The 144,179-nt window shown below is 44.1% G+C and overlaps 3 protein-coding genes across 8 annotated transcripts; 2 read left to right on the top strand and 1 right to left on the bottom strand.

Moving 5' to 3' along the window:
• The first annotated feature begins 40,089 nt into the window (after positions 1 to 40,089).
• Positions 40,090 to 62,369, top strand: LOC137321008 (zinc finger protein 850-like). The gene is made up of 4 exons (XM_067983524.1): positions 40,090 to 40,171; positions 43,471 to 44,689; positions 45,493 to 45,637; positions 60,205 to 62,369. The coding sequence occupies exons 2-4, from the start codon at positions 43,497 to 43,499 to the stop codon at positions 61,336 to 61,338; spliced, it is 2,472 nt and encodes an 823-aa protein (XP_067839625.1). The 5' UTR covers positions 40,090 to 40,171; positions 43,471 to 43,496; the 3' UTR covers positions 61,339 to 62,369.
• A 17,801-nt stretch (positions 62,370 to 80,170) lies between these two features.
• LOC137321184 (zinc finger protein 84-like) lies at positions 80,171 to 130,198 on the bottom strand. 5 transcript variants are annotated; one of them, XR_010962735.1, is made up of 3 exons: positions 130,134 to 130,193; positions 122,060 to 122,392; positions 80,171 to 80,766 (listed from the first exon to the last, which is right to left on the bottom strand). XR_010962735.1 is itself a non-coding variant. In XM_067983468.1 (2 exons), exon 2 carries the CDS (start codon positions 104,137 to 104,139, stop codon positions 102,679 to 102,681), a length of 1,461 nt encoding a protein of 486 aa, XP_067839569.1. In that variant the 5' UTR covers positions 104,140 to 104,318; positions 114,740 to 114,807; the 3' UTR covers positions 96,426 to 102,678. The 5 variants fall into 5 exon arrangements, 1 of the variants encoding a protein (XP_067839569.1); XR_010962734.1 differs by lacking the exons at positions 122,060 to 122,392; positions 130,134 to 130,193 and adding an exon at positions 114,740 to 114,809; XR_010962736.1 differs by lacking the exons at positions 80,171 to 80,766; positions 122,060 to 122,392; positions 130,134 to 130,193 and adding exons at positions 93,820 to 95,785; positions 114,740 to 114,807.
• LOC137321198 (zinc finger protein 572-like) lies at positions 115,591 to 136,557 on the top strand. 2 transcript variants are annotated; one of them, XM_067983502.1, is made up of 2 exons: positions 115,591 to 115,650; positions 134,699 to 136,557. In XM_067983502.1, exon 2 carries the CDS (start codon positions 134,716 to 134,718, stop codon positions 135,670 to 135,672), a length of 957 nt encoding a protein of 318 aa, XP_067839603.1. In that variant the 5' UTR covers positions 115,591 to 115,650; positions 134,699 to 134,715; the 3' UTR covers positions 135,673 to 136,557. The 2 variants fall into 2 exon arrangements, with proteins under 2 accessions (XP_067839603.1, XP_067839596.1); XM_067983495.1 differs by lacking the exon at positions 115,591 to 115,650 and adding an exon at positions 130,739 to 130,829.
• The last annotated feature ends 7,622 nt before the right edge of the window (positions 136,558 to 144,179 follow it).

The raw sequence follows: 144,179 nt of genomic DNA, 5'->3' as shown, positions 1-144,179 counted from the left end.
TTTTATAATTTCTTCTATTTGCAACTATAGCTATCTATAAGTCTTTCATATATTGCACACTTCCTATAGATATTAGTATTGCAGAGTAAAATCCCAAATATTTTTAGTGAGAAACCTAAGTGAAGGGCTAAGGCATAATCGGAGATACCACCAACATTGAAGAAAGTGGGAGAGAAGAAAAAAGTGTTGTGATTCAGTGATGCCACCCTTTGATTTTAAAAACCTGTGAACTGTCAAAAGAAGGGAATGCTGAGGAAAGAGTGTTAGAACAGGAGATGTTATGATCAGTCTGGATTTCAACAAAAGACACAATCATCAGATATTCGATCTATAAGTGCCAGTGAGATTAAATCAAGCAGTTGAGTCATAAAGTGAATCTCAATGAGGAAGAAAAGTACATGGGGCAGCATATTTAAATGAGGAGAGAAAAATTTACATGAAAATGATATGAACAGTCTGAATAAAATAGAAAGTTATGACTGAAAGAGAAAGGCAGGAGGTGATAAAAGGCTTGCTTAACAGATGACGAGCTTTTTATTGTATTCTACCCAAGGGTGCAAGAGAAACCTCTTGGTTTAATCAAGGACAATCAGCGTGGATTTGTTCAGGGAAGGTTGTGTCTGACTAACTTGATTGAATTTTTTGAGGAGGTAACAAGGAGGGTTGATGAGGGTAACGCGTTTGATGTCGTCTACATGGATTTTAGCAGGGCTTTTGACAAGGACCCGCATGGCAGACTGGTCAAAAAGCAAAAGCCCATGGGATCCAAGGGAAAGTGGCTAGTTGGATCCAAAATTGACAATAAGCAACCTCAGTGCCAAGAAGCAAGGGGAATGGTTGACGGGTGTTTTTGAGACTGGAAGGCTGTTTCCAGTGGGATCCCGTAAGGCTCAGCACTAGGTCCCTTGCTTTTTGTGGTATATATTAGTGATTTGGACTTGAATGTGGGGGGGCTTGATCAAAAAGTTTGCAGATGATACAAAAATTGGCCGTGTGGTTGATAGTGAGAAGGAAAGCTGTAGACTGCAAGAAGATATCAATGGACTGGTCAGGTGGGCAGAAAAGTGGCAAATGGAATTCAATCCAGAGAAGTGCGAGGTAATGCAATTGGGGAAGGCAAACAAGGCAAGGGAGTACACAATAAATGGGAGGATACTGAGAAGTGTAGAGGAACAAAGGGACCATGGATTGCATGCCCACAGATCCCTGAAGGTAGCAGGACAGGTAGATAAGGTAGTTAAAAAGGAATACAGGATACTTTCCTTTATTAGCCGACGCATAGAATATAAGAGCAGGGAGGTTATGCTGATGGGACTAGATGGAGTGAATAGGAAGGACCTATTTCCCTTAGCAGAGGGGTCAGTGACCAGGGGCATAGATTCAAAGTAATTGGTAGAAGGATTAGAGGGGAGCTGAGGAGAAAATTTTTCACCGAGGGTGGTGAGGGTCTGGAACTCACTGCCTGAAAGGGTGGTAGAGGCAGAAGTCCTCAACTTATTTAAAAAGTACCTGGATGTGCACTTGAAGTGCCGTAACCTACAGGGCTATGGACCAAGTGCCAGAAAGTGGGATTAAGCTGGATAGCCATTTTTCGGCCAGCACAGACACGATGGGCCGAATGGCCTCGATCTGTGTCGTAACTTTCTATGATTCTATGAAAGCTGATATAAGACTCCCCAGATGATCAGCTTTTAAAAATCTAAAATGTAGAATGGTGTTTACATGCGATATAATTGTCCAAATTAGTGAGACAATGAATTAAACTGTTAATTATTTTCAACAAAGCATTGTTGATACTGCATGAAATAAAATGTATTCTAAATTCTGACATGTCCTTTATGCCTGTAGATTAGCTGTGTAATTATTAGTGAATTTAAAACAACCCAGTCCTGACACAGGTTGTTTTTATGCTCCTGTTAAGAAACACAGTAGAAACTCATTTAAATTAAATTTGCCACCCGGCGAGCCCACTTAAGATGGAAAGATGTTTCCTTAATTCTACATCTGCAGATCTCCTTCAGTACGGCCTCAACCGGGATCTTGGGTTCATGTCACGCTACACGTTACCCCACCAGTGAACAAATGTTATCTATTTTTAATATAATGGGTCATTTGCTGGCTTTCTCTGCCTTCCGGATGTTTCTGCCTCTCTCTGTTTTTTTTCCTGTTTGCTTTTTTGTTGAATGTGTATTCGGGGGTTCTGCAGGTGACACCTCTCTGTCTGAACACGGTGATTGCCTTGGCAACGGGCAGTTGCAGGGGCAGTCTGTAAACACCATGTATTGTTCTGTGATGTATAAATGCGTAGACTTCAAGGAGCTCTTGAACATTTACCTGACGAAGGAGGAAGCCTCCGAAAGCTTGTGAATTTAAAATAAAATTGCTGGACTATAACTTGGTGTTGTAAAATTGTTTACAATTGTCAACCCCAGTCCATCACCGGCATCTCCACATTCAGTAAAAGGAGGCAGGGTCATTGAATATTTTTTAAGGCTGAGTTCGATAGATTCCTGATTAACAAGAGAGTCAAAGGTTATAGTAGGTAGACTGGTCAGCCATGATCTTATCAAATGGCAGAGCAGGCTCAAGGGGCCGAATGGCCTACTCCTGCTCTTAATTTGTATGTTTATATGTCTTTCTATAGCAACAATGATGGAAATCCAACAGCCATGAATTTAAAAAGAAAGTGCAATATGTCAACAAGTTTCATAAAAGCAATGGTGCAAGTGCCACATGTCTTTGAACTTTAGGTTATTGTTAAGCTTGTTAATAGTGTTTTGTCAGATTAACATTCCAAGCTCCATGCAATGTCAATAAGAGAAAACTCTTTAGTTTTTTTTAACAATAGTGTTTTCTTCACGCACAATTCTACATTATGGTCTCAATTTTAAAATGAAAGTCCGGGTGTGTTGGGGGCAGGGGGGCAAAGAAAATCATGATTTTTTTGGAGCGGGCAGGATTCCCGAATCCAACACATTGAAGAACATGCACGACCCAGAGTCATCTGGGTGCGTGCGCCGTTCCCGAACCCGGAAGTCCCGCCAGCAATTAAAGCAGCAAATGTGCCTCATTGAAGTACTTAAGTTAGTTTATTTTTTGTTTTTCGGACAATTGAAAAGATTTTGACCTTACCTGTACGGCTTTCCCACGGCTTCCGATTCACGCCTGGTGAAAGGCCGGATCAGTGAAAAATAAACTAAATAAAAATACATTTCCTATTGTACAAAATTAAATAAACATACCGTACAAACGATGTCTCCTGCAACCCTCACCCTGATGTCCGAAGTCTCCTGCAACCCCCCTCCGATGTCCAATGTCTCCTGCACCCCCCCCCCCCGATGTCTGATGTCTCCTGCACCCCCTCCAATGTCCAATGTCACCTGCCCCCGCCACGTTCGATGTCTCCTGCACCCCCACCGATATCCGATGTCTCCTGCACGCCTCTTCCTATGTCCGATGTCTCCCCCCCTCCGATGTCTGATGTAGCCCTCCCCACCGATGTCCCCTGCACCCCCTCCAATCTTTGTCTCTCCCACCTCCTATATTTGTCTCCTCTCCCAATCTCTCTCCTATTGGCCAATGAGGTCACTCTCTCTCTCTCCTTCTTCCCTGTTCCCCCATCCCCCGCCCTCAGATGTGCAGCTCCTGTCGGCAGCCTGTCAATCAGGCTGGCTGCCAGGCGCGAAACCCGGAGGAGGCTTTAATTGGCCCCATTAGGGTTGCGATCTCGTAACCCGCCTACTTCCCTTCCGGGTTTGGCGCCCGCAAATCACCTCCCACTGGACTCTACCCACCAGCATATTAAAATTGTGCCCTATGTTGACATTTTAGCAGAGAAATTGCTGTCAGTACAAAGCTTTTACACTGGCGACAGTTATGCAATAATAACTAGCAAGTTTAGGAGTACAACACGACATTATTTACCACAAGGTCCCTGACAATAACAAAATGGCCAAATGGATACTTTGATGATTGAGCGCTGATACCCTCAATTTCTGTGTTTTGGCAATTAAATACCAAAGACAGAAGCTCCCCATGTTGCAACTGAGATGCATTGCAGGTAAAATACTTTCGGCTAGTATAAACAGGTTCCAGTTAGAAAGTTGAAATCTTCATTTAAAGGTGAGTTAATTCAAATTTTCTTTCTAGGTTTTTGGGGACTGATTCAATTCCCATTAGCACTGGACTTGCCAGAGAAGAATGAACAAGGGCAAAAAAAAGATTTTGGTTTCTGGTTGCATGCATGGCATAAGAACATAAGAACATAAGAAATAGGAGCAGGACTAGGCCAATCGGCCCCTCGAGCCTTCTCCGCCATTCAATAAGATCATGGCTGATCTGATCCTAACCTCAAATCTAAATTCATGTTCAATTTCCTGCCCGCTCCCCATAACCCCTAATTCCCTTTACTTCTAGGAAACTGTCTATTTCTGTTTTAAATTTATTTAATGATGTAGCTTCCACAGCTTCTTGGGGCAGCAAATTCCACAGACCTACTACCCTCTGAGTGAAGAAGTTTCTCCTTATCTCAGTTTTGAAAGAGCAGCCCATTATTCTAAGATTATGCCCCCTAGTTCTAGTTTCACCCATCCTTGGTAAATATGCATACCAGTTCATAGACTCAGAATGGTTATAGCATGGAAGGAGACCATTCGGCCGGTCAAGTCCGTGCCGCTCTCGGCAAGAGCAATCCAGCTAGTCCCATTCCCCCGTCCTTTCCCCGCAGCCCTGCAAATATTTTCCTTTCAACTACTTATCCAATTCCCTTTTGAAGGCCATGATTGAATCTGCCTCCACCGTCCCCTCAGGCAGTGCATTCCAGATTATAACCACTTGCAGTGTAAAAAAGTTTTTCCTCACATTGCCTTTAGTTCTTTTGCCAATCACCTTAAATTTGTGTCCTCTGGTTCTCAACATTTCTGCCAATGGGAACAGTTTCTCTCTATCTACTCTGTCTAGGCCTTTCATGATTTTGAATACCTCTATCAAATCTCCTCTCAACCTTCTCTGCTCTAAGGAGAATAACCCCAGCTTCTCCAGTCTATCCACTTAACTGAAGTCCTTCATCCCTGGAATCATTCTAATAAATCTCTTCTGCACCCTCTCCAAGGCCTTCACGTCCTTCCTAAAGTGCGGTGCCCAGAACTGGACACAATACTCCAGTTGTGGCTGAACCAGTGTTTTATAAAGGTTCATCATGACTTCCTTGCTTTTGTACTCTATGCCTCTATTTAAAATGCCCAGGATCCCGTATGTCCTTTTAACCGCTTTCTCAACCTGCCCTGCTACCTTCAATGATTTGTGCACATATACCCCAGATCTCTCTATTCCTAAATCCCTTTTAGAATTGTACCCTTTAGTTTATATTGCTCCTCCTCGTTCTTTCTACCAAAATGTATCACTTGGCACTTTTCTGCGTTAAATTTCAACTGCCACATGTCCGCCCATTCCACCAGCCTGTCTATGTCCTCTTGAAGTCTATCACTATCCTCCTCACTGTTCACTACACATCCAAGTTTTGTGTCATCTGCAAATTTTGAAATTGTGCCCTGTACACCCAAGTCCAAGTCATTAATATATATTAAAAAAAGCAGTGGTCCTCCCCGGTCTGCTGGGGGAGTGAGGCCTCCACATTATGAGTAGCTGCTGGCGGGGTTGTGTGGACAGGCTTAAGCCCCGCTCTGTCGCTTGTAAGAATATTGGGGATAAGGATAAATTGACATGTTTTTCTTAACACTATTTACCACCATACTTTACAAATTGTGCTGCTTTAATTTGCAAGTTATGTTATTTTGATTTGTTGAATTGTAAAATACTGACCATTGACTTGTTTTGCTGAATTGCAAATACTGACCATTGACTAATGACTGACTGTGGTCATTTCCATTGTGTGGCAAGACAGCTATGGACAATGATTCAGGATGGTGATAGGAACAGGTTACGGGCAGGCAGCTAGATGTATAAGGGACAACCAGATAGATGGTCACTTGACCTCTGTGAGAAACCACTTTGCAAAGGGTTTTGTGACAGGATGAGTCATAGAAAATCATAGAATCATACAATGGTTACAGCACAGAAGGAGGCCATTTGGCCCATCGAACCCGTGCTGACTCTTTGTAAGAGTAATCCAGTTAGCCCCATTCCCCCGCTCTTTCCCCATAGCCCTGCAAATTTTTTCCCTTCAAGTATTTATCCAATTCCTTTTTGAAAGCCACAACGAAACCTGCTTCCACCACCCTATCAGGCAGCGCATTCCAGATCATAGAATAGAATCATAGAAGTTTACAACATGGAAACAGGCCCTTCGGCCCAACATGTCCATGTCGCCCAGTTTATACCACTAAGCTAGTCCCAATTGCCTGCACTTGGCCCATATCCCTCTATACCCATCTTACCCATGTAACTGTCCAAATGCTTTTTAAAAGACAAAATTGTACCCACCTCTACTACTGCCTCTGGCAGCTCGTTCCAGACACTCACCACCCTTTGAGTGAAAAAATTGCCCCTCTGGACCCTTTTGTATCTCTCCCCTCTCACCTTAAATCTATGCCCCCTCGTTATAGACTCCCCTACCTTTGGGAAAAGATTTTGACTATCTACCTTATCTATGCCCCTCATTATTTTATAGACTTCTATAAGATCACCCCTTAACCTCCTACTCTCCAGGGAAAAAAGTCTCAGTCTATCCAACCTCTCCCTATAAGTCAAACCATCAAGTCCCGGTAGCATCCTAGTAAATCTTTTCTGCACTCTTTCCAGTTTAATAATATCCTTTCTATAATAGGGTGACCAGAACTGTACACAGTATTCCAAGTGTGGCCTTACTAATGTCTTGTACAACTTCAACAAGGCATCCCAACTCCTGTATTCAATGTTCTGACCAATGAAACCAAGCATGCTGAATGCCTTCTTCACGTCCCTATCCACCTGTGACTCCACTTTCAAGGAGCTATGAACCTGTACTCCTAGATCTCTTTGTTCTATAACTCTCCCCAACGCCCGACCATTAACGGAGTAGGTCCTAGCCCGATTCGATCTACCAAAATGCATCAGCTCACATTTATCTAAATTAAACTCCATCTGCCATTCATCGGCCCACTGGCCCAATTTATCAAGATCCCGTTGCAATCCTAGATAACCTTCTTCACTGTCCACAATGCCACCAATCTTGGTGTCATCTGCAAACTTACTAACCATGCCTCCTAAATTCTCATCCAAATCATTAATATAAATAACAAATAACAGCGGACCCAGCACCGATCCCTGAGGCACACCGCTGGTCACAGGTCTCCAGTTTGAAACACAACCCTCTACAACCACCCTCTGTCTTCTGTCGTCAATCCAATTTTGTATCCAATTGGCTACCTCACCTTGGATCCCGTGAGATTTAACCTTATGTAACAACCTACCATGCGGTACCTTGTCAAAGGCTTTGCTAAAGTCTATGTAGACCACGTCTACTGCACAGCCCTCATCTATCTTCTTGGTTACTACTTGCTGCGTAAAAAGTTTTTCCTCATGTTGTCTTTGGTTCTTTTGCTAATCACCTTAAATCTGTGTCCTCTGGTTCTCGACCCTTCTGCCAATGGGAGCAGTTTCTCTTTATTTACTTTATCTAAATCCGAGAATCATAGAAAGGTTACAGCACAGAAGGAGGCCATTCGGCCCATCGAGTCCGCGCCTGCTCTATGCAAGAGCAATCCAGCTAGTCCTACTCCCTCGCCCTATCCCCGTAGCCCTGCAATTTTTTTCCTTTCAAGTACATATCCAGTTCTCTTTTGAAGGCCATGATTGAATCTGCCTCCACTACCCCCTCAGGCAGTGCATTCCAGATCCTAACCACTCACTGTGTAAAAAAGTTTTTCTTCATGTCACCTTTGGTTCTTTTGCCAATCAGCTTAAATCTATGCCCTCTGGTTCTTGACCCTTCTGCCAATGGGAACAGTTTCTCTCTATCTACTCTGTCTAGACCCTTCATGATTTTGAATACCTCCATCAAATCTCCTTGCAACCTTCTATGTTCCAAGGAGAACAACCCCAGCTTGTCAGTCTACCCAAATAACTGAAGTCCCTCATCCCTGGAATCATTCTAGTAAATCTCTTCTTCGCCTCTCTAAGGCCTTCACACCTTTCCCAAAGTGCGGTGCCCAGAACTGGACACAATACTCCAGTTGTGGCTGAACTAGTGTTTTATAAAGGTTCAACATAACTTCCTTAGTTTTATGCTCTATGCCTCTATTTATAGAAGCCATGATGTGGAGATGCCGGTGATGGACTGGGGTGGACAAATGTAAGGAATCTTACAACAACAGGTTATAGTCCAACAATTTTATTTTAAAATCACAAGCTTTCGGAGATTATCCCCTTCTCAGGTGAATGAGTGAAAGGTTCTCAAATCGCATATCTTATATTAGGCTGGGACACCATCACACCAATCAAAAGGTGTCGTTGGTGTTCAGACAGATTAGCCACGGAGAACAGTACGTCCCAGTACACTGAATATACATTGTGTCAAATTATACAGACAGAGAGAAAGAGACCCAAATGGCAGAGAGAGAGAGAGAGAGAATATTAAAAACAGATAACTTTTTTTTCCCCTTGCTGGTGGGGTTACGTATAGTGTGACATGAACCCAAGATCCCGGTTGAGGCCGTCCTCATGGGTGCGGAACGTGGCTATCAACTTCTGCTCGATGATTTTGCGTTGTTGTGTGTCTCGAAGGCCGCCTTGGAGAACATCAACAAGTTCCATCCCACCATCAAACTCACCATGGACTACTCCTCAGAATCGGTTTCTTTCTTGGACACACAAATCTCCATTAAAGACGGGCACCTCAGCACCTCACTCTACCACAGTCCCACGGACAACCTCACGATGCTCCACTTTTCCAGCTTCCAGCCCAACCACGTCAAAGAGGCCATCCCCTATGGACAGGCCCTACGAATACACAGGATCTGCTCAGACGAGGAGGAACGCGATGGACACCTACAGACACTGAAAGACGCCCTCGTAAGAACGGGATATGACGCTCGACTTGTCGATCGACAGTTCTGACGGGCCGCAGCGAAGAATCGCATAGACCTCCTCAGAAGACAAACTCGGGACGCAACCAACAGAGTACCCTTCGTCGTCCAGTACTTCCCCGGAGCGGAGAAACTACGCCATGTTCTCCGCAGCCTTCAACATGTCATCGATGATGATGAACACCTCGCTAAGGCCATCCCCACGCCTCCACTACTCGCCTTCAAACAGCCACCCAACCTCAAACAGACCATCGCTCGCAGCAAATTACCCAGCTTTCAGGAGAACAGCGTCCACGACACCACACAACCCTGCCACGGCAACCTCTGCAAGACATGCCAGATCATCGACACGGATACCACCATCACACGAGAGGACACCACCCACCAGGTACATGGTTCATACTCCTGTGACTCGGCCAACGTTGTCTACCTCATACGTTGCAGGAAAGGATGCCCTGGAGCATGGTACATTGGCGAGACCATGCAGACACTGCGACAACGGATGAACGGACACCGCGCAACAATCGCCAGACAGGAGGGTTCCCTCCCAGTCGGGGAACACTTTAGCAGTCAAGGACATTCAGCCACCGATCTTCGGGTAAGCGTTCTCCAAGGCGGCCTTCGAGACACACGACAACGCAGAAATTGATAGCCAAGTTCCGCACCCATGAGGACGGCCTCAACTGGGATCTTGGGTTCATGTCACGCTACACGTAACCCCACCAGCAAGGGGAAAAAAAGTTATCTGTTTTTAATATTCTCTCTCTCTCTCTGCCATTTGGGTCTCTTTCTCTCTGTCTGTGTAATTTGACAGTGTGTATTCAGCATACTGGGACGTACTGTTCTCCGTGGCTAATCTGTCTAAACACCAACGACACCTTTTGATTGGTGTGATGGTGTCCCAGCCTAATATAAGATATGCGATTTGAGAACCTTTCACTCATTCACCTGATGAAGGGGATAATCTCCGAAAGCTTGTGATTTTAAAATAAATTTGTTGGACTATAACCTGGTATTGTAAGATTCCTTACATCTATTTATAGAGCCCTGGATCCCGTATGCTTTTTTAACCGCTTTCTCAACCTGCCCTGCCACATTCAACGATTTGTGCACATATACCCCCAGACCTCTCTGTTTCTGTACCCCTTTTAGAATTGTACCATTTAGTTTATATTGTCTCTCCTCATTCTTACTGCCAAAATGTATCACTTCGCACTTTTCTGCGTTAAATTTCATCTGCCATGTGTCCGCCCGTTCCATCAGCCTGTCTATGTCCTCTTGAAGTCTATCACTATCCTCCTCACTGTTTACTATACCTCCAAGTCTTGTGTCATCTGCAAGTTTTGAAATTGTGCCCCGTACACCAAGGCCAAGTCATTAATATATGTATAAAAAAGCAGTGGTCCTAGTACCGACCCCTGGGGAATACCACTGTATACCTTCCTCCAGTCTGAAAAACAACCGTTCACCACTACTGTCTGTTTTCTGTCACTTAGCCAATTTCATATCCATGCTGCCACTGCCCCTTTTATTCCATGGGCTTCAATTTTGCTGACAAGCCTATTATGTGACACTTTATCAAATGCCTTTTGAAAGTACATATACACAACATCAACTGCATAGCCCTCATCAACCCTCTCTGTTACCTCATCAAAAAATTCAATCAAGTTAGTTAAACATGATTTGCCTTTAACAAATCCATGCTGGCTTTCCTTTATTAACCCACACTTGTCCAAGTGACTATTAATTTAGTGCCGGATTATCGTTTCTAAAAGCTTCCCTACGACCTCTGGCTGTTCACCCTCCCCCTCCAGAATGTTCTGCAGCCGCTCAGTGACATCCTTCACCCTGGCACCAGGGAGGCAACATACATTCTGGAATCACGTCTGCGGCCGCAGAAAGGCCTGTCTGCTCCGCTAACTATAGAATCCTAGATCACTATCGCTCTCTTGACCTTTCTCCTCCCCCCTTGTACACACAGCCACCCATGGTGCTCTGGTCTTGGCTCTGGCTTCACTCCCCAGGGGAACCCTCTCCCCCACCACTATTCAGAACTGAATACTGGTTAGAGAGTGAGATGCCCCCAGGGGACTCCTGCACTACCTGCCTGGTCTTCCTTGGCTGTCCGGCGGTCACCCCTTCCCTTTCTGCCTACTGTGAGGGGACCACCTCGTGAAACGTGCTATCCACGTAGATCTCAGTCTCGCAGATGCACTGCAGTGACGCCAGCTGCTGCCCAAGGTCTGAAACCCGGAGCTCAAGCTCCTCCAGCTGGTGACACTTCTTGCACCTGTGGCCGTCCAGGACACGAGAAGCGTCTTGGAGTTCCCAAGACACAAGATGTTCATTCCACGAGACTGAGGTGCCCTGCCATGCCTCGATTTATTAGATTATTAAATAAACTTAACTGAATATAAACTAAAGACTTGAAAAAAAACTCACCAGCTACTCACCAATCAGTTCCTTTCCTTGTGCTGACGTCACTTAATTTTTTTCTCTCTCTCCCCGACACTTGCACTCCCTCCGTCGCTCCCTCTCCTCTGCTCTGCTGCCTCAGCTGCTCTCGAGCCTCTGACTCCCGCCTTTTTATGGGCCGCTCCCTCTCCTCCGCTCTGCTGCCTCAGCTGCTCTCAGGCCTCTGACTCCCGTCTTTTTATGGGCCGCTCCCTCTCCTCTGTTCTGCTGCCTCAGCTGCAGTGGTCCATATCGGTACCAACGACATAGGTAGAAAGAGGGATGAGGTCCTGCAGGCAGATTCTAAGGAGTTAGGAAAGAGAATAAGAAGCCAGACCTCAAAGGTAATAATCTCCGGATTACTACCGGTGCCACGCGCTAGTGAGTATAGAAATAGGAGGATAGAGCAGATGAATGCGTAGTTGGAGAGATGGTGCAGGAGGGACAGCTTTAGATTCCTGGGGCATTGGGACCGTTCTGGGTGAGGTGGGACCTGTACAAGCCGGACGGGTTGCACCTCAACAGGGCTGGGACCAATATCCTCGCCGGGAGGTTTGCTGGTGCTGTTGAAAAGGTTTTAAACTAACTTGGCAGGAGGATGTGAACCTGAGCATAGATTCAGAAGGGAGAGAAGCAGAGCTGGAAATGGAAGGCAGAAAATTAGTAAGTGAGTTTGGAAGGCAGAGGAAACAAAGGTTAGAAAATGAACAACAAAGGAGTTTGGCAGTGCTAAATAGTATATACTTCAATGCAAGGAGTATAGTGAATAAGGCAGAAGAGCTGAGGGCACAGATAAACACGTGGAAGTACAATATCTTAGCTATTACTGAAACATGGCTTAAAGAGGGGCAGGAATGGAAATATTGGGGGGTGGCAATATTGATTAAAGAAACAATTGCAGCTGTGAGGGGGGATGAAATGTTAGAAGGATCATCAAATGAGGTCAGAGGTTGGGCTCAAGATCAAAAAAGGGGCAGTCACACTACTGGGAGTGTACTATAGACCCCCAAACAGTCAGAGGGTGATAGAAGAGCAAATATGTAGGCACATTTCTGAGAAGTGCAAAAACAATAGAATCATAGACAGTTAAGCTCAGAAAGAGGCCATTCGGCCCATCGTGTCTGTGCCGGCTGAAAAAGAGCTATCCAGCTTAATCCCATTTTCCAGCACTTGGTCCATAGCCCTGTAGGTTACGGCACTTCAAGTGCACATCCAATTACTTTTTACATGAGTTGAGGGTTTCTGCCTCTACCACGCTCTCAGGCAGTGAGTTGCAGACTCCTACCACCCTCTGGGTGAAAAAAATTCTCCTCAGCTCCCCTCTAATCATTCTACCAATTACTTTAAATCTATGCCCCCTGCTCACTGAGCCCTCTGCTAAGGGAAATAGGTCCTCCCTATCCACTCTATGTAGTCCCAGCATCATTTTATATACCTCAATTAAATCTCCCCTCAGCCTCCTTTGTTCCAAAGAAAACAACCCCAGCCTATCCAGTCTTTTCTCATAGCTAAAATTCTCCAGCCCTGGCAACATCCTCGTAAATCTCCTCTGCATCCTCTCTAGCGCAATCACATCTTTCTTGTAATGTGGTGACCAGAACTGTACACAGTACTCAAACTGTGGCCTAACCAATGTTTTATACAGTCCTAGCATAATCTCCCTGCTCTTATATTCTATGCCTCAGCTAATAAAGCAAAGTATTCCGTATGCCTTCTTAACCACCTTATCGACCTGTCCTGCTACCTTCAGGAATCTGTGGACATGCACTCCAAGATCCCTTTGTTCCTCTACACCTCACAGTATCCTCCCATTTATTGTGTACTCCCTTGCCTATTTGCCCTCCCTAAATGCATTTCCTCACACTTGCCCGAATTGAATTCCATTTGCCACTTTTCTGCCCACCTGACCAGTCCATTGATATCTTCCTGCAGTTTACAGCTTTCCTCCTCACTATCAACCACACAGCCAATTTTTGTATCATTTGCAAACTTCTTTATCAAGTCCCCCACTTTCAAGTCCAAATCATTAAAATATACCACAGAAAGCAAGGGACCTAGTACTGAGCTTTGCAGAACCCCACTGGAAACATCCTTCCAGTCGCAAAAACACCCGTCAACCATTATTCTTTGCTCAGTGCAAAAAGTACAGAGGGCGCAGAATTCTTAAATTGCATTCAGGAGAACTTTTTTAGCCAGTACGTAGCAAACCCATCAAGAGAAGGAGCAGTTCTGGATTTAGTTTTAGAAAATGAAGCTGAGTAGGTGGAAGGAGTTTCAGTGGGAGAGCATTTTGGTGGTAGTGATCATAATTCAGTTAGATTTAGCATAGTTATGGAAGAGGACTAAGATAGAAAAGGAGTAAAAGTTCTAAATTGGGGAAAGGCCAATTTTATAGAATCATAGAAAACAGGAACAAGAGTAGGCCATTCGGCCCATAGGGCCTGCTCCGCCATTCAAAATGATCATGGCTGATCATCTAACTCAGTACCCTGTTCCTGCTTTTTCCCCATATCCCTTGATCCCTTTAGCATTAAGAAATATATCTATCTCCTTCTTGAATATATTTAATGACTTGATCTCCACTGCCTTCTGTGGTAGAGAATTCCACAGGTTCACCACCCTCTGAGTGAAGAAATTTCTCCTCATCTCGGTTCTAAATGGCATACCCCGTATCCTGAGACTGTGACCCCTGGTTGTGGATTTCCCATCCATCGGGAACATCCTCCCTGCATTTACTAAGCTGAGAAGTGATTTAGCAAAAGTGGACTGGAAACAGCTACTTGAAGGTACATCAGTGTCAAAAGCAGCGGGAGGCATTCAAGGGGGAGATTCAAAGGGTTCAGAGTAAACATGTTCCCACAAAGAAAAGGGGTGGGACTGCCAAATCTAGAGCCCCCTGGATGTCAAGGAGCAATCAGGGTAAGATAAGACAAAAAAGGGGAGCTTATGTCAAACACCCAGAGCTCAATACTACAGAAAGCCTAGAGGAGTATAGAAAGTGCAGGGGTGAAATTAAGAAGGAAATTAGGAAAGCAAAGAGAGGGCATGAAAAAATACTGGCAAGTAAAATTAAGGAAAACCCAAAAATGTTTTATAAACACATAAAGAGCAATAGGATAACTAAGGAAAGAGTAGGGCCTATTAGAGACCAAAAAGATAACCTATGTGTGGAGGTGGAAGATGTGCTGAGAGTTCGGTAAGTGTGGGAGTTTGGTGAAGTGGGGGAAGGAGGTGCTGCTTTGCCTTGCTTTTCCAAACTTTTCCTGCAGAGCGGTAGTGGACCTGAGAGTAGAAGACTGAGATTGTGGAATAAAAGCAGCAGCAGACCTGCACCAAGAGACAACTACTGTGCGACATCACAGGGACTTAACTCCTGGACCTAAGATAAATAAGAAGCAAAAAGTAATCCAAGTGGGACGTCACCAAGGAAGAGGTAAGTGATTGGCTGGTGAGTATTTTCCTGCTGAATTTGTCTAAGGTTAGAGTTTGTGGATTCTCTGGTCTCTGTTGTGTAGTGGGGGACTGCTGTTCAGCAAGGGCCCTTGAGTATACCTTTTTAATTGAAGTGAAATTGGTGGGATTCATTTAATTTGAATTAATTAGTTAAAGGGTAAGTCATGTCAGGACAGCCCAGCCCCGTGTTATGCACTTCCTGCTCTATGTGGGAAATCAGGGACCCTTCCGGTGTCCCTGACGACCATGTGTGCTGGAAATGCATCCAGCTGCAGCTACTGACAAACCGCATTGCGGCACTGGAGCTGCGGATGGATTCATTAAGGAGCATTCGCGATGCTGAGAACGTCGTGGATAGCACGTTTAGTGAGATGGTCACACCGCAGGTAAAGGTTGTACAGGCAGGAAGTAATTGGGTGACCACCAGGCAGAGTAAGAAGAGCAGGCAGGCAGTGCAGGGGTCCCCTGTGGCCATCCCCCTCTCAAACAAATATACCGCTTTGGATATTGTTGCGGGGGATGACTTATCAGGGGAAGGCAGCAGCAGCCAACTTCCTGGCACCAGGGGTAGCTCTGCTGCACAGGCTGGGAAGAAAAAGAGTGGAAGAGCTATAGTGGTAGGGGATTCTATCGTAAGGGGAACAGACAGGCGTTTCTGTGGCCGTAAACGTGACTCCAGGATGGTTTGTTGCCTCCCTGGTGCCAGGGTCATGGATGTCACTAAGCGGCTACAGGGCATTCTCAAGGGGGAGGGTGAGCAGGCAGAGGTCGTGGTCCACATTGGGACCAACGACATAGGTAGGAAGGGAGATGAGGTCCTGCATCAAGAATTTAGGGAGCTAGGTAGCAGATTAAAGAGCAGGACCTCAAAGGTTGTAATCTCTGGATTACTCCCAGTGCCACGGGCTAGTGAGTATAGAAATAGGAGGATAGAACAGATGAATGCGTGGCTAAAGAGTTGGTGCAGGAGGGAGGGTTTCAGTTTCCTGGATCACTGGGCCTGCTTCTGGGGAAGGTGGGACTTGTACAAGTCGGACGGGTTGCACCTGAACCAGAGCGGGACAAATATCCTTGTGGGGAGGTTTGCTAGCACTGTTGGGGGGGGGTTTAAACTAACTTGGCAGGGGGATGGGATACAGAGTGGAGCTACAATAGGGGGTGATGTGCAGCCAAATATAGAGAAAAAAAACAAGTCAGCTTGGAAGACAGGGCAAATATGTGAGGGCAAGGCTGGATGGCATCTATTTTAATGCAAGGAGTCTTGCGAATAAGGTGGATGAACTGAAGGTGTTGATAAACACATGGGAGTATGATATTGTTGCTGTCACAGAGACATGGTTGAGGGAGGGGCAAGACTGGCAGCTCAATATTCCGGGGTACAGAATCTTCAGGCGAGACAGAGGGGGAGGTATAAGAGGAGGGGGGGGTCGCAATATTAATTAAAGAATCAATTACTGCCATAAGGAGGGATGATATATTAGCAGGTTCCTCTAATGAGGCCATATGGGTGGAGCTTAAAAACAAAAAGGGGGCAAGCACTTTGATGGGAGTGTACTATAGGCCCCCAAACAGTCAGGGGGAGATAGAGGAACAGATATGTAGGCAAATCTCAGAAAATTGTGCAAATAATAGGGTAGTAATAGTGGGGGATTTCAACTTCCCCAATATTAACTGGGATACTCAGAGTGTAAAAGGCTTAGAGGGTACAAAATTCTTAACGTGCATCCAGGAGAGCTTTTTGAGCCAGCATGCAGAAAGTCCTACAAGAGAGGGGGCGGTACTGGACCTAATTCTAGGGAATGTGGCCGGCCAAGTGGAAGAAGTGCTAGTAGGTGAGCACTTTGGTGACAGTGACCATAATTTGGTGAGATTTAAGGTGGTCATGGAAAAGGACAGGGAGGGGCCGGAAATAAAGGTTCTAAATTGGGGGAAGGCCGATTTTAATAGGATAAGGCAGGATCTGGCCAAAATGGACTGGGATCAGCTGCTTGTAGGAAAATCCGCATCGGAGCAATGGGAGTCTTTCAGAAGGGAGATTGAGACCATACAATGGCAACATGTTCCTGTAAAGGTCAAGGGTGGTTCCAAGAACTCCAGGGAACCTTGGATGTCAGGGGATATACGAGAATGGATTAGGAAAAAAAGGAGGGCTTTTGGCAGATACAAAAGGCTAAAGACGGAGGAAGCCCTAGAGGAGTACAAAAAGTGCAGGGGGATACTTAAAAAAGAAATTAGGAGATCAAGGAGGGGCCATGAAATAACACTGGCGAGCAAAATAAAGGAAAATCCTAAGATGTTTTATAAGTATATTAAGGGTAAGAGGATGACTAGGGAAAAAATAGGGCCCATTAGGGACAAAAATGGCAATGTGTGTGTGGAGCCGGCAGATGTAGGAGGGGTTCTAAATGAATTTTTTGCATCTGTTTTCACTATGGAGAAGGACGATGTAGACATAGAAATACGGCAGGGGGACTGTGATATACTCGAACATATTCACATCGAGCGGGAGGAGGTATTGGCGGTTTTAGCAGGCCTAAAAATGGATAAATCCCCAGGCCCGGACGAAATGTATCCAGCCTACTGTGTGAGGCAAAGGAGGAGATTGCGGGGGCTCTGACACATATATTCAGAACCTCTCTGGCCACAGGGGATGTGCTAATGTAATACCATTATTCAAGAAGGGGAGTAGGGAAAAACCGGGGAACTACAGGCCAGTGAGCCTAACATCAGTGGTAGGAAAATTATTGGAAAAAATTCTGAAGGACAAAATTAGTCTCCACTTGGAGAAGCAAAGATTAATCAGGGATAGTCAACATGGCTTTGTCAAGGGAAGATCATGTCTGACTAATTTGATTGAATTTTTTGAGGGGGTGACTAGGCGTGTGGATGAGGGTAACGCAGTGGATGTGGTATACATGGATTTCAGTAAGGCCTTCGATAAAGTCCCCCACAGGAGACTGGTCAAGAAGGTACGAGCCCATGGAATCCAGGGTGCCTTGGCACTTTGGATACAAAACTGGCTTAGTGGCAGAAGGCAGAGGGTGATGGTCGAAGGTTGTTTTTGTGACTGGAAGCCTGTGGCCAGTGGGGTACCACAGGGATCGGTGCTGGGTCCCTTGCTGTTTGTGGTCTACATTAATGACTTGGATATGAATGTAAAAGGTATGATCAGTAAGTTCGCTGATGATACAAAAATTGGTAGGGTGGTAAATAGCGAGGAGGATAGCCTCAGTCTGCAGGACGATATAGATGGGTTGGTCAGATGGGCGGAACAGTGGCAAATGGAATTTAACCCGAAAAAGTGCGAGGTGATGCACTTTGGAGGGACTAACAAGGCAAGGGAATACACAATGAATGGGAGGACCCTAGGCAAGACAGAGGGTCAGAGGGATCTTGGTGTGCAAGTTCACAGATCCCTGAAGGCGGCGGAACAGGTAGATAAGGTGGTAAAGAAGGCATATGGGATACTTGCCTTTATTAGCCGAGGCATAGAATATAAGAGCAAGGAGGTTATGATGGAGCTGTATAAAACACTGGTTAGGCCACAGCTGGAGTACTGTGTGCAGTTCTGGTCGCCACACTACAGGAAGGATGTAATCGCTTTGGAGAGGGTGCAGAGGAGATTCACCAGGATGTTACCAGGGCTGGAGCGCTTCAGCTATGAAGAGAGACTGGGAAGATTGGGTTTGTTTTCCTTGGAGCAGAGGAGGCTGAGGGGGGACATGATTGAGGTGTACAAAATTATGAGGGGCACAGATAGGATGGATACTAAGGAGCTTTTTCCCTTCGTTGAGGGTTCTATAACAAGGGGACATAGATTCAAGGTAAAAGGCGGGAGGTTTAGAGGGGATTTGAGAAAGAACTTTTTCACCCAGAGGGTGGTTGGAGTCTGGAACTCACTGCCTGAAAGGGTTGTGGAGGCAGGAACCCTCACAACATTCAAGAAGCATTTGGATGAGCACTTGAAATGCCATAGCATACAAGGCTACGGACCAAATGCTGGAATATGGGATTAGAGTAGACAGGGCTGATGGCCGGCGCGGACACGATGGGCCGAAGGGCCTCTATCCGTGCTGTATAACTCTATGACTCTATGTGGGTGTGGTTCTTAATCAATACCTTGCGTCTGTCTTAACAAAAAAGAGGGGAACAAAGCAGAGATTGTAGTTAAGGAGGAGGAGTGTGAAATATTGGAAGGGATAAACAAAGTGAGACAGGAAGTATTAAGGGGTTTAGCATCTTTGAAAGTAGATAAATCGCCAGGGCCGGATAAAATGTATCCCAGGCTGTTAAGAGAAGCAAGGGACGAAATAGCGGAGGCTCTGACCATCATCTTCCAATCCTCCCTGGCTACAGGCGTAGTGTCGGAGGATTGGGGGGAGTGCTAACGTTGTACCATTGTTTAAAAAGGGAGAAAGAGATAGACCGAGTAATTATGGGCCAGTCTAACCTCGGTGGTGGGCAAATTATTGGAATCAATTCTGAGGGACAGGATAAATCGTCATTTAGAAAGGCACAGGTTAATCAAGGACAGTCAGCATGGATTTGTTAAGGGAAGGTCGTGTCTGACTCACTTGATTGGATTTCTTGAGGAGGTAACAAGGAGGGTCGATGAGGGTAACACATTTGATGTAGTGTACATGGATTTTAGCAAAGCTTTTGACAAGGTCCCACATGGCAGACCGGTCAGAAAAGTAATATCCCATGGGATCCAAGGAAAGTGGCTAGTTGGATCCAAAATTGGCTCAGTGGCAGGAAGAAAAGAGTAATGGTCGATGTGTGTTTTTTTGACTGGAAGGATGTTTCCAATGGGGTTCCACAGGGCTCCGTATTAGGTCCCCTGCTTTTTGTGATTTATATTAATCATTTGGACTTGAATGTGGGGAGGCTTGATCAAGAAGTTTACAGATGATTCAAAAATTGGCCGTGTGGTTGATAGTGAGGAGGAAAGCTATAGACTGCACAAAGATATCAATGGACTGGTCAGGTGGGCAGAAAAGTGGCAAATGGAATTCAATCCAGAAGTGTGAGATAATGCATTTGGGGAGGGCAAACAAGACAAGGGAATACACAATAAATGGGAGGATACTGAGAGGTGTGGAGGAACAAAGGCACCTTGTAGAGATGTCCACATATTCCTGAAGGTAGCAGGACAGGTAGATAAGTTGATTAAAAAGGCATACGGGATACTTTGCTTTTTTAGCCGAGGCATGGAATATAAGAGCAAGGAGGTTATGCTAGAACTGTATAAAACATTGGTTAGGCCACAGCTTGAGTACTGCGTACAGTTTTGGCCACCACATTACAGGAAAGGTGTGATTGCACTAGAGAGACTACAGAGCAGATTTACGAGGATGTTGCCAGGGCTGGAGAAATTTAGCTATGAGAAAAGATTGGATAGGCTGGGGTTGATTTCTTTGGAACAAAGGAGGCTGAGGGAAGATTTAATTGAGGTATACAAAATGATGACGGGACTCCATCATAAAGTCAGAAATGGGGATGTTTGCTGACGATTGCAGAGTGTTCAGTTCCATTCGCGACTTCTCAAATAATGAAGCAGTCTGTGCCCGCATGCAGCAAGACCTGGACAACATCCAGGCTTGGGCTGATAAGTGGCAAGTAACATTCACGCCAGATAAGTGCCAGGCAATGACCATCTCCAACAAGAGAGAATCTAACCACCTCCTCTTGACATTCAACGGCATTACCATCGCTGAATCCCCCACCATCAACATCCTGGGGGTCACCATTGACCAGAAACTTAATTGGACCAGCCACTTAAATACTGTGGCTACAAGAGCAGGTCAGAGGCTGGGTATTCTGCAGCGAGTGACTCACCTCCTGACTCCCCAAAGCCTTTCCACCATCTACAAGGCACAAGTCAGCAGTGTGATAAAATACTCCCCACTTGCCTGGATGAGTGCAGCTCCAACAACACTCAAGAAGATCGACACCATCCAGAACAAAGCAGCCCGCTTGATTGGCACCCCATCACCATCCTAAATATTCACTCCCTTTACCACCGGCGCACTGTGGCTGCAGTGTGTACCATCCACAGGATGCACTGCAGCAACTCACCAAAGCTTCTTCAACAGCACCTCCCAAACCCACGACCTCTACCACCTAGAAGGACATGGGCAGCAGGGACATGGGAACACCACCACCTGCACGTTCCCCTCCAAGTCACACACCATCCCGACCTAGAAATATATCGCCGTTCCTTCATTGTCGCTGGGTCAAAATCTTGGAGCTCCCTACCTAACAGCACTGTGGGAGACCCTTCACACGGACTGCAGCGGTTCAAGAAGGCGGCTCACCACCACCTTCTCAAGGGCACTTAAGGATGGGGCAATAAATACTGGCCTTGCCAGCAACGCCCACATCCCATGAACGAACAAAAATAAAACTAGACAGAGTGGATAGGGAGGACCTATTTCCCTTAGCAGAGGGGTCAATGACCAGGGGGCATAAATTTAAAGTGATTGGTAGAAGGATTAGAGGGGAGTTGAGGAGAATTTCTTTCACCCAGAAGGTGGTGGGGGTCTGGAACTCATTGCCTAAAAGGGTGGTAGAGGCAGAAATCGTCAACTCATTTAAAAAGTACTTGGATGTGCACTTGAAGTGCCGTAACATACAGCTCTACGGACCAAGTGCTGGAAAGTGGGATTAAGATGGATAGCTCTTTTTCGGCCGGTACAGAAACGATGGGCCGAGTGGCCTCCCTTTGTACCGTAACTTTCTATGATTCTGCCACCAATCATGCTGACCACTTGAATTCTGTAAAAAAAACAATCTTGGAAGGGATATTGTAACCAGATGGGTCAAGCTGACAACATTGTTTTTTGTGGAAAAACACCTTGTTAATCTGTAAGAGTTTTATGACTACCAACACTATATGGTGTGAGGTTCCTGCCATGGAGCTTTAAAGACCCAATGTCTCTTGAGCTCAGAGCTGAGGACTGCGCAGAGGATGACACAGAGGAATCAGTGAAGGTCACCCAGCTGTCAGAAGACTACAACCTCTGCCCAGAGATCAACCTGAAAGCTCAAAACGACTACGCTACCAACTTAATTATGAACTCTGCCCAGAGATCAAATGGTGTAATATTGTTTTAATCTCTGTATTGGAATTGTCTTCACTATATTATTGCTGTTTTATAATATTGGATGCTCTTACATGTTTGATTTGACTATTAATAATACATTGATCACCATTTGGAGTCATGTCGAATCTGTTACACACTTCACAAACACCATCTCGTTGCTGTTTGTGGGACCTTGCTCTGTGCAAATTGGCTGCTGAGTTTTGGTTCCTTTATTTCTTTCCTTCCTTCCCATGCTATGGCCCCTATCTTCACTCCTGCAAGCCCAAGGGTTACAAGCTTGAGTTTAACCAGTGCACAACACACTTAACCAACCATCACCATATCAGGATGGACAACATCAAGTGCTTTCAGGCCACATCGTCCTCTGCCAAGATCACCTACTACTCCAGGGTCATCCTGGAGAGCAATGATATCCCTCCGCTCCTTTACTGCACCATCAATTATTTCCATAAACTCGCCCCTACCTACCCCTCACCTCCAACAACAAGTTGCGAGGAACTCACTGTCGCCGTGGTGCACTATCCCCCCCTCATCCTCAACCTCGTAGCCCATAGTCATTGATCACCGTCATGCCTGGGGACTCGGCCTGCTGCAATGCCTGGTGTGGAAGGGCATCTCGGGAGCAGCAGCCGGTGAACCTTTGAATAGCCTACAGACCTAGTGAATCTCCCATGAAGGCCTGCCTGCCGCTAAACCCCTCAAATAATGAAGCAGTCCGAGCACGGATGTAGCAAGACCTGGACAACATCCAAGCTTGGGTTGATAAGTGGCAAGTAACATTCGCACCAGACAAGTGCCAGGCAATGACCATCTCCAACAAGAGAGAATCTAACCACCTCCCCTTGACAATCAATGGCATTACCATCGCCGAATCCCCCACCATCAACATCCTGGGGGTCACCATTGACCAGAAACTTAACTGGACCAGCCACTTAAATACTGTGGCTACAAGAGCAGGTCAGAGGCTGGGTATTCTGCGGCGAGTGACTCACCTCCTGACTCCCCAAAGCCTTTCCACCATCTACAAGGCACAAGTCAGGAGTGTGATGGAATACTCTCCACTTGCCTGGATGAGTGCAGCTCCAACAACACTCAAGAAGCTTGACACCATCCAGGACAAAGCAGCCCGCTTGATTGGCACCCCATCCACCACCCTAAATATTCACTCCCTTCACCACCGGCGCACAGTGGCCGCAGTGTGTACCATCCACAGGATGCACTGCAGCAACTTGCCAAGGCTTCTTCAACAGCACCTCCTAAACCTATGACCTCTACCACCTAGAAGGACAAGAGCAGCAGGCACATGGGAACAACACCACCTGCACGTTCCCCTCCAAGTCACACACCATCCCGACTTCAAAATATATCGCCGTTCCTTCATCGTCGCTGGGTCAAAATCCTGGAACTCCCTTCCTAACAGCACTGTGGGAGAACCTTCACCACACGGACTGCAGCGGTTCAAGAAGGCGGCTCACCACCACCTTCTCAAGGGCAATTAGGGATGGGCAATAAATGCTGGCCTCGCCAGCAATGCCCACATCCCATGAACGAATAAAAAAGAAACACCAAAATGGCAAACAACACATAAATGTAGTGTCATGTATGTTGGTAGGACCAACACAGAATATACATATCATTTACAGGGAATAATACCGAAAGAGGTTGAGAGAGAAAAAGATCTAGGTGTTATTGAGCACAGATCACTGAAGGTTCATAACCAATGTAGAGAAACTGTAGCTAACGCTAATGTATTAGGTTGAATTATAGAACTGTTCAGTACAAATCAAAGGACCCCCCTTCTGTCATTATACTGGTCGTTGGTTGGACCACATCTGGGGTACTGCACCCATTTTTGGTCCCCTCACATGGCGGGTGGTATAATGGCCTTGGAAAAGGTTCAAAGGAAAGCTACAAGAATAATTCCCAGCTTAAAGAACCGTAGTTACTCAGATAAGCATAAAGAGCTGGGTCTATTTACTTTAGAGCAGCGTAGACTTAAATGTGACCTGATAGGAGGGAGACTGGGGAATGAGGGTGGGAAGAGAGGAACGGGTCGGGCAGAGATGGGAGCAGCAGCAAGAACATAGTGAGTGGAAGCAATGCCAAGAGAGGAGCAGCTAGAAAAGGAGTGAGTGAAACCTGGGGACCTTACTGTGGGTGAATAGTGAAAGATTATTTCCACTGGTTCATGGGGAAATGGCCCAGTGCACTGAACGCAGCAAAGGCTGTGACAACATCCTAGGTGAGGTGCAGAAGACTCATGCATCAGAGCTTGCCGCTCCCCGAGCCAAGAAGCTCCAGTACAGCCACGGCAACGGCATCTACCTGTTAATGTGGAGGATCACCCAGAAAAACAAGATAACTCTAAACCGGCCATGTACAGCCTGCCCTGTCAACCTCCTCCCAATCACCAGCAGAGTGATATAACATAAATTGCTGGAAACACTTAGCAAATCAGGCAGCAACTGTGGAGAGAGAAACAAAGTTAATGTTTCAGGTCGATGACCTTTCATCAGAACTTGAAATGTTAACTCTGTTTCTCTCCCCGCAACTGCTTCCTGATTTGCGGAGTGTTTCCAGCAATTTATGTTTTTATATCAGATTTCCAGCATCCACAGTATTTTGCTTTTGAATTAGCAGAGTGATAGTAGGAATCAGCAATAGTGCCATCAGCACCTGTTCACCACTGAGCTGTTCACTGCTGCCTGATCACAGATGCTAAGTTCGAGATCGGCCAGGATGACTTGGCCGCAGAGCTTAAAACAGCCTTGATCCAAACATGGACTATGTCATTGGTGATCTATGGAAAAAATTTCCATTCCAGGGGCTGAACGTTCATATTCTTTACTGAATTTACAAACTCTGTAGCGGTCAAGAAGGCCTGAGTACACGGGGCTCCTGTGGCATTGCCACATTTAGCAGGCGCACGGCCTGGAGACCAATGATGCTCAGTGTCTGTGTACCCTAAAACATGTATGTAGAGCACTGCAGCTGGATGAAGTTGCTATGTAGACTGACAATCTGTCGCACCAGGCCCCACTCCTTGGCACCAATTTGTGCCAGTCATTGTGAATCTGGAGTCATGTGTAGCACACCATCAACACGATCTGTAAAAACCCCAACGGAACACCCATCTACTGGGGGAGTGAGGCCTCCACATTCAGCAAGATGGGCTTCAGTTATCACAACACCATCACCTGTGACTGCCTGCACGTGAGTTCGGAATGACTGCCAACTGCTAACGGGGTCAAGTCTCCCCAGAGACAACCCAAAATGCCTCTAGATTACAACTGCATGTTTGCAAGGGAGTGAATACTGAAGCCAGAAAGTGCAGCTGCAGATAGCTTGACCATCACATATCTGCAGATTATACTTGGCACCAGAGGTCACCGTGACTATCAGTCTCCTGCTGCTTGATGCTCATGTGATCCACGTGCCAGTGATTCTTGCATATCTGTTTTGAAGCATACTCTGTGAATTCTGCATACAAAGAGTGTGGATCCGCCGGCAATTCTGCAAACTGTTTGAAGGAAGCATGCTGCTGGAACCTAGCATCGGTGAGTTCCTTATCCAAGATGTCATTGTGGAACACCAGGCCGGTGACACACTCCGCCATTGATGAGGAAGAATGGAGTAGGTGTTTGATCTTCCCGTTCTCACACTCAATGTGATTACTCGTATTGTTCCCAAATATCAGCACGTCACTCTGTAGATATGCGGCCCTCATTTCCTTCTGCGGGACCCAGTTGTCTAACAGATACACCTGAAATAGAAAGAGAAAAGTTAGAGCATTGCTGTTCAGGAATCAACAGACTCACTCTTATATGCAGCTCTGCACCTTTTTAATAAGCACAGACCCACCTGCAGTGGTCTGTGGAGCTGCCCAATCCTTTCCAGAAAAGTCTGCAGTCTCTCCTTGGAACTTGCATGAACCATTTCCTTGCAGATTTGTAACATCTCTTCCATGATCTTCTTCTTTAGGTTCATCATAACATGGAAGTGGCAAAGCAGAACAGTGACCTCTGGCAAATTTTTCCTGACCGCACTAATCACCTTAATGTCCTTCTCCACAATGGCGGTCTGCACACAATCGATGCTGGATCCCATCACTTTTACAAATGCTCCAAAGGTATTCAGCATCTTCGATGTCTCATTCTTTACAGAGGCGTAGAAGACAGCCCTACCCCTGCCAAAATTTCCTGCACCATGATTTGGTAGTAGGGTTGGTGTGCTTGTTTGTCTTGTAGGTGCCGTCAATGAACAAAACCTCGGGAAAGGCCTCAAATCACATTGCATTTGTTGCAAAGGCAATGAACTCGATATTATAACTGTCCACCTCAACATATACCTGCCCAACCTCTAAGACACGCTGCAGTGCAGCTATTAGAGCAGCCACGCTATCACTCCCAGCTTTCAGTCGTGCCTTGATGTTCCTGATGTCATGCAAGGTCGCGACCTTGTTGAATTTCTGCTGAACCTATTCCTTCATCTCCTTGTTTTTCGGTCAGAGCTTGGCCGATTCCTCCCCATGTTTCATCTCCCCTGGACTGAGATGGTTGGAGATTGGCCAACTCCTCCATATGTTTCATCTCCCCTGGACTGAGACAGTTGGAGCTTGGCCGATTCCTCCATATGTTTCATCTCCCCTGGACTGAGACAGTTGGAGCTTGGCCAATTCCTCCACATGTTTCATCTCCCCTGGACTGAGACAGTTGGAGCTTGGCCAATTCCTCCACATGTTTCATCTCCCCTGGACTGAGACAGTTGGAGCTTGGCCCGACTCTTCCACATGTTTCATCTCCCTTGGACTGAGACAGTTGGAGCTTGGCCTGACTCCTCCACATGTTTCATCTCTCCTGGACTGAGACGCCGCCTGCTGGGATAAAATGGAAGGAACTCCTTCCTCAGTATGTGGCGTGTGTGTGCAAGGTGGGGTGAAGTGACACACACACCACATACTGTAGGCCAAAGTAAGCGTGGCCTCGCATCCCATTGGGAGGTACCTGAAACAAAATGTAATTTGGGTCAGAATTATCAGCTGCACACAATCGATTCATGCATGCTCACCATAGCAGTAGATCACAAGCATTATGTCCACAGCCTAATAGTGCTCAACGTAAGTCACTTGTTGCAGTACTCGCCTGCATCACATGCAAAGTTCGGGAGGGTTTAGGAGAAAAGTGAGCAGGTTTAGTTGCAGTGACAGTGCTGTTGAACAAACAATCCCACACTAGAGTCCCAATCTATCTATTCGAGGGATGCGGCCTAGTAGTGCAAGATGGAGAAGCTGAAGATGCCAATGGTGCCACGTGAGACGGTGGCTGGAATTTCCCGGCAACGTGCTCGCAGCCTGCAATTTTCCCACCCATTCGTTCTGACAGGTAGGAAGTCAGAGGGCAGCGAGGGCAATAGTCAGAAGCCCAGTTACAGGTTCTTGGATTGCTGGGTTGAAATATTTTATCAGATTGAGACAGTGGCATGAATACATGCCCCTTTCAGCAGGGGCCATGCTTGCAATCCACTTGCTGGACATCAGTCCACAACCATTTCAACATGAACACCACAGTGACCAAGCAGTCATGTAACAGTTGTAACACTTACCGCTGTTTCAGTCGAATCCCAGTTGACCGGATGTGTGGCTGCCCATACTGGACACAGCACAGTTTCACAGACACGTAATGGAATCTGGTGGGGATTGGCATCTCCTGTCTCTTGTTCTCAGTTGCCACTGTGTGCGAGCATGTCTTTGAGAAGAGGCTGCCAGTCACCTGTGAGATATTCACTGAAATCTGAGTCTTTCGCCAAAAATGAAAGTGATGGGGATCAAAGACAATGGCTTCAGCCTTCCCAATATTTAGTTGGAGGAAATTTTTGCTCATCCAGACAAGCAGTACGACAAATGAGAGACAGTGGAGGGGTGGAGAGAGGTGGTGGTGAGACAGAGCTGGGTGTTGTCAGTGTACATGTAGAATCTGACATTATGTTTTCGGATGAAGTCGCTGAGGGACAGGAGGAGACCAAGGATAGGTCATTGGGGGACTCCAGAGGTAACGGTGCGGGAGCGGGAAGAGAATGCATTGCAGGTGATTCTCTGACTACGACATGATAGATAAGAATGGAAGGGTTTGATTTCACAGTTTGAGTCATAGAATCATAGAATGGTTCCAACGGCATTGTGTCTTAATGCACGGAGCATTCGTAATAAGGTAGATGAATTAACAGCGCAGATAAATGTTAACGGTTATGATATAGTTGCGATTACGGAAACATGGCTGCAGGGTGACCAAGGATGGGAACTGAATATCCAGGGGTATTCAATATTTAGAAAGGACAGGCAAAAAGGGAAAGGAGATGGGGTAGCATTGTTAATAAAGGAGGAAATCAACGCAATAGTGAGGAAGGATATTGGCTCGGAAAATCACGATGTGGAATCTGTATGGGTGGAGCTAAGAAACACCAAGGAGCAGAAAATGTTGGTGGGGGTTGCCTATAGGCCCCCAAACAGTAGTGGAGGTGTAGGGGAGGGCACTAAACAGGAAATTAGAGGCGCATGCAGGAAGAGTACAACTATAATCATGGGTGACTTTAATTTATATATAGATTGGTCAAACCAAATTAGCAATAATACTGTGGGGGAGGAATTCCTCGAGTGTGTACGTGATAGTTTTCTAGACCAATACGTTGAGGAACCAACGAGAGAACAGGCGATCCTAGACTGGGTATTGTGCAATGAGAAAGGATTAATTAACAATCTTGTTGTGTGGGGTCCCATAGGGAAGAGCGACCATAACATGATAGAATTCCTCATTAAGATGGAGAGTGAAGTAGTTGAATCCGAAACTAGGATCCTGAATCTAAATAAAGGAAATTACGAAAGTATGAGGTGCGAGTTGGCTATGATAGATTGGGGAACTTTACTAAAAGGGATGACGGTGGATAGGCAATGGCTAATATTTAAAGAACGTGTGCAGGAATTACAACAATTATTCATTCCTGTCTGGCGCAAAAATAAAACAGGAAAGGTGGCTCAACCGTGGCTTACAAAAGAAATTAGGGATAGTATTAAATCCAAAGAGGAGACATATAAAATTGCCAGAAAAAGCGGCAAGCCTGAGGATTGGGAGCAGTTCAGAATTCAGCAAAGGTGGACAAAGAGATTGATTAAGAAGGGGAAAATAGAGTATGAGAGTAAACTAGCAGGGAACATAAAAACTGACTGTAAAAGCTTCTATAAATGTGCCAAGAGAAAAAGATTAGTGAAGTCAAATGTAGGTCCCTTACAGTCAGAAATGGGGGAAATTATAATGGGGAACAAAGAAATGGCAGAACAATTAAACACATACTTTGGTTCTGTCTTCACAAAGGAGGACACAGATAACCTGCCAGAAATGTTAGGGAACCAAGGGTCTTGAGAGGGAGGAACTGAAGGAAACCAGTATTAGTAAAAAAAAGTGCTAGGGAAATTAATGGGGCTAAAGGCTGACAGATCCCCAGGACCTGATAATCTGCATCCCAGAGTACTAAAGGAAGTGGCCCTGGAAATAGTGGATGCATTGGTGATCATCTTCCAAAATTCTATAGACTCTGCAACAGTTCCTACAGATTGGAGGGTGGCAAATGTAACCCCACTATTTAAAAAAGGAGGGAGAAAAAACAGAGAATTACAGACCAGTTAGCCTAACATCAGTAGTGGGGAAAATGCTAGAGTCTATTATAAAAGATGTGATAACAGAACACTTGGAGGGCATTAACGGGATTGGACAAAGTCAGCATGGGTTTATGAAAGGGAAATCATGCTTAACAAATCTACTGGAGTTTTTTGAGGATGTAACTAGTAGAATAGATTGGGGAGAACCAGTGGATGTGGTGTATTTGGATTTGCAGAAGGCTTTTGATAAGATCCCACACAAGAGGTTAGTGTGCAAAATTAAAGCACATGGGATTGGGGGGAATATACTGGCATGGATTGAGAATTGGTTGACAGACAGGAAACAGAGAGTAGGAATAAATGGGTCTTTTTCCGGGTGGCAGGCAGTGACTAGTGGGGTACCGCAGGGATCAGTGCTTGGGCCCCAGATATTCACAATATATATCAATGATTTGGATGAGGGAACTAAATGTAACATTTCCAAGTTTGCAGACGACACAAAGCTGGGGTGGAATGTGAGCTGTGAGGAGGATGCAAAGAGGCCCCAATGTGATTTAGACGAGTTGGGTGAGTGGGCAAGAACATGGCAGATGCAGTATAACGTGGATAAATGTGAGGTTATCCACTTTGGTTGAAAAAACAGAAAGGCAGATTATTATCTGAATGGTGATAGATTGGGAGAAGGGGAGCTGCATCAAGACCTGGGTGTACTTGTACACCAGTCACTGAAAGCGAGCATTCAGGTGCAGCAAGCAGTTAGGAAGGCGAATGATATGTTGGCCTTCATTGCAAGAGGATTTGAGTACAGGAGCAGGGATGTCTTACTGCAGTTATACAGGGCCTTGGTGAGAACCACATCTGGAGTATTGTGTGCAGTTTTGGTCTCCTTATCTGAGGAAGGATGTCCTTACCATGGAGGGAGTGCAACAAAGGTTTACCAGACTGATTCCTGGGATGGCAGGACTGACGTATGAGGAGTAGGCCTATATTCACTAGAGTTTAGAAGAACGAGAGGTGATCGCATCGAAACATATAAAATTCTAACAGGACTAGACAGACTAGATGCAGGGAGGATGTTCCCAATGGCTGGGGAGTCCAGAACCCGGGGTCACAGTCTCAGGATACGGGTTATGCCATTCAGAACCGAGATGAGGAGAAATTTCTTCACTCAGAGGGTGGTGAACCTGTGGAATTCTCTACCACAGAAGGCAGTGGAGGCCAAGTCATTAGATGTATTCAAGAAGGAGATAGATATATTTCTTAATGCTAAAGGGATCAAGGGATATGGGGAAAAAGCGGGAACAGGGAACTGAGTTAGACGATCAGCCATTTTGAATGGCGGAGCAGGCCCGAAGGACCGAATGGCCTACTCTTGCTCCTATTTTCTATGTTTCTATGTTTAACATGGAAGGAGGCCATTCAGCCCATTGAGTCCATACCAGCTCTCTGCAAGAGCAATCCAGCTGGTCCCACTCCCCCGCGCTATCCCCGAAGCCCTGCAATTCTTTTCCCTTCAAGTATTTATCCAGTTCCCTTTTGAAAGCCATGATTGAATCTTCCTCCACCACCTCCTCAGGCAGTGCATTCTAGATCCTAACCACTCGCTGTGTAAAAAAGTTTTTCTTCTTTTGCCAATCACCTTAAATCTGTGCCCTCTGGTTCTTCAACCTTCTGCCAGTTTCTCTCTATCTACTCTGTCTAGATCCTTAATGTTTTTGAATACCTCTATCAAATCTCCTCTCAACCTTCTCTGCTCTAAGGAGAACAACCCCAGCTTCTCCAGTCTATCCACATAACTGAAGTCCCTCATCCCTGGAATCATTCTAGTAAATCTCTTCTGTACCCTCTCTAAGGCCTTCACATCCTTCCTAAAGTGCACTGCCCAGAACTGGACATAATACTCCAGTTGTGGTCGAACCAGTGTTTTATAAAGGTTCATCATGACTTCTTTACTTTTGTCCTCTATTTATAAAGCCCAGGGTCCCGTATGCTTTTTGAACTGCTTTCTCAACCTGCCCTGCCACCTTCAACGATTTATGCTCATATACCCCCAGATCTCTCTGTTCCCGCACCCCTTTTAGAATTACAATTTATATTGCCTCTCCTCATTCTTCCTACCAAAATGTATCACTTCACACTTTTCTGCTTTAAATTTCATCTGCCACGTGTCCACCCATTCCACCAGCCTGTCTATGTCCTCTTGAAGTCTATCACTATCCTCCTCACTGTTCACTACACTTCTAAGTTTTGTGTCATCTGCATATTTCGAAATTGTGCCCTGTACACCCACGTCCAAGTCATTAATATATTTCAAGAGAAGCAATGGTCCTAGTACCGACCCCTGGGGAACACGACTGTATATCTCCCTCCAGTCCAAAGAACAACCGTTCACCACTACTCTCTGTTTCCTGTTACTTAGCCAATTTCGTATCCATGCTGCCACTGCCCCTTTTATTCCATGGGCTTCAACTTTGATGACAAGCCTATTATGCGGCACTTTATCAAATGCCTTTTGGAAGTCCATATACACCACATCAGCCACATTGCCCTCATCGACCCTCTCTATTACCTCATCAAAAAACTCAATCAAGTTGATTAAACACGATTTGCCTTTAACAAATCCGTGCTGGCTTTCCCTAATCAATCCACACTTGCCCAAGTGACTGTTAATTTTGTCCCGGATTATCGTTTCTAAAAGTTTCCCCACCACTGAGGTTAAACTGACTGGCCTGTAGTTGCTGGGTTTATCCTTACACCCTTTTTTGAACAAGGATGTAACATTTGCAATTCTCGAGTTCTCTGGCACCACCCCCATATCTAAGGATGATTGGAAGATTATGGCCAGAACCTCTGCAATTTCCATCTTTACTTCCTTCAGCAACCTAGGGTGCATTCCATCCGGACCGGGTGACTTATCTACTTTAAGTACAGCTAGCCTTTCTAATGCCTCCTCTTTATCAATGTTTAGCCCATCCAGTATCTCGACTACCTCCTTTTTTGCTGTGACCTTGGCAGCAAGTTCCTTGGTAAAGACAAATGCAAAGTACTCATTTAGTACCTCAGCCATGCCCTTTGCCTCCAAGTGTAGATCTCCTTTTTGGTCCCACCCTCCTCTTACTACCCGTTTACATGCTTATAGAAGACTTTTGGATTCCCTGTTATGTTAGCTGCCAGTCTATTCTCATACTCTCTCTTTGCCCTTCTTATTTCCTTTTTTGCTTCCTCTTTGAACTTCCTATATTCAGCACGATTCTCATTTGTATTATCAACTGTCATACATCTTTTTTTTTCTTTTCTGCTTCATCTTACTCTCTATCTTTCTTGTCATCCAGGGAGCTCTGGCTTTAGTTACCCTACCTCTCCCCCCACCGTGGGAATGTACCTAGAATGTACCTGAACCATTTCCTCCTTAAAGGCCGCCCATTGTTCAATTACAGTTTTGCCTGCCAATCTTTGATTCCAATTTACCCGGGCCAGACCCGTTCTCAACCCACTGAAATTGGCCCTCTTCCAACTGAGTATTTTTACTTTAGAGTAGTCCTTGTCCCTTTCCATAGCTAATATAAACCGTATGATACTATGATTGCTGTTCCCTAAATGTTCTCCTACTGACACTTGCTCCACTTGGCCCACCTCATTCCTCAGAACCAGACCTAGCAATGCCTCCTTCCTCGTTAGGCCGGAGTGACTTACATAGCTTCTGTGAAATGAGGAGTGTGGGAGTGAGCAGAAAACAGTGATTAGGTCAGGCAGCTTCCAGACACAAGACTGCAAAGAAAGGCTCTGTGCTTTGAATTGTAACGACGGGATCGGAGTGTGTACGATCTGTATTGTACTGTTTTGAATTGTAATTGTATATTTACTGTGAACTGTGTGTATCCTTAAATTTTATGAACTAAAGTATATTTTGAAATTTTAAAAAAGGCTCAAGAGGCTTTGCTACAATATCCCAGTCAGCAGTGGGCCTGGTCATCGGGAGGGGGGTCGCAACTGGTCAGGAGGGACATGGGGGGCCAGAGGGCCATGATCGGTAGTGAGGGAGATCGGGGGTGGGGGCACGGAGCGGTGGCAATCGGGGTGGTGATTCCGGGCAGAAGTGTGCACTTGTTTCCTGCCCGGAGGACAATTAACAGTGGCAGAGAAATGGTAAAGGGATGACATTTACACGATGGACAAAGGGGAGCACATGGTGGGAAGCTCGTTATACAATAGTCAAAGGGGAGCACATTTTGGGAAGCTTGTTATACAATAGTCAAAGAGGAGCACATCGTGGGAAGCTCGTTATACAATAGTCAAAGGGGAGCACATGGTGGGAAGCTTGTTATACAATAGTCAAAGGGGAGCACATTGTGGGAAGCTTGTTATACAATAGTCAAAGAGGAGCACATCGTGGGAAGCTCGTTATACAATAGTCAAAGAGGAGCACATCGTGGGAAGCTCGTTATACAATAGTCAAAGGGGAGCACATGGTGGGAAGCTCGTTATACAATAGTCAAAGGGGAGCACATGGTGGGAAGCTCGTTATACAATAGTCAAAGGGGTGCACATCGTGGGAAGCTCGTTATATGATGGACAAAGGGGTGCACATCGTGGGAAGCTCGTTATATGATGGACAAAGGGGAGCACATGGTGGAAAGCTCGATATATGATGGACAAAGGGGAGCATATGGTGGAAAGCTCGATATATGATGGACAAAGGGGAGCACATGGTGGAAAGCTCGATATATGATGGACAAAGGGGAGCATATGGTGGAAAGCTCGTTTATACAATAGTCAAAGGGGAGCATATGGTGGGAAGCTCGATATACAATAGTCAAAGGGGAGCACATGGTGGGAAGCTCGTTATATGATGGACAAAGGGGAGCATATGGTGGAAAGCTCGTTTTACGATTGGCAAAGGGGAGTACATGGGCCTTACCAAATGTACTGCAGCTTTACGTGCACCAGACAAAAGGCACGAGGGGGAACACATGGAGCATAAGAACATAAGAAATAGGAGCAGGAGTAGCTCATATGGCCCTTCGAGCCTGCTCCGCCATTCAATCAGATCATGGCTGATCTTCGACCTCAACTTCACTTTCTTGTCCTAGCCCCATATCCCTTGGTTTCCCTAATGTCCAAAAATCTATCGATCTCAGTCTTCAACATACTCAATGACTCAGCATCCACAGACCTCTGGGGTAGACAATTCCAAAGATTCACAACCCTCTGAATGAAGAAATTTTTCCTTATCTCGGTCCTAAATGGCCGACCCCTTATCTTGAGACTGTGCCCCCTAATTCTGGACTCTCCAGCCAGGGGAAACAATCTCTCAACATCTACCCTGTCAAGCCCGCTAACAATTTTATATGTTTCAATGAGAGCACCACTCATTCTTCTAAACTCCAGAGAATATAGGCCCATTCTATATAGGAACAAAACACAGCAAACAAAATATACCGGCAGTTTCACATGCAGCATACCAAATGCACTGAACACAATATGTGGCATGTAGCAAACTATACTCACAGACTTTCACACAGTGAAGATAACCGTACCCACGGACTTTCACAGAGTGGAGACCTGAAAGACTCCTCAAGATGATTTAGATAATATACTATGATCATGAGGGCTAGTGCAGCGCAGAAAAATGTGAGGCCACATACAGCAAGCACCAGTCTGACTACTATGGATTTATGCAGTCATTGGTGATACTATCATGAAGTACTAGAGGTTAATGAGCAACTACTAGGAATCCACGAATCACTAGTGATTAAAGCAATTAATCCACAATCGGCTCATGTGTAGCACCACAAATTGCAAGCAAACAATACACCCATGGAACTAATAGCTACTACGAATTACTAGAGGTTAACTATTATGAACTCACAAATACTACAGCAGCAAGGGTCCAGCACAGCAGCAAGCAAAGGCCCAGCATAGCAGCAGGTCAGCAAGCAAACATTCAGCACAGCACACTCTACACGCTCGACTAATAGAGGCTAGATGTGCGATGCGCATCAGGCTGCGCATGCACCTGGACCGAGTGTGCATGCGCGTCATCGATAGCGGAAGCAGTCAATCCCTGGCACTAGTCACGACCTTTCCTTCTCCCTAGTACCGGACTGATTGCCAAGGCCTTTTCTCGTTCCTTGTCCAGCAGCTAACTCCGAATAGGCCGTGGATCAAACCTGAGAGCTTCCTCACCTGTCTGGTTTAGTGGCCATCAGGGGACTGGCGATCAGTTCTAAGCATTTCTTAATCCTCGCCCTGGCAGCCGGAGGACAGATCCTCCTCCATCCACTAGGGGCTTCTGCTTGTTAGTTAGATGGATTAATAGTGGAATGAGGCTCTTTGTTTTCCTCATTACAAAGTCCAAGCAGTATAGAGACTACTTATTACCTGTACCAATATGTGAATAAACCAAAATAAACATTAAATAGAACCTACACTGTTCCAATGAAGCTCAATGGAAGCTCAAGGAACAGCACCTCATCTTTCAATGAGGCACTTTACAACCTTCTGGATTCAACATTGATTTCAATAACTTCAGATCACAACCACTGCTCCCATTTTTTTGGACAGCATGTGCTGGTAATGGTTCTGCTGTTGCCATTTACAGCTCCTCTGGACCCATCTTTTGTTCCTTTACTTGACCTATTCCCACCCTCCTTGCCTTACACCATCATTGTTTTGTCATTTAATCACTACTGCCCTCCACCCTATCACAGACCTTCCCTTTTGTACTTTTCTCCCCCCCCCCCACTTTCCCTGGCTCTGTACTTGTTTAAAAACTGTTAAATCTTTAACTTCCAGTTCTGAGCAAAATTCATCAACCTGAAACATTAACTCTGTTCCTTTCTCCACAGGTGGTGCCTGACTTGCTGAGTATTTCCTGCATTTTCTGTTTTTATTTCAGATTTCCAGCATCTACAATATTATGCTTCTGATTAAATAGAACTACATGCACCATCCAGGCTTCTCCCCACATGGTGAGGTATTTCCATCGAAGGGTGAGAGGTGGCAGGTCAGCAGTCTGACTCTGGAAAGCTGAAAAGAAAAGTTCTTTCCCCTTGTGCTTTAGCCAAAATTTTTTTTGAAGATAAAACTCGTGTTTGCCCCTCTCTTGACTCAGACTAATTCCAAGACGGCCTGCCATCCTCCAATACCTTGCCCAAATGTCTATTCTCCAAGTGGAAGCCCAAATAGCAAGTATCAGCAAATTACTTCCCAGTGGGAGGCAATATCGAGCTCAATTCTGACCTCACCAAATGGCCACGCATGCTTTTCAGCTGGGATCACTAGGTAACAATCGGGAGAGGTAATGCTGGCTGATTTTTTTTTCCTTAGCTTAGTTGAAGTTAATTGTAGTTCGAACAACACTGCCCTATTCAAATTAGAGAATTCCGCATAAACTAGATTGAACCTGGAATCGTCCCGGTCTGTATGGCTCTCCTGCAAACTCATAGTTTGAGATTGGAGTTATTAAAACATGGGAGAAAATCGCTTATGTGCCTACTCGCCCTTTCCGACCCGGACATATGAACATACAAAAAGGACAGAGAAAGATCAAGCCATCAAGCCTGCCCATTCAGATATGGTTCAACCACATGCACCATTTACCCACCCCTTATCCACACAATCCCCTACAAGAGGCAAGAATAAAACAGACATGGCAGCAAATACCCTCGAACCAAAGTAATAACAAAATAATGAACCACTACAGCTTTAAGGCAGAGGTGGAAAAATGTTTCCTTGTTTAAAAACATTTATTTTAACAAGTACAGATAAGGGCTGCCAACCCTTCCAGATTGTCCAGGAATGGAAGATTGATCTCCTGGGCACTGCTGCTACCAACCGGGGAGAGAAATATTTCGCATTCATGGTTCCCGCCTCCGCATCTTCAATTCTCCAAATCAATGACTCAGATGGCTGCCTCCAGCTTTGCCTGCAGGAAGTGGTCCATGGGCTTCGGAACCCGATGGCCATGCTGCAAGCCAAGCAGGTGGAGCTGGTGTGGGTCTACCTGCCCAATGGCTCATGCATTGACAGGCCATTCTTGAACCTGAGCAAAGAAGTACTGACCTTCCTGTGGTGTGGGGAGGAGAGGGGATTCCTGAGGCTGGCCTTGCACCCGCTACACGAATAAGGAAGAAAGAATCTGAACCAGTGAGTTTCAGCTCCTGACAAACAATATAAACGCTTGGGTCTACATGTCGGAAAGGTCAGCAACACAACACCTCTTAAAGGGACAGTGTTTATGTCAATAGCCAGAATTTAAAGGGGAATTCCTCCACCTTATAATAATCCTCTCCTTCCCAAGAGCATTTTTGTTCTTTTCCTCAATTTTGTCCACTCTACTCCTGAAGGCACTGACTCTCAATGAGATATGGTTCTCCTGGTACTGACGCTCACTGGGGTTCCACAGATGCCGGCCACCCCCAAGTAGCAATTCTTCATGTGTGAGCCTGGACAATGATTGTCTACAGGATAGCGAAACAACATAGCCAAGTCCGATCCAGTCCTCACCTGACATTTACACACATGCACCTTCCAGCTTTTGACAGCTTCACAATTTTCACAGGTATTGTTAGTTTTTTTGATGAGAGTTCTATCCTGTGTCAGTGATGATGAAGAAATATTTGACAGTGCAGATGGGCAGAGCATGTGCTGTGCACACTCCGCTCATTTGTACCAGGGTTTAAGCAGCCTAACCAGCGATCCTTAAAGAGAATTACATGTGCAGCTGAACTACAGTAGGTCTTGCACTGACTTTTATGAATAGGTCAAAAAGTCTCCAAAGTTGCTGAAAGCAGCAAAAAGTCAATTTAAGTACAGTTTAAGAAGAAAGAAACCGCAAGCAAAGACACTCAACTACAGGAGACCCAACATTTATATGGTAATGCAATAATCTCTGCTAACAACGGGTGATTACCACGTGATCAGGAATATGTCCAGCCAGAGTTAGCAACCTTAGAACCCATTACAATTTAGAGCAAAGAAAATATTTTCTTTCGCTTTCATCTTAATTGTAATCTGCCTGTGCAATTTGTGATAGCGACACTAGATGAGAAGTTTACCTATATATATATATTTTAAAAATATTTGCTTCCCTGTAGTTTTAGGGTTACCAACCTTACAGGATTGTCCTGGAGTCTCCAGGAATTAAAGAATAATCTCCCGACAATGCTGCAACTGACCTGGGAGAGCAATCATTAGGAATCTGCATGTTTCCCGTTGCGGCTGCTTTAAATCCCTTGCATGCCCTGGCGTACCATCTTGCCGTCCAGCAGAAGTGGGGGTCCCCTGTAGAGGGCTCTCTATGCAGGAGTCCTTCACTGTGCCATTAGGGATCTGGGGTGGAGAGTGTTGCACGGGGCAGTCCCCACAAACAGGTTTTTAAGCCATTTAATGGACTCCCAAGCCGCCTGTAATTTCTGCGGCCTGGAAGAGTCTGTGTTTCATGTTTATATGGATTGTGTGAGGTTGCAGCCCCTGTTTTGTTATCTAAGGGGGCTGCTCCTCGAGTTTTGGTTGCACTTCACTCCCACGCTCCTGATCTTTGGCCACCCGGTGAGGAGGGGGGGGGGGGGCAAGTTGGAGGACATCCTCGTGGGTCTGCTCCTGGGCCTGTCCAAAGTGGCCATCTACAGGTCCAGGCTAGATGCAGTATGTCAGGGCGGTCGCTCCGACTGTCTGCCTCTCTTCCGTGGCATTCTCCACGCCCGGGTGGCCCTGGAGAGGGAGCACGCGGTGTCCACCGGTAAGCTTGAGGCTTTCAGTGACCGGTGGGCACCGCAGGGACTGGAGTGCATCCTTGACCAGTATAATAAAATTATTATTTGACTTTGTTTATTAAAAAAGAGAAAAAAGCCCTTGCATGCCAAAGTGAACACCGAGTGGCCTCCGGTGCACTTTCAAATTGGATAATTTTTGTGTCGCTCGTGAATTTATTTCGGAGGAACTTCGTCCTTAACGGCATTACGTTATCTGATGAAACTTCCAGGAATAGGTAAAACCAGTGTTGGAAATTCTATGTAGTCTCTATCTACCCTGCCTCCATGATCACTCAATTCAGTTCGGCACACGTGCGATGGTTTCTTTCTCTCTAATGCTGGAACAGAAAAGTTTCCCCACACTCAGAACTCTGTGTAGTAACGTGTGCCCATCAACAATGCTATAAAATAAACTTTTAAATAGAGTTTTGGTTTAATTTCGAAATAATATTTATTTACATGTCATTGGGAAAAGTTAATGATCGCTTTTTTTATATAATGCACGTGGACAATTTGCTTGATCTATTTTCCTGCAATGGCAGCAAAGAAATGGCGTCTTTCTTTACCCAGAGTGCTCCGCGCTCCTGAAAGACTCCGATCTCCAGAGCGCAAGCCCAACCGCGTGCGCGCGCAGCCACCCGCCCAGAATACTCCCAGCGCGTTCGAGCGGCGGTCGCACGGAGACGCGAGCAGCGTAACCGGAGGATCTTAACTCCTCGAAGCTGCGACCCGGTAAGTGAGGCCGCAGTACCATTCTGTGGGGGTGGGGGGGAATGTTTTAAATTAGGAGACGGCCGTTAGCAGATAGTTTTAATTTCCAGCGGGGAAGGAGGGTTTCCCCCAATCGGGCAGTTTGCTGGTTCCGCCATTTTAACCGCTTTCCTGTCACTTTGGGGTGGAAATAAAATCGAATTGGGTTCAATGGGTCGCGTTAAATTAGTCGTTTCAGTTGGTAACATTGCTCGACTTGAACAACTCACCTAGGCTGACGCTTCAGTGCAGTACTGAGGGAGTGCGGCATCATCAGAGGTCCCAAGCTTCGGCTGTTAAACTTGAGGCCCAGTCTGACAGTTCAGGTGCACGTTAAAGGTCTCCTGGCAGTGTTCAAAGAAGAGCCTCCTGGTGAGTAGGTAAATATTTCTGCCCTAATCAACACCCCGCAAAAAACAGATTGGCTGGACATTCATCGCATTGCTGTTTCTGGGATGTTGCACAGAATGGCTGCTAGATTTGTCTTTTTTTAAATTAATTTGCTCTTGGGTGCCGTTGACAAGGCTGCATTTTATTGTCCATCCCTGATTGCCCTGAGAAGGTGGTAGTGAACCTTCTTGAACGGCTGAAGTCCTTGTGGTGATGGTGCTCCCATGATGGTGTTAGGTAGGAAATTCCAGGATATTGACCCAGCGAGGATGAAGGAATGGCAATATTTGTATAGTCAGGATGTTGTGTGACTTGGAGATGGTGGTGTTCCCATGATCCTGCTGTTCTTGACCTTGGTGGTAGTGGTCACGGGGCTGAGAGGTGCTGTTGAAGTAAGTTTTGGAGAGTTGTTACAGTGCATCCTGCAGATAGTACATACTGCAGCCACAGTACTCCAATGGTGGATATTGTGTTCAGTGTCGGGGTGCCAATCAGGCGGACTGCTTTATCCTGGCTGGCATTCAGCTTTGTTGAGTTTTGTTGCAGCAGCACCCATCCACATTCTTAAGGAGCATTATAGATGGTGGAGAGGCTCTGAAGAATCAGGAGGTAAGCCCCTCGTCACAAAATATCCAGCCTTTGCCAGGTTCTTGTAGCTACATTGTTGATATGGCTGGTGTACTTAATCTTCTATAATCATGATCTTACAAAACTCTCTTGATTTAGGAATCCTTGATTCCAATCCAGGAGTAGGATTTTGCAGCATGTTGATTGGGGGAGGGGTTGAAGTTCGGGGGGAGCAATTCTGCGGCGGGTGGCCTCGATGATCTTGGGAGTTAAAATGGCGGTGGAGGCGAATTTGTCGGGAGTACCGCGGGTATCACCTGACCGCCATTTTAACTCCTCAACTGCAACTATCCAGATTGGCCGGTGCAGTTAGGAAAGAACCGTGTCTCTGAGGAAACGAAAGAAATAAAATTTTCATCCCCCACATTGGAGGGCATGAAGAAGTTCAAGGTGTGATTCATTGCGTCATTTCCCTGTGTGGGAGCCTAAGACTGGAAGGGCGAGCATTTGCAAAGCAGTTGATAAGCGTAGAGTGCAATCATCAGTGACAGGATAGAATTGAAGATGGCAGGTTTTGACTATCAGGAAAGACTGAACGGGTTGGGGTTCTTTTCTCTAGAAAAGAGAAGGGTGAAGGGTGACCTAATGGAGGTCATTAAAATTATGAAAGGGTTTGATAGGGTAGACATAGAGAAAATGTTTCCACTTGTGGGAAAGAACAAAACTAGGAGCTAGAAATATAAGATCTAATGTGAAATTCAGGAGAAACATCTTTACCCAGAGAGTGGGTAGAATGTGCAATTTGCCACCACATGAAGTGGTTGAGGCAAATAGCATAGATGCAGTTATGGGAAAGCTGGATAAGTACATGCGGGAGAAAGGAATAGAAGGATATGCTGATACGGTCAGAAGAAGGAGGGTGGGAGGAGGCTCGTGTGGAGCATAAACATCGGAACAGACCAGTTGGACTGAATGGCCTGTTTCCGAGTTATACATTCTATGTAATTATATAAGGATGGGAGAGAGAAACCAGGAAATTATTGACCTACTTGTCTAACGTCTGTTGTGGGGAAGTTACTAGAATCTGTTATTAGGGACAGAGTGACTGAGCACTTGGTCAAATATGAACTTATCAGAGAGAGGATGGAAATGTTCATGGAGCCTCCTCCTCCCATTAGTTGCTTAATTGTCCACCATCATTCGCGACTGGATGTGGCAAAACAGCATAACTTTGACCTGGTCTATTGGAGTGGGATTGCTTAGCTCTGTCTATAGCATGCTGCTCCTGGTGTTTAGCATGCATCTGATCTGTAGTTTCAACAAGTTAGTACCTCAATTTCAGGTATGCCTGGTGCTGCTCTTGGCGTGCTCTTCTACACTTCTCATTGAACCAGGGTTGGTCATCTGGCTCAATGGTAATGGAGGAGTGAGGGAAATGTCAGGCCATGAGGTTACAGATTGTGATAGAATACAACTCTGTTGTTGATGGCCCGCAGCACCACATGCGTGCCCAGGCTTGAGCTGCTAGATCTTTTCTTAATCTGTCCCATTTAGCACGATCATAGTGCCATGCAATATGATGGAGGGTGTCCTCTGTGTGAAGGTGGGGCTTGGACTCCACAAGGACTGGGCGGTGGTCACTCAACAATACCGACATGGACAGAGGCTTCTGTGACAGGTAGATTGGTGAGGATGAGGTAAAGTACGTTATTCCATTGTGTTGGTAATCCCACCACATGACGCAAACCCAGTCTTGTATCTATGGCCTTCAGGACACTGCCAGCTTAGTCAGTAGTTATACCACTGAGCCACTCTTGGTGATGGACATTGAAATCCCCCAACCAGAGTGCATTCTGTATGCTTGCGACCCTCAGTGCTTTCTCCAAGTGGTATTCAACATGGAGGAGTACTTATTCATCAGCTGAGGGACGGCGGTGGTGGTAATCAGCAGGAAGTTTCCATGCCCATATTTGATCTGAAGCCATGAGACTTCATGGAGTCATTGTTGAGGACTCCCAGGGCCACTCCCACCTGACTGTATACCACTGTGACTCCCACCTATGGTGGGTCTGCCCTGCCGACGGGACAGGACATACCCAGGGATGGTGATGGAGGAGTCTGGGTCATTGGCTGATTGGTATGATTCTGTTAGTATGACTATGTCAGGCTATTGCTTGACTAGTCTGTGGGACAGCTGTCCCAACTTTGGCACCAGTTCCCTGATGTTAGCGAGGAGAACAGTGCTGGGCTGGGTGTGTCTTCGTCATGTCCTAATTCCTAACCTCTAACAGGCAGTAATTGGCGTACACTCTAATCTGTGACAGGTAATAATTGTGATCTAACGGTGCTGATGGAGAACATGCAGCAATCAGACTCTGTCCTTCAGTCAACTGAGATGTTCCAAAAGGGGATCAATTTGAACATTTCCAAAGGGTCGGAACATCGGCAGCGTTCCCGAGATGGACTGAAGCTCTTCATCTGCTCTGAGTGCGGCAAGAGCTTTAACAAATACTCGCACCTCAAACTGCACCTGCTGGTCCACACAGGGGAAAAGCCCTTCAAATGCCGTGTCTGTGAGAAGGACTTCAATCACCCATCCAGCCTCCGCAAACATGAGATCACACACACTGGAGAGAAGCCATTCAAATGCCCCGACTGTGGAAAGAGTTTCAATGACTCGTCAAATCTGTCCCGACACAAACGCATTCATAGTGGTGAGAAGCCATTCAAATGCAACATGTGCGACAAAGAGTTTACTTATTCTCACCATCTAGTGTCTCACCAGCGGACACACACGGGAGAGAAGCCATTTCAATGCCCAACATGTGGGAAAGAGTTCAGCCAGTCGTCCACACTGGTGATGCATCAGCGAACACACACTGACAAGAGGCCTTATAAATGTGGCACGTGTGTGAAGGGGTTGCAGCTGCCACGCCACTTGGTGAATCACCGCCACACACACACGGGAGAGAAACCATTAAAATGCTGTGAATGCGGGGAGGAGTTCAAGCAGGATTCCGGTTTGGTGAAGCATAAGCGGATCCATACGGGAGAGCTGCCATATATATGTGCCTTATGCAGCAAGATGTTCCGACTGTCACGCAACCTAAAGACCCACAAGCGCGTGCACACAGGAGAGAAGCCGTATCAGTGCTCCGCATGCAGGAAGGAGTTCAACCAGCACTCGTCCTTGGTGAAGCATCAGCACACGCAGACAGAGGAGAGACCTTACTTGAGTTCCGTCTACAGCAAAGGGTTCAGGAACTCCAGCATGCTGGTGACACATCAGCACGTCAACATAGGCGACAGCCCTGATCATTGCATTGGCTGTGGAAAGGGTTTCAAGATCTCATCCAATCTCATCCAGCACCAGGCTGTGCACCCAGAGGAGCGGCCATACAAGCGCACCGGATACGGGAAGGGCTTCAAGCATACGCACAATCTATTGAGCCATCGGAATGTCCATACAGGAGGGACTCCATTCAAATGTACGAGTTGTGGGAAAGGCTTTAAAAACTCTTCCAATCTGATACATCACAGTAGGTGAGATCTTGTCATCTGCCCTTCTTTCTCCCTCTGTTCCCCTCATTTACACGCAAGATCAACATCAGCATCTGGATGAGACGTTGGCCCCGAATATCCATAATTCCCCTTCCACTTCCATAAGTGTAATGGAACAGGAATCGCAATGTGCCACTTGAAGGAGGTACTGACCCACCGGAGTTCGTGGGGTAAGGCAATTTGAGTAAGTTAAATGGGTGTCTGCACCAGTATTGGTGCATTTAGGGCACCCGCTTGGAGGGGAGCAAAACCTGTGGGACCGTTTTAAAAATTCTGTTAAACGTGAGATCGAACCCTTCTATCAAAGAGTTAAGTGAAATTTAGCAGCCTGTAATTTTCTGGCGTGTTCCAGGCCATGGCCCAAGCCTGGAATGTCCTTGTGGACCCCACTTTGTTGCTCCATAGTGCGGGATGCCAGTATCTGGTCAGGGTCCAGTGCATTCGGAGCTCAGGAGGTGGGAGCAGCCAGAAATCCAGCAAATGATGCCATCCCACCTGTTCTGTCTTTTTCATTGCCAAACCTCAAGGAGGTGAACGGAACTTCTGCTGCTAAATCTTCAGACAGAGAACCGATGTTACTAGGTCCTGCCCTAGCATGCTTGGACTGCTAGACTTCCACTCCAGGTGGCCCCAACAAATTCAGGGCCATTGTTTTGAACATTTTGTTTCCATTCAACAGCTTTATTCTATTTGTACTAGAAAAGCAGCCCGAGGTATGAATAGGTCCCAAAACTCCTTTCCAAGTCTGTAAATGTCATTTTCTTAATTGTTTTTTCTGTTTTCAGGGAATATTGTTATATAAAGGAAGGGACATGTGAAATAAAGGAAAAGTTAGTTAGTCTTGGCAGAATCTTCATAAAGAAGTATTGTCAGCAGATGTACTTCACATACTGGTACCAATGTGCAATAGGAAAAATTGCACTTAAGACAGTACATTTTAATTTTGTATAGTATGCTTCCTGTGTGATAAACCTAACTCATCACCAGACCAGGAACCACTCATGTCTTTTCGTACTTTTATGGAGCTCAAAATACTGTTTTTTGTGTTTGAAAAGCCAGACTCTATAATTGTGCTGCACAGTATGAGCATTTCACACACTGTCACACAATGCCGAAGTCCTAATGACAACATTGAGAACAACCTGTAGGTTTTTGTTCCTTCCCACTTGCCTGAGTGACCAGAATGAAAAAAATATTTAATAGTGAATATTATTTATAGTGTTAATTTTGAAATAAAAGATTTTAGGGAAAGTGAAGTTGAGCCATGATCTTATTGAATGGCGGAGCAGGCTCGAGGGCCCAATGGCTTATCTTGCTCCTATTTCTTATGTTCTTATGTTAATATTTAAAAGGTGGTGTTTCTGTAATGATCCATTGAATGTGCCCCACGTGTAAGGGATTAGCCTCTGCTATAGACAAGCACTCACAAGGGCGGATGGAGCAATTACCCTAGCAGTGAGTCCTTGCCGCAGCTCCTTTAACTATCGATTCTCCCTCCCTCCATCCATCCATGCATGCATGCATAGGACAGAAGGGGCATGTTCTTCCACGGTGTCTTCTGCTAAGTAGAGCACCTCCCTCGGCACCTCCATGCCTAACAAAGCTCAGAGTAGAAGTCCCTGCTTTGAGGCACTGAGCACAAGTGCACTAAACCTCAGAATTACCGCACTTCTCACTTCTAGAAAAAGTTTAAGTATAATCAAACCCTTGAAATATGCAGATAGGTCAGATCTGCCAAAACATTTTTTTTTGGTATTTTGATAGCTTGAAGCAATAAAGCTTAATGGCTCCCAAAAGACTTTTTTTGAAAAGGAGATTCTGGAAGAAAAATCTCTCTCATATGGCAGGAATTTTATTCTACTGAAGTGGCCCCTTAATTCTAAATATTTTAGGGGAGATACCTTTGTTAGCATGAGTAACATTCTTACCTCTGGGGCAGAAGGTTATGCGTTTGAGCCTGCCACCAGGACCTGGCCACATTACCTAGGATGACACTCCAGTGCAGCATAATAGATGCCATTCTTTGGATGAAACCAAGGTCTTGTCTGCTTGGTCACATGGACAGTAAAGCTGCAATGGGTTGGTATTGTGGAAAGTTGATATCAAATGGTCCATTCATCTGGAGAAAACAAAATGTACACTTACTGTATGGTTGTGTTTAGGATGGGCATGGAGAGATTCCTGTCTGAAGGTACCTTCAAGGTGAAAATGTTTTTCAGTGATGTGTATATCTGTGTATTTGTAAACTTTAGAAAATAAATACAGTGTGTGCATCCACTCTTGTGCATCCGCTGCATTACTGGGTGAATAGTCACTTCTCGTTGGGAAAAACCGAGGGGACATATAACCCAAGTTTACAATATCCTGAAGAGAAGCTGTCCCAATAGCTCAATGGTAAATGCCCAGCCCAGTGTTGTAATGGCCCATTCAGACCATGAAGGTTCTAGGTTCATATCCCAGTTCATCCTGAAGTGGGATCATGCTGATTTTTAAAATCCTATTTATCTCACTGATGTAAGTCGTTTTTAACATGGTTCTCCAGATCGTTGGAGCATGTGGTATAAATAAAAATGAACAGGCTGTATTTCATTCTTGAGGATATGTGGGGCAGGTTGTTATTTGCAGGATGTTCTAAGGCACAGAGGAAGCCCATTTGAATCACTCATCTATTTACAAGGCTTTTATAAACAGGCTGGAATCTATAGCCAAATCTTAGATTTACCTGATACTGAGGCAAGATTATTCATTGTAACCAATCCTATTTAATGTCTTCATTAACTTACGCTGCTTTTCAGCACATTCCCAGAGTGTCTGTTCTGGTCATTTCTCAAAGAATTATGCCACTTCTCTCACGATGTTGCCAAGGTTACCTGGCGATCTTGTGCTGTCTGCTTCCAAGCTTGATCAATGGGTTGTTATGTTATGCAGACGAGATGAGAAAATACTATTAGACCCATATGTATTTTCCCATTTGTTACTGGATTAATTCCTGTATCCCCAACCTTCCGCCCCCCCCCCCCCCCCCCAAAAGTGATCCATGGCCATTTCAAGAAACCTCTTAAAAATTCCTCTGATTCTTCAAAAGCAATCAGGCGAGCCCCAGGAGGTCCCAACCCCTGTCATTTATTACCCAAAAGTTGCCTTCCTTTTGCAGGTCTGGAAGGAATAAGTCCTTACTACCAGCTCTGGAATGTTGTTCTTCAGGTCGAGGAAAAATAAAACTTCCAAACATCCAACCTCACTCACCAACCATCACCTCAAACAATCTGTCCACTTGTGTGTTATCAATGCCCTTAATAATTTCAACACCCTATGTCTATGCCTTTCCAAGGAATCCAACCCAAGACACGAACTCTATCTCCGTAGCTCAGTGCACTTAGGTCGGAGAACATTCCTGTTTCCTTTCTCTGAACCTTATCCAGAGTGAAAATGTCCTCCTTGAGGTCGGGGGACAAAAAAGGATACACAATAGTCCATATTGGTCTCATCAAAGCCTTATATAACCATATTATCAGCCCTAGTTTTATATTGCATAGCGCTTTTTCTTATTCGCTCTCCGGTGCATCTCCCCCAATACCTTGTCATCAAGTTCCAACCCTCCAAGTGAGATATGATAGTGGGTGCCCAAACTGTTTTATTGTGGCATTGCACAGCTCAAAAGGGAATATGAATTACTTTGATAGGAAGGTAGAACGGCCATTTGTCCCAATTTTTAATTTATATTGGTGCCGAGAGTTTCTGGTGGATGTCAAATTTGACTTGGATATAGCTCTTTGTTTGATGGGGCAAAGAGTGCTTTGGCCTTTCTCATCTCTCTTCAGTGACATCAGAGTCCCAATGCAAGTTATGCTTGTATATAAATCCAAAATATTCTCCTTCCTAGTTTGGAACTATTAGAAAGAGTTCTCTTCAGCCTAGGTATGAGCTGAATTTGTGGCAAAAAGAGGAAACAGTTACAGGGAGCGAAGACTTCAGCCTCCATCGACCTGTCCCATATCACCCTGGAGGAAGAGTCAGCTTCATGATGAACACCTTTCTTTGCCAAACCCACTACATCTGGATCTGAATAAAGCAGTTATTGACATTATAAGCTTGATATTTTGCATTGAATTTGGACAGAAAAATATTACAGTTCAGGCATTTAATCAGTTTCCTTTTCCACAATTGTACTCCATGAGCAAGACATACTGCTTGTGATCAGCAAGTGTACATCTTAGATTGCGTACACCAAAATTAATTATCTTATTTTGCAGGAAAATTGCACACTAAAATTTACGTTGGATATATACTAGGGCCCTTAGGAGTACCTACTGAAGATATGGAATAGTCACCAGTGGGATAAATATTTAAAAGGATGCTATTAAAAATGTTAGGGCTGCATATAGTGACACCACTATTCCAGCCAGAATGGAGATGATTGGGTAATTCCCTCGTCAATCATGCCTGGAGACCGCACTGTTGTAAGTAACTGGGATTGATTTTATGCACAATTTCTATTTGCTGCAGTTCCTAGAGACTTTTTAAATAGACTTTGTTTGCTTTGCTGTTTGCTGTAAAATTCAGTGTTTGGTTGTAAGTCCTGCCAGTCATAAGTCCAGCCCCGCCTCCAACTCATTGGCTGACACAGTGATGTCAGTAGTTGCTCCGAAAAGTTAATGGAACTAACAGTGGAAAAGTCACCAGACCCAGATAGCATGTATCCCAGAATATTCAGGAGGCTAGTGAAGAAAAAGTAACGGCACTATGATTTTCTGAAAATCTTCGGAAACAAGAAATTATGCCAAATGATTTGGAGGGTGGCAAATGATACACCCCTGTTCAAAAAAGAAGAAAGGGATAAACCAAGATTTATAAGCAGGGATAGTCATCATGGAGGCAAAAACACCTGGCGTTTTTAAAGAATAATTGGATGCGGTAATGGAGAACTGTAGGGTCTTTCTGGGGGAACCTACCAAATGGCCTTCCTCATCCATATTCATCTTGTGAACTGGGAGAAAGGGAAAGCAATAAAATACAATGAAAAGACATAATAAAGGAAGAATGGGGTTTCATTTAACTCCCTAAAGGGAGGGGTGGGACATGTAGAGCAACCCAGCATTACCACTGGTACTGGGAACTCAGGTGGTCGCAAAACAAATTAATGTTAGTAGAGCAAATGTATCTTTTTCCTACCACTCATGCAGCTCTAATCATTGCCCACAATCCTAAGACAGCAGCCCATTAAAGTCTTATGTGCTATTACTTCTGGCTCTCTTGGAATGGACCCAGACTGCAAGAAACAACACTGCAGTGACCGGCACAGAATATAACACAGCTATGGCCTGAGGGGAAAACTGTGGCAGCAGCACATCAAGTAGTAATCCAGCTTCCTCACCCCTGCCTACAATTGAGGATCTCATCCTTTACCCAACTGGCGCAAGAAGGTACATGCAGGGACAAGAAACCGTGATGAAAAAATACTGAAAAGAAAATCTGCACTCAACCTAAATGTAGCATGCAGTTAAGCTGTGTGATATATGAAATCAGGTGATGCAGAGGCAGAATAACTTTTAAACTTTTATCATGTGTACAATATATCTGTGACTGAAATTGCATTGTAAGACTAAACCATGTATCTATTTTACTTGGAAGCTGAATGTAGATGTATAAAGATTATTTGAGCACCTACTTCACAGACAGCCTTTGAATGGTGCACGATAACTGAACTGAGTATTTGTATATGTACATTGCTTGTTGAATAAAGTATATTCTTTTGAAAAAGGAACTCTTTTATTTTTATCCCATTGAAATAATTAAAAATCGAGATGGCTCTTATTCTGGGTCGGCGATCCACTCTGCCAGATTACTGCCCAGGTGGTGTAATCGAAAATTACCCCCATTAACTTCTTACTGGATTTCAATCTCACAAGTACCAGGCACCTTCCTATACTATCCTAGTTAGCTAATGATCCGGAGAGGAAATACAGTGAATTTTCCACTACCTAGTCAGATCCACTAAGGCTAATATTGTGAAGCCTTTGCCACTTCTGCTGCTGCTGCTTGTTTTTTCTCAACTTCGGAGATTAGCTGATTTAGTGTACACCTGCAATTTTAAAATGTAATAGGCCTTTAGAACTAAATGTACATTATATGGAAAGTTGGGCTTACCTTAAATGAAAGAACAAAGCAAAGATGCTTTTTTAAACTAATGATGCGCCGTTAAAAGGGTAGTTAGACTGGAATGGACAAGCCCAAACTTTTCGTGGTGAGGTTCGTCCATATCTACGACGTCGGTACGGAAACTTCATGGTGTTCAGTACAATTGAACGGGGAGCCAGACAGTGAGATGCCATTATTGCGCAGCTTACGGAGGAGTAGCTCATCCCGTACAGCAACTTCCGGATTTTCTCGTCTAACTGCATCTCTGCTCACTAGAAGTTGCTGTCTGATTTGCGCATAAATAACGGTGAACAGTGTTAGCCTCACTGTTATTTTCACAGCAAAATCTGGACCCTTATTTTGTTAGTTCCAATGCAGCAATAGAAGGAATTGATATAACCGAATTTTCACTCACCTTAGCAATGGTGGGTAGAAATAACAACAACAACAATTTTCAATTATATTGTGCCTTTAACGTAGAACTTCCCAAGGCGCTTCACAGGTGCGTTGTCAGACAAAATTTGACACTGAGCCAATGAAAGAGATACTAGGACAGGTGACCAAAAGCTTGGTCAAAGAGGTAGGTTTTAAGGAGCATCTTAAAGGAGGAGAGGAAGAGAGGCAAAGAGGTTTAGGGAAGGAATTCCAGAGCCAAGGGCCTAGGCAGCTGAAAGCACAGCCGCCAATGGTGGAGTGAAGAAAATCAGGGATGTGCAAGAGGCCAGAACTGGAGGTGCGCAGAGATCTCGGAGGTTTGTAGAGCTGGAGATACTGACCAGTTGAGCAAATCTACCGTAGCGATTTTGTGACTAAATGTAGGGGTTAGCTACAGTAAGAATAATATTTCAGTTATTAACATGTTTCACAAACCCCTTTTAATTTTTCCCAGTACTATTTGTGCACAACACAGCAATTGAAGTCTTACAGAATATTAAAAAATAGAAGACAAAGAACTCACAGCAAATAACTACAAAAGCATTGGAGATTATTTTCAACAAAATGTCTATATGTGGGAAATATCTTAATGTTTTAGCCTCACAGTCAACTCCTGTCTATTTCTAGCGTCCTATTTTCCCACTGCTGGATCTTCAGAAACACTGGGGTCAATTTTAACCCAATGGAGCAGGCAGGGTCATTAAAATCGATCGATTCTACTTACCGCCTCATTTCCACTGTAGCTGCCCGACTTTTTAAATCACATACATTACATGGAAAGTACAGCACAGAAACAGGCCATTCGGCCCAACAGGTTCATGCCGGTGTTTATGCTCCACATGAGCCTCCTCCCTCCCTACTTCATCTAACCCTATCAGCATATCCTTCTATTCCTTTCACTCTCATGTGTTTATCCAGCTTCCCCTTAGATGCATTTATGCTATTTGCCTCAACTACTCCTTGTAGTAGCGAGTTCCACATTCTAACCACACTGGGTAAAGAAGTTTCTCCTGAATTCCCTATTGGATTTATTAGTGACTATCTTATATTTATGGCCCCTAGTTCTGGTCTCCCCACAAGTACAAACATCTCTATGTCTACTCTTTCATGATCTTAAAGACCTCTAGCAAGTCATCCCTCAGTTTTCTCTTTTCTGCTCAATCTTTCCTGATAGGTATAACCTCTCAGTTCTGGTACAATCCTAGTAAATCTTTTTTGCACCTTCTACAGTGCCTCTATATGCTTTTTATAATATGGAGACCAGAACTGTTCACAGTACTCCAAGTGTGGTCTAAACAAGGTTCTATACAAGATTAACATAACTTCTCTGCTTTTCAATTCTATCCCTCCAGAAATAAACCCCAGTGATTGGTTTGCTTTTTTTGTGGTCTTATTAACCTGTGTCACTACTTTTACTGATTTGTGTACCTGTACACCCAGATCCCTCTGCTCCTAGAATCATGGAACATTTACAGCATAGAAGGCGGCCTATCGGCCCATCTTGTCCATGCCGGCCGAAAATGAGCCACCCAGCCTAATCCCAATTTCCAGCACTTGGCCCGTAGCCTTGTGGGTCACGGCACTTCAGGTGCACAGTCAGGTACTTTTTAAATGAATTGAGGGTTTCTGCCTCTACCACCCTTTCAGGCAGTGAATTCCAGACCCCCACCACCCTCTGGATGAAAATTTTTTTCCTCAGCTCCCCTCTAATCCTTCTACCAATCACTTTAAATCTATGGCCCCTGGTTATTGATCCCTCTGCTAAGGGAAATAGGTCCTTCCTATCCACTCTATCTCGGCCCCTCATAATTTTGTACACCGCAATTAAATCACCCTTCAGCCTCCTCTGTTCCAAAGAAAACAACTCCAGCCTATCCAATCTTTCCTCATAGCTAAAATGCTCCAGTCCTGGCAACATCCTCATATCCTCTGTACCCTCTCTTGTGCAATTATATCCTTCCTGTAATGTGGTGACCAGAAGTGTACACAGTACTCAAGCTGTAGCCTAACCAGTGTTTTATACAGTTCTAGCATAACCTCCCTGCTCTTATATTCTATGCCTTGGCTAATAAAGGAAAGTATTCCATATGTCTTCTTAACCACCTTATCTACCTGTCCTGCTACCTTCAGGGATCTGTGGACACGCACTCCAAGGTCCCTCACTTCCTCTACACCTTTCAGTACCCTCCCATTTATTGTGTAATCCCTTGCCTTGTTTGCCCTCCCCAAATGTATTACCTCACACTTCTCTGGATTGAATTCCATTTGCCACTTTTCTGCCCACCTGACCAGTCCATTGATATCTTCCTGCAGTCTACAGCGTTCCTCCTCACTATCAACCACACAGCCAATTTTTGTATCATCTGCAAACTTCTTAATCATGCCCCCTACATTTAAGTCCAAATCATTAACATATACCACAAAAAGCAAGGGACCTTGTACTGAGTCCTGTGGAACTCCACTGGAAACAGTCTTCCAGTCACAAAATTACCCGTTGACCATTACCCCTTGCTTCCTGCCACTGAGCCAATTTTGGATCCAACTTGCCACTTTCCCTTGGATCCCATGGGCTTGTACTTTTATGACCAGTCTGCCATGTGCAATCTTGTCAAATCCATGTAGACTACATTAAATGCACTATCCTCATCGACCTTCCTTGTTACCTCCTCAAAAAATTCAATCAAATTAGTCTGACACAACCTTCCCTTAACAAATCCATGCTGACTGTCCTTTATTACTCTGTGCCTTTCTAAGTAACAGTTTATCCTGTCCCTCAGAATTGATTCCAATAATTTGCCCACTACCGAGGTTAGACTGACTGGCCTGTAATTACTCGGTCTATCCTTCGCTCCCTTTTTAAACAATGGTACAACGTTAGCAGTCCTCCAATCCTCCTCTACCCCATTTAGACTCTTATTATCCAAGCAGTATGTGGCCCCCTTATTCTTCCTACCAAAATGTACCACCTCGCACTTATCTATACTGAAATTCATGTACCCATTTTGCAAATTTATTAATGTCTTCCTGTATTTTGTCACAGTCCTCCTCGGTATTAACTAGACCCCCCAATTTGGTGTCCTCTGCAAATTTTGAAATTGTACTTTTGACTCCCGAGTCCAAATCATTTATGTAAATGGTGAACAACAGTGGTCCCAGCACCAATCCTTGTACAACATTACTTCCCACCTTTTGCCAGTCTCCTGACTTCATTTAGGAGGCCGAGGCGCCTTGTGAACGTATGCAAATGGGGTCCTATGATGTAATTAGGACCCCAAAGCAAATTTTGTTAACTCTGTTAAGATTAAGAACTGTAAATAATAACTGATCATCAGTTTCATTGATGGTCCAGTGGGTAAGTGCACCTCCTGATGTGGTACTGAGTCACACAGACCAGGAAGTTCCCAGTTTGAATCACCTGGTCTGTACAGATCTGAATGATTTAAGTTGGGGCAGCATACAATTGGCCTCAGCTCTCCTGACCTGCAGAAGGCCAAAAAAAAATCAGTCCAAATTCGTACATCTGATTATTATCTAGTGAAAATATTGAAAATGCATGTGTGGTCATCAGGCAAGGACAGGATGAGGCACAATTCTGATGTTCTCACTTTCTCAGCTGACACATGAAGAATGGCAACTTGGATGAAGTACCTGTGGAGCTGCATCCCACCATGAATCAACGCCTTCAAGAGAAGAATGATTGTGCATTGATGGAACAGCAAGTTGGGGTATGATTTGTATGGGTTGGCAAGATGCAAGCCATCCCCTGCCTTTTCCCACACAGCAAGATGCCGGTCCTAATCAGGATGAAGATCGAGGTTTCCCCATGGTCGAAGAGAAAACTACCCCTCCCTGTCCTTCAGGGGAGTCTAACTGTAGTGCATCCTGCTAACAGCATTGCAGAAGCCTGAGAGTAGGTCACCCATGTTTGTCAGCAAGAGAATTATGCCACCTGATTGATTTTTCACCTGCAGTACGATGGCATTTTTATGTATTGTTTTACATTAGAAAATGGCTTTCTTCTGTGAAGCAAAAGTACTGCTTCCAGCTTGTACTATTCGACTGAGAACTGTTGGCATGTTGTGTGCCTAGGTGCTGGATGTATTCTTGGTTGTTGAAGATACCAGTCATAAGGGTTACATCTGTTGCTACAAATGTAAGGAATCTTACAACACCAGGTTATAGTCCAACAATTTTATTTTAAAATCACAAGCTTTCGGAGATTATCTCCTTCGTCAGGTGAGTGAGTGAAAGGTTCTCAAATCGCATATCTTATATTCGGCTGGGACACCATCACACCAATCAAAGGTGTCGTTGGTGTTCAAACAGGTTAGCCACGGAAAACAGTAGGTCCCAGTATGCTGAATACACATTGTGTCAAATTACACAGACAAATAGAAAGAGATCCGAAAGGCAGAGAGAGAGAGAGAATATTAAAAACAGATAACTTTTTTTTCCCCTTGCTGGTGGGGTTACGTATAGCGTGACATGAACCCAAGATCCCGGTTGAGGCCGTCCTCATGGATGCGGAACTTGGCTATCAATTTCTGCTCGACAATTTTGCGTTGTCATGTGTCTCGAAGGCCGCCTTGGAGAACGCTTACCCAAAGATCGGTGGCTGAATGTCCTTGACTGCTAAAGTGTTCCCCGACTGGGAGGGAACCCTCCTGTCTGGCGATTGTTGCGTGGTGTCCGTTCATCCATTGTCGCAGTGTCTGCATGGTCTCGCCAATGTACCATGCTCCGGGGCATCCTTTCCTGCAACATATGAGGTAGACAATGTTGGCCGAGTCACAGGAGTATGAACCATGTACCTGGTGGGTGGTGTCCTCTCGTGTGATGGTGGTATCCGTGTCGATGATCTGGCATGTCTTGCAGAGGTTGCGTGGCAGGGTTGTGTGGTGTCGTGGACGCTGTTCTCCTGAAAGCTGGGTAATTTGCTGCGAATGATGGTCGGTTTGAGATTGGGTGGCTGTTTGAAGGCGAGTATTGGGTGTGTGGGTATGGCCTTAGCGAGGTGTTCGTCGTCATCGATGACATGTTGACGGCTGCGGAGAACATGGCGTTGTTTCTCCGCTCTGGGGAAGTACTGGACGACGAAGGGTACTCTGTTGGTTGCGTCCCGTGTTTGTCTTCTGAGGAGGTCTATGCGATTCTTCGCTGTGGCCCGTCGGAACTGTCGATCGACAAGTCGAGCGTCATATCTCGTTCTTACGAGGGCATCTTTCAGCGTCTGCAGGTGTCCATCGCGTTCCTCCTCGTCTGAGCAGATCCTGTGTATTCATAGGGCCTGTCCATAGGGGATGGCCTCTTTGACGTGGTTAGGATGGAAGCTGGAAAAGTGGAGCATCGTGAGGTTGTCCGTGGGCTTGCGGTAGAGTGAGGTGCTGAGGTGCCCGTCTTTGATGGAGATTTGTGTGTCCAAGAAAGAAACCGATTCTGAGGAGTAGTCCATGGTGAGTTTGATGGTGGGATGGAACATCGACACGGATACCACCATCACACGAGAGGACACCACCCACCAGGTACATGGTTCATACTCCTGTGACTCGGCCAACGTCGTCTACCTCATACGTTGCAGGAAAGGATGCCCCGGAGCATGGTACATTGGCGAGACCATGCAGACACTGTGACAACGGATGAACGGACACAGCGCAACAATCGCCAGACAGGAGGGTTCCCTCCCAGTCGGGGAACACTTTAGCAGTCAAGGACATTCAGCCACCGATCTTCGGGTAAGCGTTCTCCAAGGCGGCCTTCGAGACACACGACAACGCAAAATCGTCGAGCAGAAATTGATAGCCAAGTTCCGCACCCATGAGGACGGCCTCAACCGGGATCTTGGGTTCATGTCACGCTACACGTAACCCCACCAGCAAGGGGAAAAAAAAGTTATCTGTTTTTAATATTCTCTCTCTCTCTGCCTTTCGGATCTCTTTCTATCTGTCTGTGTAATTTGACACAATGTGTATTCAGCATACTGGGACCTACTGTTTTCCGTGGCTAACCTGTCTGAACACCAACGACACCTTTGATTGGTGTGATGGTGTCCCAGCCTAATATAAGATATGCGATTTGAGAACCTTTCACTCACTCACCTGACGAAGGAGATAATCTCCGAAAGCTTGTGATTTTAAAATAAAATTGTTGGACTATAACCTGGTGTTGTAAGATTCCTTACATTTGTCCACCCCAGTCCATCACCGGCATCTCCACATCATGGCTCTGTTGCTACATTGTGAGATGAAGAAAGAAACCTGCAAATGCTAAAAAGCTGAAATAAAAACAGAAAATGCTGGAAATACACAGAACTGTCAGCATCTGAAGGGGAAAAATGTTTTAACTTTTTGTTGTATTATTTTTTTTCCTCTAGCCATGGCTCCTCCTTTTCCTCAGCTACATGATGTCCCTCAGTGACATAACTCACAGGCACAGAGTCACCTATCACATATATGGATGACAACACCCAACTCTACCAGCTATGACCCTGCGGCAATCTCCATGCTGTCAGACTGCCTGTCTGATATCATGTCATGGATGTGTCAAAACCCCCTCATGCTGAACATTAGGAGGTCCTGCCATGAACTCCACCCACTCGCTACTGAGCCTGTGCTCCTCCCAAACCACTTGCTCAGGCTGAACCCAGACAACTCATCGGAAATGCGGTCGCCCACTACCTGCGCTCTCATTACCGTGCCCTGACCCCAGCTCCCCGTCGAGCACCTTTCAACTCCCGCCCTATACCTGAGCGAGTTTCTGTGGAAGTATTGGGCTGACTCTCCTCCTCCCTCCCCTTTGTAATACTGTAATCACATGGCACACAAACTGCACCTTCCGCTGTAAGCAGAGTGACCCCGGTCTGGAAACAGACCGCTGAACCCCAAGTTAATGTCATTGCCTCCCGGAGGAGGAGGTTTGGAGACCGGTTCAAATGGAGCTCGGAGCGTGACTCGCGCTTTTGGAGATAGTGGGCTTTCAGGAGCGCGGAGCACTCTGGGTAAGGAGTGCCTCCATTCCCACTGCGTGACGAGCAGGGACAACAATTTAAGGAAATTGTCCGTTATGTTCAACATAAATTGCAGTCTTTAAGCGCTTTGCAATTAAATATAAATAAAATTAATATTCCAGGAATTAATTAACTTTCCACTAATTTCTCGAATTATAAAACTCAGTTCGTTAAAAATGTAACCATATGGAAAATAAACTTCTTTTATATAATACAAATATATTATATTTGCTGTGCTAACTTTTTTTCTTTTAGATTTTCATGGCGATGCGATCTAAATTGCCCCGCGTTCAGATGTGGCAGCAAGTCCTCTATTACTGTAGAGGCCTGGGGGATGGCGATGCGCATTTGCGGAAATTGAATAGGAGCAGGTCGTGGTGCAGTGTGGGTAGAGGCTGCAGGTTTTCCAGAGGTGCTGTAAATAATGGTAGGTTAAATTTCACATTAGTGTTGGTGTCCGAAGCACGGCTGGAAGTTTAAAGGAAATATATATTTTTTAAAAGGCAAAATGATTTTTTTTAAAACAAGGATTGTTTTGTCCTCCTTTGTCTTAAAGCCACTGGGTCTCCAGGTACTTAAAACACATCCTTATTCCTATACACTCACTGACACTTTGTTAATTACTACTGGGGTATGGCTCCAAAGGCTTAACTTTGATGACTCCCGTGTTTGAATGGTCTGCTGACACACTACTTGGACTCACATAAAAAGAATAGCCACAAGGGTGAATTAATTGAGGATGGATGGTGTCTGTGGAACTAGATATCTCCGCAACAATTAGCACCTTCAGGAGTGGAGGGGAGAAAACTAGGAGGGGGATATTTTATTCCAATCCCACAAAGTCTGTGCTGAAAGTGGTCATTTGGAAATAATCTGTGACTTGTTTTGTGAAGATAACCCTGAGCTAAGTAAAACGGGAGATTATCTTGATGCACCGGCACGTAACGCTATATTTAGTGTCAAATGTCAGATGTGAGGGAGAGTTACAGTACCAGAATATAATTAGAAGTTACTTTGTGAGGTAGAGTTACAGTACCAGAATATATTAGAAATTTTTTTCTCCAGAGCAGTGAATATGTGGAACACATTCCCAGCAAAAGCATTTGATGCCGTGTCAATTACATCTTTCAAAAAGCCATTTAAAAAGCCTAATTTCCCATGCAGCCAACTACCACTTCCAGTTCTCGTGGTTCCCCCTCCCCCTCATTGGTTACAGCAAATGTGTACATCTTTCCCTGCAGTACCAGGTTTTTCTTAAACTAAATAAGATTGTGGGTAAAAGTTTGTTTGTGTATAAACACCGAAGGTCTTGTTTATATTCTGTCCAAGCATGTTATCTCACACACATTTTAATTTTACAATCCTTAGTTTAAATCCATATTGGCCAATATTTATCCCTCAACCACCATCACTTAAATAGACTATCTGGTCATTTATCTCAGTGCTGTTTGTGCAACCTTGCTGTGTGCAAAGCGGCTGCCGCATTTGCTGCATTACAACGGTAATTACACATTTAAAGTACTTCATTGGTTGTAAAGCACTTTCGGATGTCCTGAGGTCGTGAAAGGTGCTATATAAATGTGAATTTTCATAATCTATTTATTTTTAATATTTACTACTTCCCATAAGTAGAGTTGAGAGTAATCAAACAGGTTTTATACTTGTTCAATGAATCTTGGAGGTGCTTCTGAGACTCTGCAAGTGAGTCAAGGAAAGTCAACACACTGTGCCTCTGATTATTATATTCATTTCTATCCTCTGGATTTAGTCATGCCTCTGATATTCCTACTATATCATAGATCCCCACAGAAGAAAATGGTCAGTAAGAGCGAGAGAGTTCCACTGTGACCTGTAACAGACAATAATTGTGATCTCTCTGTTCTAGGAAAAACCAATAGCCCCAATGAAGGACACACCTTAACCGGACTCTGACCTTTGGTCAACAGAGATATTCCATGATGGAATCACTTTGAGAAATTCCAACATGTCAGAATATCATCAGCGTTCCCAAGATAGGCAGAAGTGCTTCATCTGCTCTCAGTGCGGCAAGAACTTCAGCAAATACTCACACCTGAAATTGCACCTGCGGGTCCACACAGGGGAAAAGTCCTTTAAATGCCCCATCTGTGGGAGAGACTTCAAATACCCCTCCAGTCTTCACAGACATGAACGGACACACCTAGGAGAGAAGCCGTTCAAGTGCACTGACTGCGGGAAGGAGTTCAACCAGTCATCCACGCTGGTAATACACCAGTGCACGCACACAGGGGAGAAGCCGTTTAAATGCCTGCTCTGTGGAAGGGACTTCAACCAGCAGTCCAACCTCCACAGACACGAACGCACGCATTCAGGAGAGAAGCCGTTCCAGTGCTCAACCTGCGGGAAGGAGTTTAGCCAGTCATCTGCTTTGGTGCTGCACCAGCGCACACATATACGAGAGAAGCCACTTCAGGCAGCAAAGCCATTTCAGTGCCCAACCTGCGGGAAGGGTTTTAGTGATCCATCCAACCTTCGCCGGCACGAGGGCATACACGTGGAAGAGAAACCATTTAAGTGCCCTGATTGCGGGAAGGAGTTCAGCCACTCATCGAACCTGGTGATGCACCAGCGCACGCACACGGGAGAGAAGCCATATCCGTGCCCGACCTGCGGGAAGAATTTCAGCCACTCGTCCAACCTGGTGATGCACCAACGCACACACACAGGAGAAAAACCGTTTCAGTGTGCTGTGTGCGGGAAGGACTTCAGCCAGTCGTCCAACCTGATGATGCACCAGCGCACCCACACAGGAGAGAAGCCATTCAAGTGCTGTGACTGTGGCAAGAGGTTCAGGATCTCGTCCAACCTATTGCAGCATGAACGCACGCACACGCAGGAGAGACCATACATGTGCCCCCTGTACATGTGTGGGAGAAAGTTCTGCCAGGTGTCTTCACTGGTGAAACACCAATGCATTCATGTGAAGAAGAGACTGCATTTGTGCACTGACTGTGGGAAACCGTTCAAAAGCTTACTGAAGCTGCACAGACATCAGCTTGTGCACAAAGCCAAGTAATCACTCAGGAACTAATCAACTCACTCAAGTTATCCAGTTCCAACCTCAGGATCTCCTCTTTTTTTCCTCCCCCACCCCCCCCCCCAACTCAACCCATCCGCTTGAAACAAGATTATCAAATTCCTTATTTGATTGCTTCAACTGTGAAGCATCCACTGCACCAGTTATAGAGGCATAGAGTCATACAGCACGGATAGAGGCCCTTCGGCCCATCGTGTCCGCACCGGCCATCAGCCCTGTCTACTCTAATCCCATATTCCAGCATTTGGTCCGTAGCCTTGTATGCTATGGCATTTCAAGTGCTCATCCAAATGCTTCTTGAATGTTGTGAGGGTTCCTGCCTCCACAACCCTTTCAGGCAGTGAGTTCCAGACTCCAACCACCCTCTGGGTGAAAAAGTTCTTTCTCAAATCCCCTCTAAACCTCCCGCCTTTTACCTTGAATCTATGTCCCCTTGTTATAGAACCCTCAACGAAGGGAAAAAGCTCCTTAGTATCCATCCTATCTGTGCCCCTCATAATTTTGTACACCTCAGTTTTTAACAGCCTGTTCCACAACTCAATGGATGCAAGTAGAAGGAACATATTCCTTCAGTTGAACTGAGATTCAGATTATAACTATATTTTCTCTTTTACCCCAGTTTTGTATAAAGTATCACTCCTAGAGCATATGAAAAATGACAGGAAAAGACCCACTGGTCCATGCAGCCTATCCCATCAGTCCACCCCTAGTCATACAATCTCCTGGAAGAGGCAAAAACACAGAAAAGTAATCTTGGGCCAATTTAGGAAAAAACTATAGAAAATTCCTCTTCAATCCCCAGGCAATCAAGCAAGCTCTAAGAGACTGCAGTAACTGATATCAATAATTACAGCTACCCCTCAACCAACTTCTAGAATTTGAGTCCTCAACTCTCTGGAACTCATCTAGCTCCCTTCTTTGAAGGACTGCAGTGAATCCATACTTAGGTGTGTTTTGGCATTCTGTTCCAGAGATGGATGATTCTCTATTAAAAGGAATATTTCCTGGCATCTAACCAAACCTTGTTTTTGTATCTTCTACTGATGCTCTGTCATTCTCCCATCCCTATCCAGCTGAAATAACCTATCCAGCCAAGAAGAATCTATTACCGTCATAATTTTAAAAACTTTTAATCATGTCACCTTTACGTCTTTGCTTCTCCAGTGAAAAACCAGTCCCCGTTTCTTGAACCTATCTTGATAGCTTAACAGCCCTGAGAGTTTGGTAGCCCTTTGGTTTTTCGCCAGGACCTCGATATCCTCAGCCATGTTAAGGGACTAAAATTGGACACAGTATTCTAGATACAGCCATACTAAGGCCTTGTATAAGCCATCGTATTACTAATTTATATTGAACTGTCCTAGCTTTACACCTCAACACCCAACAACAACAATTTGCATTTATACAGCCCTTTAACATAGAAAAGAACTTCCCCAAGTGCTTCACAGAGGCATAATAATAAAAAAAAGCTATTTCATTTCCTATAGCCTTGTGCACTGATTGTGGGCCTCAGGTCCCTCTTCTGCTTTGTGACCTTAAATAACATTAAAGAGAGAAAATCAGAATGAGTATCCAACCTTGGCTGGTGCAGTGGTAAATACTGCACATAATGCATATGCTTTAACACTCCCACAGATTGAGAAAGAGCCAGACTCTCATTAATGGAGGCAGAGTATGAATTAACTATATATCCATTAATGTGAAACTGACTCATTCAACTGGGAAAGGTCGTAGGAGATAATAGAAATAAAAAATTAAAAGTACTTCACTTACTGGGTGGTAACTCTGACTCAGGTATCAAAGCCTGCCACTCCTAGTACCAACCCCACACTGATAAATTGAAAGTCCCATCTGTCCTTTTGGTCCGATATTATACATAATGAAGAGGGAACCAAAGGGAAAAGGAGAAAATGTCTTCAGAAAAGAGTTGGCTCTCCCAATGATTCAGTAAGTTTCTCCACTGAGTAGTTGAGCCATAAAGAGCAAGAACTTCCAGAGCAGATTTAAACCCTGAACTGTACTAAATAATCTCAGTTGAGGTACCAGTAGGGGCACTGCTTTTGGCCTCAGTACTCCTTGGCAAAGGCAGGAAAAATCAGCCAGGATTCCTGCTCCAAATTGCTATCCAATGACTAATGCTGGAAGTATGCATGTCGGATGAGGACAGCTGTGATGGCCATTGCAGTTGAATATCTTGCTGAAATGGCACTTATTGTCAAAACACAAACATGAATAATAACAATTTGGGAAATGTACCATAGGGTGAATAAGGCTTGTGGAACCATACGGAGCAAGAGTTCAGTTTCTTTGGGAGAGGAAAGAAAATCAGCAAGAGAAAAAAAAGAGTTGCTGTCAACTTGGCTTTACAATTGACGTCAGGATCCCGGGGTTGTTTTTGGGAGAAGTTCTGGCAGGGTTTCACTCCTATTCTCTATTCGGTGGGTCCTGCCTGTAAAGTGCATGTGTGGATGTCAGGTGAGGACACAACCAACCCTGGCTTCTTTTCTCCACTACCAACCATCTCCTTAAACCCCTCTCTCCTCCACCTCCACCTCCACCAACAACGAATGCAAGGAGCTCATGGATGGATATCATTGTCACTAAGATTGAGACTACCTGTTCAGCTGCCTCTGCTGCTTCTCCCCTTTCCCTAGCCCACCAAGCCGAACCTCTTTCCCAGGTTCCCCCTTCTGCTCCCTTGACGCCATTCCCATACTGCTGACTATGCAACTTGCCTCTTAGCTGTCATGCTAACTGACACTTTAAATGGTTCCCTGTCCTCAGAGACTGCCCCCTCCCTTTCAAAATCACAGTCATCGCCCTCCTCAAAATAACCCTCCCTTGACCCCTCTGTCCTTGCAAAATACTATCCCATCTCCAACCTCCTTTTCCTTTCCAGAGTCCTTGAACGTGTTGTCACCTCCCAAATCCAAGCCCACCTTTCCTGCAACTCCATTTGAATCTCTCCAATCAGGTTTCCGCCCTCGCTGATGACCAAAACACCCATTTCCAGTCATAAGTTACATCCTCTGTGACAGTGGTACGTTATCTCTCGCCTTCTATGCAGCCTTTAACATGGTCAACCACACCATCCTCCACCATCGCCTGTACTCTGGTGTTCAGCTCAGAGGGACTGCCCTTGCTTAGTTCCACGATTACCTATCCAACTGTAGCTAGAGCATCCCCAGCAATGGATTCTTTTCCTGCCTCTGCACCATTACCTCTGGAGTCCCCCAAGGATCTATCCTTGGCCCACTCCTCCTCTTCATTTACATGCTGCCCCTTGGCAGCATCGTCCACAGATATAGTGTCAGCTTCCACATCAACACTTGATGACACCCAGCTCTACCACTTCACTACCTCTCTCGACCCCACCACTGTCTCTCTTTTGTCAGACTGCTTTGCCGACATCCACTCTTAAATGAGCCACAATTTCCTCAAGTTAAACATTGAGAAAACCGAAGCCATTGTCTTCAGCCCCCACCACAAACTCCGTACTCTTGCTATGATTCCATCTCCCTCACTGGCCACTGACTTGGGCTGAACCAGATTGTTTGCAACCTATTTTACCCCAAGCTGAACTTCTTATCCCATAATCCTCTCCATCACAGAGACCACCTACTTCCATCTCCGTAACACTACCTGTCTACGATCTACCTCAGCCCATCTGTTGCAGAAACCCTCATCCATGCTTTGTCACCTTAGACTCATCTATTCCAATGATCTCCTAGCTGGCTTCCCATTCTCAGCCCAATGTAAACTTCAGTTCATCGAAAACCCTACTGCCTATATCGTATCCTGTACCAAATCCTGCTGGCACGTCACCCGTCAACACAGACCTACACAGATTAAATAAAGAATTTAGTAGGAATTTCTTTACACTGAGTGATGAGAGTGTGGAACTCGCTGCCACACGGAGTGGTTAAAGCACTGACACATATAGGATGAAGAAGGAAATAGAGAGATATGGGGGCAGGGTGGGAATAGGTAATTAGAGTGGGAGGAGGCACATGAATATAAACACTGGCATTGACCAGTTGGGCCTAATGACCTGTTTCTGTGCTGCAGAGTCTATGTAATTTTATGAACATTGGCTCCCAGTCCCCCAATGCCTCAAATTTTAAATTCTCATCCTCATATTTAAATCCCTTCATGGCCTTGCCCTTCCTATCGCCCTAACCTCCACTAGCCCTACAGTCTCCTCAAACTCTCTGTTCCTCTGGCCTCTTGTGCATCCCCTTCTCCCTTCACTCCACCATTGGTAACCTCCTAGGCCCCACACTCAAATTCCCTCCCTAACCCCCTCTGCCTTTCCTCCTTTATGTCCATGATTAAAACCCACCTCTTCGACGAGCTTTTGGTCACTCTTGCTAATAGCTCCTTTAGCTCGGCGACCACTTTTTTTGATTACGCTTTTTTGAAGCACCTTGGGTCACTATCCTACGTTAAAGGCGCTATATAATTGCAAGTTGTTGTTGTGGGCTGTAATGTACCACCTGAAAATTTGAATAAGAACATAAGAACATAAGAAATTGGAGCAGGAGTAGGCCAATCGGCCCCTCGAGCCTGCTCCGCCATTCAATAAGATCATGGCTGATCTGATCCCAACCACAAATCTAAAGAACACAAGAAGTCGGAGCAGGACCCGGCCACATAGCCCCTGGGCCCTCTCCGCCACCCACAGGGCATTGACCGATCCGAACTCAGCTTCATGTCCAATTTCCTGCCCGCTCCCCATAACCCCTAATTCCCTTTACTTCTAGGAAACTGTCTATTTCTGTTTTAAATTTATCTAATGATGTAGCTTCCACAGCTTCCTGGGGCAGCAAATTCCACAGACCTACCACCCTCTGAGTGAAGAAGTTTCTCCTCATCTCAGTTTTGAAAGAGCAGCCCCTTATTCTAAGATTATGCCCCCTAGTTCTAGTTTCACCCATCTTTGGGAACATCCTTACTGCATCCACCCGATCAAGCCCCTTCACAATCTTATATGTTTCAATAAGATCGCCTCTCATTCTTCTGAACTCCAATGAGTAGAGTCCCAATCTACTCAACCTCTCCTCATATGTCCGCCCCCTCATCCCCGGGATTAGCCGAGTGAACCTTCTTTGTACTGCCTCGAGAGCAAGTATGTCTTTTCTTAAGTATGGAGACCAAAACTGTATGCAGTATTCCAGGTGCGGTCTCACCAATACCTTATATAACTGCAGCAATACCTCCTTGTTTTTATATTCTATCCCCCTAGCAATAAAAGCCAACATTCCGTTGGCTTTCTTGATCACCTGCTGCACCTGCATACCAACTTTTTGATTTTCTTGCACTAGGACCCCCAGATCCCTTTGTACTGCAGTACTTTCCAGTCTCTCGCCATTAAGAAAATAACTTGCTCTCTGATTTTTCCTGCCGACATTCGCTGTTTGGGTTGCACATGAATAACCACTCAGATGAGGTATGACAGGATGACCTACACCCATGGAACCATTCTCTGGCCTGACTTTTATCAAAAATAAACTATTAAACCAGTTGGAGATGGACACTTGAAGTTTCCATAATCTTCAATTTGACAGTTTGCAAACCTCAAGGTTTTAATAAATGTTGTGATCCATGGTCACAGTCGTGATTTTGTCATTTCAATTCTTCTTGCTTACTTTGATTCCCTCTCAGCTGCTCATTGTTATCTTCGGATGGAAGAGTTGTCTCTGTCAACTCACTGCACCAGTGTGATGTAATTTAGGGTAGTGAGTTTTTCATCTTGCAGTGGTCTTGCCACACTTCCCGTAAAGAGATTTCATCTTCTCTCTGAACCAAATGCTGCAGCCCGGTAGTTTTATGCCCCTGCAGAGACTTGGTATCCTTTAGGAGATTCACAATCCTAGATCACTGGTGCCCATTGCACTATATTTCTCTCCGAGCCACTTCAGAAGATGGTATTATCAACACACCACATGAACTGGGCTAAGATTCCGAATAACCTAATTCAATTTATTTACAGAAATTAAACAAGTAGGACACATACAGAACAGCACAACATTTTGTACAATGGCAGCAGTAATTGGTCTGATTTTTTTTAAGCTAAACTGCTCTTAACAACAGTTGATGTAGTGAGTCTTTTTACCAAAAGTTCTCTAACATGCTCCAAACTCACTTTTGGTTGTTGCACCCGTAAACCCTAACTCCCATGCTTTTGTGGTACAGCCTTTTTTTTCTCTCAGGGCAGAGGCCTATTAGCCTTTGAACTACCTGTAATGCATGGTGAATTCTGAGCAAACATAAGAAAAATGTATATCAATGGCTTAATACTTCCCTTGACAGTCCATTCTCCAGTGAGCCACAGAAGAGTGTCATTCACACCAAGCAACAATGTCTTCCTGGCTTCATTAAAAGTCAAACAAAATATGGCAGATGCTGGAAATCAAACAAAAACTAAATAGATTGGAAACACTCAGCAAGTCAGGTACAGCAACTGTGGAGAGAAATAACAAGTTAACGTTTCATGCATAAATAAACCTTTATCAGAAGTGAGTTCTGATGAAGAACTGAGTTCTCATGAAAGGTTATGCCAGAAATGTTAACTTGTCACATCTCTCCACAGATGAGATGTGCCTGACTTGCTGAGTGTTTCCAGCTTTTCTGTTAATTAAATGTCATCTCCTGGAAACCAGGCAAGTTGAGCTGGGTGGCCATCTTAGACCTTCCCTAGCCTTGTAGACAAAGCTCTATCTGCCTATACACACTGACATTACTGTGGAATTTGTTACACACCTCAGATGTATGGTCTGGTTCAAAGGATTGACAAGAATTTCCTGTCAGAGTCAGGGGAGGAAGCAACCAACAGAATCATGACATCACAGTACTGTGGTAAGCTACGAAACACAAATAGTAATTTAGTATCAGCTCCCCTTATGTCTTATTGGGTAGATGCACCATCCATTGTGGTGATAAGCTATACAAACCATGAAAACGGCAGGTTTAATCCCTGGTCTGTGCTGAGTTATTTTATTTCAATCAAGGCAGTACAGTAAGGGTACTACAATTGGCCTTAGGCCCCAGGACTAAGAATGGGAAAAAACAGCTAGGGTTTGCACTAATGATTGCTATTCAGTGAACCCAACTAAAAAGTGCTTGCATGCAGTCAGCGGGTGAGGCTTGTATGTAATGTGTCCTGCAGTCAATGTCCCGGGCTGAGAACGCCTCTATTTTAAAATTCTCATCCTTGTTTTCAAATCCTTCCATGGCCTTGCCCCTCCCTATCTCTTTAATCTCTTCCAGCCCTCCAACCCTCCAAGATCTGTTCGCTCCTCCAATACTAGCCGCTTGCACATCCCCGATTTTAATCGCTCCACCACTGGCGGCTGTGCCTTCAGCTGCCAGGGCCCTAAGCTCTGGAATTCCCTTCCTAAACCTCTCCACCCTGCTTCCTTTAAGATGCTCTTTAAAACCTACCTCTTTGACCAAGCTAAAGGTGCTATATAAATGCAAGTTGTTGTTGTTGTTGCAGTCAATGTCTAGGCTTATATATGGATAATGATCAATTGGGCAGGTAATGGAATTTAGCCAGTACCACTAAAATAAAGTTAGCTCTTTTTCTCAGCATGTAGCAGAAGCATTCAACACTGTTAAGATACAACTCTCACTTTCTTTCTAATATTAACGTAGAGCAAGAATCCAAAAACAGACCTTAAACTAAAGAACAAAAGATTAATTTCCTCACCTTGACTGTTGTTGAGTTGTCCAATATATATTTCCTAGTGCAGTGGGTGCTGCTTACTTGAAGCAATCAATTTCTGTTTGTGCAGTGAATGGAAATAAAGGGATGTGGAAGAAGGAAAAGATGATAAAGAATAGTCAGACGAGGTCTTGAGGCAGAAGCTGGTCACTTTGAGTGGTTGCTTAGGTGCATGCTGATGAATGTGTAGGCTGTACTAGCTTTTGAACTGTTTCCTTTGTGCAGGAGATGGATCAAGGCACTATTACAGTCTTTCATGCATGTGCATACATTTGTGCTGGATCAGGATAGATGACTCCATCAATTTCCTGCTGCTTCTCTGCCATCTGCATATGCTGGTGCATTGCCAAGTTCAATGACTGCCTGAACTCTTTCCTGCAGATGAAAAACTGCAATGATTGAGTATGCTTATGCGGGCATACACGTGTGCTGTTGCATCACCAGGTTGGAGAACTGGCCGAACTTGTTACGATTCAGGATCTCTAGATACTTTTTCTCATGCCCAGCACAACGCCACACTCGATATGAATCAAAACATGATTGTCACGTTCCCTATGATGCAGTATGCACCTTTTTCTACCCAGTATACAGTTAAGCACTAGCATGACCCAGGGATCATAACATAGGGCCCTTTCTCCATATAGCAGCTACTGAAAAATGACACATTGTCAGAATATTGGATTTTGGTAACCTAACAAATATATGCGTACTGATGGAAAAAGTTTGATGGTAGGTGGGTGATGGAGGCTGTAGTGCGTGGAGCAGTGGATGCGGCTAGTGGTGCAGTTGGTAGGTGATGCCACTTGACAGTTGACCTCACTCACCTTGACCACTCACGTCAAAGCATTAAACTTCTTCCTGCACTGCATCCATGTTCATGATGCTGTGCACCTGGCATTGACTGCATCCCCTGCTGCCTCCCACTGCCTTTTGAGCATATGTCTGGAGGGCCTCTTGCCCCCCTCCCCCTGCGGATATAGGATGTCCCTCCTTCTGTCCACCTCTTGCACCAAGGCCTCTAGTACATCAGCAGAGAAACTTGGTCCATGCTCTCTCGCAGGCCTGGTACAAATTCAGATCGGCAGATTGGCGAGGTGTGGAATGCAGATTGGAGGATGTGGGATTTAGAGGTGCGCAACCTTTATTCAATGTTTTAAAATAACTCAACCGTTTGTAAACAAAGGAATGGGACCTGCATCTGTGTTTTATGTGTGCGATGTCTGATCTCTTTTCAGATTCCGTGCTGACAGCAGACTGTTATTTTTAACAAATTACAGGTACCAGCTACCTTTGAGAGATTTTGGCTGGCTGCCAAAGAGACAGCCCGCCTTTCAGAGATTTGGGCTCCCCCTGCTGGAGGAAAGTTCAAATGTCATTGAATCCTCGTGACAATGCAGGTTTTTAATGCGTGGCTGAGGTGAGTATTCAGGCTGGACGATTGCTTTGTCCTGCCTGCGACGGAAGCACCGGGCGTAGGTTAATCGCAGATCGCGATATCCGTGCCTGGTTTCGGGGGTTAACCAATTTAACACCCATAGACTTTTTTTCAAATACATTTTAAATGACAGTAACAGCACTGCTGGCTCACTCCCTACTCTCACTTCTGCTGCTGGTACATATATATGCGATTAACTTATCTTTATTCTTTCTTGCATCATTTCATCTGTCTGACTGGCATAAGCTTTCTATATTACATCACTTCACACCGCTTTCTTATATTTTAATGTCTATTTATAGATCATTAGACCCATTAGATGCCTCTTTCTGAAAGTGATTAGTAGATTTGAACTCCTACCTATGTTTTAATCCAGGACTCTTCTCCTGATCAGCCATTTCTAATGAAGAGTCTCATCCGATAGATTAGCCTGTCTATGGAGAGATTTGAAAACAAGGATGAGAATTTTGAAATCAACTCACTAGGGCATGGGGAGCCAGTGGAGCTTGGAGAGGACTGTGGGGGTGTTGGGAGTGTGGGGAGTGTGGAACCTAATGGTGTGTGAATTCAATAGCTGTGGCATTTAGATGAGTTACATTTTGTGGAGGGGTAAGGTGGGGAAGCCAGCTGAGAGGGTATTAGAAAAGTCAAGCCTTGAAGCGATGAAGACAAGGACTACCGTTCCAACAGCAAAAGGGCGGAGATAGGGGTGAAAGTGAGCAATGTTGCACAGGTGGAAGAGAGCAGTTTTGGTAATGGAAGAAAGTTGGGGAAGAAACTGAGCTTGGGATCGAACAGGATGCCAAGGATCATTACCTCCTGACTCAGCTTGAGAAGATAGCTGTGAGAGTTTATAGAATTGAGGCCAGAAACATGGTCATCTATGTGCGGAACCACAAGAGATGGGTGAGATCCTGAATGAATATTTCACATCGGTATTTACGGTTGAGAAAGGCATGGATGTTAGGGAACTTGGGGAAATAAATAGTGATGTCTTGAGGAGTGTACATATTACAGAGAGGGAGGTGCTGGAAGTCTTAACGCGCATCAAGGTAGATAAATCTCCGGGACCTGATGAAATGTATCCCAGGACGTTATGGGAGGTTAGGGAGGAAATTGCGGGTCCCCTAGCAGAGATATTTGAATCATCCACCGCTACAGGTGAGGTGCCTGAAGATTGGAGGGTAGGAAATGTTGTGCCTTTGTTTAAGAAGGGCGGCAGGGAAAAGCCTGGGAACTACAGACCGGTGAGCCTGACATCTGTAGTGGGTAAGTTGTTAGAGGGTATTCTGAGGGACAGGATCTACAGGCATTTGGAGAGGCAGGGACTAATTAGGAACAGTCAGCATGGTTTTGTGAGAGGAAAATCATGTCTCACGAATTTGATTGAGTTTTTTGAAGGGGTAACCAAGAAGATAGATGAGGGCTGTGCAGTGGACGTGGTCTACATGGACTTTAGCAAAGCCTTTGACAAGGTACCGCATGGTAGGTTGTTACATAAGGTTAAATCTCACGGGATCCAAGGTGAGGTAGCCAATTGGATACAACATTGGCTTGACAACAGAAGACAGAGGGTGGGTGTAGAGGGTTGTTTTTCAAATTGGAGGCCTGTGACCAGCGGTGTGTCTCAGGGATCGGTGCTGGGTCCGCTGTTATTTGTTATTTATATTAATGATTTGGATGAGAATTTAGGAGGCATGGTTAGTAAGTTTGCAGATGACACCAAGATTGGTGGCATCGTGGACAGTGAAGAAGGTTATCTAGGATTGCAACGGGATCTTGATAAATTGGGCCAGTGGGCCGATGAATGGCAGATGGAGTTTAATTTAGATAAATGTGAGGTGATGCATTTTGGTAGATCGAATCGGGCCAGGACCTACTCCGTTAATGGTAGGGCGTTGGGGAGAGTTATAGAACAAAGAGATCTAGGAGTACAGGTTCATAGCTCCTTGAAAGTGGAGTCACAGGTGGATAGGGTGCTGAAGAAGGCATTCTGCTTGCTTGGTTTCATTGGTCAGAACATTGAATACAGGAGTTGGGATGTCTTGTTGAAGTTGTACAAGACATTAGTTAGGCCACACTTGGAATACTGTGTACAGTTCTGGTCACCCTATTATAGAAAGGATATTATTAAACTAGAAAGAGTGCAGAAAAGATTTACTAGGATGCTGCCGGGACTTGATGGTTTGACTTATAGGGAGAGGTTAGATAGACTGGGACTTTTTTCCCTGGAGAGTAGGAGGTTGAGGGGTGATCTTATAGAAGTCTATAAAATAATGAGGGGCATAGATAAGGTAGATAGTCAAAATCTTTTCCCAAAGGTAGGGGAGTCTATAACGAGGGGACATAGATTTAAGGTGAGAGGGGAGAGATACAAAAGGGTCCAGAGGGGCAATTTTTTCACTCAAAGGGTGGTGAGTGTCTGGAACGAGCTGCCAGAGGCAGTAGTAGAGGCGGGTACAATTTTGTCTTTTAAAAAGCATTTGGACAGTTACATGGGTAAGATGGGTATAGAGGGATATGGGCCAAGTGCAGGAAATTGGGACTAGCTTAGTGGTATAAACTGGGCGACATGGACATGTTGGGCCGAAGGGCCTGTTTCCATGTTGTAAACTTCTATGATTCTAAATGCTGATGGGTGCTGTAAAGGATGGCCTTGGTTTATGCAACATTCAACTAGAGGAAGTTTTGGCTCATCCAAGTCTTGATATCATGTAGGCAATTTGGGATTGTGGCAACAACTTTTTGATCATTAGAGGAGGCAGGAAGACAGTGAATCAACTTTAAAGTTGAGAGTGGTCTATTTAATGTCCTGCACTCAGATTCTGGATTGTACCCATTGTGGTCTATCTTGTACACTTTGCAGTCTGCGGGCTCAACCTCAAGTTGCATTGCTTGGTTGTGCTAACTTTACTTGTTATCTACTAGCACAAAGGAAATCCTTTCTGTTATCTCTCTGCCTTTTTGTGAAGGATGATACAGGTGGTTAGGATCATTACAAAAGCCAGTTGAACAACTTAAATCAAGTGTGAAGCATAAACTTCCTCTTTGTGACAGCAGACTGTCCCATTTCTCTTTTTGTTTCCATTGTTCCCTTCCCTTCTCTCCTGAAGGTGTTGACTTTTGCTGAGCTACAGTTGCTGACAGACTCCCACTAACTCACCCAATTTCTATTCCTCACATTTGACCATGTTTGACCATGGGAGGCATCAAGTTGCCCCCTCAGGAGAGGATGGGGAAATTTTTTTTTTCAAATGGAACTTTAAAGGGTCACTGTGAACAAGTGCTTGTCAATCCTTTTTAGGAGATGGAGGAAAAACCAAAAGAGCCGTGCTTCAATTTTGTTATGGATGACATCAGAAAGAACAGATGTGAAAATTTGTTTCAACATATATCATTGTGTCATGTGCGTACAAACAAAGAACACTTTTTCCTGAAGGCAGAGTCCTGTTAAAGTCTTTTTTTCCAAATGCAGTATGACTACTCTGTGTAAAAATGTTTCATAAATAAACTCCTAACTTTGGCAGCAGTGATGTGTGCAGCATTTCAGGAAAAGGAAAGAGATGCTCAAAGTAGATAAAAAATACATGTTGGCCTATGTTTTCCCCAAATATGCTGATACCATGTCCTTATCAATGGTTTCGTGTTCACTGTGTACTATTGTACTCCAGTGGAGAGCTACACGTTGATGCCAACCGGTTCGAATTTTTCTTTTTGTTGTGTGTAACCTTTTTTTATTGTTGTTATGGTTCTTTATATATGGATGATGGCCAGAAAGATAATTCCTGTGGGGAAAACTTTCATTTTGAAAATCAGTGATCCATTGCTGCATCATCAGAATTTTCACCTCGTGGCATATACAAGTCCAAAGTCATGTCAATCCTGGCAACAGGTGGGAAGCTGTCACCCTCAGCCTATGAAATTCCACCAATAGTGGAAACGGAATCTCAACTTCCCCATTTACTCAAAGTACGATCTTGTATAATAATAATGGTTTATAGACAGCCTGAATGTTCCTTTTTTTTAAAACCTTCCTCATTTTTTTCTGTTCTCCTTTCCTTATGGTGAAGAAGCATGCTGGGCTCCAGTTCTTTAGCCACTGGCAACCCTCTGGTATCTTGGCTAGGTGGACATCCTTATATTCTAGGCTGGCAGACTATTCAGCCATAGGAGGCATCATAGCTGAATCTACTCCTGCGCATACATGATCACTTTCCATCAGAGGTCTCTGAACAGTGATCAGAATCAAGAGCCCTCATTAGCCCAGGCATTGAGGACAATTGAACTCTGCCTCTAGATGAAATCCACTAACAGGATAGCATGCTGGAAATCCCAAGAAAACTAATATTGAATCGGGGACAGGGACTCGATAAAATTAAAATAAGTAAAGCAACAGTAATGAAGAAAATAATTGCACTAAAGAGTGACAAATCCCCAGGACCAGATGGTTTCGATCCCAGGGTTTTAAAGGAAGTAGGTGAGCACATTGCAGATGCCCTAACTATAATCTTTCAAAGTTCTCTAGATTCAGGAACTGTCCCTCTAGATTGGAAAATTGCACGTGTCACTCTGCTTTTTAAGAAAGGAGAGAGAGGGAAACCAGGGAATTATAGACCAGTTAGCCTAACATCTGTTGTGGGGAAAATGCTGGAGTCTATAATTAAGGATAGGGTGACTGAACACCTCGAGAATTTTCAGTTAATCAGAGAGAGCCAGCATGAATTTGTGAAAGGTAGGTCGTGCCTGACAAACCTGATTGAATTTTTTGAAGAGGTGACTAAAGTAGTGGACAGGGGAATGTCAATGGATGTTATTTATATGGACTTCCAGAAGGCATTTGATAAGGTCGCACACAAGAGACTGTTAGCTAAGATAGAAGCCCATGGAATCGAAGGAAAAGTATGGACTTGGTTAGGAAATTGGCTGAGCGAAAGGTGACAGAGAGTAGGGATAATGGGTAAGTACTCACATTGGCAGGATATGACTAGTGGAGTCCCGCAGGGATCTGTCTTGGGGCCTCAATTATTCACAATATTTATTAACGACTTAGATGAAGGTATAGAAAGTCTCATATCTAAGTTTGCCGATGACACAAAAATTGGTGGCATTGTAAGCAGTGTAGATGAGAACATAAAATTACAAAGCGATATTAATAGATTCGGTGAATGGGCAAAACTGTGGCAAATGGAATTCAATGAAGACAAATGTGAGGTCATCCACTTTGGATCAAAAAAGGATAGAACAGGGTACTTTCTAAATGGTAAAAAGTTAAAAACAGTGGATGTCCAAAGGGAATTAGGGGTTCAGGTACATAGATCATTGAAGTGTCATGAACAGGTGCAGAAAATAATCAAAAAGCTAATGGAATGCTGGCCTTTATATCTGGAGGACTAGAGTACAAGGGGGCAGAAGTTATGCTGCAGCTATACAAAACCCTGGTTAGACCGCACCTGGAGTACTGTGAGCAGTTCCGGGCACCGCACCTTCGGAAGGACATATTGGCCTTGGAGGGAGTGCAGCGTAGGTTTACTAGAATGATCCCCGGACTTCAAGGGTTAAGTTACGAGGAGAGATTACACAAATTGGGGTTGTATTCTCTGGAGTTTCGAAGGTTAAGGGGTGATCTGATCGAAGTTTATAAGATATTAAGGGGAACAGATAGGGTGGATAGAGAGAAACTATTTCCACTGGTTGGGGATTCTTGGAGTAGGGGGCACAGTCTGAAAATTAGAGTCAGACCTTTCAGGAGTGAGATTAGAAAACATTTCTACACACAAAGGGTGGTAGAAGTTTGGAACTCTCTTCTGCAAACGGCAATTGATACTAGCTCAATTGCTAAATTTAAATCTGGGATAGATAGCTTTTTGGCAACCAAAGGTATTAAGGGATATGGGCCAAAGGCAGGTATATGGAGCTAGATCACAGATCAGCCATGGTCTTATCAAATGGCGGAGCAGGCACGAGGGCTGAATGGTCTACTCCTGTTCCTATGTTCCTATGTAACAGCACAGACCAAGAATTGAAACCTGGATGGTTCTGGTCTTTGGGGTTCAGTTCTATGCTCGACAGTGAACATACTCACTGAGCTGCTGAGGGAGCCATACGTTTATTGTTAAGCTGCCCTGTACATTCTGTGCTGTAGATTCTATGTAGAAGATTTGCCTGCATGTCACTACTTCTGTATTAATTTCTGAAATAAAATAGAAAGAAGCTCAATGGAACTCTGATACATTGTATTGTGTTGCAATGAGACATCCATGTCGAGCTTCTTGAGTGTTGTTGGAGTTGCACTCATCCAGGCAAGTGGAGAGTATTCCATCACACACCGAGTGGTCTTGGCGGAACCCAAACTGAGCATCGGTGAGCAGGTTATTGGTGAGTGAGTGCTGCTTGATAGCACTATCGACGACACCATCCATCACTTTGCTGATGATTGAGAGCAGACTGATGGGGTGGTAATTGGGCGGATTGGATTTGTCCTGCTTTTTGTGGACAGGACATACCTGGGCAATTTTCCACATTGTCCGGGTAGATGCCAGTGTTATAGCTGTATTGGAACAATTTGGCTAGAGGCACAGCTAGTTCTGGAGCACAAGTCTTCAGCACTACAGCCGGGATGTTGTCAGGGCCCATAGCCTTTGTTGTATCCAGTGCACTCAGCCGTTTCTTGATATCACGTGGAGTGAATCGAACATTTTGGAGGGGGAGGGCGAACAGCCAGCTGTCGTGGTGCACATAGGCACCAACGATATAGGTAAAAAAGGGGATGAGGTCCTAAAAGCAGAATATAGGGAGTTAGGAGGTAAATTAAAAAATAGGACCTCAAAGGTAGTAATCTCAGGATTGCTGCCAGTGCCACGTGCTAGTCAGAGTAGAAATAGGAGGATATTTCAAATGAATACGTGGCTAGAGGAATGGTGCAAGGGGGAGGGATTCAAATTCCTGGGACACTGGAAACGGTTCTGGGGGAGGTGGGACCAGTACAAACCGGACGGTCTGCACCTGGGCAGGGCCGGGACCGCTGTCCTAGGAGGAGTGTTTGCTAGTGCTGTTGGGGAGGGTTTAAACTAAAGTGGCAGGGGGTTGGGAACCTGAGCAGGGAGAGAGAGGAAAGCGTAACAGGAAGGGACAGAAGGTATGGAGTAATAGGTAAAGTGTTAAAAAAGGAAAAAGCAGGAACTAAGCGTCACAAAACAGATTTGAAAGTTCTTTATCTGAATGCACGTAGCATTCGTAATAAAATGGACGAGTTAACGGCACAAATAACTACGTATGGGTATGATCTTGTGGCCATTACAGAAACATGGCTGCAGGGTGACAACGACTGGGAATTAAATATGCCAGGGTATTTAACAATCAGGAAGGACAGGCAGGAAGGAAGGGGAGGTGGGGTGGCTATGTTAATAAAGGAAGGAATCACTGTAATACAGAGAAATGATATTGGGACAAAGCATCAAGATAATGAAACAGTTTGGGTGGAGATAAGGAATAATAAGGGAAAAAAAACATTAGTGGGCGTAGTATATAGGCCTCCTAATAGTTGCAACTCTGCTGGAAGAAGTATTAATCAGGAGATAGTCGGGGCATGTAATAAGGGAACAGCCATAATTATGGGGGATTTTAATTATCATATTAACTGGACAAATCAAATTGGGCAGAGCAGCCTTGAGGACGAGTTCATTGAGTGCATCAGGGATGGATTTCTTGAGCAGTATGTAACTGATCCTACAAGGGGGCAGGCAACCTTGGACCTGGTCCTGTGTAATGAGTCAGGATTAATTAATAATGTCCTAGTTAAGGATCCCCTTGGAACGAGCGACCACAACATGGTTGAATTCCATATCCAATTAGAGGGTGAGAAGGTTGATTCTCAAACAAGCGTACTGAGCTTGAATAAAGGAGACTATGATGGTATGAGAGCGGAATTGATTAAAGTGGACTGGGAAAATAGATTAAAGGGTAAGACGGTACATGAGCAGTGGTGTTCATTTAGGGAGTTATTTTACAACTTTCAAAATAAATATATTCCACTGAGGAAAAAAGGGTGTAAAAGAAATGACAGCCATCCGTGGCTAAGTAAAGAAATCAAGGATAGTATCCGACTAAAAACAAGGACATATAAGGTAGCCAAACTTAGTGGGAGGATAGAAGATTGGGAATTCTTCAAAAGACAGCAAAAAGTAACTAAAGGATTGATTAAGAAAGGGAAGTTAGATTATGAAAAGAAATTAGCAAAAAATATAAAAACAGATAGCAAGAGTTTCTATAGTTATATAAAAAGAAAAAGGGTGGCTAAGGCAAACATAGGTCCCTTAGAGGATGAGACCGGGAAATTAATGGTGGGAAACATGGAGATGGCAAAAATGCTGAACAAATATTTTGTTTCAGTCTTTACAGTAGAGGACACTAAGAATATCCCAACACTGGACAAACAGGGGACTCTCGGGGGGGAGGAGCTAAATACGATTAAAATCACTCAAGAGATGGTACTCAGTAAAATAATGGGACTCAAGGCGGATAAATCCCCTGGACCTGATGGCTTCCATCCTAGGGTACTTTATCAAATGCCTTTTGAAAGTCCATATACACAACATCAACCGCACAACCCTCATCAACTCTTAATGTTTCTTCATCAAAGTTAGTCAAACACAATTTTCCTTTAACAAACCGTGCTGACTTTCATTTATTAGCCCATACTTTTCCAAGTGCCAATTAATTTTGTCCCAGATTATTGTTTCTAAAAGTTTCTTCACCATCAAATTTCTCCTCCACGGACGTTAGGCTGTCTGGCCTGTAATTGCCGGTTTTATCCCTCTCCCCTTTTTTGAACAGGGGTGTAATATTTGCAATCCTCCAGTCCTCCGGCACCATCCCCCTATCTAAGGAGTTTTGGAAGATTGTGGCGAGAGCCTCTGCAATTTCCATACTTACTTCTCTCTGTAACCCATGCATCCCATCTGAACTGGGTATAAAGTGCAAATGGCCAAAGTGCATCACTTTCATTTCTATAAACACAATTGTTTTTCCTTGCTATAAAGTCTGCTATCACTTTCATAATCTATTTGAATAAAGAGTGCTGATTATTCCAGCAGTAGCCCTTCTGTCTGGAATGCGGCTGCAGTATGTTAAATTAATGAATGCAGTCGAGTCTTGACAAAATTGTAACTGGCTTTGCAAAGAAATGTTATATTTGAATCAGAGTTTCAATAGACTGTTTACTTTTTTTTAATGGCCAATTTGTAATATTGGTATCTCAACTCATTTAGTCACTCAAACCAAAAATGGGCCTAAATGAAAATGCTTTAATGTACAAAATATGCTGAAAGTGTCTGAAAGATGACTGATAAGGTGGACAGACAATATTTAGTGTGATGAGCAAAGAGAACGCAAGTAGTGAAGTACGTTTTATGCTGAAACAAAATAATAAATTTGAAATATTCTGACTGCCGTATGGGTGTGACTGAGATATGGTTTGACTCTGTTTGCCTGGATTAGGTATAAATTAATCTAAAATCTACTATAACCAAAGGTGTGAATCCTACTAAGAAATATAGTGCTATATCTTAAAGAGGGAATCTCACCATCAGTACTCTTGGTACAAGGTTCCAACAGCAGTGTTACAATAACATGCTCTCGTTGTTTTGTGTTGATGTTGCTTTTTTTAATATTGTTGTTTAAAGCATAAATTTAATGACATCATCTAGGATACAAACTTATAGATGTTACAGAGCCCAGCAGCGTGAGGAAACATGCATAATAATAGTAAGGTACACAGCTGAAATTACATAATCACTGTTGTAGTCTAAGTTAACAATTGTATTTTATTTTTATGGGTATGTTACTCTTCTCTGAAGGTATAGTGGTCGTCCTACTGTGGAAAGATTCCTGTTCTCTGTATATTGTTGCCCCAACCACATCATCTTAATGACTATATCTCAAATATTGTTAATTCAGCTCCCTCACATTGCCCGGCTCAGTAGCTCTTCCAAGCCAGGTCCATTAAGCCAGCTCCATTAACATCATCAGTCAGCTGTGGAAGTGCAGGCAATCACAAATTATTTCCATCTGGCTCAGTCTTGGCCAACATCTTGAATATGAAACTCAGTATTGTCATCATCCCATATTAGCTCTAAAAAGTATTTAGGAGAGGAGCTTGAGCCTTGCTTGGCATTGCTTCCCATCGTTGGGTTGGTTGAGTGCACGGGTTGGCACTTTGTCTTGTTTCCTTAGAATGTGTCCATCTGGTCTGACACAAGAATTTTAAAAAAATAAAACTCACAAAAGTGGATAGAAAAAAAAACAAAAGCGTGTTAAGGTGAATTAATTATTTAAATCTTGTTTTCAAAAAATAAATATTGATGGAAAACTTTATCTTCAATCCAAGTATTAACAAATGCCTTTGGACAATGGTAACACAATGGGCACATTATTATCCTTTCTTCTCTAGGACATATGAAATGAAGGTCTCCTCTCTTTGCTGTTTGCAAGAGCCTAAAGCTTAATTAGTTTGGGCAACTTTAGGTCTTGGTGGGAATGAGTGTACAGTTCTAATTTTAGTCCATTTAGCAGTAATTGGCACAAAGTGAGGAGTCTCATTCAGAGGGCAAGAATGGTCTGGGAAATGGAAAAAATTTCATATTGATACAGTAGAGTGCGGTCACCTGAGTTAGGGGTAAAGCATATGATTGGGGAACAGTTGGGAGGACATCTAATTCATGGTAGTGCTAGTGCTACCTGCTAGTGCTCAATGCTGACATTAGTACTAGCATCCCTCAATTTCGTGATCAGACTCTAAAGAATAAAAAAATAGTAAAAATATTTATAGCAAGTCAAACATTTCATTGCTATCCATCAATGCATGGGAAGCATGATGCCATTTGACCCGAGTGAATAAAAGAGTTTAGACAGGGAAACCACAGTCGCTTGCAATCATTGTCTAACTTTTCCCCTGGACCTGATGGCTTCCATCCTAGGGTCTTGAGGGAAGTGGCAGTAGGGATTGTGGATGCTTTGGTGATAGTTTTCCAAAATTCCCTGGACTCAGGAGAGGTCCCGGCAGATTGGAAAACTGCTAATGTAACACCGTTATTTAAAAAGGGTAGTAGGCAGAAGGCTGGAAATTATAGGCCAGTTAGCTTAACATCTGTGGTGGGTAAAATTTTGGAGTCTATTATTAAGGAGACAGTAACGGAACATTTAGATAAGCATAATTTAATAGGACAAAGTCAGCATGGCTTTATGAAGGGGAAGTCATGTCTGACAAATTTGCTTGAGTTCTTCGAGGATATAACGTATAGGGTGGATAAAGGGGAACCAGTGGACGTAGTGTATTTAGACTTCCAGAAGGCATTCGACAAGGTGCCACATAAAAGATTATTACTTAAGATAAAAAATCACGGGATTGGGGGTAATATTCTGGCATGGGTGGAGGATTGGTTATCGAACAGGAAGCAGAGAGTTGGGATAAATGGTTCATTTTCGGACTGGCAACCAGTAACCAGTGGTGTTCCACAGGGGTCGGTGCTGGGTCCCCAACTCTTTACAATCTATATTAACGATTTGGAGGAGGGGACCGAGTGCAACATATCAAAATTTGCAGATGATACAAAGATGGGAGGGAAAGTAGAGAGTGAGGAGGACATAAAAAACCTGAAAGGGGATATAGACAGGCTGGGTGAGTGGGCGGAGATTTGGCAGATGCAATATAATATTGGAAAATGTGAGGTTATGCACTTTGGCAGGAAAAATCAGAGAGCAAGTTATTTTCTTAATGGCGAGAGACTGGAAAGTACTGCAGTACAAAGGGATCTGGGGGTCCTAGTGCAAGAAAATCAAAAAGTTGGTATGCAGGTGCAGCAGGTGAGCAAGAAAGCCAAAGGAATGTTGGCTTTTATTGCTAGGGGGATAGAATATAAAAACAAGGAGGTATTGCTGCAGTTATATAAGGTATTGGTGAGACCGCACCTGGAATACTGCATACAGTTTTGGTCTCCATACTTAAGAAAAGACATACTTGCTCTCGAGGCAGTACAAAGAAGGTTCACTCGGTTAATCCCGGGGATGAGGGGGCGGACATATGAGGAGAGGTTGAGTAGATTGGGACTCTACTCATTGGAGTTCAGAAGAATGAGAGGCGATCTTATTGAAACATATAAGATTGTGAAGGGTCTTGATTGGGTGGATGCAGTAAGGATGTTCCCAAAGATGGGTGAAACTAGAACTAGGGGGCATAATCTTAGAATAAGGGGCTGCTCTTTCAAAACTGAGATGAGGAGAAACTTCTTCACTCAGAGGGTGGTAGGTCTGTGGAATTTGCTGCCCCAGGAAGCTGTGGAAGCTACATCATTAGATAAATTTAAAACAGAAATAGACAGTTTCCTAGAAGTAAAGGGAATTAGGGGTTATGGGGAGCGGGCAGGAAATTGGACATGAAGCTGAGTTCGGATCGGTCAATGCCCTGTGGGTGGCGGAGAGGGCCCAGGGGCTATGTGGCCGGGTCCTGCTCCGACTTCTTGTGTTCTTTAGATTGTGGTTGGGATCAGATCAGCCATGATCTTATTGAATGGCGGAGCAGGCTCGAGGGGCCGATTGGCCTACTCCTGCTCCAATTTCTTATGTGCTTATGAATTGGCTGAAGACTGGCTTCTGTGATGGTGGGGATATCAGGAGGAGACCTTGTGTATGAATTGCACAGTACCATTTTACAACAACAATTTGCATTTATATAGTGCCTTTAATGTCGAAAAACACCCCAAGGTGGGGAGAGGGAACAAATGCCAAATTGGACAAGGTGATGCATAAATGCAATTTAGCATGGAACAGTGCCAGCATCTATATAAGCAGCTGAGTTTTGGAGCATGTAAAGAATCTTACAACACCAGGTTATAGTCCAACAATTTTATTTGAAAATCACAAGCTTTCGGAGATTATCTCCTTCGTCACTCACCTGACGAAGGAGATAATCTCCGACAACTTGTGATTTTCAAATAAAATTGTTGGACTATAACCTGGTGTTGTAAGATGCTTTACATTTGTCAATCCCAGTCCATCACCGGCATCTCCACATCAGAGTTTTGGAGCAGTTAGAGGTAATGGAGGGTGAAGGATGCAGGAACATTTGGGGAAAATTGGAGTAGAAATTGGTAGAAATTACGCATTTTTCGAGCGTAAAACTGCGCATCTTCAAAAGGAATTCGATAAGGTGCCATATAAAAGGTTGTTATGCAAGATAAGGGCTCATGGGGTTGGGGGTAACATATTAGCATGGATAGAGGATTGGCTAAGGGACAGAAAACAGAGAGTAGGGATAAATGGGTCATTTTCAGGTTGGCAGGCTATAAATAGTGGGGTGCCGCAAGGATCGGTGCTTGGGCCTCAGCTATTTACAATCTATATTAATGACTTAGATGAAGGGACCGAGTATAATCTATCCAAGCTTGATGTCGATACAAAATTAGGTGGGAAAGTAAGCTGTGAGGAGGACACAAAGAGTCTGCAAAGGGATATAGACAGGTCAAGTGAGTGGGCAAGAAGGTGGCAGATGGAGTATAATTTGGGGAAATGTGAGGTTATTCACTTTGGTAGGAAGAATAGAAAAACAGAGTATTTTTTAAATGGTGAGAAACTATTAAATGTTGGTGTTAGAGAAACTTAGGTGTCCTCGTGCAAAAAACACAAAAAATTAGCATGCAGGTACAGCAAGCAATTAAGAAAGCAAATGGGATGTTGGCCTTTATTGCAAGGGGGTTGGAGTAAAGAGTAAGGAAGTCTTAGTACAGTTGTACAAGGCTTTGGTGAGACCTCATCTGGAGTACTGCGTACAGTTTTGGTCGCCTTATCTAAGGAAGGATATACTTGCCGTACAGGTGGTGCAATGAAGGTTCACTCGATTAGTTCCTGGGATGAGATGGTTGTCCTATGAAGAGAGGTTGAGTAGAATGGGCCTAAACTCTCTGGAGTTTAGAAGAATGAGAGGTGATCTCATTGAACCATATGAGATTCTGAGAGGGCTTGACAGGGTAGATGCTGAGAGGTTGTTTCTCCTGGCTGGAGAGTCTAGAAATAGGGGGCATAGTCGCAGGATAAGGGGTCAGCCATTTAAGACTGAGATGAGGAAGGATTTCTTCGCACTGTGGGTCGTGAATCTTTAGGAATTCTGTAACCCTGAGGGCTGTGGATGCTGAGTCGTTGAGTATATTCAAGGCTGAGATAGATAGACTTTTGGACTCTAGGGGAATCAAGGGATATGGGGATTGTGCAGGAAAGTGGAGTTGATGTCGAACATCAGCCATGATCTGCTTGAATGGCAGATCAGGCTCGAGGGGCCGTATGGCCTACTCCTGCTCCTATTTCTTATATACTTAGATTCTTATGTGCAGGCGTTGATCCCACTGCTAAATTCGTGCAGCCCACTTTTTGACATCCCGGGTGGACACCTAAAAGAGGTGTTAGGTCCCTTGAATATGTAAATTAGGGCCTAACGCCGGCCTAAGAAAAACCCTTGTTGGGGAGCCAGGAGGAGCAGGACTGCTGGCCTCCGAAGACTGTTGTTGGCCTCCGTTCAGCCCCCCTCCCGATCACACACCCCCACGTCTTATCTGAGGGCCGTAGCCGGCATCACAGTGGCTCGAAATTGACCTCCTGCTTCACCGATGAGCTTCCTGGGGAGTCGCAGCAGGTGTCTGCAGCTCACCAGTCTGTTTTAAAGGAGGCCTGAGGCTCAATTTTTATTGGGCCACGGGCCTACCTGCTCTGGTGCAGGGCTTGTACTGTGATACTGCCCAGTTCGTGCCATTGGGCCAACACGATGCAATTTCCACCCCACTGATCCTTTAGGTGCTGGTAGAGGTTAAGTGGGGTGGAGGCAAATTGGGGTGGAGGCAGACATTGTTGCAGAAGTGGATTTAGGCAGTGTTGGTAATGGATAGGATGTGGGGTTTGAAACTCAACTGTGGTTCAAACAGGACGCTGATATTTTCCCTGGCCTGTATGAGCTTGAAGGATATGCTGGAGAGGAATCAATGACAAGGCAGTGGGGTTTAAACGGGATCTGAAAACAATGGCCTTGGGCTTCCCAATGTTTAGTTGGAGGAAGTTTTGGCACATTTCAGATTTAATGTCAGACAGGCATCAAGGGAACTGGTGGAAAGCTAGAGCTGGATATAGTAAGCATTTGTGTGGAAATGGACATCATGCTTATGGAATCTGCCATCAGGGGTAGGATTTTGATGTGGAAATGGAGGGGCCGAGGATAGAACCTTGGCCAACTTGATTGGTAACTGTGCATGGGTAGGAAGAGAAGTCATTAATGGAGATGCTTTGGCAGCAGTAGGACAGGTAGGAACAATGCGAGAACAATCCCACAAAGCACGACATCAAAAGAGAGGCGGTGGAGGAGGATGATGTACTTGATAATATTAAATGCCGCAGAGAGAACATGGAGGGAGATCACAATATTGTTATAGTGCTAGATTTTGATTGGTGCATTTACCCTTTGGAGAGCTGCAATAATGATTTTCATTTATGAATGAGAAAGGTCTGTAACTTGTGAACGTTTGCCAATCTAATCTCCCTGCTGATTCTGATCTTGCAGTAATCCAAAACTCCTTTTACTCTATGGCCTGTGATCAAATAAATAGTAAGTGAATTGTACTATTGAAGTGATCATTTGCATGTGTGCATCTTATGATTTTCATTAACCCATGATTAAGAGAATGAAGCCACTAGGTGTGTGTGAGATTAAATGGGTGAGAGAGTGAGAGGAACAGAAAGAGAGAAACCCTGCGGCTAACTTACTGGAGTAAATCACCATCAATGATTTTTACCACAAGACCTCAACATTGGAATCAGTTCAATATACAACATTTCAATTATCCTCCCCCACCCCCATTACATTTATAAGCCTCTATAAATTGTTCTGGCCATCGGGATCAGTAACAGCTAACTGGTCATAGTAACACAAATTTGTTAGACTATTGAGGTTGCGCATGAGTCTAAAAGGAAAGTTACAATCACTATGTAATCACAGCTGTTATCAGATAGTAGGCATGAATCAGAGAGACCTTAGTGCTTGAAGACATCTTAGATGTACCTGTTAGAGGAAAACTTTCCCAATTTGAAAATGAACACAAAACAATGTATCCATATAAAAACAAGAGATAAAAAGTGAAACTGTGAATGCTGGAAGTCTGAAATAAAAATGGAAAATGCAGAAAATCATTCAGCATCTAAAACCAAAAGGTAACTTTCCTACATTACAACAGTGGCTGCACTAGAAAAGAAATTCATTGGCTGTAAAGCACTTTGGAATATCCTGAGGTTGTGAAAGGCACTATATAAATGCAAGTTCTTCTTCTAATGTTTCTGATGGGTCCCTTCATCAGAATTCACATGGAATGATTGGATACTGGCTCACAGCTGCAATTCCCCATGTGATGATTTCTTGATCTTGACCCTCTTGTTGGGGTGAGCCAGAAAGCAGAGAGAGGGAAGGAAAACAACTGGGCTTTGTGTTGTTGACCTTTTAAAAAAAATCATGGTTCTGGTAATTTGCTTCATTTTTGCTCGATCTCTTGCCAAGCTTATGAATTTATATATATTTTTTTAAATTTACATTTTCACAAAACCTAGAAACTAATTAAAGAGGCTGTATATGTTAGAGATCTCTAGTGTTTACAGCAACCAGATACATTGAAATGGTTTTGCAATAAGCCCTAAGCTTTTTCCAGCTCAGATACTACCTCACTACAATTCTTGACTTTCAAAACAAATGTGGGTTTTTGAAGGTACAATACTTTTCAAAATACATATATTGTGATTGCATGCTTTCTCATTTCTTGCTGCCTTTCTCTGTATTTTATAATTCCCACATTTCCTGCTTTTAATGGAAATCAGATGAAAGGAATTGATGTTCGTGGCTCCATTCCCTTCCTTTCAACAGCCTCCAGTGCAATCCTTCCTTTTCTAACTCTTAAACAATAATGGACAATACCTCATTTTTGACTGCTGCTTCATAAGAAAATACTTTATATTCAAAAAAATACTATTAAAGATATGCTGTTACATTTTTAAGAAGGTCTTTTCTCCCCCTCACTAAAGATCTACCAGTTCAAGTCTCCTTACTGGCTGTCCCAGTGACGCACATCACTGCTAAGAAGGAGCCCCATACATTGCAAAGGGGCTCCAAGGGTTGTCGCGGAGATCGCAAGTTTGGAACTTTGGAGCCTGGAAACTTACCCAGAGATAGCAGACCCCGAGGAAACACATCACTGGATTTTTAGGAAAGAACCCAGTTTCAGTACCTGTTGGAGGGCTACCTCCCTCTTCTTTAAGACTCTCCTTAAAACCTACCTGGGTTGACCAAGCTTTTAGTCACCCCTCCTAATGTCTCCTTTGGCTTGGTGTTGATTGAATCTTCTTGGGACGTTTTTTCTAAATTAAAAGTGCTATATAAATGCATGTTGTTTAACAACTCCATTTTTCTCCTGTCCTCTGCTGAAGATACTTCTTCGCTGTGTATGATTCCACAAGTAATGTCAGCCATGAGTGGCCACTTTTTCACTTGAAAAAATGAGGCGACTCACCTGGAGCATGAACACCGGCATGGACATATTGGGCCGAATGGCCTGTTTCTGTGCTGTACATTCTTTGTAATTCTTTGCCTTTCCTGCCACCCCATTCGGTGGTTAACTCAGCAGAGACAGAGATCAAACCTGGGACCTTCCTGATATGTATGACACACATCAGTGAAATTTCAAAAAAAATCACACTGACGTTGGTCTTTATGTTATTTTCGTACCTTACTCAGAGAAAATTCCATCACATCACGACATTTGAAGGTCAAGCAGCTAACTGATATTGCACAACAGCAGCAAACTATAATTCATTAAGGTAAATACACCCTTTCTCCAGGAAGCTAGGCTAATTGTATTAGAGGTTTCACTTTTCCCCATTACCTATCGTACAGGAAACCTGTTTCGGCTCCTGCTAAAGAGCAGGTTCGGTGGCTTAACATTTCAATGTTTAGGACAGATATGTGCCACTGTGTGCGTACTCTGGATCTCCGAAATTATTTAAATCCTGAATCATAGGACTGCAAAAATCATTCCATTCTCTATTAAAAGTTTTTTGTTTTATTTATTTCATATTTCTCCATTTCTGTGTTGTAGTTTATCATTATTGCATTAATGACAAAGATTGGTTCTTTGTAACACGCTCAGTCACCCCTACTACAAGGGATATAGGACGGGAGAGGTGTTAACTGTTGGTCACGTCTGAAATCGAAAGGGCTTCAAAGTAAACGTTTCCTCCATTGAAAAAATGATTGGACAGAAATCTGCAAACTCATCGGACACCTCTGATCTGTGATCCTTACAGTCCTGTCTCACTAAATTCCTTTTATTCGTTTTTGCTGTTGTAAATTAATGTATTACAGCTGTGGAATTCCGCCAACCCGTTATACACAGACTATAATGTAACTGAAAGAAACTTTATACAACTTTCAACAAAGTTCACTTCTTTCAGTGGAAATGATTTAAACGTTACATTGCGATGGAGCGTGTTGTGATTCAGACGGTTTATCAGATTATGAGTATGTCGATTTTACACAGTTTCTCTCTCACCCCCATGTTGAGTTTGGAATATTTGGCAGCAATTCAGCGCTGAATGTCATTCATCCTATTGAATAACGTAGACTCCACCTTCCGGGCTCGACCAATGGTAAAACCAAACGTTGCATAAATTAGTCAAATATCTATCTGCCGATTAGTCGGATGACTGAAAATATCTGCTTAAAAAGCCAATTGCAGAACCGGAGCATGCACAAGCTGCCTGGAGAAGTTTGCATTAATTTTTTGGGGATCAGTGAGCTCGGGGCTGACTGTTCGACAGCAATATCATTGACTAAAAAATACCAAAAATAATTTACGGAATCCACCGTTGCAAAGCTCGCCCGACGATTAGTGCGATATCTGAGTGAAGGCAATGAATAGCTTCACTTTATGTATCAGTCTGCTATCTCTGTTATCTGCCGGCTTCTCAGAGAAAAGTTCCAAGGACGCAGTTACTGTTAAGAATATATATCTTGTATTATTATTAAGGGCTCTATAGATGTTTTAACTATCTTATTGAACAAAATGTGTTGGAAACTTTGCTGGAGTCATTTTTCATGCTTCTGAAATTGACATTCCTCAATTTTCTATTTTTTGTGTGTGTATCATATATTCTCTATGGACCGTGTCCGCAGGGTCACGATGTACAAATCTCCGGAGAAAGGGGGGAAAGGCGTACCCAACGTGGCCCTCATCCTGATGGCCACCTTTGTGTGCGGCTGCATCAAGCTGTGCGTAGACCCTCGGTACGCAAACACAAAGTGTCACTACGTGCTGAGGTTCTACCTGTCCCCGGTGTTGAGAAGGATGGGCCTGGCCACGCTGCCACGGAACGCTCCGTCCAGTTGGACCGTTCCGCCCCACCTGTCCTTCGTGGAAAGGTTTGTGCAGGAAAACACCTTTGACCACAAGGCGATCAGCAAGTGGTCCGCATGTAACGTCCTCGAGACCCTGCGGGAAAAGGAGATGGTGGATCCTGTCGGTTGGTTCCCCGAGCAGACTGTCAATGTCATTTGGCAGAACGCCTCATCGCCAGAGCTTTCAAACAAGCACCAAGACCTAGCTTGGCTGGTGGTGAGAAGGGCCCTTCCCGTCAGATCCTTCATGTACTCCCGGACTCTCAGCGCCACCGCGCGCTGTCCCCGAGGAGGCTGCGGTGGAGACAAGACCGTCACCCATCTCCTTCTGGAATGTGCCTTTGCAAAGAAGGTCTGGAGAGAGATGCAGTGGTATCTGTCCAGGTTCGTCCCGAGCAGTTCCGTAACACAGGATTCTGTGCTCTACGGGCTGTTCCCGGGGACGCACACTGAGACGGACATCAGCTGCTGCTGGAAGACCATCAACTCGGTGAAAGACGCCCTTTGGTCTGCCCGAAACTTGCTGGTCTTCCAGCACAAGGAGCTGTCCTCGACCGAGTGTTGCAGACTGGCACATTCCAAGGTCCAGGACTACGTGCTGAGGGACGCACTGAGGATGGGTGCGGCCGCCGCAAAGGCTCTGTGGGGAAAGGCAACCGTTTAGAGCCTTCCCACCATTGTATACCGAGGGGCTGCAATCAGGGAAAAACCCCCTCGGGCAGAATGTAAAATTCAAATTGCTGTAATGTACCTGTAATGAATCTGAAATGAATCTGTAAGCAATAATCTGTGTTGAGTATGATGCAATGAGACACCCTAGAGTGTCATGAACTGTAATTATGTCCAATGTTTCATTGAACTGTACTTGACGTAACCTGCAAATTGTATAATCTGTATTGTGTACGTTTGGAATGTGATATGACAACTGTATTGTATGTACTGCTGCAAATTTTATGAATAAAGTATATTTTTTGGAAAAAAAAATATATTCTCTTGATTTATCTCCTCTTATACTCTTTTCAATCTTGGGACTGAACTACTCTATGGGGCCTTTCACCTGGCTCACAATTAAAAAAAATAACTCACTTAAAAAAAAGTAGCTACTAAAGCAGGTGAGTACTTTCCCCCTGAAATAGGCCTGTGCAATCTCTTGGATAAGGGGTTCTCTGCTTATAGGGAAATAACTTCTGCTCACCTGCTGCGAAAGTACAATTTAAATGACAACAGCAGAGTTCCCTCCCAACGCAAGCGCATGGATTGCTGCACAGGTAAGAACGTTTCAAGCAAATCGTCCGTTTGATAAAGATGAGCTGCCGCAAAATATTTTAGGGCACCTCATCTTTATCAAATACAAAGAGGTACTGCGATGTTTTAAGTTGTATTGACATTCAGATATGGTTCTTGTTGTCCAGAAAGATTCAGCCACCCCGCACCCCTCTGCACCATCCCCTGTCCATTGCTACTTGCTAAACTCTGTCCTGATGGCTGAATATGGCGGGCGAGAATAGTTATAAAGTTTAAAGCAAAAATTGGAAATTATACACCAGCATTAAGTTTTTATTTAAAAAGAGAAAAGGTTTAGCAAAATATGAAGCGAACCTGAATTAATTTTAAAAAGAAAATTTACAGCAAGAAACTAAATTGAAAGAGAACTGAAAAAATACCCAAGAATGGAAATTTACAAAGAAACAAAAAGGAGAGGGTGGGAAACAAAAGAGAAGAAAATAGAAATGGCAAAGAAAGGAAAAAGGACCGAGAGGAGACCTGAAGGGAAAGTTGAGCTTTCGAGTCGGAGAGGGGATGATTCGTGCACTCAGGTAGTTTGTGACATAGCCTTACTCTGAAAATATTTCCTACTGGCTCACTATAAATCTTAGAAACTGTTAGAAAATAACATCAGCAGGTAAACAAGGGATATTTCAAATTTACACCAGGACCTATTTTAAATAGTGTTTAAACATTACAACAATGACTATACTTCAAAAAGTACTTCATTGGCTGTAAAGCAATTTGGGACGTCCTGAGGTCATGAAAGGGCACTCTAAAAATGCAAGTCTTTCTTTTATACAATTGTATCCAACCTTAAACACGATGTGAATCTGCTTTGTATTGCATGCAGGAAACTTTCTAATACAAACAAGGGATGGAGAAGAATCCATTAGTTGTAAATCTTTGCCTTGTTTCATATCAGATAGCCTGCCACTGCAACACGTGGAAACACTATACAGTGGAACGATGTTTAGTTTTACAAACTAGTAGCTGGGAAGGTTAGGCTGGAGGAGGGGGTCTTCATGTAGTGAATCACCAGGCACAAGCGTGGAGGAGCTAGTACAGGGGGATAGAGTGTCACAGGTGCCAGCTCACTGGAGGGTGAGATAACACATTAGTTCTACTGCAGAGGACTCAGGTGCAGACTTCGAGGGCCCAGGCTGTCGAAGAAGTTTGAAGGGCATACACCAGGATATGCTAGGTACACTGGACAGCCTGCCAGCAAGCTTGCGCACAATGGCTTAAAGCATGAATGAGTCCAACTCCAATTTGTGTCAAAGCTGTTAATTGTATCCATTTGATTTATATCAATTAGTGTTAATTGTATTTAGGTGGTGCGTATCAATTGTATCCATATATAAAAGAGCTTATCTAGGGTGTAATGTGGAGCTCTGTGAATAAAGGCTTAGAAGCAACTGAAGACCAGGCTCTGGTATTCTATCCTTCACCTGGCTATCCAACTTGTAACAAAAGCTTCTGACCAACATGGGCCAAGCAGTCAGCTCCATGAACACACCAGAGGCGCTCACCATGATGTTGTCTCTGCTGACAGCTCTGATGGCTTCCAAGGCAGCCAACACTGTTGCCATAGAAGCTCAGACGGCTGCCATCTTGGCTTTGGAGGCCAGTGTTGACTGGGGCTTCCAAAGCATCACATCGCTCCTGCACTCGTGGAGAGCTGTAGGAGTGCTGAGGAGCTGTACAGGAGAGTGGCCACAGTTCCATGGGAGAGGCACCTGTTGCCTCCTCTCAGGATGACTGCATTCCTGCTCCCCTGCCACTGACTCCGCAAGTGTCCATTTATTGCCACTCATTCAGCTGGGTCAGATTGACCCGGTCCATGCTGAGGTGCTGCAGCTGGGCCCTCAAGGCCCACAACTGCTTGAGGTCACTCACCGTGTCCATCTGAAGTGTCCTCAGTGGAAGCGCAGGAACCTTCCACCTCCCAAGCTGTAGCCACTAGGAAAACACTTCATAGAAGCACTAGGTTGATTAAATAAGCACAGAAAAATGTGCTTGCAGTAAGGGCATGCACAGGGATGATTCATAATTATTTATTAACTATTAGATGGATAGAATTCAATTGTTTGATAAATTAACTTTTTTTTCTGCATTTGGTGATGTTTATATTTTAATGAAGTGAGGGCAAGACCCATGAGGCAGGACTGAAGGAAGGCAATCGGATGCTATTGATAGGATTGTGGGACTGTTGGTGTATTGGATAGGAGGGATGGTTCACGTGAAGTGCTCTCTGAGAGCTCTGGGAGCTAGAGGCACTGATGGTCAATGCCACTTCCTCTTCCTCACTAAGGAATCGTCTAGGGCTTTTCCACCCAGCGTAGGTCGTGGAGCGAATGATGCCCGAGTTGGCTCGCTGAACACTCTTAAATCACACACACTCGATTGAATTTGAGTTTACCTTACCAACTCTCAATTGGGATATCCACAGGCTGAATGCATTGACTCTTGCCAAATTCATCAATGAAGAAGCCAGACAATGAATCATGCACTATTTATTGACTACGAGATCACAACTTAAAGTTAAATATTAAGTATATGAGCAATTAGTAGATATTGCTAGATGTAGTCAGGATCATCTAGCAGTTTGAATAAAAACAATTAATTAATGGGCAGAGTTACTTAACAAAATGAGGAACAGAGGTTTGTGAACACTGCAGTAGTGTCACTGTAATTCATCACTGGACACTGAATATCAAATGATAGTTAAGGCCAGTATTTGAGACTACTATAAATCGGTGAGGATTAAATCCCTAGATAACTGACAAGTTAACAGCATTAGATTGTTAGTCTACTGGATAGATTAAAAGTCTCTATGCTAGTCTTTAGGTATGTTTCCAGAGCTTATACAACCTCGTCCTTATAAGTGGCGTGATTGAATCAATCTCCTTTCTTCTCTGGGACGCAGGCGTTAGCTGCTGGTGCGTTCAGTCGACCTTTGGCGGCGGGATTCTGTTCCACTTGGATCCTCGGATCTGGCCATCCACCTTCACATGAACGACCGTATCTGCTAATTGGCTTAGGCCTTGCCTTCTCTCATCTCATACTCGTATTACAGAACTGAACTCCTTGCAGATCAAATATTGGAATGATTTCTCTCCTGCCTGAGTGCGCTGGTGAGCCACCAGGCTGGTCAACTGACTGGACTCCTTCCTGCAGTCAGGGCATTTCAGGGCTTAACTGTACGTGTCTGAGATTAGGGAAGGTGAGAGCTAAGGCAATTATCAGATATAAACAATGATGGACCCACTGGTCCATCCAACCTGTCCTACATAACTGCAATGCTTTGTGCATATGTACACTCTCCACTCCACCCGAAAACCATGTGATATCCTGGGAGGGGTGAAAAAAAAGATAAAAACCCAGGTCAACTTTGGGGTGGGGAAATCAGGAAAATTTTTCAACGATCAAAACTAGTCCAGCGCTCTAGCCCTGATTAATGTTATACAGTACCTAATTTGGTATGAGGTGATCTCCACCCCAGCCAGAAACAGGTCCAGCTCTTGCTTGAAGGAATTTAGTGAATCAGTATTCACTGCATGAGCTGGCAACCTGTTCCACAGATCCACTATTCACTGGGAAAAGTACCACCTCCTAATGTCTAACCTAGTTCTGGCCTTACATAACTTGAGATTGTGACCCCTGGCCGTCCCAAACTTATTTAGTTGAAACAAACTGTCTACACTAGCACAATCTATTCCTTTCACTATCTTTTAAACCTCAATCAAATTACCCCTAAGTCTACACTTCTCTAAAGTGAAGAGTCCCAGCTCTTTGAGCCTCTCTAGGTAACCAAAATGCTTCAAACTGGGAATTAATCTAGTGGCCCTCCTCTGCACCCTTTCCAAAGCTACAATATCACCCACCATGTGAGGAGACAAAGACTGGACCTAGTATTTAACTGAGGCCCAACCAAGGTCTTGTACAAGGACAAAATAGTATGCTTTGTCTTATAGCGAACTGTCCTATAAATACACCCTATTTGCTCTAGCTATTACTTCACAGCATTGGTCAAGAACCTTTAGAGATGCAGTAAGGCATTCTCATGCCAATTTCAAGTCATCTGACTAGTCACGTGATCATCCCCTTTTTCCCTTTACTTTAATTGCCTCCTATTTAGACTGTGTCTACCTACAAGGACATTGTGCCCCCAACCAATCTAATACACCCTGGTGTATTTTCATTAATTATTCAGTTTTGCTCACTTTGGACTCAGTAGAATGAACAAACACTGATACTAACCATATGGAAATACAAATACAGACAAGGGTGTACAGTTATATACAAAATATACAATACAGTGGAAGACGATTCCAGATGCTCCATGCACTCATATTACTCAAGTAAAACACAAATTTCTTCACTCACAACTCCCAGTTGAGAGATCTTCAAGCCATGCTCCGCTTGAAGTCTCCATTGTGTGAAAGTAGACTGTCAGAACCTAGGATCCCAGTGGAACAGATAACCCCACCGCCGAAGGAGGTCATTGGCCGAACGAACCAGATGCTAATGCCTGCATCCCAGAGAAGAAAGGAGATCGACTCAATCACATTGTTCATAAGGACAAGGTTGTAGAAGGTCTGGAAATATTACTAAATACTAGCTCCGAGACTTTAATCTATCCAGTAGACTGAAAATCTAATGCTGTTAACTTGTCAGCTATCAAGCTAGATATTTAAACCTAGGGGATGTGACATCTTTAAGTCTCACTAAGTGCCAGTTGTGTGTCTATGTTTCTTTCACACAGGTTCCCATGCAGGCCTAGATAAGGTGTGACATGTTATATCAACTCTTAGGAGTTATTTCCTGGCTGAACACTTCCAAATGGTTTTCTAACACTAGCAACGAATGTCTTGTTTATCTGCACAATCCTTTATGGCTTTGTTGGCCGTAGGAACTTTTATGGTTTGATTAGCTTAGAAGCCTTTATGGTTTGACATTTATTTTACTTGCACGCCATTTCCCATCATCTGACTCCAATTTGAGTGTCCTGCTTGCAGCTAAAACTCCAGTTTGGAAACACATTTCAGGCGAATCTTGAAGGCACCTTTCAGACAACTTACAGAGCGCTTTTCCTATAACATGCCACTATGTAAATTATCTATGCTTTACAGAATGGGAACTGAAATAGTACTCGACTGAGAGAAGGCATAAACTTTGAACCAACTGCTGGTTTATTTACACAAAAATATATAAATGAACAGTATGCAGTTCTAGAGTGGCAACATATATTTCCTACATGCCTCAAGTTATGAAAACAATAAAGACGCAGCTTGCTTCCTCTCCATACAGGGACTCGCCTTCTCGTGCTTAACCCTTCAAAGCAAAGACTTTTAAAAATACATTTTTCTGTTGGTTCACAGACCACTCTAACTGTGGGGCGAGAACAAAAGACACACAGACACAAACAGACAGAGTCTGCCCTTAGAACTGTGTGTAAATAATATACTCTTTATGATTCAATAAATCCATAAGTTATTATACGAATAACAAGTGGATACAATAACGACAATGAATGTACCCATTTCAGCTAACTGACCACAGGGGGTTTCAATTATTCACAGCTATAGTAACTTGCATAACAAGTAATATCTGGACCATCGTGTCTAGGGTAGGGTCACTGTGCCCCTCCCCCTCCCCAGGCATCATAGATTTAAATCCTTCCATACTGATCCTTAGAGTATAGAAATATTAGTTTTCAAAAAATCTATGAGCAAAAATCGAATTTGGCACAATGATCTTATGTAAAAAGTAATCTAAGAGGTAGCAATGCCCGAGCTGAACAATAAACCCCTAATATAGTCGATAAACTCACTGAAAATAGTACGAGTCACTATACACGTGTTGATTTTCTTTGATAGACCAACAAATAAAACTGAAAGACTGTATATCTCAGGCTACGAACTAGGGTCGTTAATGACTAAAGGTAACAGGAGAAAGAGTAAATACAGCAGATATCACTGTACTACAGTAAAAGAACACTTGATTTCTCATCTGTACTCTAGACTTGTCTCAAAAGCAGTAACATCTGGAATTTCCACAGAGGTTCTCCAGCAGGTGATCGACAGAACCCCCATAGAAAAGGCATAAATGGCTAAAAACAGCTGTTTGCACCGTTTCTCCATAGGATCGCAAATCCCCCACTGAAATTACGGCGAAGATCAGAAGTCCTCAGAAATTCAGGGCTAAATGTCTTGAAATTTCAATGATTCTCATAACTTCAGACGCACATCGGGGAGGAAAGGCTTATATCTGTCATCAGAGACTCAAAGTATTATCGACCAGCCCAAGCTTATTCAGCTACTTGGTGAGTGGAAAGTCACAGAGGAGCCAAGCTATGGGGCAACATTTTTGCTTCAAAGCCTGAACTGAAGCAAAGGAATATCAATGGGTCTCTTTCACAATTATTCAAAAACTGAGACAAACAACAGACAGATATTGATTGCAATCAATCAAAGGTGACCCACCATAAATGTTTGTCTTTTGTAGTGACAAGAGTGATCAATGAAATTAGGTTTCACAGGTATCAGGGAAACTGCTCAGGCCAGTCATCATATTCAGTATAAAGCATAAGAACATAAAAAATAGCAGGATTAGGCCATACGGCCTCTCAAGCCTGCTCTGCCATTCAATAAGATCATGGCTGATCTTCGACCTCAACTCCACTTTCCCGCCCCATTCACATATCCCTTGATTTCCTTAGAGTCCAAAAATCCATCTATCCCAGCCTTGAACATATTCAATGACTGAGCATCCACAGCCCTCTGGGGTAGAGAATTCCAAAGATTCACAACCCTCTCAATGAAGAAATTCCTCCTTATCTCAGTCTTAAATGGCCAACCCCTTATCCTGAGACTATGCCGCCTAGTTCTAGACTCTCCAGACAGCGAAAACAGTCTCTCAGCATCCACCCTGTCAAGCCCCCTCAAATCTTGTATGTTTCAATAAGATCACCCCCTCATTCTTCTAAACTCCAGAGCGTATAGGCCCATTCTACTCAATCTCTCCTCATAGGACAACAGTCTCATCCCAGGAAACAATCTAGTGAACCTTCATTGCACCGCCTCTAAGGCAAGTATATCCTTCCTTAGATAAAGAGACCAAAACTGTATGCAGTACTCCAGGTGAGGTCTCACCAAAGCGCTGTACAATTGCAGCAAGACTTCCTTACTCTTGTACTCCAACCCCCTTGCAATAAAGGCCAACATGTCATTTGCCTTCCTAATTGCTTGCTGTACCTGCCTGCTAACTTTTTGTGTTTCTTATACGAGGACACTCAAATCCCTCTGAACACCAACATTTAATAGTTTCTCACAATTTAAAAAATATTCTGTTTTTCTATTCTTCCTACCAAAGTGAATAACCTCACATTTCCCCATATTATACTTCATCTGCTACCTTCTTGCCCACTCACCTAACCTGTCTATATCCCCTTGTGTCCTCCTCACAGCTTACTTTCCCACCTAGCTTTGTAGCATCAGCAAATTTGGATACACTACACTCAGTCCCTTCGTCTAAGTCATTAATATAGATTGTAAATAGCTGAGGCCCAAGCACTGATCCTTGCGGCACCCCACTAGTTACAGCCTGCCAACCTGAAAATGACCCGTTTATCCCTACTCTCCTTTCTGTCGGTTAACCAATCCTCTATCCATGCTAATATATTACCCCCAATCCCATGAGCCCTTATCTTGGTCACAGCCTTTTACGTGGCATGCTTTGAAAATCCAAATATACAACACTCACTGGTTCCCCTTTATCTACCCTGCTAGTTATATCCTCAAAAAACTCTAATAAATTTGTCAAACATGATTTCCCTTTCATAAAACCACGTTGACTCTGCCTAATCATATTATGATTTTCTAAGTGCCCTGTTACCACTTCCTTAATAATGGATTCCAGCATTTTCCCGACAACTGATGTCAGGCTAACTAGCCTGTAGTTCCCTGTTTTCTCTCTCCCTCCTTTCTTGAATAGCAGGGTGACATTTGCTAACTTCCAGCAGAGCTGACTGTCTGGGTAAACAGGACCCCCTTGATGAGACAGCCATCACAACTAATTGCCCTTCAAAGGTCTATAAAAAAGTAAACGTAATAGACAGTAAATGTAAGCTCAATGCAGGTGATTTGTATTAATTGTCTCTTTATCTGGGTCAAATTTTTTTTATTCGTTCATGGGATGTGGGCGTCGCTGGTGAGGCCGGCATTCATTGCCCATCCCTAATTGCCCTTGAGAAGGTGGTGGTGAGCCGCCTTCTTGAACCGCTGCAGTCCGTGTGGTGAAGGTTCTCCCACAGTGCTGTTAGGAAGGGAGTTCCAGGATTTTGACCCAGCGACGATGTAGGAACGGCGATATAGTTCCAAGTCGGGATGGTATGTGACTTGGAGGGGAACGTGCAGGTGGTGTTGTTCCCATGTGCCTGCTGCTCTTGTCCTTCTAGGTGGTAGAGGTTGCGGGTTTGGGAGGTGCTGTCAAAGTGGCTGCAGTGCATGCTGTGGATGGTACACATTACAGACACTTTGCGTCGGTGGTGAAGGGAGTGAATGTTTAGGATGGTGGATGGGGTGCAATCAAGCGGGCTGCTTTGTCCTGGATGGCGTCGAGCTTCTTGAGTGTTGTTGGAGCTGCACTGATCCAGGCAAGTGGAGAGTATTCCATCACACTCCTGACTTGTGCTTTGTAGATGGTGGAAAGGCTTTGGGGAGTCAGGAGGTGAGTCACTCGCCGCAGAATACCCAGCCTCTGACCTGCTCTTGTAGCCACAGTATTTATATGGCTGGTCCAGTTAAGTTTCTGGTCAGTGGTGACCCCCAGGATGTTGATGGTGGGGGATTTGGCAATGGTAATACCATTGAATGTCAAGGGGAGGTGGTTAGACACCCTCTTGTTGGAGATGGTCATTGCCTGGCACTTGTCTGGCATGAATGTTACTTGCCACTTATCAGCCCAAGCCTGGATGTTGTCCAGGTCTTGCTGCATGTGGGCTCGGACTGCTTCATTATTTGACGGGTTGCGAATGGAACTGAACACTGTGCAATCATCAGCGAACATCCCCATTTCTGACCTTATGATGGAGGGAAGGTCATTGATGAAGCAGCTGAAGATGGTTGGGCCAAGGACACTGCCCTGAGGAACTCCTGCAGCAATGTCCTGGGGCTGAGATGATTGGCCTCCAACAACCACTACCATCTTCCTTTGTGCTAGGTATGATTCCAGCCACTGGAGAGTTTTCCCCGATTCCCATTGACTTCAATTTTACTAGGGCTCCTTGGTGCTACACTCGGTCAAACGCTGCCTTGATGTCAAGGGCAGTCACTCTTACCTCACCTCTGGAATTCAGCTCTTTTGTCCATGTTTGGACCAAGGCTGTAACGAGGTCTGGAGCTAAGTGGTCCTGGCGGAACCCGAACTGAGCATCGGTGAGCAGGTTATTGTTGAGTAAGTGCCGCTTGATAGCGCTGTCGATGACACCTTCCATCACTTTGCTGATGATTGAGAGTAGACTGATGGGGCGGTAATTGGCCGGATTGGATTTGTCCTGCTTTTTGTGGACAGGACATACCTGGGCAATTTTCCACATTGTCGGGTAGATGCCAGTGTTGTAGCTGTACTGGAACAGCTTGGCTAGAGGTGCAGCTAGTTCTGGAGCACAAGTCTTCAGCACTACAGCTGGGATGTTGTCGGGGCCCATAGCCTTTGCTGTATCCAGTGCACTCAGCCGTTTCTTGATATCACGTGGGGTGAATCGAATTGGCTGAAGACTGGCTTCTGTGATGGTGGGGATATCGGGAGGAGGCCGAGATGGATCATCCACTCGGCACTTCTGGCTGAAGATGGTTGCAAACGCTTCAGCCTTGTCTTTTGCACTCACGTGTTGGACTCCGCCATCATTGAGGATGGGGATGTTTACAGAGCCACTTCCTGCCATTAGTTGTTTAATTGTCCACCACTATTCACGACTGGATGTGGCAGGACAGCAGAGCTTTGACCTGATCCGTTGGTTGTGGAATCGCTTAGCTCTGTCTATAGCATGTTGCTTCCGCTGTTTAGCATGCATGTAGTCCTGAGTTGTAGCTTCACCAGGTTGGCACCTCATTTGTAGGTAACACTCATTAGACTGTCCACCTTAGCAGAAGTGAGTCATTTGCTTCTGAAATTACATCATTTTAAGGTGATTGGCAAAAGAACCAAAGGTGACATGAGGAAAAACATTTTTACGCAGCGTGTAGTTAGGATCTGGAATGCACTGCCAGGGGGCGGGGGCAGGGGCAGGTAGTGGAGGCAGATTCAATCATGGCCTTCAGAAGGGAACCGGATAAGTACTTGAAAGGAAAAAATTTGCAGGGCTACAGGGAGAGGCTGGGGGAGTGGGACTGGCTGGATTACTCTTGCAAAGAGCCGGCACAGACTTGATGGGCTGAATGCCCTCCTTCCGTGCTGTAACCTTTCTATGATTCCAATATAGAAAGCCGTGTATTTTGTGCACAACGGGACCTTATTTCCAGCAGGGAGAAGTCCAATTAAAGTTGTCATCAGATGGCCAGATACCAAAATCCCATAAACATGAGATCTTTATTATTAAAGGCAGCTCTTCCAATTTATCGCACAACTTATTACAGTTCAGGACATTGGAAGGATTTCTTCTCCCTATTAACATGTTGGTGTATTCAGAGGCTGCTCAAAAATTTCCCAAAGGTTGGATAATGAAAGTTTCTATCCTAGAAGGGTACAGTGGTGTAGCGGTTATGGTACTGGACTAGTAATCCAGAAACCTGGACTAATAATCCAGAAAAGATGACTTCAAAGCCCACCATGGCAGTTTGAGAATTTGATTTTTTTTAAAATCTGGAAATAAAAAAAGCTTGAAGCTGTCCGATTGTCGTTAAAAACCCAGCTGGATCACTAAGGTCTTCACTAAAGGATATTACCCAGTCTGGCCACATGTGACTCCAGTCCCATATCAACGTGGTTTACTCTTAACTGTGCTCTGAAGTGGCCTAGCAAGCCACTCAGTTGTATCAAAATCGCTATAGGTAACAAATACTGGCCTTGCCAACAACACCTACACCCAAGAATGAATGAATAAAAATAACAATCGTTCATGCCTGTGGAAATTGGACGAGTTGATAAAATTCTTCTTGCAGGTCGGGCACTGAAATGGCTTCTCCCTTAAGTGTACACTTGGGGGCACTGAAATGGCTTCTCCCCGTGGGCATATGCTGGTGCATCACCAGAGATGAATGCTGGATGAACCTTTTTCCGCAGGTCAGGCACTGAAATAGCTTCTCTTCTGTTTCTGTGGGCTGATATATCAGCACATTGGCAAACACTGGAAAGGTTTTTCTCCCTTATATGTGCATTGGCGCATCACCAAATCGGACGAATGACTGAACTCCTGCTCACAAATCAAACGCTGGATGGTTTCTCTCCCGTGTGCGTGCGCTGGTGAACCACCAGATTACACAACTGACTAAACTCCTTCTTGCAGATCAAACACTGGAACGGTTTCTCCCCTGAATGAGTGCGCTGGTGAACCACCAGGCTGGACAACTGGCTGAACTCCTTCTTGCAGTCAAGGCATTTGAAGGGCTTCTCCCCAGTGTGCACACGTTCATGGCTGCGGAGGCTGGACGAGGTACTGAAATCCTTCCCACAGGTGTCACACTGAAATGGCTTCTCCCCTGTGTGCGTGCGCTGGTGTGTTGCCAGGTTGGACAGCTGTCTGAACTCCTTGCCGCATTCAAGACATTTGAATGGCTTCTCTCCTGTGTGTATACGCTTGTGCCTGTAAAGGCTGGATGGGTCACTAAAGCTCTTCTCACATGTGGAACACTGGAACGGCCTCTCCCCCGTGTGCGTGTGCTGATGCACCACCAGGCTGAAGAACTTGTGGAACTCCTTACTGCAGTCAGGACATTTGAAGGGCTTCTCCCCCCTGTGCATACGTTGGTGTACGCAGAGGCTGGACGAGCTGCTGAAACATTTCCCACAGGTTGCACAATGGAACGGTTTCTCTCCTGTGTGCATGCGCTCGTGCCTACGGAAGCTGGACAAGTTACTGAAACTCTTCCCACAAGTTGGGCACTGAAATGGTTTCTCTCCTGTGTGTGTACGCTGGTGCATCACCAAGGACGAGCGTTGGATGAACTTTTTTCCACAGTCTGGGCACTGAAATAGCTTCTCATCTGTATGAGTGCGCTGATGCATCACCAAACTGGACAAGTGACTGAACTCCTTCTTGCAGATCAAACATTGGTACGGTTTCTCTCCTGAATGAGTGCGCTGGTGAACCACCAGGCTGGTCAACTGGCTGAACTCCTTCTTGCAGTCAGGGCATTTGAAGGGCTTCTCCCCAGTGTGCACACGATTATGGTTGCGGAGGCTGGATGCAGCACTGAAACCTTTCCCACAAGTTTCACACTGAAATGGCCTCTCCCCTGTGTGTGTACGCTGGTGTGTCACCAGATAGGACAACTGGCTGAACTCCTTGCCACAATCAGGGCATTTGAACGGCTTCTCTCCCGTATGAATACGCTTGTGCCTGTAGAGGTTGGATGGGTCACTAAAACACTTCTCACATGTCGGACACTGGAATGGCTTCTCTCCCGTGTGCATGTGCTGGTGCACCAGCAGCCTGCACAACCGGCTGAACTCCTTACTGCAGTCAAGGCATTTGAAGGGCTTTTCTACAGTGTGTATTTTTTCATGACTGCGGAGGCTGGACAAGTTTTTGAAATCCTTCCCACAGGTCACACATCGAAACGTCTTCTTTCCTGCGAGTGTGCGCTGATGCATCACCAGGTGGGACAACTGACTGCATTCCTTCCTGCGGTCAGGGCATTTTAAGGATTGCACACCCATGCGCATGCACTGGTGGCTGCAGAGGCTGGACTCGGCATTGATACCCTTACATTGCCCATCTGGGGAATGATTCGTTTACTTGGAATTGTTCAAAGTAATCTCTTCTAGGAGCATTTCTGTAGACTGATGGGCGAAGTCTAGTTGGGAGATATCCTTGCATCCTTGATTGAGACCATCAACCTCTCCTAGAACAGATGGATCACAATTACTGCCTATTATAGCAGGCAAGGCCAACCATTAGAAGCAGCGGCCCAGATCTATGTCTGGCAACCAGCGAGTGGGCCGCAAATAATTAAATTGTTGTTGAGTCAGGAAAAATCATGATTAAACATCACCAACGACAACAACTCGCATTTATATAGTGCCTTTAAGAAGATAAGAAATAGGAGCAGGAGCAGGAGTAGGCCATATGGCCCCTTGAGCCTGCTCTGCCATTCAATAAGATCATGGCTGATCTTTGACCTCAACTCCACTTTCCCGTCTGATCCCCATATCCCTTAATTCCCTTAGAGTCCAAAAATCTATCGATCTCAGTCTTGAATATACTCAATGACTGAACATCCACAGCCCTCTGGAGTAGAGAATTCCAAATATTCACAACCCTGTGAGTGAAGAAATTCCTCCATATCTCAGTCCTAAATGTCCGACCCCTTAGCCTTAGACAATGTCCCCTAGTTCTAGACTCTCCGGCCAGGGGAAACATCCTCTCAGCATCGACCCTGACAAGCCCTCTTAGAATCTTATTTGTTTCAATGAGATCACTTCTCATTCTTATTCTTGTAAACTCCAGAGAGTAAAGGCCCATTCTACTCAATCTTTCCTCTCAGGATCACCCCCTCCTCCCAGGAATCAAACTAGTGAACCTTTGTTGCACTGCCTCTAAGGCAAGTATATCCTTCCTTAGGTAAGGAGACCAAAACTGTACACAGTACTCCAGATGTGGTTTCACCAAAGCCCTGTACAATTGCAGCAAGACTTCCTTACTCTTGTACTCCAATCCCATGCATTAAGGCCAACATACCATTTGCCTTCCTAATTGCTTGCTGTACCTGCATGTTAACTTTCTGTGTTTCGTGTACAACAACATCAAAGTCCCTCTAAACACCAACATTTAATAGTTTCTCACCATATAAAAAATATTCCATTTTTCTATTTTTCCTACCAAAGTGAATAACCTCATATTTCCCCATATTATTTTCTACTTGCTACCTTCTTGCCCACTCACTTAACCTGTTGATATCCCTTTGCATGCTCCTCACAGCCTAGACTTTTCCACCAAGCTTTGTATCATCAGCAAACTTGGATACATTACACTCGAGCCCTTCATCTAAGTCGTTAATATAGATTGTAAATAGCTGAGACCCAAGCACTGATCCCTGCGGCACCCCACTAGTTACAACCTGCCAACCCGAAAATGCCCCGCTTATTCCTACTCTCTGTTTTCTGTCTGTTAACCAATCCTCAATCCGTGCTAATATATTACCCCCAATCCCACGAGCCCTAATCTTGTGCAACAACCTCTTGTGTGGTACCTTTTCGAATGCCTTTTGAAAATCCAAATATACTACATCCACTGGTTCCCCCTTATCTACCCTGCTAGTTACACCCTCTAAAAACTCTAATAAATGTCAAACACAATTTCCCTTTCATAAAAGAGTGTTGACTCTGCCTAATCATAATATGATTTTCTAATTGCCCAGTTACTACTTCCTTAATAGATTCTAGCATTTTCTCTACTACTGATGTCAGGCTAACTGGTTCCCTGTTTTCTCTCTCCCTTCTTTCTTGAATAGTAGGATTACATTTGCTACTTTCCAATCCACGGGGACCATTCTAGAATCTAGGGAATTCTGGAAGATCAAAATCAATGCAGCCACTATCTCTGCCACCTCTTTTATAACCCTAGGATGTTGGCCATCAGGTTCAGGGGATTTGTCAGCTTTTTTCTAAAACTTTTTCTTTACTAATCTTAATTACTTAAAGTTCCTCCCTCTCATTGGACCCTTGGTTTCCAGTATATTTTTTGTGTCATCTACTGTAAAGACAGATATAAAATATCTGCTTAATGTCTCTGCCATTTCCTTATTCCCCTATTCCCCTTTATAATTTCTCCTGTCTGTCTCTAAGGGACCCACGTCTACTTTCGCTGATCTCTTCCTTTTCATATACTTGTAGAAGATCTTACAATCTGTTTTTATATTACTTGCTAGTTTACTCTCATATTCAATTTTCTCCCTCTATCAATTTCTTGGTTATCCTTTGCTAGTTTCTAAAATACTCCCAATCCTCAGGCTTACGAGTCTTTTTGGTAACAATGTAAACCTCTTCTTTTAATCTAATACTATCCTTAACTTCTCTAGATAGCTACGGTTGGATCATTTTTCCTGTGGAGTTTTTATTCCTCAAGGGTATGTATATTCGCTGGGAATTATGAATTATTTCTTTAAACGTTCGCCGTTGCTTATCTACCATCATATCTTTTAATCTAATTTCCCAATCTACCTTAGCCAACTTGCCCCTCATATCTATATAATTGGCCTTGTTTAAATTTAAGACCCTAGATTCGGACTTAACTACATCACTCTCAAACGCAATATGAAATTCTGTCATATTATGATCGCTCTTCTCCAGAGGATCCTTTATTATAAGATTACTAATTAATCCTGTCTCATTACACAACACTAGATCTAAAATAGCCTGTTCCCTAGTTGGTTCCTCGACATATTGTTCTAGAAAACTGTCTTGGATGCATTCCATGAACTCTTCCTCCAAACTACTTTTGCCAATTTGGTTTGTCCAGTCTATATGAAGATTAAAGTCCCCAATGATTTTCACATTACCCTTGTTACATGCTCCTCTAATTTCCTGATTTATACTTTGTCCAACACTATAACTACTGTTAGGGGGTCTGTAAACTACTCCCACCAGTGTTTTCTGCCCCTTGTTATTTCTTAGCTCCACCCATGCTGATTCTACATCCTGAATTTCTGAACTAAGGTCCTTTCTCACTACTGTCTTTATCTCTTCCTTTATTACCAGGCTACCCCCACGTTTTCCATTTTGCCTCTTTTCTAAATTAATATACCCTGGAATATTTAGTTCCCAACCTTAGTCACCTTGCAACCACGTCTCAGTAATGGCTACTAGATCAAACCCATTTATCTCTAATTGTGCCATTAATTCATCTATCTTGTTATGAATGCTTTGTGCGGTCAGATACAGCACCTTTAATTTTAACTTTTTTTCCTTGATGTGACCTTAGTCACTAACGCCCCATTACCTTTGTTAAACTCTCTGTCCCTTCCTGACATACTGTGCTTGTTTTTACCCAAATCACTACTCTGCTTTACAGCCTTGATTTTTCTTTTTAGACTTATAAAATTACCCTTACCTGAACCCTCCCCCCTTTTTATTAGTTTAAAGCCCCATCTACCACCCTAATTATTTGATTCGCCAGGACACTGGTCCCAGCCCGGTTTAAGTGGAGCCTGTCCCAACAGAACAGCTCCCTCTTTCCCCAATACAGGTGCCAGTGCCCCATGAATTGAAATGAGACTCTGCTTTTTAATTTGGTCCCTAGCTCCTCAAACTCACTCAGCAGAACCTCATTCCTAGTTCTATCTATGTCGTTGGTTCCTATGTGGAACACAACAACTGGATCTTCCCCCTCATGCTCCAAGTTCTTTCCCAGCCACGAGGAGATGTCCTTAACCCTGGCACCGGGCAGGCAATACAGCCTTAGGGACTCCCGATCGCAGCTGCAGAGAACAGTATCTATCACATTCCTTTTTACTCCCCCCACTTGAATGGTCTCCTGTACCACGGTGCCGTGATCAGTTTGCCCATCCTCCTTGCAGTCTTTGATCTCAACCATACAGGTTGCAAGTAACTCGTACCTGTTGGACGAGGTCAAAGGCTGAGGCTCCTCCATCACTGCATCTTGGGTCCCCATACCCATAGTCACATCCTCCTGTCCCTAAACCACTACCTAACCTAAGGGGTGTGACTGCCTCCTGAATCAAAGCGTCCAGATAACTCTCCCCCCTCCCTGATGCATCACAATGTCTGCAGCTCGGACTCCAGCTCAACAACTCTGAGCCAAAGTTCCTTGAGTTGCAGACACTTATATAGAAAAATGTCCCAAGGCGCTTCACAGAGGCGTAGGGAAAAAAATGAACGCTGAGCCAAAGAAGGAGATTTTAGGAGGGGAGACCAAAAACTTGGACAAAAAGGTAGGATTCATAGAAGGTCTTAAAGGAGGAAACGGATAAAGAGGTGAAGGGCTTAGGGACGAAATTTCAGAGTGTGGGACCTCAATGGCTGAAGACACAGCCACCAATGGTGGGGCAAAGGGAGAGTTGATGCACAAGAGGCCAGAGTCAGGGGAACAGAGTTTAATGAGGTGTGGTTGTAGCTCTAAAGGAAGTTAGAGGTAAGGAGTGGCAAGGCAATGGAGGGATTTAAACACAAGGATGAGAATTTTAAATTTTAGGTTTTAGAATTCCAGAAGCCAATGTAGATCAGCAAGGAGGAGGAAAATGAGCGAGCAGCACTTGTGGGATTGGCTACAGGGGGCAGAGCTTTCAACAAGATTAAGTTTAGAGGATGGAGCATGGGAGGTCAGTCAGGAGAGCATTGGAATAATCTGGTCTGAAGGTGAAAAATGCATAGATGAGTGTTTCAGTGGCAGAAGGTTTGAGGTAAGCATGGAAGCAGCTAATGTTATGGAGGTAGAAGTAGGCAGTCTTTGTGATGGGAGAGGATATTGGGTCTGAAGCTCATCTCGGGGTCGAATAGGACACCGAGGCTGCAAACAATTTGGTTCAGCCTGAGGCAGTGGCCTGGGAGAGAGATAAAGCTGTGGGGAGGGTGAGGAGTTGGTGCCGAAGATGATGGCTTCAGTCTTCCCAATTTTAGCTAAAGGGCATTATGGATCATCCAAGATGGATGTTGAACAAGCAGTCTGACAACAGAGGCAGTGGAGTGGTTGACAGACGTAGTGAAGAGTTAGAGCTGATTGTCATCAGTGTATATGTGGAAGCTGACCCCATATCCACAATGCTGCTGCTAAGGAACATGTAGATGAGGAAGGAGGGGGGGTGGTAGCTAAGGATGGATCTTGAGGAACTCCCAAGGTAATGGTGGAGGAGTGGGAAGAGAAGCCACTGATAGAGATGCTCTGGCTATGATCAGATAGGGATCAGTGGAACAAGGTGAGAGCAGTCCCACCAAGCTGGGGAATGGAGAAGGATGGTGAGATCGACCATATCAAAGGCTCGGTTGAGGATAACGAGGAAGGATGAGGCACCACAGTCACAGAGAATGTTGTTTGTGACTTTTGTTAGGGCTGTATTGATGCTGTAGGTGAGGTGGAAACCTGATTGGAGAGATCAAAACATGGAGTTGCAGGAGAGATGGCCAGAGATCTGGGAGGTGATGAAATGGATTTTGGAGATGGGGTGGTAGTTTGCAATGACAGAGAGAGATTAAAGGGGTCTTTTTGAGAGGGCGATGTGATGATGATGGTGGTTTGAGAAGAGACCTGAGGAGAGGGAACCATTTACAATGTCAACTAGCATTGGGCCAGACAGTGAAGCTGGGTGGTCATCAATTTAGTGGGAATGGGGTCAACGGAGCAGGAGGTGGGTCACATGGATAAAAAGAGCTGAGGGAAGAGATGAGAGAGTAAGGAGAGAAAGAGAAAGGGGACGCAAGGGGACGAGGGCGAGGCAGCGGATTGAATGGTCTCTATCTTGGTGACAAAGAAATCCATGAGCTTCACACACTTATTGTTGTAAACATCACACTGAACTCCCAAACTAGTTTGTGCTTGATATTTCAACCTCCTTCATATCCAAATCATTGATATAAATGGAAGACAAAAGAGGCCTCAGGACAGATCCCTGGGGCATATCACTACCCACAAATCCAAAAAAAATTCATTTATTCCTACTCTTTGCTTTCTGTCTCCATGTCATCTCTCTAGGGATAGAATTTGGGATGACTGGGAAAGGGACTCTCATGGTCTTTAAGCCCTGGGTAGAGAGTGCACTCAGTGGGTCTGGGAAACGTGGGGAAAGGTCCAAGGTTTTTCTGGTTAAGCGAGATTTGATTGGTTATGTTAGACGTACAGAAGACTCACTTAACAATTTAATATACGAGTAAATCCTAATGAATAAACTTGCATGTCACCTGGAAATTTGCTCAAATGAAATTTGATTTTGCATTTGATTGGGTGGTGCACAAAGTGTAGATAAATTTATGAATTATTTAGCATAAATTAAGTGGGATGACTAAGTCAGAGACAAGTAGAAGAAATAGGCTTTAAAATACTGATGTAATGCTTTTCTGTCACACTTTACAAGAAGTGTTAGTGCAGGAGCTGCACAATATACACAAGACTTTTAAGATATTACTAGCTGATCTTCCCTGGCACTGCTCATGGAGGAGGCACTGTTTCATAATAACAGAGGGAGTTATGCATGTTAACGCTCAATGAATTATCAGGGCCACTGATTTCTGGTGACTGAATAAGCAAAGTTGCATTTTTAATATACGGTATTCGGAGATTTTTACCACTGCTTTAGGGATCAAATTTCACAACTCCCTGCATTATTCTGTGAAAATCATAAATGAGTGGGTTTTATTATTGTATCTATTCCTTTACTTTTATATTTAATTTGTAATCCTTACCCTTTTTAAAGCTGAGGAACACATCAAGATGGAATGCAAAATGTAGCAGCTGGAAGTAGGTGTCTGGAATTGTGCAGTTCCGGAGAGGGTGGGGTTGATGAGCTTTGGGAGAACTTGGCATAGGCATTTATAGCTCTGAGAGGATGGTATTGGTTTTGGCAGAACTGGGGTAAGAGGTCCTAGAGCTTGACAGCATTGGGAGGGTGGTTTGGCAGAATTGGGATGGTACATTACAACAGTGACTACACTTCAAAAAGTACTTCATTGGCTGTAAAGCGCTTTGGCATGTCCTGATGTCTTGAAAGGTACTATATAAATGCAAGTTCTTTCTTTCTTTAATGAGGGGTTTGACTCTCTGGTTGATTCGTGAAATCTGTCAGCAGGTGAGGTGGGGCAGGCAGAGCACGAGGCTGACAGCAATGGAAGGGCAATGCACTGGGTCTAGCAGCACTGGTTTATAAGTTTCTAAGGGATCTCTCCAAACAGTGCATTAAATGTTTTATGATTTGTTCCTGGCAAAAAGAAGTAAACGCTGTTTTCAGTCAATACACAAGAACACAGCTGCATAAATCAATATGAGACTTCACTCTCTGTGTGCGTGTTGGGGCTTGCAAGCAGTATTCTCTGAACCCAGACATTTGGAATAAATTTGTGCATCACCTGCAAGCAAGAAGTTTCAATGAATTTATCTATGTGGGATGAATGAGGGAATAAACGATAAGTAGAAGAAGTGGTCTCAGTCCTAAACACGTTCAGAAATTACCACAGAAAACATTATTTTAAAAAAGCTGATAAAGTGGCTAACTTTGTAATCAGGTTAATATACAAAATTACCTCACACATCTTAATTTTCACTCAACAGAAACTACCTACCCATTGACCATTAAGGACATTATGACTACTATGCAGGGACTCCTCTCCTGTTCCAAGGCCCAGTTATCTATAAACCAAGACCCAACAAGCTGCCTCAACCCTCTGAGGCACACTGCTCCCAATGCAAGCAAGCAAAAGATATTCAGAGACAATTTTATAGTTACGTTTAGTTGTTATTGTGAAATGTCATTTTAATGTATTTTTATGTTATAAACCTTATGAATTAAAAATTTCAGTTGCTGATAAAACAGATAATCTGCTCCCCTCTACCAAGAGTATTTTGAGTGATTAGTTCACAGTCTCCTTTCTTTTATTGATAGGTTACAACAGTTCTTGGCAGTTCCTCATGGGTAGTTTCCTGGCATTTTCTTCACTTTTTATTCATATGTTCCTTACCTCGTCAATTCTGATTGCCTGCTTTTTTACTTTGAGCCAAACAACAGTGTGACATTACAGGAATTAAGCGTTAGGCTATACAAAGTGTGTGCAGACAAGAATTTTAATGTCTAATAGAGTATATATAAAAATTAGAAATCGGATAATAGTTGGGACAGGAATCTGATGAGTTTTCAAACCCACTTGGATCCCATTACAGACTGCCTAGTGTTCCAGGGATGCCAGTTTGAAAACCTATGCTGTTATTGTCCCTTGCAATATAATTCTGTTCCCCCCTCCCATTTCTACTTTAAGCAAAGTGCACGATTTGTTGTCAATCATGGAGACGTAATCCTGTTTTGCTTAGCTTAGAGATGTTGGTTGAATACTTCCAAATGGGCTGCTTCAAGTACAGTGCTTGGGGAAAAATGGGACAATTGTTGATTTCCTCCCTTCCTCTCCTGAAAGTGCTGATTCTTGCTGGGATACAGTCCATAGGCACAGAGGACCCTCAAGTACTTCACCCCAACTAGCCATTTTCCATGTTTGAGCCTCAGGGTGGGGGAGGTGGCACTATCACAGCAAAGTCTAATGTTGCCCTCACCCAATGCTAACACATGTACTCTTTTCTATAGAGGTCAGTGGATAGCAATCATAAAGATAAGTACAGATGAAGAAGACCATTCAGCCCATCTTTCCATGAAAACATATAATCCCCCCAAATACAGTAAGTAACTGCCTGTTAAATGACTCTAGAGTTTTTGCCTCTACTACAACTACAACATTTATATAGTGCCTTTAACGTAGCAAAAGGTCTCAAGGCACTTCACAGGAGCGTTATCAAACAAAATTTGATACTACACATAAGGAGATATTAGGACAGGTTTAAGAGGTAGGTTTTAAGGAGCGCATAAAGGGGAGAGAGAGGTAAAGAGGCAGAGAGGTTTAGGGAGGGAATTCCAGAGCTTAGGGCCAAGGCAGCTAAAGGCACAGCCACCAATGGTGGAGCGATCAACATCGGGGATGCGCAAGAAGAAAGAATTGGAGGAAAGCAGAGATCTCGGAGGGTTGTAGAGCTGGAGGAGGTCACAGATAGGATGGGGCGAGGCCATGGAGGAATTTGAAAACAAGCATGAGAATTTTAAAATTGAGGCGTTGCCAGACTGGGAGCCACTGTAGGTCAGCGAGCACAGGGGTGATGGGAGAACAGGACTTGGTGCAAATTAAAATACAGGCAGCAGAATTTTGGATGAGCTCAGGTTTATGGAGGGTGTAAGATGGGAGGCCAGCCAGAAGAGCATTGGAATAGTCAAGTCTAGAGGTGACAAAGGCATGGTGAGGGTTTCAGCAGCAGATGAGCTGAGGCGGGGCAGAGACGCTTAATGTTACGGAGGTGGAAGTAGACAGTCTTGGTGATGGAGCAGATATGTGGTTGGAAGCTCTCAGGGCCAAATAGGACATCATGGTTGCGAACGGTCGAGGTCAGCCTCCAACAGTGGCCAGGGAGAGGGATGGAGTCAGTGCCTAGGGAACAACATTTGTGGCGGGGCCTGAAGACAATGGCTTTGGTCTTCCCAATATTTAAATCGAGGAAATTTCAACTCATCCAATACTGGATGTTGGACAGGCAGTGTGACAGATTAGAGATGGTTGAGGGGTCGAGAGAGGTGGTGGTTAGTTGGATCTGGGTGTCATCAGTGTACATGTGGAACTTTACGTTGTGTTTTCAGATGTCGCCAAGGGGCAGCATGTAGATGAGAAATAGTACCTGGAGATGCTACCCTATCTCCAGGTAGAAATTTCTCTTTATTTGATTATATGCTTCCTAATTTCAGTCTTATACTTGCCTTTTGCCAGTTTCTCCTCTGTCTCCTTGTCCTGCATTCATGGTTTAATTTGAAATAGTGCTCAGGATTAAACTTTTCTATTCATTGTAGTACTATATTTCATATCTCTATAAAGTCCCCTGTCATTTATCTCCTTTCAAGGCTGAAGAATCTGAGTTTTTCTAACCTTTCCTCATAAGTCATTCTCTGACATTAAGGGTCGGCCTAATGATTCTTCTGTGTGCTGCTCCAGGGCTTGGATCCTTCCCCAAGCCCCAGTGACCAGAACTGAGCACAGTATTCAAGATACAGTCTCACCAAAGGTGACCTCGGCTTCAATAATGATTTGAATATACAGCTCAACATAGGACCTTGACATATGTGCATTGAATTTTGTCTGCCATAATTCTGTCCACTTGTAAATATTGTCTAAGTCCTTCTGATTAAGAGTAAGCACCTCAGCTGATTTATTTTTCCTTTTGCCAACCCAGGGATGCTCTCACTACAGCCTTGGATGAGATGCAGTAAGCTATTACAGACCAAATCGAATCAAAGCTTCTCGGTGTGTATTGAGGGCGGCGTTCACAGAGGTGTAGGAAGAGATCATACAGATGCCCGGTCACCTTTTGGACACAGACAATAGATGACACGGGAATATACTCAAATCAAACTAATAATTATGATATAAGAAGACGCGAGATCCTGTAACTAGGGAGAAGAAAATTTAAAAAGTCCTTGCTTAAAAAAATAATTTATGCTCTTTAAAAATATACGCTCCAATAAATTGTCGGCCCTAATTGTGTTTAACTAGGAAGGCTAATGCTGGTCAAGGAGATTACCTGCCATTGTCTGCAACAAACCAGCAACCTCCATCCACAATCCACTACCGCTTCATACTCAGCGAATATACTTCCGCACATGCGCAGTGCTTTCTTTCCCCAGTAAGGTCAGCTGTGCTCGGAACTCTGGGTAATGTCTGCCACCCCTCCTTTTTTTTGAAAGTTTCTGGATTTTATTTTGTAAAGAGGCACTGGGTTGTCCCAGTGTCATCAACCTAAATTAAAGAAAACTAACACGAGTGCCCCCTTTTTTTGAGGTGGCACAAACAACAAACACCCAAACCCTACAAAAGAGAAAGGAAACATGAAACTAAACAACAACACTGTTGTCCCCATCCACTATACATTCCAGTCCCTGCGGTGGCCACCGGTCGCGGAAGGCCTCAACCGTACCGGCGGATACCGCGTGCTCCTACTCCAGGGCCACCCTGGCGCGGACAAGACCGGGAAAGAGAGGCAGGCTGCCAGAGCGACCACCCCCCACGGGCCGCGTTCAATCTGGACCTGTGAATGGTCACCTTGGCCAGGCCCACGAGGAGGAGTTCCAGGGGTTTTTGTTTAGACCATTGAGTTCCTGGGTTTTAATAAACGTATTGGCGTGAATTTTATTTTTTTCAGGTAAATAATGTTTAAAAGTTCCATTGCATAATGTTGTTTATATTTAAATAAGAGAGTTTATAGATTACTATGTCACTTATTAGAAAAGGCCATTTCGACCAATTCTTCGAACATTTGCTTTGAACGCCCCAGTACAATGGCGATTGATGTCACCCATGGTGCATCGCGTTCATGAAAGCCCACTATCTGTAGCGTTATGAGTCAAGAGCGCATGTGCACAAATGTACTGTGAGCTGAGATCCCTCTAAAGACGCAGAGAGCGAGCAGAGCAAGTTCGATCTCTAGCCCGTTTGGTAAGTGTGGACGGTGGTACCGCTTCAGTGGGGAGAGGTTTCGAACGGGCAGTCATTTCCACAGTGCATTTATCGTTGAGTGTTACTTAAAGAGCGTGCGACAGACCGGGCCCCTACAGCATTTAGTGCACAGACCGGGTCACTATTTACTTGATTCTATCCCTCCATGAGGTCTCTTGTTAACCTTCTCAGGTCTACTAAAAAAAACTCTAATTTCTCAACTTTCTTCATAACTGTAACCTTTAATGCCTGGTAACATTTTGTGATTTTTAAACTTGTCTCCTCACCTTTTTGGTATTTTTAATTAATCCAGTATTGGAGCAGTACCTATCCAGGAGTTTTATTAAAAATAATTGCTTTTCCTGTATTTGATGAGTCTGTAATTCAACCTTAGTAGGACAATAGAAAATTAGAAACTTTGCTGGAAAGTTTTGAAACTGAAGCAAAAAGCTTTTGTGCTTCATGAAAGGTAGGAAGAGTAGCAAAGCAGAATATTTTTTAAAAGGTGAGGGACTAAGAAATGTTGGTAGTCAGAGGGATTTGGGTGTTCTTGTACACAAATCACAGAACGTTAATATGCAGGTACAGCAACAATTGAGAAGGCAAATGATATGTTAGCCTTTATTGCAAGGGGGTTGCAGTATAAGAGTAAGGAGGTCTTGCTGCAATTATATAGGGCTCTGAGACCACACCTGGAGTACTGTGTACAATTTTGATCTCCTTACTTAAGGAAGGATATACTTGCCTTAAAGGGAGTGCAAAGAAGATTCACTAGATTGATTCCTGGGATGAGAGGGTTGTCCTATGAGGAGAGATTGAGTAGAATGGGCTTATACTCTGTGGAGTTTAGGTGATCTCATTGAAACGTATAAAATTCTCAGAGGGCTTTACAAGGTAGTTGCTGAGAGGTTGTTTCCCCTGGCTGGAGAGTCTAGAACTAGGTGTCATAGTCTCAAGATAAGGAGTCGGCCGTTTAGGACCGAGATAAGCAAAGGGTTCACTCAGGGTTGTGAATCTTTCGAATTCTCCACCCCAGAGGGCTGTGGATGCTCAGTCGTTGAGTATATTCAAGACTGAGATGGATAGATTTTGGACACTAAGGGAATCAAGGGATATGGGGATTGGGCGGGAAAGTGGAGTTGAGGTAGAAGATCAGCCATGATCTTATTTAATGGCGGAGCAGGTTCGAGGGTCGTATGGTCTATTCCTGCTCCTATTTCTTATGATCTTGTGTTAAAACTCACATCTATTTGTAATTTTGCCATGTTCTTCAATATTTGTTGTTCAATGGTGAAACCATGAGCTGCCAAATCCAGGTGGTTATTTGCTGTAAACATGCCAGCTTTCCATAAGCAGACAAATCCTTTATTAACCCAAACTTGCATCTTTACTCATTGTTGCATACGAGATAGTGAGCTCAAGTTTAACAATTAACTCCTAAACGTAATAAACCATGTAGTGGAGAACATGTGGGATTCCCACCACGTGTTCTATCACCTTTGAGGGTAGAAGATAATACGTCACCAGACCAATACATACTGGCTTGGACTACTCAGTCAGATTTATCTACAGGCAAAATAATATAGAAACAAAAAGATACTAAACAATGCAATACTTAAAAAAAAACCAGTATGGTACTAGAATCCATTGGTTAAAACTCCCTTTTTAGAACAGTTTCCTACAGTTCCGACAAGCAATAGATCCTTTGGAAGGACCAGTCAGGTTTGTCTTGTTTACAGGCGTTCAAGATGTAATGTTGTACAAATACGTCACAAGTTGTAGTTTTGCTACAGTCCAGATGTTTTTACCAGAACTGAAGACTAGCAGCCAGTGCTACAATTTTATGCATGGGGCTTCTGCCATGTTATAGCCACTGTGTCTGAGCTAACCAAACTGGAATGTTTGCCAGTCTTTACACATGGGATATCAAATGTTAATAGATGAAAATTGCAGCTTCCTTCATATTTTCTGATCATGCTATGTTTTACTCCTATAATGGATTTCTAATAATATAAATTAATCTCAAAATCCCTGATGATAAAAGAATCAGCAAAGTTGAAGCCCAAGGAATAAAAGGGGCAGTGACAGCATGGATACGAAATTGGCTAAAAGACAGGAAACAGAGAGTAGTGGTGAATGGTTATTTTTCAGACTGGAGGAAGATATACAACGGTGTTCCCCAAGGGTCGGTACTAGGACCACTGCTTTTCTTCATATATATTAATGACTTGGACTTGGGTGTACAGGGCACAATTTCAAAATTTGCAGATGACACAAAACTTGGAAGGGCAGTGAATAGTAAGGAGGATAGTGATATACTTCAAGAGGATATTGACAGGCTGGTGGAATGGGCGGACATGTGACAGGTGGAATTTAACGCAGAAAAGTGTGAAGTGATACATTTTGGTAGGAAGAACTAGGAGAGGCAATATAAACTAAAGGGTACAATTCTCAGGAGCAGAGAGATCTGGGGGTATATGTACACAAATCGTTGAAGGTGGCAGAGCAGGTTGAGAAAGTGGTTAAAAAAGCATACTGGATCCTGGGCTTTATAAATATTGGCATAGAGTACAAAAGCAAGGAAGTTATGATGAACCTTTATAAAACACTGGTTCGGCCACAATTGAAGTATTGTGTCTAATTCTGGGCAGCGCACTTTAGAAAGGATGTGAAGGCCTTAGATAGGGAGCAGAAAAGATTTACTAGAATGGTTCCAGGGATGAGGGACTTCAGTTATGTGGATAGACTGGAGAAGCTGGGGTTATTCTCTTTAGAGCAGAGAAGGTTAGGAGGAGATTGATAGAAGGGTTCAAAATCATGAAGGGTTTAGATAAAGTAAATAAAGAGAAACTGTTCCCATTGGCGGAAGGGTCAAGAACCAGAGGACATAGATTTAAGGTGATTGGTAAAAGAACTAAAGGCAACATGTGGAAAAACGTTTTAACGCAGCGAGTCGTTATGATCTGGAAAGCGCTGCCTGAAAGGATGGTGAAAGCAGATTCAATCGTGGCTTTCAAAAAGGAATTAGATAAATACTTGAAGGTAAAAAATTTGAAGGGCGACAGGGAAAAAGCGGGGGGAGAGGACTAACTGGATGGCTCTTACAAAGTGTGGCATGGGCTCGATGGGCGGAATGGCCTCCTGTGCTGTAACCATTCTATGACGAGGCTGTGGATGCTGGGTCAATTGAAATTTTCAAGACTGAGATCGATAGATTTTTGTTAGGTAAAGATATAAACTGATATGGAATAAAGGTGGGTAAAATGGAGCTGAGGTACAGATCAGCCATTATCTAATTGAATGGTGGAACAGGTTGAGGAGCTGAATGACCCACTCCTGTTCTTATGAGTGTAATTGCTACAGTGCGCTTAATCCTATTGGGGCCATCTAGTGTTTAGTTAACAATATGCAAGTACCATACATATCAACCTGACCTAACTTCCAAAAGACATTACTGACTAACCAAAGGAAATCAAAAAAAGAGGAAAAACTGTAAATGTTGAAAATCCGAAATAAAGACTGAAAATGCTCGAAATAGCACGTCAATCAGCATCTTAAAACAGAAAAGACAAGTTATGACATTTTGGGTGTGTAGACTTTATCATAAATAAAGGCTCACTGTCTACAGGCACTGAGACTATTTAAAGGCCATCAGCTAACTCAGACATGCCTGGAACCTGAGACACTTCTGGTCTGTATGGCTGCTTTGAATCCTAAGTTGACCGATATGCAAGAACAAATCACACATGTCCAGGCATTTGTTTAGTCATTGACGTTGGGTGGGCAGGAACGGTCAAAATACCACGTAAACAAACGACTATTAATAATTATAAAACAGAAGACCCCGATGTCATAAGGCTGAGAGAAATAATAAAGAAAATAACAAAAATAATTTACGCCATTTTAAATAATATTTTACTCTTGTAAATTGTGACCCCTACTTATATTAAACTTGAGATACCAACACTAGATGAAGAGTTTACCTTCCATCGTCAACAATCTCCAATCTATTTTAGCTTTCCTGCAACATCTACCTACCCCTTCCGTGTTCAACTACTCCACTTCTGAACGTGTACAATACTTTCTGTCTACTGAAACGGGACTTTCTGTCGCGCTATATAAATCTTTAGCGACAGGTGTTTTATTTTTCAAATTAGGAAATTAATATGATAAACTTTTACGTTTAGCCATTTATAAATATTAATTTAACTGGTAAAGCTTCATGATTACTATCTTGTATGAAAAGAAAGTTTGGACAATTTTCTATTTTTATCCTTAAATTGCATGACTGCAATGGTGGAAAACCCGTACCCAGTGCAGAAAATCTGCTACCTCCATAATTGCGAATCACCAGATTGTGGATAGGGGTCGCCGTGCAAATGGGAAGAGCTTGTGAAAAGCAGCGAAATAATGGGTAGAATTTAGCTCCTAAACCGGATCTTTACTGCAGCTGCTCAGAAAGGTTGGGGGCTCCACTACTAAGGATGCAGCAAAATACACATTGCCTGTATGTTCTGCTAAATGTTACACGAACATGGACCGCGCATGCACATCTGCACCGCAAGTACAACATTTTGTGCACACTTCGGCTTCCTTTATCTGCACCGTAAGTACAGTAATTAGTGTGCATACCAGTTTGCTTTATCTACACCATAAAAATTGGAAATGCAGGCAAATAACAAGCAGCCCAGCACTTAACCCCATTTCATGGGGGTTACAATGGTGGTGGTGCTTCACAGGGTACTTGCGAGGAGGACAGTTCTCTGCCATTCTGTGGCATCATCCCTGTAGGCAAGATTTGCAGTAACGCTGCAAGGAGATGGAGCTAGGTTTCAGACTTTTTTTTATTCGTTCATGGGATGTGGGCGTCGCTGGCGAGGCCAGCATTTATTGCCCATCCCTAATTGCCCTTGAAAAGGTGGTGGTGAGCCGCCTTCTTGAACCGCTGCAGTCCGTGTGGTGAAGGTTCTCCCACAGTACAGTTAGGTAGGGAGTTCCGGGATTTTGACCCAGCGATGATGAAGGAACGGCTATATATTTCCAAGTCGGGATGGTGTGTGACTTGGAGGGGAACATGCAGGTGGTGTTGTTCCCTGCTGCCCTTGTCCTTCTAGGTGGTAGAGGCCGTGGGTTTGGGAGCTGCTGTCGAAGAAGCCTTGGCGAGTTGCTGCAGTGCATCATGTGGATGGTACACACTGCAGCCATGGTGCGCCGGTGGTGGATGGGGTGCCAATCAAGTGGGCTGCTTTGTCCTGGATAGTGTCTAGCTTATCGAGTGTTGTTGGAGCTGCACTCATCCAGTCAAGTGGAGAATATTCCATCACACTCCTGACTTATGCCTTGTAAATGGTGGAAAGGCTTTGGGGAGTCAGGAGGTGAGTCACTCGCCGCAGAATACCCAGCCTCTGACCTGCTCTTGTAGCCACTGTATTTATGTGGCTGGTCCAGTTAAGTTTCTGGTCAATGGTCACCCCCCAGGATGTTGATGGTGGGGGATTCGGCGCTGGTAATGCCGTTGAACGTTAAAGGGAGATGGTTAGATTCTCTCTTATTGGAGATGGTTATTGCCTGGCACTTGTCTGACACGAATGTTACTTGCCGCTTATTAGTCCAAGCCTGGATGTTGTCCAGGTCTTGCTGCATGCGGGCTCGGACTGCTTCATTATCTGAGGGGTTGCGAATAGAACTGAATACTGTGCAATCGTCAGCAAACATCCCCATTTCTGACCTTATGATTACTGTCACTGGATGTTGCCAGCCCATAGTGGCGCCAGGTATACTTGCAGCAGATGTTATAGCTTTCATCTTGCTCTCCGCTGACCTGGACCCAGATTTACATATTACATAGAAGAAAGTTCCACACGGCCATTGTTAGGTTGGTGCACCAAAGCCTACAAATATGGTTGGTGGCATTTTGGCAGGTTCAACCAATCAAGGTACCCTGTCTGTTGACCACCCTTGCCTACTTACAGGCAGTACCACTAAAAACACAACATACTGTGATTGGGGTGTTTCCATAGAAACATCTAACATTAGTTAATCAGGCATTCGCATATCTTAGTGGAATCATCGTGTGTGCTGTCCCATTTTACTTTGTCTCTGCATGCACGAATTGTCTGCCAAAGTGAGATCAGGTCACATATGTCTGCAGAAGAAAGTGTGAGGATGCTGGTGGGTGGGGGGAGCACAGAGCTTCTCTAGTCATGCTTGGCATCCCTGTATAGATTCTCCTCTTCTTCCAAACACCTCAAAAGAGGGATTCTCTTTGGGAAATCCCTCTTCTGCCAGTAATATCAGGGGCAAAAAAATCTGATGGAACCATTTGGCGCAGCTGCCAGTAACGATGCTGGAGAACATAAGTGTCAGCGGAAAAAAAATGAATGAAAAATTGCAAATTCAATGTACTTACCTGTATCCTTTAAATCATCTCCATCACACCTGATCCTCTAGCAATCTTTTATTCTTTCCATGTCCTTTTCCAGATATATTGATAATGTTCCCTACCCAGTGTCTCATCTGGAAGCAGGTGTTGATCGTCTGTACGTGTTTATATTATTTATGTGATGGGGGTAGAGAAGATGATGCAAGACTCCCTGGCATTGACTCATTAGAAATGGTTGCACAGATGCTGGGCATACTTCAGTACCTCAACCAAGTGTCCATTCTTCATGTGAGAGCATTGACAGTGTGTGCCAACAAGCTATTTGAATGTGGAATGCATCACAACCGAGCTTGATCTCACCTGAAAACAACATACATATTCTTTATTGAAGGGTCACCAAATAGTAATGAGGATTGGCATTCATTAAGCTATCAAGGATGACAACCAATTATTATTTGTATTTCTTAATCTTACCACTCTGGAACCCAACAGTACAAAAGTTCTACAAACACGTGTGACTAGAAACAACCTAACCAGCAGCAGGAGGGACCCCCACCTATCAGGATATTACTCAGTCACAGACAAAATTAACTGTAATATTAGACTGTTTATTGTCCCCGTTCAAAAGTAAAACAGAGACCAGTTTCCTTCCCCTCTTTTGTCACAATATTTCAGAAGAGCCCGGACTATAACAACAACTTGCACTTATATAGCGCATTTAATGTAGTAAAACATCCCTAAGAGCTTCGCAGGAGCATAATCAGACAAAAATTGACACTGAGCCAAAGAAGGAGGCATTAGGACAGGTGACTAAAAGCTTGGTCAAAGAGATAGGTTTTAAGGAACATCTTAAGAGGAGAGAGAGGGGGAGATTCGGAGATGCTTAGGGAAGGAATTCCAGAGCTTAAGGCAGACAGCTGAAGGCATAACCACCAATGGTGGAGCAAAGGAAGTAGGGGTTGCACAAGAGGTCAAAGTTGGAGGAACACAGAGTTCTCAGTGGGTTACAGAGATAGGAAGGAGCGTGGCCACAAAGGGATTTGAACACTAGGATGAGAACTTAAACTCGAGGCATTGCTGGACCAAGAGCCAATGTAGGTCGGCAAGCACAGGGGTGATGGGTGAATGGGACATGGTGCAAGTTAGGATACAGGCAGCCGAGTTTTGGATGAGCTTATGTTTATGGAGGGTGGAAGATGGGATGCCGGCCAGGAGAGCATTGGAATAATCAAGTCTGGAGATAACAAAAGCATGGATGAGGGTTTCAGCAACAGATGGGTTGAGGCAGGGCGCTGACTGTGATATTACGGAAGTGGAAGAAGGCAGGCTTTGTGAGGGAGAGGATATGGGGTTTGAAGCTCAGTTCAGGGTCAAATAGGATGCAGAGGTTGCGAACAGTCTGGTTCAGCCTGAGACTGTGACCGGGATGGAGAGGGAATCGGTGGGGACAGTCTTCCCAATTCATTGGAGGAAATTTTGGGCTCATCCAGGATTGGATGTCGGACAAGCAGTTTGACAACACAGAGGCAGTGGATGGATCGAGAGAGGTGGTGGTGAGGTAGAGCTGGATGTGGTCAGTACACGTGAAACTGGCATTATGTTTTCGGATGATGGCATCCAGGTGACAGCTGACATGTGAAGTACTTTGTTGTTTCCCTTTTACCTTGGTTTTAATTTCCCTTAAATGTGTCTCACCCACTACCTCTCCAGGTTGACAAAAATATGTTTTGTACTAGGAGAGACATAATTTACCGATAATCAGCACAGATGAGGGATCTTGAATCATACAATTTTTATAGCACAGAAGGAAGTCATTCAACCCATTCACATCTGGGTATGGAGCAGTTTCATTCCTGCTGATCAGTACAGTTAAACTCTGCTGGAACAAAACCAGCTCTTTCTCAACCTGTCGCAGAAACACTACCTCTGTTACGATGCATCTGGCCAAGTACCACACTGACCATAGTACTTGGTACTGTATGACTTTCATTCTGATATTAATGTACTGTGCAGGATTATAAACTGAAGAATCCATAAGCTCAATTTAGCTCAAGGAATCACTTCCTCACATTGAAAGCCTTCTATGTGTGCGCTGGTGCTTCACGAGTGATGATAGCTAGCGGGACCCTTTCTCACACACGGAGCATTTGAACGGTCTCTCCAGCATATGCGTGTGCTCATGCTGGATGAGAGTGGATGAGTTCAGGAACCCTTGCTGCAGACCAAGCACTTGAATGGCTTCTCTCCAGTGTGTGCGCGCTGGTGCATCGCCAGACTGGGTGACTGGCTGAACTCCTTCCCGCAAGTTGGACATTGAAACGGCTTCTCTCCTGTGTGCCGGCGGTGGTGCATTGCCAGGTGATGCAGGAGCCGGAAGCCCCTCCCACACATTCCGCAATGATACGGCCGCTCTTCTGTATGGGTACGCTGGTGTAGCACCAGCGACGATGACTGGCTGAACTCCTTCCCACAAGTTGGGCACTGAAATGGCTTCTCTCCAGTGTGTGTGCGATGGTGCATCACCAGGTTGAATGATCGACTGAACTGTTGCCCACAGTCTTGGCACTTGAATGGCTTTTCTCCCGTGTGTGTGTGTTGGTGCATCACTAGGTTCGACGGATGGCTGAACTGCTTCCCACAGATAAGGCAATTGTAAGGCTTCTCCCCTGTGTGGACCCGCAAGTGCAGTTTCAATTGTGACTGCTTCTTGAAGCTCTTGCTGCAGTCAGAGCAAATGAATCTCTTCTGCCCATCTTGGGAATGCTGCCGATATCCCAACTCCTTGGAATAACTTGAAGTGATCCTATCTTGGAACACCTCAATTGCTGGAGACCACCCCCCCCCCCACTGGGGCCATTAACCTCTCCTAGAGCAGATAGATCACAATTACTGGATGATCAAATCAATTACAAGTTTTACAAACTTGCAATACTACAAAAGACACCAGTAGAGACAGAAAGTTACAGTTAGGTTTGCAGAAGGATTTAGGTCAGTTATGCAACTGGACAGGCAAATAGCAAATGAAATTTAATGTTGACAAATGTAAATTATTGCACTCAGGGTGCAAAAAAAACCTAACAAAAATATACACAATGATTGGAATAGAATTAGCACAGTGAAACAGCTGCTGCTCGTATCCTAACTCGCACCAAGTCCCGTTCACCCATCACCCCTGTGCTCACTGAACTACATTGGTCCTGGTATGGCAATGCCTCCATTTTAAAATTCTTATCCTGGTTTTCAAATCCGTCCATAGCCTCGCCCCTCCCTATCTCTGTGACCTCCTCCAGCCCTACAACCCTCCAAGATCTCTGTGCTCCTCCAATTCTGGCCTCTTGCACATCCCCGATTTTCTTCGCTCCACCATTGGCGGCCAAGCCTTCGGCTGCCTAGGCCCTAAGCTCTGGAATTCCCTCCCAAAACCTTTCTGCCTCTCTCTCTCTTCCTTTTAAGACGCTCTTTAAAACCTACCTCTTTGACCAAGCTTTTGGTCACCTGTCCTAATATCTCCTCATGTGGCTCAGTGTCAAATGTTATTTGATAACACTTCTATGAAGCGCCTTGAAAAGTTTTACCATGTTAAAAGTGCTATATGAATGCAAGTTGTTGTTGACATAGAAAGAGATCTGGGAATAAACTGTGTGGATGTTTTTCAATATCCAGGCAATATGGCAAAACAATAAAAAAGACCAATAGAATGTTGGCATATATATCAACAACAAAAGAATACAAATCTACAGACATTATGCTGAGACTTTACAATGCACTGGACAGAGCACACTAGGTGCACTCTGTTCAATTCTCGTCACCATGCCACAAAAAGGAGATACATTGGAAGCAGTGCAGCGAATATCATCAAGAACGGCTCCATGTTACATTAGACATTTTCCTTCGGTTCTGTGATATAGATCACTCCCGTAAGTGAGGCCTCACTACTTCAGACCCAGTGTGTGTCTTTACTTGCCCATTGTCTAGGTCAATGCAGCGATTCCAGGCGTCCAACAGAGAAACTTTGTCACTGTTCAGCTTATGGTTATACCAGGTGTCCCCGTGTGATTTCTTTAACTTTGGTAAGTGAAAGAATAAATGCTGTAGCAAACAGTGTTTTAAGCTATAAACTGCTACTGATTTATTGAACAGTTAAATGAACAGAATTAAATACAAACAGTAGATTTACAGTGATTATTCTCCTCAGTATCAAAAACAACCAAGGCAGTGCACCTGCACTAACATTCTACATAAATGCAGTCCCTGATGTCTTACATGACTGTTTGCTACTGTGGAGTCTGGACTGCTCCATCACTGCTGGTTTCAGAATAACTGCTGATGGAGAAAGTCAGCTTAAGAAATAACATGCAAAATCTTTTGAAAATACAGAACAAGACATTCAAAATATATCTGATCAGCCGGCCACAGGATTTAAAGCGGTGTTTCCTCACACAAAAATACAGCTGCCAATTACAGTAGGGTTCAAAGGCATCTTTCAGCATATCTGTCTGTACCTAACTGAGGTGTCATACTGACTAAATTGAATAGAACTGTATCCTTGCAAAATCATATCCTATCCATCACCAGGACCACTCACTTCCATCTCTGTGACGTTGCCTGCCTTCATCTTTACCTCAGTCCAACTGAAACCCTTATCCACATTTGGGTTATCTCCGGTCTCAATTCTCCAATGTTATCCTTGACAGCCTCCCGAGCTGCAAGCAGACAGAAATCACAAAGTGCTTTTTTGGATATCTTTGAAGTGGCGTAATATTCTCTGCAGCTTGAAGAAGCAGTTAGCAGTACCTAACATTCAAAATGACTGCCAGACTCCTCTGCAAAGATATTAAAATTATCTGAATGAAACTCCCAATTCGTCATGCCCCAATTGTAAGATTACGGTGTCTGCATGCCACACATTGTGTTGAACAAGTCCTTTTACCAGGCTCAAAGTGGCTGTCTATTGCTGATGAGGAAACACTGAAACTTGGAAGAACAACTTCTGGAGGCTGGCTATGGATAAGGATTTCAGTTGGACTGAGGTAAAGATGGAGGCAGGCAATATCACAGAAATGGAAGTGAGTGATCCTGGTGATAGATAGGATATAATTTTGAAACTCAGCTCAAAGGCAAATAGGATACAAAAGTTGCATTTTTAGTTTCAGCCTGAGTGAGCAGCCAGGAAAATAGATGAAGGCAAGGATACAGTTTTTGATGGGAGCCAAAAAAGATAGCTTCAGTAATTGAGAGTGGTACCGGATAGGTAGAGCTGGGTACGTTGTCACCAGCATACATGTGAAAACTGACCCCATTGCTATGGATAATGTCACTGAGGGGCAGCATAGGTGACATAAAAAACTAGATAACCAAAAAAAATTGTAAACTCAAGAACATAAATAGGAGCAGGAGTAGGCCATACAGCTCCTCGAGCCTGCTCCGCCATTCAGTAAGATCATGGCTGATCTTTGACCTCAACTCCAATTTCCTGCCTGATCCCCATATCCCTTGATCCCCCTAGAGTTCAAGAATCTTTCTATCTCAGCCTTGAATATACTCAACGACTCAGCATCCACAGCCCTCTAGGGTAAAGAATTCCAAAGATTCACAACCATCTGTGTGAAGAAATTCCTCCTCATCTCCTAAATGGCTGACCCCTTATCCTAAGACTATGACACCTAGTTCTAGACTCTCCTGCCAGGGGAAACAGTCTCTCAGCATCTACCCTGACAAGCCTACTAAGAATTTTATAAGATCACCTCTCATTCTTCTGAACTCCAGAGAATATAGGCCCAATCTACTAAATCGCCCCATATAGAACATCCCTCGCATCCCAGGAATCAATCTAGTGAGCTTTTGTTGCACCCCCTCTAAGGCAAGTATATCCTTCCTTAGGTAAGGAGACCAAAACGGTACACAGTACTCCAGGTGTGATCTCACTAGAGCCCTGTACAATTGCAGCAAGATTTCCTTACTTTTATACTTCAACCCCCTGTAATAAAGGCTAATACACCATTTGGTTTCCTAATTGCTTGTTGTACCTGCATGTTAACTTTCTGTGATTCATGTACAAGGACACCCAAATCTCTCTGAATACTAACATTTACTAGTCTTTCAACTTTTAAAAAATATTCTGCTTTTCTATTCTTCCTACTAAAGTGGATAATTTCACATTTCCGCACATTATACGCCATCTGCCACCTTCTTGCCCATTCACTTAACCTGTCTATATCCCTATGTAGTCTCTTTGCATTCTCCTCACAACTTACTTTCCCACCTAGCTTTGTATTGTCAGCAAACTTGGATACATTACACTCGGTCCCTTATAGATTGTAAATAGCTGAGGCCCAAACACTGATCCTTGCAGCACCCCACTAGTTACAACCCGACAATGACCTGTTTATTCCTACTCTCTGTTTTCTGTCCATCAATCAATCCCCAATCCCATGAGCCCTAATCTTGTGTAACAACCACTTGTATGGCACCTTATCGAATGCCTTTTGAAAATCCAAATATACTACAACCACTGGTTCCCCCTCATCTACTCTGCTGGTTACATCCCCAAAAAACTAATAGATTTATCAAACATGATTTCCCTTTCATAAAACTGTGTTGACTCTGCCTAATCATATTATGATTTTCTACGTGCCCTGTCACCACGTTCTTGATAATAGATTCTAGCATATTCCCTACTACTGATGTCAGACTAACTGGCCTATAGTTCCCTGTTTTCTCTCTCCCTCCTTTCTTGAATAGCAGGGTTACATTTGCTACCTTCCAATCCACTGGGAACATTCTAGAATCTAGGGAATTCTGGAAGATCAAAACCAATGCATCCACTATCTCTGCAGCCACCTCTTTTAAAACCCTAGGATGTAGGCCATCAGGTCCAGGGGATTTGTCAGCTTTTAGTCCCATTAATTTCTCCAGTACTTTTTCTTTACTAATCTTAATTACTTAAAGTTCCTCACTCTCATTAGACCCTTGGTTCCCCACTATTTCCGGTATTTTTTTTGTTTCTTTTACTGTGAAGACAGATCCAAAATGATTGTTTAATGTCCCTGCCATTTCTCCTTTCTCTAAGCTCTTCCTTTTTACATTCTTGTAGAAGCTCTTACAATCTGTTTTTATATTTCTTGCTAGTTCACTGTCATTCTATTTTCTCCCTCTTGATCAATTGCTTGATCATCCTTTGCTGATTTCTAAAAACCTCCCAATCCTCAGGCTTACTGCTCTATTTGACAAAGTTGGAAGCCTCTTCTTTTAATCTAATACTATCCTTAACTTCTCTAGTTAGCCACGGTTGGACCACTTTTCCTGTGGAGTTTTTATTCCTCAAGGGAATGTTTATTCATTGAGAATTATTTCTTTAATGTTCTTCATTGCTTGTCTACCATCATATCTTTTAATCTAATTTCCCAATCTACCTTAGCCAACTTGCCACTCATACATACGGAATTGGCTTTGTTTAAATTTAAGAACCTAGTTTCAGACTTAACTACATCACCCTCAAACTCAATATGAAATTCTATCATATTATGATCACTCTGCCCCTGAGGATCCTTTACTATAAGATTACTAAAGGAAACGAATTGTGAGAAAATATTAAAAAGAAACATCCTGGAGAGAAGGAGCTTTGAAAATCAAGGGATATATATCTCTTCAAAATAAGTATGCTAATAGATCAGAAGACATAAATTTAAGGCGATGGAAAGAAAATGTAAAACACTGTCTTTACTCATACCGTAGTGTTTGGGTTAATCTTCCAGACTGGGCAATAGAGATTAAAATAGCCAAACTGAGGGAAACAGAAAATGCTGGAAACATTCAGCAGGTCAGGCAACATCCATAAAGAAAACTGACAAGTTGAGGTTTCAGGAGTCTTGTCAAGACTCAGTCAACATGTCTGTTCCCCGCACAGATTGCTGCCTAAGCTGCTGAGCGTTTCCAGCATTTTCTGTTTCCGATTTCCAGCATCCGTAGGGTTTTTTTTTAAAACTCATTTTTGTTCAAATTGACAGAAAAGTGGAGAAAATGGCGGAACCAACGAACATGGGAGAACCTTCCTTTCAATCGTCCCCCACAACGACTGTACCATACACCCAGCGTCACTTACCGAGCGGCTGCAGCAGAGGAGTTAAATTCCTCCGCTAACTCCGGTCTTTTTCTTTCGCTGTCTCCACGGTGACCCTTGACCAATGATACGGTCTTGTGCGCATGTTCAGGAGCCGTTTGCTGTTAGCGATAGGTGACTTTCAGCAGCGTAAAGCATTCTGGGTCAGATTAGCCGCCATTGCCGATATGTCGTGGAGCTGGGGAAACTGCTTCAGGAAGATTGTGCACATAGGTAGAACTAAGAATTTAGATTTTGTAAAATGTCAGACCGCGTCACACACGGAGCTTTCCTTTGTGAGTACTCCCGACGTTGTACTGAGGGATATCCAGAGCTTTGCACTGATTAGTTTGTGCACTAGCAATCAGCGCGCGCGTTGTCACGCTCGCTGCGACTCGAAAACGAAATAATATTTTAATCTTATATTAATTTCCTCACCTAAGAAATAAAAGTCAGTTCGCTAAAATTTATTATATATTAAATAATCTACTACAGCAGCATTAAAATGGCTATATACATTACACAGAGCCCAGGAGAACGTTCTCTATTCTACTGAGATAGAGCGCAAGAAGTGCGCAGATGCGGAAGTAGATAGGATGAGTCCGGGGGTGTGGTGCATTGTGAATAAGATACTGCAGAGAATAGGATAAAAATAAACGAAATATTTAAGAGTTCTGGAGATGCTGCAAGCAACGGCAGGTAAACTTCTCATTTAGTACTGGAATCCACGTTCCAAAAAGTAGGATTTATAATTTCTAGGAAATTATTTTTTATTAAACACGGTCTTGTTTGTCCCCTTCTGCTTGAACCTACAGAATGTAGTTTGCACTGTTATGTCATTATTATTACATTGATTTGAGGGTATTTACCCCTGTGCGCTTTGCTGCTATTACTTGAGGTTTTCTCAGCAATCTAAAGTGTTTATCTTGGCATCCGCTGTCTTTGTCAGGGCGATAGTGGCAATACATTCACGTTTTATGATAAATTCTGCTCCTCATCATGTCACTCATGACAAGTTCATGGTATCTGAAAACTTGCACATAAGTTGTTTAATAACAAACAAACGACTATCCTACTTTGGGGTGGAGGCTGTGGAGCTGAATGTGATGGTGGGAGTCTCTTTAGGGTTGAGTTAGCTCAACTCTATGTGGAAGATTCCATAGTCTGATACCTGAGCTAAGTGGGTCCACAGTACTTCACAATTGATGATTGACCAGCCAGCTTGGAGGGGTAGATATGACACTGGGGGCTGGGAATTTTCATACTCCGCTCCAGACAACTCTGCCAGACAATGATCTAATTGCACAAGGTCGTAAGCAATAGGAAGCTGTGTGGTTTCAGTTATTAAACCCCAGCAGCATCCCTATGCACACCTGCTGGTCTATACTTGGTTCTGCCAACTGCACCAAAGTTCTCTGGATGTAAGTGGAAATGTGTCCAATAGGAAGAGCATATGCACTCTATATCCTGCAAAACAAAACTCCTGTGCATTTATTGGTAGCTTTATTTAGAGACTACTAAACATACCTTATAAAGGTTACTCTTTTAAAGTCCAATATTCTTGCATCAACCTCGGTCCTAACCATATTATGATGACTGAAGTCAAACAGGTCGCCTAATTCTATCTTATGTGCTACCTTGGCTTTACCTAACATTCACAGAAGCACGTGTTCCAGCAGGGATTCCTAGATAGTGATCAGGAGGGGGAGCCCTGAGATCAACTTTCAGCACAGACAAGGGTTTGATGCTGGAACTACCTTGGTCTGAATGACTCAATATTAGTTGCTGCATTTAACCATTAACCCATCAGAGGAGCCTACATAAGAATATAAGAAATAGGAGCAGGAGTAAGCCATCCGGCCCCTCGAGCCTACTCCGCCATTCAACAATATCATGGTTGATCCTCTAGTTCAATGCTGTTTTCCTGCACCATCCCCATTTCCCTTGATGCCTTTAATAACTAGAAATCTATCAATCTCTGTTTTGAATGTACTCAATGAATGAGCCTCCAAAGCCCTCTGGGGTAGAGAATTCCAAAGATTCACCAACCTCTGAGTGAAGAAATTTCTCCTCATCTCAGTAGTACCCCTAATTCTGAGACTGTGACACCTGGTTCTAGACTCTTCGGCTAGGGGAAACATCCTCCCTGCAACTACCCTGTCGAGCCCTGTAAGAGTTTTGTATGTTTCAATGAGATCGCCTCTCATTCTTCTAAACTCCAGAGAATTCAGGCCTAGTCTACTCAATCTCTCCTCATATGGCAATCCTGCCATCCCAGGAATCAGTCTGGTGAACCTTTGTTGCACTTCCTCTATGTATATCCTTTTTTAGGTAAGGAGACCAAAATTGTGCACAATACTCCAGGTGCGGTCTCACCAAGACATCTTTACTCAAATCCTCTTGTATAAAGGCCAACATACCATTTGTCTTCCTAATTCCTTGCTGCACCTGCATGTTAGCTTTCACTGACTCATGTACCAGGACACCCAGGTCCCTTTGAACATCAACATGTCCCAATCTCTCACCATTTAAAAAAAAAATACTCTACATTTCTGTTTTTCCGACCAAAGTGGATAACTTAACATTTTTCCACATTATATTCCATCTGCCATGTTCTTGCCCACTCACCTTAGCCTGTCTATATCCCCTTGAAGCCTCTTTGCATCCTCTCACAACTCACATTCCCACCTAGTTTTGTGTCATCAGCAAACTTGGAAATATTACATTTGGTCCCCTCATCCCAATCATTAATATAGATTCTGAATAGCTGGTGCCCAAGCACCGATCCCTGCGGTACCCCACTAGTCACAGCACCCCACCCACTGAGCCTACTGTCGATCCTTCACTATTTAATAATATTTACCATTCATGCACAGTTGGTCAGTGATTGCAGGTCTCTTTCAGTGATCTGCTTCCTACAATCTCAATAATTTCTGACAGTGAATTTTATTTAAGGCAAAAAAGGTCCCATATTAAAAATGTTTGACACTATTTTGTAATAAGTATATTTCCTTTATATAAATATATATTTTTCAGCATTTAAAGGAGCAGTAGGCTTAACCTTTCCCAACCTTAATTTTATTTTTTAATGAAGTTTCAATATATCCTGTTATTCCTGCAAAATATACTTTTAAATAAAAGGTGCACTAGTAACTCAGAATAATGGAAACCTTTCATTTTAAACTTTGGATGTGTGCTTTGCCAACCAATGTGCAACATAAGAAAGAACTGGCATTTATGTAGCGTCTTTAACACCCTCAGGGCATTGCAAAGTGCTTTACAACCAAGGAATTACTTTTGAAGTATAGGCACTGTTATGTCGGCAAACTTGGCAATGGATTCGTGCACAGCAAGGTCCCACGAAGAGCAATGAGATAAATGACTAGTTAATCTGTGTTTGGTGTTGATTGAGGGATAAATGTTGGGCAGGACACCGAGAACTCCTCTACCTATTCTTTGAATAGTGGCCACAGGATCTTATATGTCCACTGATTGAATAAGTGAAATTATGTTTTTATTGCAAAATAGTGAGTCTTAAAAATCATTTTCAGGTTCAAATTTTGTGCGTATGTATATTTTTGTCTACCTAGGTACTTACTTTTATGTCTTTTTTTTCATGTCCAGTATCCATAGGAAGATGGTGGGGATGAGCTTGCAGCTTGTTAAGAGGCTTGTAGAAGTGTGAGAAAGAGATGTGGTGTAATTTTGAGAGGATAGCATAGGGGTGTGTGAGTTCATCAGGAACTTGGAAGTGGTGAGACTGGGATGCTGGGACGTGTGAGCATTGGCATAATGATAGTGGGATGTGAGAGTATTGGGCAAGAGGATGTTGCTAGGTGTTCAAGTACTATCAGGGCGATGAAAGTGGTGAGATGCTGTTAATAAAAGTGGTATAGCCACGTTCAGAGCCACATGTCACACACTGGCTATAAACTTTCTTTAAGTGATGCAATTACTTTAGAGATCTTAAAAAATGGCTTAAAAAAGAGGCAGTAAGAAAGAATGGGAGTGGCAGGGGGAGGTGGTAGAAGAGTCTAGAACCTAGAGTGTCTGTCAATAATATATTAAAATTTGTACGTGTGTCACATACAGTACCTTCAAAAGGAAAGAAAAACTTGCATTTACGGCCATTTAAGTACTTTTTGAAGAGTAGTCACTGTTGTAATGTAGGAAACACGGCAGCCAATTTGCACACAGCAAGGTCCCACCAACAGCAATGTGATAATGACCTGGTCTGTTTTAGTGATGTTAATTGAAGGATGAATATTGGCCAGGACACCGGGAGAAGTCCCCTGCTCTTCTTTGAAATAGTGCCGTGGAATCTTTTACGACCATTTGAGTTGGCACAGTTTAACGGCTTATCCAAAAGACGGCACCTTCGACGGTGCAGCACTCCCTCAGTACTGCTCCGAAGAGCCTAGATTATGCGCTCAAGTCTCTGGAGTGGAACTTGAACCCACAACCTTCTGACTCGGAGGCAAGAGTGCCACGACTTCAGGAGAGAATGGGAGAAAATTAGATTTCTAAAGAATTGAAAAATTAAATTGAAGTGATTTTGTCTGTTGCAGGAACACTTGACAGCACAATGGATGAGATGCGCCAAGTGGAGGCCGAACGTTCATTGAGGGAGCCAGAGCAAGGTGGGTCAAAGCTGTGTAATTCCCAGCAGTTGAAACATTGGCAGCATTTTCAAGACCGGCAAAAGCTCTTCATCTGCTCTGAATGTGGCAAGAGCTTCGACAAGTACTCGCACCTGAAACTGCACCGACTGGTCCACACTGGGGAGAAGCCCTTCAAGTGCTCTGAGTGCCAAAAGGAATTCAATCATCCTGCCAAGCTACGAAACCACGAGGTCACGCACACAGGTGAGAAACCATTCAAGTGCCCCGACTGTGGCAAGAGTTTCAATGACTCCTCCAACCTGTCCCGGCACAAACGCATCCACAGAGGAGACAAACCGTTCAAATGTGACGAGTGTGGGAAGGAGTTCATTTACTCGCATCACTTGGTGACGCATCAACGTACGCACACAGGCGAGAAGCCATACCAATGTCCAATTTGCGGGAAGGATTTCAGCCAGTCGTCCACCATGCTGGTCCACCAACGCACCCATGCAGAGGACAGACCCTACCGGTGTTCGGTCTGCGGGAAGGGCTTTAAACTCTCACATCTGCTGGTGAGGCACCAGCGCACGCATACAGGAGAGCGGCCGTTCCAGTGCATTGAGTGCGGGAAGGACTTTAAACAGTATTCCTCACTGGCGAAGCACAAGCTGCTCCACACCGGAGAGACACCTTACAAATGCACTGTCTGCGGCAAGGCATTCCGACTGTCGCACAACCTGGTGACCCATGAGCGCATCCACACAGGAGAGAAGCCATACAAGTGCTCTGTGTGTGGGAAGGACTTCAACCAGCATTCGTCCCTGGTGAAGCACCAACGCACACACACTGGCGAGAGACCATATCCATGCCCTGACTGCGGGAAGGGCTTCAAAAGCTCATCCAATTTGATAAGTCACCAGCGCACCCACAGCAGATAAACCTTTCACAGCGAAGTGAGGCAGGGTCTACAGTCTTCCCTCAGGAGAGTGTCTGTATTGGATGAGTTTTCAAATGCACTTTGCCAGGTTCTCTCCAATAAGACACTGAGTAGCTGAGTCGTACACATCCAGTAGACTCAAGCTGCTGGGATGTTCCATCCCTGGTTTGTGCTGAGTTAACTGAGCTGATGAAATGGTAAAACCTCTCGGGCTCCCACTCCTTGTCACTATCCAGTGATTTTTGCTGGAAATGTGTGTGTGGACATTGGTTGGGGTCTTGACCGAGCTCAGCTATGATAGCCTGCTGACACTCACTCTCCAGGCATATACATGAAGAATGGCCACTTGGGAGGGAGCCTGGAGCCCACAGAATCATAGGTCAGGAGATGAGGAAAGTAAGTTAGTGAAGAGAGAGCACCACATCCACAGCGCAGATTTGATTACTTATATTTGTGAAGGGGATCGGGCAGTAAATGCGGCCTTGCCAACGCCGCCCACATCCTGAGAACAAATAATAAAACATGCATGTGAAGTAACCCCTTCAAATGGGGAACAGCGGATACAACTTTATTTTCTTCGACACAATGGACGAAACACGAGGAGAAACTGTGGAGATGTTCCATTCTGTGCTGTGAGCAGGCTGAGCAGCTGCATGCTGCTGTTGTATTAGAAATTAATTTTTGTCCTTGTTTGTTGTCAAATTTCTCCACGGACTGACCCCAACGTACCTTTGTAACGTCCTCTCGCAAAGGTCCTGGCATACATTCTCAGTACATGAACACTCCACTCTTTGCTTCCTCTGCTCCACTTTTCGACATCGTTCACCCGAGGAAGGAGGAAGCCTCCGAAAGCTTGTGAATTTAAAATAAAATTGCTGGACTATAACTTGGTGTTGTAAAATTGTTTACAATTGCTCCACTATAGTCAGCTTCTCATTCAGCCACTACACTCCTGACCTTTGGAATCCTCACTCCCTTCCTTCCACCTCGCCATTCCCTACCCAGCTTTCAAAAACCTTTTTATAAAACCATGCCTTTGGTTCCCCATCTTATCCTTTCCATTTTCTTTCATCTTTCCCCACGCTTAGTGCCCATTGCATCCTTTTCTTATTGTAATGTGCTCTGAGATGTCTTCCGCGTGTATGAGAAGTGCTTTATAATGCCAGATGTTGTTATTACTTCCTTGCCACCTTCAGGAAATGTGAGACAGACACAGGGTTGAAAGCCACTGTGCAGTAAAATTAGAGTAACTGAATGTAATTAAATCCAGACAGCTTCAGTTTAAATAACCTCTGCCTTTCAATAGTATTTTCTTGTGGACCCTATGTTTAAAAGTAAAAGCTGCTAAACTTGTTTGTTTTAATTTTCTGTCACAAAGTAGTACAAACCATACGTTCCAAGGTTGGAATTTTTCCTCCTGGATTTTGTTTCCCTTCCCCTCTCTGGCCTCTGTGCTGCTCACACCATCCCGTGTGAAGGGGATGAGTTGTAAATGTGGTGCTATAATGCTGCTGTGATACCGGTCACAAGGAGGTTATTTCAAAAGTAGGGTGGCATCAGTGGCACTTCCAGTAACTCGATCTACTCTTAAGGAATCCTTTTATCATTTTAGACACTTCGAGTAGATCACCCGTTGACCTTCCAAACTCCAGGGAATACATAAGAACATAAGAAATAGGAGCAGGAGTAGGCCAATCGGCCCCTCGAGCCTGCTCCGCCATTCAATAAGATCATGGCTGATCTGATCCTAACCTCAAATCTAAATTCATATCCAATTTCCTGCCCGCTCCCCGTAACCCCTAATTCCCTTTACTTCTAGGAAACTGTCTATTTCTGTTTTAAATTTATTTAATGATGTAGCTTCCACAGCTTCCTGGGGCAGCAAATTCCACAGACCTACTACCCTCTGAGTGAAGAAGTTTCTCCTCATCTCAGTTTTGAAAGAGCAGCCCCTTATTCTAAGATTATGCCCCCTAGTTCTAGTTTCACCCATCCTTGGGAACATCCTTACCGCATCCACCCGATCAAGCCCCTTCACAATCTTATATGTTTCAATAAGATCGCCTCTCATTCTTCTGAACTCCAATGAGTAGAGTCCCAATCTACTCAACCTCTCCTCAAATGTCCGCCCCCTCATCCCCGGGATTAACCGAGTGAACCTTCTTTGTACTGCCTCGAGAGCAAGTATGTCTTTTCTTAAGTATGGACACCAAAACTGTATGCAGTATTCCAGGTGCGGTCTCACCAATACCTTATATAACTGCAGCAATACCTCCCTGTTTTTATATTCTATCCCCCTAGCAATAAAAGCCAACATTCCGTTGGCCTTCTTGATTACCTGCTGCACCTGCATACTAACTTTTTGATTTTCTTGCACTAGGACCCCCAGATCCCTTTGTACTGCAGTACTTTCCAGTTTCTCGCCATTAAGATAACTTGCTCTCCGATTTTTCCTGCCAAAGTGCATAACCTCACATTTTCCAATATTGTATTGCATCTGCCAAATCTCCGCCCACTCACCCAGCCTGTCTATATCCCCTTGTAGGTTTTTTATGTCCTCCTCACTCTCTACTTTCCCTCCCATCTTTGTATCATCTGCAAACTTTGATATGTTACACTCGGTCCCCTCCTCCAAATCATTAATATAGATTGTAAAGAGTTGGGGACCCAGCACCGACCCCTGCGGAACACCACTGGCTACTGGTTGCCAGTCCGAGAATGAACCATTTATCCCAACTCTCTGCTTCCTGTTAGATAACCAATCCTCCACCCATGCCAGAATATTACCCCCAATCCAGTGATTCTTTATCTTGAGCAATAGTCTTTTATGTGGCACCTTGTCGAATGCCTTCTGGAAGTCTAAATACAATACGTCCACTGGTTCCCCTTTATCCACCCTGTACGTTATGTCCTCAAAGAACTCAAGCAAATTTGTCAGACATGACTTCCCCTTTGTAAAGCCATGCTGACTTTGTCCTATTAAATTATGTTTATCCAAATGTTCCGCTACTGTCTCCTCAATAATAGACTCCAAAATTTTACCCACCACAGATGTTAGGCTAACTGGTCTATAATTTCCAGCCTTCTGCCTACTACCCTTTTTAAATAAGGGTGTTACATTAGCAGTTTTCCAATCTGCCGGGACCTCTCCTGAGTCCAGAGAATTTTGGAAAATTATTACCAAAGCATCCACAATCCCTACTGCCACTTCCCTCAAGACCCTAGGATGTAAGCCATCAGGTCCAGGGGATTTATCCGCCTTGAGTCCCATTAATTTACTGAGTACCAATTCCTTAGTGATTTTAATCGTATTTAGCTCCTCCCCCCCCCCCCCCCCTAAAGCCCCCTGTTTGTCCAGTGTTGGGATATTCTTAGTGTCCTCTACCGTAAAGACTGAAACAAAATATTTGTTCAGCATTTTTGCCATCTCCATGTTTCCCACCATTAATTTCCTGGTCTCATCCTCTAAGGGACCTACGTTTGCCGTGGCCACCCTTTTTCTTTTTATATAACTGTAGAAACTCTTGCTATCTGTTTTTATATCTTTTGCTAATTTATTTTCATAATCTATCTTCCCTTTCTTAATCAATACAAGCCACCTTTATGCAATCTGTTCTCATAATTTAACCTTTTAAACCCCAGTATAATTCTGCTGTACCCCCTCCAAGGTATATCTTTTCTGAGATTCAGTGCCCAAAACTGAACGCAGTACTCCAGATGGGGTCTGACCAAGGCTCAGCACAACGGAAGCATTGCTTCCTCACTTTTGAATTCCAGCCCCCTCGAGATAAAGGCCAACATTTCATTAGCCTTTTTGATTACGTTTTGTACCTGTGCACTAGCTTTTAGTGATTTGTATGCGTGGACACCTAAACCACTTTGCTCCTCCACACTCTTAGTCTCTCACCATTTAAGCATATATTCCAATTTGACTTTCTCAGATTCAAAGTGGATGACCTCACACTTCCCCACATTGAAATCCATCTGCCACAGTTTTGCCCACTCACGTAGTCTGTCTATATCCCTTTATAACTTCCTGCTCCCATCCACATAACCACCTAATTTAGTGTCATCTGCAAACTTGGATCTACAACTCTAGTACTTAATTCAAGTCATTAATATATATGGTGAAAAGCTGAGGCCCCAGCCCAGATCCATGGGGAACACCACTAGTCCACATCCTGCTAATCAGAGAATGTTCCCGACTTTATCCCTACTCTGTCTCCTACCTCACAACCCATTACTGACCCATGTCACAAGGTTACCTCCAATTCTGCTGTGACACAAAATTCCATCATTTAATCACCATCTGTAAAGATTTTTTTCTAACTTCCACTTTAATTCTTTTTGAGGTTATCTTAAATTTGTGCCCTCTCGTTTATGGAAATGGTTTCATCCCAAGAACGTGTCTTCATCCTTCCATTCACAGACCCCGATAGGGATCTCTAGGTAAGGCCAGCTGCCATTGCTGTTAGTGGTGATTGCAAAGACTATTAATGGCACAGGCTCCCCAATTCACAACTATATAACAAAATAAAACACAGAAAATGCTGCAAACACAAAGCAGGTTGATCACCATGCAGGTGCTGTGCAGTGCCAGTGTTTTCTGTCTTCATTTCAGATTTGGAGAGTATTTTTCATTGCAATCTGGCAGCTTCCCTGGGCCCACAATTCATTCTTGCCATAAACTAACTTGATATTTTTTCAGTTACATCCCCTTCTGGACACGATTGGCCTTGTTACTCCATTTTGATTGGATATTTTTAACATTCATTCTTGAGATGCGGGCGTTACTGACAAGGCCAACATTTATTGCCCATCCCAAGTTGCCCTTGAGAAGGTGGTGGTGAGCCGCTTTCTTGAACCGCTGCAGTCCATGTGGTGAAGGTGCTCCCACAATGCTGTTAAGTAGAGAGTTCCAGGATTTTGACCCAGCAATGATGAAGGTACTGCAATATATGTCCAAGTATGGATATTGTGTGACTTGGAGGTGGTGTTGTTCCCATGTACCTGCTGCCCTTGTCCTTCTAGGTGGTATAGGTCATGGGTTTGGGAGGTGCTGTCAAAGAAGCCTTGGTGAGTTGCTGCAATGCATCCTGTAGATATTATACACTGTAGCGCCGATGGAGGAGGGAGTGGATGTTTAAGATGGTGATGGGCTGCCAATCAAACAGCACATAATATGGACAGTCTGTAATACATAGATATATAGTGTGTAATATGGACTTACTGTGCATAATATGGATAGACAACTTGTAATACACAGATATACTGTGTGTAATATTCGCAGTGTGTAATACAAAGACATATCGTGTGTTTTATGGATATACTGCTTGTAATTCTGGAATTCCCTCTCTAAATCTTTCCGCCTCTCTCTCCTCCTTTAAGACACTCTTTAAAACCTACCTCTATGACCGAGCTCTTGTTCACCTGTCCTGATTTCTCCTTATGTGGCTCGGTGTCATATTTTGCTTGATAATGCTCCTGTGAAGCACCTTGGGATATTTTACTATGTTAAAGACACTATATAAATGCAAGTTGCTGTTGTTGTTGCTGCTTAGTCCTGGATGCTGTTGAGCTGCACCCAGCCAGGCAAGTGGAGAATATTTCATCACACTCCTGACTTGTGCCTTGTAGGTGGTGGAGATGCTGTGGAGAGTCAGGAGGTGAACCACTCACTGCAGAATACCCAGCCTCTAACCTGCTGTAGTAGCAATGGCATTTATGTCGCTGGTCCAGTTGAGTTGCCAGATGCTTGCACTATGGGTGTTTGTATGTCGCAGTAGTTCGAGCTACAAAGTTCAATTGACTGCCTCCGTTGGATCCTCTTTAATCTCAGAAAATAACATTAACATCCTCTGTGACTCTGATCATGGTGCATTATATCCCTCCTCGTCCTTCACCTCTCTGCAGCCTTTGGCATGGTCGTCCACACCAACCTCTCCAATGCCTTTCCTCCGTTGTCCAGCTCAGGGGCACTGCTTCTGCTTGATTCCACTCTTTTATACATCCATAGCCAGAGCATCTCTAGCGATGGCTTGTCTACCCTCCCCTGCACCATTACCCCAGCAGTCCCCCCTCCTCTTCCTCGTATACATGCTGCCACTTGGAGATATCATCTGAAGACACGTGGGTCAGGTTCTATACGTACACTGATGACACTCAGCACTGCCTTGCCACGACCTCTCTCAACAACTGTATTGTCACACTGCTTGTCCGACATCCAATTCTGAATGAGCTTCAACTTCCTCCAGTTAAACATTGGGAAGACTGAAACTATCAACTTCAGCCCCATCAGAAACTTATGTCATAGATTCCATCTCCGTCCCCGTCCATTATCCCAGGTTGAACCAGACTGTTCACAACCTTAGTGTCCTATTGGACCCAGAGCTGAGATTCTGACCCCATATGGGAACACTACCATCTGCACGTTCCCCTCAGTGATTCCCACATCCCATGACTGAATTTTTCTTTTTTAATAAGTCCCCTCCATCACAAACACCGCCTACCTCCACCTCCATAACATCACCCAACTCCGCCCCTGCCTCAGTCTATTTGCTGCTGAAGCTCTTATCTATGCTTTTGTTACCTTCAGACTCGACTATTCCGATGCTCTTCTGGCCGGCTTCCCATCTTCCATGCTTTGTAAACTTCTGCTCATCCAAAACTCTGCTGCCTGGTTCCTAACCCATACCAAGTCACACTCACCTATCATCCCTGTGCTTGCTGACCTACATTGGCTCCTGATCCCTCATTGCCTTAGATTTAAAATTCTCCAGAGTTCATGCACTGAGATTTCGGTCAACTCCACGTGGTTACAGTTATAACTTAAAAGAAGTGCAAATATAGTTGGAACATTCCTGCTCACTCAGCAGCAGTGTGTTTCCTGGGGAATGGGTTCGAGGAGTGACTAGAAATTCTTGCGGAAAAGTGGCTGGGCCTAGAGAGCAAGAGAGACAACATGCGCCCAAGGCCTTAAAATAACAGCATCTTGTCAGTGAGATTTTAGATGGGACTTAAATATCGAAACTTTTATTCTTCTGTTTTGTCTACCTCCAATTCCTGGCCTCTATACTGTTGAAACTATCCCACGTGAAAAGGATGAGTTGTAAATCTCATCCCATTCCTCTAATGGTGCTGTGTGACCGGTCACAAGGGGATTGTGCAAGAGCCCTTAAGAGATGATGTTCACACAGGGCTCTGCTTAATATGTTTGCATAATCACATAGCTCAGTTGGATAATTCAGCAGTGTGATGGTGTGGGGGTAAAGAGGGAGACCGTTCCAGGGCATGAACAAAGGAGAAGCTACACCATATGTTGGTACTGTAACAGATGGGGATTGGAATAAAGGTAATGTATGCAGGCAAAGTGAGGAATGCTTTTAGAATGCATCCAAGACTGCATTCGAGAATTGTGTGTTTCTAGTCCAACAGGTAAATAAGTATTTCTTGGAAATGAAATAGAGTAGGAGATGAATTGGGAGATAGCACCCACAAGATAGTCAGGTTCAATATAAAAATAGGAGAGGATAATGAAGGGTGCTGGATTGGAAAAAGGCAAAGTCGAAAAGAAGGGATCTGGCCCAAATTAACTGGCCAAAAAATACAGCAAACAGGACGACAGATCAGCAATGGAGAATCTTCAAATGTGAGATGTATGAAGTACAAAATAGATATACTGTATTCCTATAAGGCAAACAATGAGGTGTGTCAAAGGAGAGTTCCGTGAATATATTCAAATCAAAAAGAAACTTAAAATGGAGATGTATGTTAAAACTAGAGCTAACAATACTAAAGAAAACCACAAGTAATATAGAAAGTGTAGTGGCAAATGGAAATCCGAGTGAATAGCGACACTGTAACCACTTCCAGAAACCTGCTGATCTTGATTGTGTCAGTCATTGTGTCATTTCCAGCGCATGCGTGAACGCACCGATTCCGATCACATATGATGCATGCGATCGCGCTGATGATGTCACTTCCTCCACCTGCCAAGTTCCGACCTCCAGGTGCTTAGTTCTTTTGCAGCTCTTATTGCTGCTTCAAAAATCAAAGGCCCTTCTGCTTGTAATCACTATTTTAAAATGTGCTTTTAAGTTTAAAGCTTGCTTTAATGGGGTTAAATTCACAGGTTGGCAGCGCCTGGCAAGTACGTATTAACTTTCAGGCAAAGCATGAGAACATAAGAAATAGGAGCAGGAATAGGCCCTACGGCCCCTCGAGCCTGCTCCACCATTCAATCAGATCATGGCTTTGACCTCAACTCCACTTTCCCGCCCGATCCCCATATCCCTTGATTTCCCTAGAGTCCAAAAATCTATCCATCTCAGCCTTGAATATATTCAATGACTGAGCATCCACAGCCCTCTGGGGTAGAGAATTCCAAAGATTCACAACCCTCTGCGTGAAGAAATTCCTCCTCATCTCAGTCTTGAACAGCCGCCCCCTTATCCTACGACTATGCCCCCTAGTTCTAGACTCTCTAGCTAGGGGAAACAATCTCTCAGC

Source organism: Heptranchias perlo, chromosome 1 (genome assembly GCF_035084215.1).
Source record: "Heptranchias perlo isolate sHepPer1 chromosome 1, sHepPer1.hap1, whole genome shotgun sequence".
Lineage (NCBI taxonomy): Eukaryota > Metazoa > Chordata > Chondrichthyes > Hexanchiformes > Hexanchidae > Heptranchias > Heptranchias perlo.
Note: the sequence above shows the minus strand (reverse complement) of the source record. Positions and strands in the feature narration are given on the sequence as shown.

Coding starts and splice junctions, on each gene's coding strand:
- LOC137321008 (XM_067983524.1), top strand. CDS start 43,497: ATGGAGAACATGCAGCAATCAGACTCTGTCCTTCAGTCAACTGAGATG. Junction 44,690..45,492: donor AATCTGATACATCACAGTAG/GTGAGATCTTGT, acceptor TTCTGTTTTCAG/GGAATATTGTTATATAAAGG. Junction 45,638..60,204: donor GAAAAATTGCACTTAAGACA/GTACATTTTAAT, acceptor GACACACCTTAA/CCGGACTCTGACCTTTGGTC.
- LOC137321184 (XM_067983468.1), bottom strand. CDS start 104,139: ATGCGCATGGGTGTGCAATCCTTAAAATGCCCTGACCGCAGGAAGGAA.